At 34.8% G+C, this 144,179-nt stretch overlaps 1 protein-coding gene across 2 annotated transcripts; it reads left to right on the plus strand.

Moving 5' to 3' along the window:
- Window positions 1-15,679: 15,679 nt before the first annotated feature.
- On the plus strand, window positions 15,680-113,163 carry LOC149537255 (serine/threonine-protein kinase BSK1-like). Of its 2 annotated transcripts, none has more exons than XM_089807573.1 (4): window positions 15,680-16,969; window positions 36,307-36,465; window positions 81,679-81,792; window positions 112,502-113,163. In XM_089807573.1, the coding sequence occupies exons 1-4, from the start codon at window positions 16,832-16,834 to the stop codon at window positions 112,745-112,747; spliced, it is 657 nt and encodes a 218-aa protein (XP_089663699.1). In that variant the 5' UTR covers window positions 15,680-16,831; the 3' UTR covers window positions 112,748-113,163. The 2 variants fall into 2 exon arrangements, with proteins under 2 accessions (XP_089663699.1, XP_089663700.1); XM_089807574.1 differs by having other exon boundaries at window positions 15,682-16,561.
- The last annotated feature ends 31,016 nt before the right edge of the window (window positions 113,164-144,179 follow it).

A 144,179-nucleotide genomic window follows, 5' to 3' on the forward strand; every position in this document is an offset into this window, starting at 1 on the left:
AGAGAAAATGTATTTACAATATGCACAACAAGATATGTGATATGATATGAAAATACAAAGAAGGAGCTCGAATAAAAAGAGCTCCAAGAATCTTCTAGAACAAGCTAGGAGATAAGTGTGACAACTAAGCATACATCCACTTAAGGTGGAAAGTCCTCAAACAATGTGAGAGGATAAGTATGACTTAGGAGAGAACAAACTCCCGTATTGTCAACAACTTATAACTAACTCCTAGACTACAATTAATAAATAAATGCATTTACCTAAGTAAGCTTAAGTAAATAGAATAAATAATTAGTAAATTAATTATTTACTCTAACACCCCCCCTTAAGTGCAACTTAGAGAAATGCCTTAAGCTCACAAAACTAAGAAATGCAGGAATGGGTCCAAGCAACGAGGCCATGTTAGGTACCCATGAACAATGCAAAAGATGCAACCTCTATAAATGGGGAAAGAGAGAAAACCACATGGGAAAAACCCTCCCCCAAAAAGAGGTAAGAACCTAGTGAAGAGCAGAAGAAGCCTAAAACTAGGGAAATGTCTCCTAAAATAGGAACAAGGAGTGATCATGAAGAAGCATCACTGAAGCATGAAAAAGCCACAAATCTGTCAACAAAGCATGTTGGAGTTGATGAAAGCCAACTCCAAAGATGCCCAAGATCACCTACATATGAGAACCTGTCAAAGAGAAGCCAAGAAGAGGAAGAGCATGGAGCAAGGGAAAAACCCTAAATGAAGAGCAAATATGCAAACACAATGAAAATGTATTTACAATGAAATGTGATATGTGATGTTATGAAAATACAATGAGAGAGAGGTCGCTTATAAAGACCTCAAGGAAGCTTGTAGAACAAGCTAGAAGGTGGTAGAAGATAAGGTTGACAACCAAACACACATCTACAAAAGGTGGAACATGCTAGAAGGGAACAAACTCTCGTGTTGTCAACAACTAACCACTACATGCATTAAATACAAGATATTAAATAAATGCATTTACCTAAGTAAGCTTAAGTAATAGAATAAATAATTACTACATCAAATCGCCTTGTACATACGATCAACCACTGAATACATAGTTCACACTATCGAACCATCGAACCATGGATGCATTAGAACAATAGCATAACCCCCCTTAATGTAGATGGGGTGTGTTGATAGGAAACTGAGAAGGTGGGCCAAAGTCTCCTGCAAATGAACCAAGAACGACGAGAGAGGGAAGAGGTACAAACACCTATGAAAACACAATCAAACTGACTCTGCATGGGCTAATGTCATGAAAGGGACACTCACTTGACAAAGGGAGAATGCTTAAAATAGCAAACAATTATCCCTCCCATGGTGCTTTATAAAAATAGTGCACGTACAACTAAATCAAAACAACGTTCATGACCCCTGGAATGCAAGAGTGGCACTTTATATTAGTGCGATACATAAAATTGCTTCAAAATGATAGCTACAATGATCAAAATCGAAAACAAGTTGCAACAAAACATAGTACAGCCAAAAATAAGAGAATACATGCCAGAAAAATGATCCTAGGGCCTAAAACACTCAAGATATCCACCATATAGAAAAAAGCCAAAACTATGATAGAAAGAGCATAGGCCAAAAACTCAAAAAAATGACCACATTTCTAAAAAGTACATAGAACTAGCTTTCCAAAAATATAAAGTTTTCAAAAAATGGGCATGGGACGCAAAAGATATGCATGTTGGAGTCAAAAATAGGACTTCAGATTTCAACTAAAAAATAGGCCATAAAAATGCATCAAAACTTTAAAATATCTACACCAAAGTCTTTGTCTCAAAATTAGCTTTTCAACGCTTCTTTCAGAATGGAAAAATACCTATGTATGCTCAAGTTATGGCCCAAAAATTGAAGGTAGGTCCAAAATGACCCTGAAGGAGAGGTGCAAGCAAGGTCTGATGACATCATTCTGATGTCAGCAAACTGCTACATTAAAATTCACAGCCTATTAGCCATCATTGCAAAAAAGAATCCACGTGGCAGTCCATGTGGCAAGACAGATGATGTGGCAGGGGCCACGTGGCAAAGTGCCACGTGGTAGCCCTGCCACGTGTCACGTGTCATGTGCAAACTGGCTGTCAGGTGCTGACTGTGCATCCCTGCTGGCACTGAGTCTACACAGAGCAAGGCGGCGATAAACTGGCTGTTCTGCCTGGCAGAGGTGCAGGAGGCTAGGGGCGTCGCCCAGCCGCAGTGGCCTCTGCGACGGGGTGACCACTGTAGGCGGGGCCATTGTGGCACAGCAGCGACCTCTAGGTGACCACCCAACGGCACTATTTTTTATTTTTTTCGCTCATAAATCCATACGATCCGTACAGAAATGGACTGCAACAAATTTTTTTTTGCCTCCCGGAGCTTTGTCTCCAAAATTGACAAGCTTTATATGAATCATGACTGCAAATGGCCTTTCAGATCCAATGGCAATGTCCGTTTGGCCCCAATGTGCTCCAAAAATTCGTTGATCCTCAAATTTGAAGCAAAAATGCACAAACAAACTAGGGTTTGTTACTTCAAATCACGACTTCAAAATTCTTGAATGAAGCAGTAGCAAGAATGCTCTGATACCATGTTGGAGTTGATGAAAGCCAACTCCAAAGATTTTCAAGATCACTTGCATGCGAGAACTTGTCAAAGAGAAGCCAAGAACAAGAAGAGCATGGAGCAAGGGAAAAACCTTAAATGGACATGAGAGCAAATATGCAAACAAAAGAGAAAATGTATTTACGATATGCACAACAAGATATGTGATATGATATGGAAATACAAAGAGGGAGGCCGAATATAAAGAGCTCTAGAAAATTTTTAGAACAAGCTAGAAGATGCTAGGAGATAAGTGTGACAACTAAGCATACATCCACTTAAGGTGGAAAGTCTCGAACAATGTGAGAGGATAAGTATGATTTAGGAGAGAACAAACTCCCATATTGTCAACAACTTATAACTAACTCCTAGACTACAATTAATAAATAAATGCATTTACCTAAGTAAGCTTAAGTAAATAGAATAAATAATTAGTAAATTAATTATTAACTCTAACAATATCCTCCTATAGGGGAAAGGGTCCAATAGGACCCATACAGTGAGTCCTTAGCTTTACCATTCTTGTAGGCTTCCAAGAGTAAGCCTAAGTCTGGGGGGGTGGATGTAGTGCCTAATCTTAGTTCGCATTTTTATTATCATTGCCGAACTCTTTTAGGCCAGTTTTATGCTTGATGATTAGTAGCATTATTTTAGGATTATCATATATTATTTTAGATTCAGTGGATATATGATGAGATTACTTAGTACTCTATACTTCATGTATGCATGATGCTTATTACAGTGTTTTTTAGTTATTGATGGTGTTTAGTTAGATGGATTATCATATGTGTTTTCTTATGGATACTTACCCCATACTGCATGTGTATGGTGTGGGTGTTTGTTTTCTTTATGTATGCCATTTCTGATGTGGTTAAGGAAGGGAGTTATAGTCACCTGCTAGTCAGGATCTACACGATGTACCACTTCCTACCATTGCCTATTTAGCTTAGAATATTGTGTCTATACATGCATAGATTTTATGCAGGTTGCAGGTATCGGGTATTGACTTCCCTGAATTGCCAAGATGAGCGTACCCTATCACATTATCTTAATGGTAAGAGAGGGGAGATAAATTCTTAAGTCCAAATCCTAAACCTTTAAGCCATTTGTCCTAGATAATTAGGACAAGTATCTAAAGTGTCTACCCTCTAAATGCATCGAATGACATTAATTTGTGATTATAACCCTTTAGTTTGATTTTGTATGTGTTCTTCTATGATTGATTTTCATATTTTGTTTTATGAGTCTTTGGTGATTTTTCTATTAATTAAATCTAAGTAAATGATTTAATTTAATGAAAAATAATTTTGGTATTTTAATATTTAATTAATTAAAAAATTAATTAAATTAAAAAAATTAAATTTGAAGATAAAAGTTATAAGTATAAATTTAGAATGTGATAATATTTATTTAATTTAATAATAATATATTTAGAGTTCATTTTTAAATAAATGCTAAATAATATTATTATTCAAGTTAATAAATATTTTTTCAATTAAGTTTCAAAAATAAATTAAAAAGTGAAAAAGATATTAAAATATTAAAAGTCTTAAGTTCACATGATATGTGCATGAGATTAAAATATAAGAAATTAATTAAAAGATAAAACAAATGAATTTAATAAAGATATTTTTATTGCATAAAGTGCGCATGAGATTAAAATGTAATAAATCAATTAAAATAGAAGTCAAGTAAAAATTAAATAAAGTTATTTAATAATTCAATAAATATGCGTGGAAAACGTAAGGAAAAGATTAAGAAAAGTTATTACGAGTTAAAGTTTAGTGAGCACGGAGTCCTCTCGCGTGAATGCACAATTAGTGCCCCGATTTAAAGAGAGAACTCCTTATCACCAATTGGGGTTCATTTTTCAGGGATGAGAATTTTGGAAGCAAATTTAGGAAGGGAAATTTTGGAAAAAAATTTAGAGAAAAGTTCTTGGATAGAAGCGAATTCTCTCACAAATCTTCTGGGCATTGTGATTTTAGCATCAGAATCCAGGTATATTCTTATGTTTTGAATTGCATAGTTAATTACGTTATTTAAATAATTCTATCTTCTTCGTGACTGTGGATTGTAAATCCAAATTTCTCTATGATGAACTGTGAATATTTCAATGTTGTAAAAATATATTTGGAGAGGGGGGGTTTTACCCCACCCCACCCCCTTACCTTACTAGTCGATGATGGCCTTAGCCATTGCGGTAGTAGTCTGCTATGACAGAGCTGTCGTAGGCTTTAAAGGCCACAACCTTTCCTTTAAAAGGGCGATGTTTCAAATAAAACACGCCCACTTCCTTTTTTATTTTAATTATTTTTAATATGTATAAAATATTTCATAAACTTTGTTTATTAGAAATTTCGATTTTAAATAATAAATTTAATTAAAAGTTTCTAAATTAATTACTAATAATTTTAATCATTATTATTAATTAGTAAATTTATTAATGAGTTTATTATTTATTAATAATTATTAAGTTTAATAAATTATTAATGAATGATAGTATAATTAGTTTTATATATTTATTAATTAATTAAATTAAATTAAGTTTAATTAAGATTAGTTAATAATTGAAGTAATGTAATGAATTATTAATCAATTTAAATAAATGGAATTTAATTGAGATTGAATTAAAGGAGAGTATTTAATGGAAATGAATTCATTTTATAATGATAATGATTTTTAATAAAATCAGAATTATTTCATTGAAAGATTATTAGTTATAATCTTAATATTTTAAATAATCAAACATTTACCCATAAGGTATTTTAAGAAAATTGATTTCAAAAAATTATGGGGAAAATTTTTAATTTTTATTCCAAACAAATATATGGGTTAACTATAAGGTAATTGTACCATTATTTAAATTAAAGAACAAGATAATTTGTAAGGGTAGCTATGGATTTTATCTATTTAAAACATACGTTCAACAGGAAATGGAAACCTCACATTAACTCAACAATATATTATCAATCAAACTGAGCTGTGAGACTATTATGATTTTTATGTACTGTCTATGTTTTGGGTTCAAGGGTTTAACTTAGCTTGACCAGTCGTAGGTTGTTACTAGACGCTCAAGGGTTATGTGTTTGTGATGTCATGCTGATATTTTGTTCTTGATCTTTTTAAACTCAACCATAGTAATGTTTTTAGTATGCTCTATGATGGATTGTATTTATTATTGTTATTGTTTTTCGGTCTTCTTGTGTGAAGCTAAGGTTTATATATATGAGATACTTGACTTAACCATTTTTGAGTCCTCGATCAATTATACTTGGGTTACTTTTCAGTCGCCTTGATAGGACTCAAGTGTTTGCTTTGATCTTGATGATGTCATGTTGTGACATGTTTGACTTAACCATTTTGAGTCATTGATTAGTATTATTGGGATACTTTCTAATTGCTCATTGAGAACTGATGGGTATTGTGATTTATCTTGGGATGCTTTCCAATTGCTCACAGAGAACTGATGTGATTATTATGATTATCTTTATGATGCTTTCTAGTCACTTGTATAGGAATGAGGTGATTTTACTATGATTCTTTGATTTGTGATTTCATGAGCCTAGCATAGGTAATCTATATGTAGTGTCAGGAAGTGGCTTGCAATGGGGGTCAGGGCCCTAAGTGGTTCCCAGGGTAACTCATTGTAAGTTGTTTAATAAGTGAAAACATTACACTAAATGAGAGAAAAATGAACCTAATAAGAGTCTTTGTATGTTCTCGCCCATGCCTCAAGTGCTAGTACAAACTAGGATGGGAGTAGAGAGAACACTTGGTTGTGACCTTGTATTCCATAGTATGCCTTGTCAGTCTGAGAGGATACTAGTGGCCACATAGGGATCACTAGTAACCTTGGAGTCCTAAGAGACTGCCAACTCCAACAGAATTTGTGCGATGCACTTGCCTACTCATACAGTAGGTTTCCTACATGTCTTATGTGCCTCTGAGAATTAGATGTTGATCTGTCTGGAACCTTTGAGTTAGAATACTTTTAGGATTTCCTGGACTTAGAGAGTATTTTTGATATTTGGTTTGATATCTTGTTTGGGACTTGAGACTATCTCCTGAGCATGGTGGGAGTGGGTCATTTAGGTTTCACGTGGTTGGGTGGTAGTGCTTTTTACTGTTACCATCGAGATCCATCCGTAGTCACTGTGGTTGGAGCTTCCTTGTCTACATTTACTTTCATTCTTTTTATGTATCATTATGGTGAATGGTTTCATTTATTTTTATTGTACTTTGTATCATGGATTTGAGGAGGAGGATGTATTTTTGTTTCTACATATGATATTCTTTAGCCTTTCATACCATGTGACATGTACAATGGATGATTGAGCATTTCAAATTTCATTTGTCAAGAGGCATTATTAACAAATGTATATTATTATATAGACTTTCGACTTTCTCTTATTCTTTCATATGGATGTGGTAGTGGTTAGACTTAGTATTAATTAAATTTAAATGTAATTCAACATTTTGGGATCCTTAAGGAATGTAACCTATTATATTTGCTTATAGTTGATTGTATGTTATTGCTTTTGCTACTATGTGTTTGATGTGTATGTTTTACCTTTCTTGTTTTAAAAAAAAATGTTTGGCAAACTTAGTTAGAACTTTAGGTTAATTCTTTTGAATCCCTTGGTAGGGCATTACATGGTTTTTGAAAATATAGCCAAAAAAATGAGAAAACCACAGTTAGTGGAAAACCATGAGAAGCAAATGATATAGGATCAACAGTTGACTCAATGCACAGTTGACAAGTTGGTGCTAGAAAGTGGTTTGATAAAGGAGAAGAGTGAATTTCTAGAGAAAATTGCATTATTTGTAAAGTGGGGAGTTCTAAAGCCAAAAATAGCTAAGATTAAAACCTAGTGTGATGAGAAATGGGGTGCTATGAAAGACTTTAAAACATTATAAAATAGTTTTTTTATGGTTACAATGGATATAGCACAAGATAGGGATTGGATCTTGAATAGTGGCCCTTATTTTATGGACAGACATGGGTTTTATATGAAGAAATGGACCCCCAATTTTGACCCAACAAAAGAGATAATAAAGGAACTTTCTCTATGGGTAGGATTGAGAAATTTTCCCTAGGAATATTGGCAGGAACAATGTTATGAAGAGATTGGAAACAAGCTAGGAACATTCATTAAGGCGATGGAAATGGTGGACAGAGAAACTTTGAAAATGTTCCCGAGAATATGTATAATGTGGATGATTGTCATCCAATCCCTGAACTAATTGTCATCTATAAGGAAGGGGTAGTATGGAGACAACCAGTGTCTTTGGAGGAAGGGTTGAAGGTATGTGAGATTTGCCTTTGTGAGAAACATGACTTAGAAAGTTATAAACAAGAAGGATGTCATAAGAGCAAAGAAGGGGAAAGGCTACTCCAAAAGGTTATAGAGATGGCCAGGATAAAAGAAGTCAAGAAGGATTAGAATGAAATTTTAAGGAAAAGGGATAATGTAGAGGTGGAGAATGTTATGATGTTGAAAACAAGAGCAAAAAATTGTTAGGAAAAAGAGTTTGGGGTATGCAAGAATCTAGAAGTGGTTCAGAAAATAGTGGTAGATGATGAAAGTTGCGAAGGCCCAAAGGAAACACCACAAAGTGGAAAATATGCTGGTGAAGATCAGCAGAGGAGGTTGGTGAGTGAGAATGTCAATATAAGGATGGAATAGGGGCAAAGGCCAGTTAGTGAGGATGGGGTTGATTATAGAACTTTTGAAGGAAGTTAAAAAAAGGGTTGTAAGGCTGTAGAATGACCTCAAAAGTCTCAGGAGGCAAGGTGTTAGGTGGTACTATTATTAGAAAGGCTAGAAGAATCACCAAAGGAGTGTGAGGAAAACTAAGGGTATATGATAGGGTTGGAAGGAGAAATGGAGGGGGGATTAGAGAGTGTTTTAAGGATATTAAAATCTCTCCAATAAAAAATCTGAAAGGAAGATTAGGAGAGTCAATCTTGGAGGAAATTTTGAATGAGGATGATGAGGAAAGAGATGTTGATGGAGAAGAATATTTCTTTGGGATGGAGGAAAATATGATCCTTAAAGAAAATGAACTATAGAGAAAACATAAAGTAAAAAACATAAGGCATATATTGGGGATAGCCAAGAAAGGGGAAGAAGAATAATTAATGCATCAATCCAAATTATAGGAAGTGCAAGAGGTCAAAGTAAATTGAAAATGGGAAGGTGAAGGAACCCCTCCTAGAAGGGATGAAGATCCTCTCGTGGAATGTTAGGGTTTGTAATGCCCCTAACCAAACACACTTGATCAAGAGAGGCCTTGATCAAGCAAAACCAGATGTGATGTTAATGCAAGAAACAAAGATAAAGATGGATGATTTGGAGGGGATGAGAAGAAATTTTAATAGATGGAAAAGTGTGTGGGTGGCTATAGAGGAAGCCTTAGGGGGAATGTGTGTTTTATGGAATCAAGAGATAATGACTAGATTTGTAATGCAGATGGGCAAGAATTGGCAGTGGATCAAAGTTTCTTCAAAATAATTAGGGTATGAATTTAATGCTCTTAATGTTTATGGCCCATGTCAGAGCAAAGAGAAGAGAGAACTATGGAAGACACTAATAGATGTTCTCAAACTATTACAAGATGAAATCACTATTTTAGGGGGTAATTTCAATGATATCCTCTACCCATAAGGAAAAAAAGGAGGTAAAGGTTGGAGGTCAACTACATAGGAGGACTTCTTGACCTTTGTTATGAAAAACGGCCTAATGAATATTCCCTTTAAACAGGGGGATTTTACATGGAACAATAGGAGGCAAGGGTTTGTGAATATTACTAATAATTTGGATAGGTTCCTTTTAGGGGGGGATTGGACAAGAGTTGTTTCGTTTGTTGAAGCTGAAATTCTACCTATTCATGGTTTAGATCACTTCCTTATAAGTCTAAGAATTTAGGAAGAATATACTCCTAATTGATGCCCTTTCAAATTTAAAGTTGTGGATGAGGGTAGATGGATTTAAGGAGATGGTGTAAAAATGGTGGATGGAGGCACTTGAGTGGAAGGAAAGAAGGCTTTTAATTTTTTTTTAAAGCTTCAACATATAAGAGGAAAGCTAAAAGTGTGGAATAGAGAATCTTTCCAAAACATATTTAAGAGAAAAGGGGTACTAGAAGAAGCACTTAAAACTTTTAATGAAAAAATAATTTATGAGAGGATGAACGAGGAAGATTTCCTAGACGAAAAGAGGCTAAAAAAAGAGTATGATGAAATCCTATTAAGAGAAGAAGTACTCTGGAGACAAAAATCAAGAGAAGTGTGGTTGAAAGAAGGGGATAGAAACACAAAGTTCTTCCATAATTCAGTTAAAATAAGAAGAGCTCATAATAAAAAAATTTCTATTAAGAATGGGGAGGGTGAGGTGATAAGTGATCCAAAATTGATAAAGAAAGTGGCAGTAGATTTTTTCAAAGATAGAGGAAGATGGGAGGATGGGGTGTAGGCTTCAGATGAAGATGTTTTGGATCACATTTAGGGGTGTATTACAAACAAGCAAAATGCAATGTTAGATGCTGAAGTCTCAAAAGCAGAGGTGAAAATGCTTTATGGGATTTAGATAAAGATAAGAGCCTAGGGCCAGATGGCTTGACAAGTAGTTTTTTTAGACTCATTTGGGAGTGTGTAGAAGAGGAAATTTGGGGGATGGTGGAGGAATCCAGAAGAGGGGGTTTGTTCTAAAATATTTGAATAATACTTTGATTGTGTTAGTTCCAAAAAGGGATCAATGCAAATCTTTTGATGATTTTAGACCAATTTCTTTATGTAACATTGTGTATAAAATCATTTCAAAGGTAGTTACCAATAGGCTTAAAGTGGTGTTGAATGATGTAATATCTAAGGAATAAAGTGGAGTCACTCCAAGAAGATCCATGTTTGAAGGGGTGATTATTCCCAATGAAATGATCCACTCAATTAGAACAAAAAAGCTTAACAAAATGATTGTAAAATTGGGTATTAAATGATCTTATGATGAGGTAAATAGAGATTTTTTGTTCAAAGTTATAAAGAAATTTGGTTTTAATGATGATTGGATTAGCTAGGTAAAAGGTTGTTTAACCTTTGTAAGGTTCTCTGTGTTGGTTAATGGCAGTCCCCAAGGCTTTTTTGAATTAGAAAAAGGGATTAGGCAAGGGGACCCTTTATCTTCTTTCTTATTTATAATCTTGGTTGAAGTGTTAGGGAGGCTAATTAAAGAAAAAAAGGTTAGAGGTATACGAAAAGGGGTAAAGGTGGCAAGGGGAGTAGACCCAATTTCGCATCTGCAGTTTGTAGATCACACTTTTCTAATTGGTGAAGCTTCAGAGCAAGAATCTGATTGATGAAAAAGATTGGAAATCTATGGAAAAGTGCCAGGACAAAAGAGAAATTGAGAAAAGTCTAAAATTTTCTTTTTTAACACCCCTCTTTATAGGAGAAGAGCCATTGGGAGAATTCTAAATATAAAGTAGGAAAATCTTCCAAGTAGGTATATGTGAATTCCTTTATTCTGAGGGAAAAATAGAAGTGAAGTATGGAAAGGATTGGCAGAAAAATGTTTGAGGAAGATGGAAGGATGAAAAGGTGAGTGGTTGACTTCTGCAGGAAGGATTATGATGCCAAAAGTAGTGATCTTAGTGCTGCCTATTTTCTTAGTGATGTGGTTAAAAATCTTGAAGAAGGTGATTAACTTAGTGGAAAGGGAGATGAGAAAATTATTTTGGAGTGGGGTGGGGGAAGAGAAAAAATGGTCATTACTTAAAGGGGAAAATTTTTGTAGACCAAAGAAGTTTGGAGGTGTAAGAATTAGAGACTAGAACACAATGAACATTGCTTTAGGGGCAAAGTTGGTATGGCAGATGGAAAATGGTGAAGAGCAAATGTGGAATAGGATTCTCAAAGCTGAATATTTAGACTCTCATTAGAATATAAGGATTTTAACTATTCAAAATCCAATTAGAGGTTCAACAATATGGAATTTTATTCTTTCATGCAGGCATGTCATAACAAACCATATTTCATGGGTAATTGGTAATGGTAATAGGGAAAAGTTTTGGGAGGACTCATGGAATGGAAACAAATCTTTAGATGAGGAAATAGGAGATAGAGAAATGAAATAGATATTGTGTGACTTGTGGGGTAGGAATGTTAGAAACTATATGATGGAAGTTGAGGGAGTATTTGGGATAAAATGGATGTGGAAAGATTGGAGAGTGGAAGGTCTATCTAAAGGACAACAATAATCCCTAAGGGAGATCTTTCATAGAAGAAAGGTCTACATAATTAATAGAGATGATAGGATTAGTTGGTGTGCAATAGCTTCGGGTAAGTTTTTAGTCAAGTTTGGATATAAAATTTTAGACAATAAGGAGGAAGAATGTTTTGAAGTGGGGGATTTGTGTTAGAGTAAAGAAATACTTCCAAAGGTGGGAACTTTCTCATGGCTAGCAATACAAGGAAAAATCTTAACAAGGGATAGGAGAAGAAAATTTTGTTTCCAAGGCTCTACAAAATGTGTTATGTGTGGAAAGGAAGAGGAGAGTGCTAATCACTTGTTGTTAAATTGTGACACTATAGCACAATGATGGGGGTGTCTTGTCTTCAAGAGAAATTGGGTTGGTTTGGACCTTGGAGCCCCTATCTTAAGGCCTTCTCTATGGCCAAGAGTAGGAAGGAGAAACTTTTTTGAATGCATATGGAGAGTGAATCCCTCAATTGTTATATGGGAGATCTAGAAGGAAAGGAATAGAAGAATTTTTTAGGAATTATCAGAGATAATTGATCAACTTTTAGAAATGATTGATCAGTCTATTGAAGAAATGGTTAATGTTGCAATCTTTAGGAAAAATATGTCAAAATGTGTGTTAATGAATTATGATAGAGCTACTCAAAAAATGTGGCTAGAGCTCAAATTAGGAAAGGAATGGGCAAATGGAAAATCTAATTCTAAAACCAATAAAAGGGAAGATGCAAAATGGGAAGCTCCTGAAGAAGGTTGGTTAAAAAGTAAAATTTTGATGGGGCATCTAAAGGAAACCCTAGAAAATTAGGAGCAGGATGCATGATAAAGGATTATTCAGGCGAGACGTGGCCTTTGGAGCATTAAGGTTACAGGATGAAACAAATAATGAAGCAAAGTTCTAGGAAGCATTGCTAGCATTAAAATGTGCAAAAAAATATGGATGAAATAAAATTATTTTAGAAGGTGATTCGATGGTGGTTGTGCAAGTTGTTAGCAATAATTCAATCTCCACATGGCACTTAAAATTTTTGTTAGTATCTATTGTTGAAGAGTTAAATAATTTTGAGGAATTTCAAATTTACCATGTCTCTAGAGAAGCAAACAAAGATGCAAATGCTCTCTCAAAATGGGTAGTAGGCTTAAGGGAGGATGGATGGTTAGTTTTTGAAAATTGTAGCCATTGGGAAGGAATTGACGAAGAGGTTTCATGCATTTATTAGTTGGTGTTCTTTTTGAGATTAGTTGAGTGTTTTATAAAAAAGAGATGATGGAAAGATAATTGATGTCATAAAGGACTATCAAAAAAGTTGGATGGGCAGATTTGGAAAATTGGTAATAAATGGGTTAATCATGACAAGATGTGATAACAGGTAAGGCATGATCTTTGAGGAAGGTTGAAGTGATGTTTCCGTTAATGTGGAAACTATCTGAAGGCATTATATATAGTAAAGGTGGAAAGAATTTTCTAATAATTAAAACAATAAATTTATAGAAGTGATAGTGACTGAATTGAAAGGTAGAATGGAAGCAACATTTACCTTTAAAACAAGCAGACAATAGAAGGCATTTTTCAGACCAGTACAGGACAAGAGGTTGAAATTGCTGCTCAAATGCCCAATGCCAGCTGTGATAGAAGCTATTAAGGAGATGGTGGGTTAGCTATTTCAAAACTTTCATTTAACTTATTTCAATAAAGTTATCTTATGGTATCTATTAAAATTAAAAGTATTTCTTTTTACAATAATAGAACCCAAATGCATCAATATCTAAACATTTTATTGAAATTTTCTAATCACAATTTTCCAATTTCAATTTCATTAACTCAAGATCAATAAAGAAACTTTCTATTTAATTTCACGCTCAATGTTTCATTCAATCAAGATTTATTCCAAAAGATATGTTTTTAAAGGAAGTTTCCAAATAGTTGAAAATTGACTCAAGATTAATAAAGAAACTTTCTATTTAATTTGCCACCGAATGTTTTATCAAATTAAGATTTGATTTGAAGGTTATGTCTGTAAAAAAAGTTTCAAAATAGTTGAAGAAAAGAAGAAGAGATTCCTTAAATGAAAAAAAACACTTCTCATATATAAAGACTTGTATTATCATTTGTCAAAGCTTCATAACTTCATTAATGCTATAAAAAAGTTCATATGATGGCACAGATATGACTTCAAAGAGAAGAAAAGATACCACGAATCCGTATGACAATGTCGGTGTGGTGTTAACCAAGCAGTCTAGTCGTCGAAGGCACAACAATTAATGGAAGATTTGAAGGGGCGGCTAATGCCGTGGGATTCCATACTATCGTCCATTGACATAGACAGTTAAACTTTATTATACTAGCACTTGCACCAAAGAGGTGCAAGGGGTACGCCAATAGGTCTTTTTGTCTTAAAATCAAAATAAAAGAGATGTAATATTAAAAGAAGGATTTCTAGATTACAATTTAGTTGTTATATATAATTTAGTCATTTACACGCAAGTAACCTCTTTGGATGTTCAAAAATTGTACAACTTTAATGTTCTATTTAATGCACAACATCCTAATTCAAGAGTTGGTTTGAGTTGTACAATTGTCTAAATACATTCTTTTGTATGTAAATACAAACATAGTTTGAGTCAGATGCATGGCTAGTGTGAGTAAAAGGAAAATGATGCAAATTGATAAGAGGAAGTGCATATGATTAAATGGTGTAAAATTGAGAACTAATTTCAATTATAAAAGTGTTGAAAATGTTACTTGACATACTTGAAATTGCCTTGTTCTTTTTTGTTATTGTGTGTGAAAACCTTTTTAAATACAACAAATGTCAATCTATAGAATGAAACAAGAATAATATAATATTAGAATGTCAAATATTACCATTTTCTATAGATGTAGCAGCATAGATGTGGGTATAGCTTCACATAGCCTCAAATCAATTTGGATAGTAGTTTGGGACCTATAATTTGATGGTGAAAATTTCTATATTTAAAATCTTATATTTAATATTTTTTTTTGTACATTTCAATTCATTAAGTATTAAAATAAGCATATGTCCACTTCTATATCTATTTTCAATATTTATCATCTCCATTTTAATAGGAGGAAAAATAATAAACTTCCATCTCCATTTGTGAATTAGGGATAAGAAGCTTGAAAAATACATAGAAAATTTATTAATTTAAAGAACAATTAAATAAAAAAGCAAAAATAATTGTTTAATTTATCAATATTGAAATATTTAAATAATATGTACTTTAAAAGTAGTTGATATATTATACAAACAATATTTTTTATATTAATAAATATTGGAAAGTAAATATTATTACAGAAGTGGAGCAAAATATAGTTAAATTCTTTAATAAATTAAATTAAAATAAAATAAAATTATGCTTAATATAAAATAATATTATTTTTTTAAAACTAAATTTTAAATTTTTAGATGAAAATTTATAAGATCATCTTACAAAGTAAAAAATAAGATGGAACATTGAAAATTATTAGTCTAATTTAAATTATTATTATTATTATTAATTTAACCACAATTGAATTCAAAAAAATGAAGAATTAAAGAATAAATAAATATAAAAGAAACTAAATATGTTTAATCAATAAGAAAGGAAGAATGAATTTCTCGTAATAACTATTTTAGTTTTCCATACTTATTACTAACCATTTAATGTAGAAAACAAAAAGAAAACAAAAAGTATGTTTTTTAATTTAATTAATCAACAATAAAATTTAATGCTGAAACAGTCAAATAATCTAAATACATGGGCACAACGAATGCACCCGATAATGCATAGTTGAGAAGCGATTTGGTGTCGCATTTTCTGTAATTGGTGCAGCAAATAACATAAATAAAAATCAGAACTATATGTCAAGAACACCTGCAAAGTATTATATCTACACTCCTATTCTTTCCAACCGATTCTTGCATATCAGTGATACGTCTCATGCAAATAAATAGACACTTAAAAAACCATTCGAAATCAGATTTTAATTCAAAAGAATTAGTCATAAACAGACACTTAAAAAACCATTCCAATTCAGATTTTAATTCAAAAGAATTAGTAAATGTTTCGGGCAAAAATGGAAGTGAAGAGCACTCATTTTTATTTCCATCTCTCTCTGTTTTGACATATCTGTGTTGTCATTACTCATAACAAGTATCTTCACAAAATCATTCAAAAATACAACATAACTACACCTCAAACGCGTGCCACACCTCACCAGAAGATTCCATGCAATGGATTATAGCAAAGGAATCATCATTAAATTACATGATTATAGCAAAGATTCCGCCACTGTTCCTCAACCCAGTCGGCTAATTTGCCGCTAAAGAACCAATGAACGTTGATTTGCCTCAGAGAAAGGCTATTTTTTGATGTTTCTAATTGCGGACGAGGCTATTTTTTGATGTTTCTAATTGCGGACGAGGCGGGGTTTCGAGGGCTAAATTTAGCAGCGACTCCGCTATTTCGGCGACTTCCCGGAAAATAAACCTCGCCTGGAGCAGATTTCTGCAAGGGGAAAGGTTCTAGGGTTTAGCGGAGGGAAAAATTTTCGGTCGCGCGGAGGTCTCGGGATCGAGCCCCTGTTTAGCTGTTCGGTGACGATTAGTTTGGGAAGTATCAACATTGTGTGTGGAGCAGATTTCTGCATATTGCGACTGGACAGGGGCATGTGTAAGGATTTACCTACAGCAGAGAGGTAATTCTGACTTGTTTTTAGGAGCGGAGGCTAAATATAGCTTATGGCGTGAGAATTATTTAAGAAAAGAATTATTATCATATGAGCGAATTCTTCTTCGTAGCACAGGAGGAGGAGTTTTTCTAAGCATGTGAAATGTCATATTAGTGCTAATAGTATTCGCGTTACCTTCCGCCCTTGTGTGGATTTGGGTGACATCTTTGTGCTTCCATTTTCTTATTCTGGTTAAATGATGTAGCCCTTCTGATAGCGACATAGGATCTTTATCTTATGCAATATCAACAAGACTTAAGTAAGATAGTCAGGGGACTCAAAAAGATGATGACCTTCCGGCACGTCAATTGCATCATGGAAGCCGTCGTACATTTCTTCAGATGCACCATTGCTCGTGCAAGTCATAATGCCCAGGTGCTGTACACAATGCTGAGGGATTTGTTGTGAAATAATTTCAATTTTACTACTCCTATTTAGTTTTGTTCTCATAGAACACTTGATTTTTGTGAACTAATCAGTATATTTAAATAGATGATATGTGGATTTTTAAAAAATAGTCATCTTGTATTTGTATGCTCTGTACGAAAATCCATTCCTACTATATGCCAAAACATCCCCTCACCCCGTACAAACTTAGTCCATCGTACACTCTACATGGTTGTATTGTACGGGTCCCATCGTACGTCAACACTCCCCCACACAGTAAGGTCTTCCTTACTCTAACTCTGTACGCCCTCTTAGCAATCCCTTACATCGACTCTATTTCATAGTCATCGTTCTATATAGTTTTATAAATCAATTTTATGTGTTGATATTCTTTTCCTCAATGCAGAAAAAACATGTACGTAAATATACTGTTGTTTCAATTTTTTATATGGTGTTAGGTATATTTGAAACATGGGGTCACATTGCATGACGTTGCACATAAGGAGTGAATACAAAACAGTTATCTGTATACAAAGAGATGATCTTATTATATTTGTCCCCGATTCTTTATTTTTAGTAACATAAAGTGAAATTTAGTTCATAATATTAATACACTGAACAGTGAAACTCTAACCATACAATGTGGATGCAATTTGTTCCATCACGATTCAGGTTCAAGAGGAACCCTACCATTTACAGTTTGGAACTTGGTGACTATGTTAGAATTTTTTTGATACATTCTGGAGGCCAAGAAAATTTGGAAGTCCTGTAATTTTTTTTAGGATCTGAGAAGTCTGGACTGAATCAGACAAATCTAGCTTGTTCAAAATGTCTAAATTTGAGCTATATCTGTCAGGATGTGACAAAACTTCTTTGGACATACGTTCATCTTTAGTATGACTTAAAGTAAAGACATTTGAAACTTTCTATCAATTGCCATGTCATACATCCAATCAGAATTTCATGAAAAAAGGGAAGCTTGTGAAAAAAACTTGAATTGCATAATTTATCTGCATAACAAATCCCAATTTGTATTGAAAAGCAAACAGCATGTATATTTCAAATGGTACTAGTAGCAAAACACATACATAAATGGGCCTGAATTCAGAAAGATGTAGAGAGTTGTGAACATGGAGGTGGGATATAAGTAGGTGCTTTCCAACATATGCGGAATAATGGGCTTCAATTGGAGCCAATTATGACAGTCAACCTTGCATTTTTTATCAGTAAAATCAATCAGTTGATTTCTTTGGAGAAGTAAGAGCCATGAAGCAGTTCTTAGGCATCAAAAGTTGGAAAGCTGGAGAGAGATTGAATATTTGTGGCCTCTGTGAGTTGCCAGATATAGACATGCAAGAGTTTCATAAACACTAGGCTTGCTTTGTCTAAGAAGTAGCAATTTTATGAATATTGAAAGTAGGCGATTTTGAATAATTGGGTTAGTTTTGAAATATAGGTGTTAGTTTTGTCATGTGACAACAATGGCTGAAAAAGACCGAGAACTCTTCTACTTACTTTCCTAATTGGTTTCTAGAGACTTTGGGTATCCTAACTTATCACATGTAAATGTCCATTCAAGCAATTTAGAAGCGTTCAAGTTTAATTTTTTGAACCGTAGTATTTATAAGTTAGAAACCTACCATAGGCAAAAGAGCATAGTTGAGTGTATAAAAGAGCTGCTGTAGTGATCTAGAGATGGAAATAAGTTGTTTCAAATTTTCAAGCAATCTAAGATCATTATTTCCATTCAAGATAGTGGAAGGTGTGTTTTTAAATTTTACTCACTAATTGATTTAGTTTTCTCCTCGGAATTACATCAGATATATAAGCAAAATTGCATCAGAATTATGAGCAGAATTACAGTAGATTATGAGTAAATTTATAGGAGACCTTTCAAGTGATTTAAGGTATATATGTGGCAAACTTTTTAAAGAAGTTGAAGGCAGATTTCTAGCAGAACTTTCAAGGAGATTTGAGCAGATTTATAGCAGACCTTTCAAGGAGATAAAAGGTACATTTATAGCAGATCTTTCAAGTGATTTAATTCTGATTTTAAAGGTGATTTATAGGAGATTTGAGGTAGAGTTGAAGGAGATTTGTTTTCATGATGAGTATGATTCTCTTGTGTTACCAGTTGATGCCTCTCAATAGAAGAGATTGGCCTCTCTTGCTGGGTTGGTGCTCAATGGTGGGGATTGGTGTATCCAGTGAGTTAGTTTCTACAAAGTTTTGTATGGACTGCTGTCTTCAATAGGTTGGTGCCTACAATGTTTGTAAGAGGAGTCTTTATTAACAATATTTTGCCATGGTTTTCTCAGGAAAGCATTTCCACATAAATCTTGTGTTCTTAGTTGCTGATGTTGCATGATTGATGATTATTGTGATTATCAATTTGGAAGAGTAAAAGATTGCCTTATACTGATTTACCACACCTTTAGTATAAGCATGTGCTCATCACTTTGTATATAGACATTTTTAAATTCATTTCTTACGCAAACCTCATACAATCGTCAAGTTCTGAATATAGCTAACACCATACCAAAAATTGAAATAGGGGTATACTTATGTGTGAATATTTTTGCATTGTGAGAAATAATATCAATACATATTGATATAATTGATTAGCACACTATATGAAGCGATGTCTATAATGCTTGATTAGATGTTTACTCAATTATGAAGTGCAATTAAATATGATAGCTAATGTAAAGGCCTAAATTGAAACAATTTTATAAACTTTTTGTTTCATCAACATTGTTATCCTCATATTGAACTGCCACCATTATATTTGTGTGCTGTAGTGAGACGGATTCTCATGCAAGCCTCACACAGTAGATAAAGAGCAATTTGTTTAGTAGAATTTTCGTTTCCCCTTGAGAATAGTTCTGATGAACCTTTGGTAGTCTCTGCATCAAACACAATCTGTGACTATACAATTTGCATCCATGCAACATAATTGTTAACCATATATCACATATCTCCTATGCAATTAAAACTTGATCCAATATATGATCTCCTAACCAAAAACATAATTCCTTTCGGCTTCTAGAATGAAATGTGTAGAATCTTTGACCAAAACAATAAAGCGATGATAGCCAATCAAGAGTAAATAACTCTGATGTTGGCTCAACCAAAATATATCATTTATGGAAATTAATTCTCCAACCAATACATCATACTGGTAAATCATTGCCAACCGCCCTGTTCTTCACAGAACTGTCAGCCCAATACTCAGAAATGAATATCTCCATAATGCAACCACTTCAAACCTTGCGATGATCGTACTAGACGTAATCATGTGTACCACCATGCCCCACAATCTCATGCTGTAACTAAATCTGCTCATATTTAATTGGTCTTTCTGACTGCCTGAACACTGCTTCCAGTAGACTAATTTTTTTTGCAAGTGTAAAACTTCCAGTAAATCCTCTCAACTCCAAAATGACCATGAAAAAGAATATTAGTTGTTATCAATGACAACTTACCATGCTTTGCTAAACACTCTTGCCCACACAACATGGGTGGCCTATGTAGACAGAGAACTCGTCTTTGTCCTGCCAATCATGTCTCAGTTCTAAGCCATACACGATTGTTTCCAGTCTTTAGTTTTACTTCCAACAACCGACCATTCTGGGTTTGTAGAACATTTACTGTAGCTAAGCCCAAGGGCATTTTATAACACCCCTTGTTCCACAAGTGGCAGGAGTTCTTGTCCATCCAACATGGGGTGGCCTACTTAGATAGGGAATCCATCTTTGCCCACCCAACCGGGTCTCCTTACTAGCCCTTACATGATTGTTTTTATAGTTAATACTATAATATTGCATACCAATCACTTTCTTTAATATTTTAGATTGTTGTACTATTTTCTGAGTTCTATTCAAATTATACTTGGTCATTTGATTTATGCCGATTGGTTGATATTTGTATGAATGTTTGATTGATTGAGTGAATTCCTTTGATTGTATAATTTGAGGTATTGGTGAGTGATGATTAAGTGATTGCTGATAAGATGATTGACCAGTGATAATGTAAGGAGTGTTGTTTGATATATTGGCAAAGATGATTGAATGAACGCCAATTTGATAGAAAGATGCTTGATTTCTTGATTCCAAGTTGAAGGGATGATTGATGTGGATTTGATGATAGTTTGCTTGATTTCATGATGGATTAATGATTGATGGATAAATGAAGGATTTCTTTTGATAGATTTATTAGTGATCCTTGAACACTTGGAATAAATTCTCTTGTTTACTGTATTGGTGAAATGTCTCCACCTTTTATGAGGATTGAGACACCACAATTCATTGTTGCCTTTGGGAAAAAAAATTGTTATTCCCCAAATCATTTTCCCTTGGATTTCATCCTCAAATAAAACTTTATCTTCTTTATATCATCTAGTGCGAGGATGAGTCACATCTCTTCATCATGTCTTTCCTTTGCAATAGTTACACCCTTTCACAGTTAACACTTTCTGAAAGGGACACAATCCTTCATCATTTTCGCTCTTTGAGATAGACGACCTTTCATAATACAACCCTTTGCCCTTTGAAATAATTACTTATTTTCTTCCCGCTCCTACGCTCCCTTTAATCCCTCCATAATTCCTATGCTCCATTCTTGTTTCCTCCTCCCACATCTCCTTTCAAATGATTTTTTGCTATTCCTTTTGTATCTCATGTTTGAGGGACATTTATTCTCTTATAATTTAATTTTATTATTATTGCTTATCATTAATTCCAATTTCAAAAAGATGACATTTCAACGAGGATAGATTGAATTCCAAGCCCTTTTCGAGTTTGTCTTTATGAGAAACCACATAAAGTGATATAATTCAGTTTCATCTCCTTTATGAGCTCTAATAATCCACTTAGTACACAAATATCACACTTGCTGATGAGTTTCCATTAAATGCACGCTGGTAGGCTCACAAGGGAGACAACAAAAATCCTAGACATCTCTATGAAATTCCTTTTCATGTGTAGAAGCAGCCCAAATAAAGTCTTAAAGAACCCTTGGAACTGGCCCAACATAAAGAGTGATAAATATGCATGTTATAAATTTGTGAATAAGAATTTTTAAAATTTCTTGTTAATCATGAACAACGTGATAAGATTTGGAGATCTAAGAAGGGACCACAATCAAAAATTGCTGAAGGGTTTGTTCCTACTCAATAGATGGATCTTCAACTATAAAGATTTGTTAGTAATGGTTGAAAAAAACTTGATGTTACTAGAATCTATCAACCTTCAAGTTTGTTTTCACTTAGTTATAAAGTACTTGCTACCATCTTGGAGCACTAGCTTGCAAATTTCCTCGTTCTGACATCATAATACCATAAGGAATCAAAAGCAATATGCCCTTATTTAGTGGTGAAAGTTCAAGTGATAAAGTGCTATGAAGCCCAAGTGCTTTTTTGAGATAACGATCTAGAACACTATGTGAATTTTTTAGGCAACTCTAAAGATGAGGTTTTATCTTCTCAACAACACTGTCTACAGGGATTAGGCACAAGAAGACTGAATCGTCCACCTCAAAAATAAAATTAGCTTTGTGTTAATCCACAAAAAAACTTCTATTGATTCTGTGCACTTTGAAGATTATTCTTAAGTGACTTAAGGATATCCCGACTCTCCTTAATCCAATCCTTGGCCTTGGGAGTTATGTTGTCTCCAAATTCCAATTCTATGTAGATGTAGCATCATATCCATATAAGCTCAAAAATGAGTCATCCCAATCAACCAATGATAGGTGGTATTACAGCATTGCTCAATTGAATGCAACAACCTAATCTAGGCCTTCTACTACCCCACAACATAATTGGGTAAATACCCTTCCACCCATTTGTTAGCAATCTTCGTTTGACCAACTGTTTGTGTATGGTAATTACTGCTTAGGGTCAGCTCTATGCCAGCCATCCTAAATAGCTCTTGGTGGAAGACATTGAGAAACCTGTTATCTTGATAATTTACAATGTTATTTGGTAGCCCATGAAGTCAACACACCTCTATGAAGAACAACTTTGCAATGTGAGGTACCTTGTTCCTAGATGATATGGCAAAGAAATGTGCATGTTTGGTCAATTTGTCAATTACTACCTAGATGCCATCTCTACCATGCACTCTAGGAAGGCCAACAATGAAATCCATGGATATGCTTTCCGACTTCTACTCAGGGATGGATAATGACAACAATAAGCTTTCTTGGAAAGTATTCTTTGACTTGTCTTGTTGTCAAGTCATACATTCACAAAGGCTCCAAAAATATTTCTCTCGCCCCACTCCATCTTCCTTTATCCTTTCCAAAATATTCATTTCCTTAAAAGACATGCCTCTTCCAAGGGAAGCAATTATCTGAAGTGTCATCACTGTTCATGAACTTAACTCCAAATGAACAAATTGGACCCCTAGGCATGAATTGATGCTTTTCTTAATGTTTGTTTGTTAATAAACATGATGCAATAGAGTCGCAGCCCTTTCATGTAAGATGAAGTCACACCTATTGGGAAATCACTAATTTTCATTAATAAGCTTGTCTTCTTGTTAATTGCCACTGTTAACAAATTGCACCCTTTTACTGGACACTAACTATTTACCATTTTATTCCTTTAAAAAAAATCTAAAACAGATCGATGTATTATGGACATTCACTCTAATACTATTATTGCATATTGCTGCATTATTGAATACACAACACTGTATGTGTAATATTGCCAATTTTACAAATAAGAATGATTTTTGTCTTCATTTGGTTGCTGATCTTTGCTATTATTCTATGCTATTTCACTACGTTACACAGAGTGCTTCTCTCAATTGTGATTGCTGCCTATGATCACTATTTCCATTTTTAATATGGATCGTCGCATATTGCACTTTGCAGTAAGCTGTCATATGTATATATATGAAACATTGTTTTCTTGTTTGGATTGGATGGGAACATCACAGTCTCCCCTCCTTGAATCTGCTTACCCACAAGCAAGATCAGATGTTCATGATGATACTAGGGTCTCAATTACATTGGTAGGTCGCCTCTACACATACTCATGTCTTGAACTTACAAGGTTTGTTAAACTTAACCATATTATTAAAAAAACTATCCATCATATCAGTTCTAAGGTTCCAAGGGTGGCAGCACACTCTGCTCATAATGTAGCTAGGTTGAACAAGGGCAACAGCAGTCCTTTGATGTCCTTTAGTAAGATGAGTAATCCAATATTGTACAAACTCTTTAGAAGATGGTCATTTGAGAAACCCAAACCCCAGAATAATAGGCTTCTGAAAATCATTATAAGTTAAATTATTTCCATTGCTGTTGAATCTCAATTGATTGAGTTAAATTATTTCCATAGCTGTTGAATCTCAATTGATTCCAGGATTCCAAGTTTTCCAATCTATGGCAACCATCACGATGTTATAACGTGATTTCTGGAGGTGAAAATCTGAATGGCACTTGTAGAACCTGTTTTAATTAGCTTCCATAAAGTTGGCAATGGTTCAAGCCATTTGGCCTTGAATTGATTTTATCATTATGGGAAAACAATTGCAGTAATAACTATTTTATGTAGGACATAAACTGGAAGTGTTACTTCTCCTTTCCGTTGAACTCAAGTGTTCAACATATGGTCTTTGAGCTATGGAATGATTCTTCTTCATTAACCTGATCTGAATTGCAATCTTTTATAGTTTGATAAAAGAGTGATTGGTAATAGCATCTCTATGGTTTGTCTCACTACTCCAAGCTTGTATCCACAGTTCTTTGATAGGAAATGTGCTAAGGTCCCAAGTTTTATGTTCGTTTTGAACCTTATCATATGACTCCATAATAGCTTCTTTTTTTGATTTGAGAAACAGATTATCATAGGTCACATTAGCTTCAACCTCAAACAAGGGATTATTAACAAGCTGAAAGTTATCCTTTTTTCCAAACCTATCTTTTTTCCAAATTTTATTATCTGATTTCTGCAGACAATAGTTTGAGTCATGGTGCTTCGCTATGTTTTTGATCCCTTAATCTCATCATTTCCTTCTTTGACCTCTTCTTTTTTCGAAGTGTCCAGTTACTACACCTTGATTTTCTATCTGTAAGGTTTCATGAGCATATATCAACTTATCCATTTCTTGCTTATGTTGATCTGGCATCTCATGACATCTAGCTGTTGATCTATCTTTGCTTACTATGTTTGTTATCTCATCTTTCTGTGACATTTCATTATTTATCTTCCTCAAGGTGATCAAATTGGACACACAATGACTTCTTATTCACTATCATTAGAAATGATACTCTTCTCATCCACAGCCACCAACTTGTTAGTGGATGCCATGTACTTATGAGGATGAAAAGCGTAATTATGAATGCCATTTTGACTTAGAAAATCATTAGTTATCCTCAATACATGATCCTTAAGATGGAGTAGCAACAATCTGATAATCTTCATGAATGTATGTACTCAATTTATTTTGATAGAAGAAACATGTGAAGAATCAACTGCTTCTTGTAATGCTTGATGATTATCTATTGATTTATCTTTTTCCAAGGTTTCGTGACTTGCAACTGTCAAACTCTTTACGCTATCTCCCCTTGGTGCAACAACCTTCAAGGCCTTAAATGACTGATTATTGGTTAGATGAGTCTGTGCGTGTGTGAAACTCTTGATGCAATATTTGAATCATAATCTTTCCTCTCTTGTACATTCAAGCGTTCATGCTTTCCAATTTTATTCAATAGGTCAAAGTAATGATCTCTATGCTCTTTGGGCAAGTGCTTCATCCTTACAGGCATATCGTGTTGTAATCCTTATCTATCCAATCCTGTTGAAATTGATCTTGTAGATCTACCAATGTGGGTTCATTGCTTTCTTCATGTTCCACTCAGGTGGGAATGTTAGTATCATCAGTATCGAATTTGTTGAATGCATATGTCTAGTTGGAGTATGATTACTGTTGGATTGATCTCCATTTCCTTCATGGCCTCCTTTGTTGCCATTACAATTGTTATTGTTTTTGTTGCTTAACATGGATTTTGTTAGTAAGTCCAACAGTCGAGCCATTCTTTCTTGACTGATTCTTTGCTCTGCAACTGTTTGATTCACGCAGTTGGTAATTTTTCCATGTCCCCCCATACCAGTTTCTTCTTGTTTGCTCTTCTTTGAGGAGGACTTGAATGTTATCTTATCTTCTGTAGTTTGGTGGATTTCTTTCTGTAATAGCACTTAGTTTCTTTATGATTCATAACCTTCAGAAGTTGGCGATATAGCTTGCTCTAATAACATCGTAATGTCCCTTATATGATTTCCTAGGATCTGGACAAATTCTTATAATGCAAATTGCAACAGACTTCTTTCTATCTATAACATACACACAACTCTTTAATTTTCCGCAAATGAGTTTATGTAATGTGACTTGCTAATTTGTATAGTATCAAAATCGCTTTCTAATGAATTTGACAAGGAAAGATTGATCAATGCAATTGTCTGCTATCTTGATGTAAAAAATAATTCTGGTATAGTTCTCAAATCAATGATTGTATAATTGCTGTATTATAGAAATTGTCCTTGATCAACAAATATTGATTATATTATCCTTATATCCAAATGCTCTGTGCAAGATAACCACTTATATAGTAGATATTGATCTGAAAAATGGATTGAACAAACAACTGCAATATCTGATTTAACTTTGGTAGGAATGTTGTTTATGAAGATTGTTCTGAACAAACTAATGCAAGATAAATGTTGATATGACAAGGGTTGATCTGATTATATATAAATAGGTTTTAAATATTATACTGATCTGAATTTGACAAAGAGTTTTGTGGTTCTTTATAAGAATCGAATTGATTACAAACCTAATTGCTATTATAGTGATTGACAATGGATACTCTTACCACTGTTCTTGATCTTTATCAATCTTGCCACTGATCCTTGCTGCATATCATGGCTTGATATAACAGCCAATCCAAAATTCGCTATCACTGTCTCTGATATGATTCTTATAGCTTATGTGATGTTCTGATGACACTGTCTCTGCATAACAATATCTTTTAAAAACATCAATCCATAACATAACAATATCTCTAAAAACATTCATCCATAACTTTAAACTGTGGCTCGATCTGAGTGCCAAGTTTGATCTGAATATTATAATTAAATCTTCATATATATTCCTCTCACGCTCCATTTTCCTATATATCTTTCAAAATATGCTTTTCCTTAAAAGGTCTGCCTCTTCCAAGAGAAGCGATTACCTAGGGTCATTACTTTTCATAAACTTATCTCGAAGCAAACAAATCACACCTCTCCATATATTGCTGCTTTTTGAATGTTTGTTAATAAATACTGAGAAATAGAATTGTACCCCTTTCATGTAAGATGAAGTCACACCTATTGGGAAATCACAGGCTTTCATTAATAAGATTGTCCTGTTGCTAATCGCTGCTATTTGTTGTAGGTTCATTCTAAAGAAGCATACACATCTGGCAAATACCCTTAGCTGGATACTTTCAGCCTCCACTGCATCCGAATGGTCTCTCATAGTTGTGCCCGTACAAGCCTGCACTTCTCCCATCACCTATCTACCTGCCCGTACAATTTGACTCACACCTGTGTTGCATCCCTTGTATTGTATAACACCATATGACATTCTTGCTTAGAATCCACATACCTCTATACATAAGACCATATGACATTCTCCTTCCTGCCTCCCATGTACAAAGACACTATTGCGTACAACTTCCACAACCCAACAATGTATGACTTATTATGAAGTAATTGGTAAATATTTGCTTGATATTAACAAAGACCGAGAGGTCAATATATACAAAAGAATGAATGATGTTTCCTTAGGAAACAATCATAAAGAATAGAAACATTCTATTCTAGCGAATAGAAAACTAACAGTTAACTACATGCAAACTAAATATTAGAAATATTCTAATATTTACAATAGATTACAAATAGATAACCATTAGATAATAATAGATGCCATTTATTATTGTAATACCCTCCCTTAATGATTAATCTATTTACAACACCAAGCTGTCTTTTGAATTTGACAAACTTATCAAAACCAAGAGGCTTGGTGAGAATCTTTGTAGTCTAATCTGCTGTAGAAACATACAAGTCTATTGTCCCATCCTCAACCATCGTATGTAGTGACAGTGAACATCCACATGCTTGGTTCTTTCATGGTAGACTGGATTCCGTGCTAATTTGATAATGCCTTTGTTATCAACAAACAAAGTGGTTGGTCCTACTAGTGATATTTGCATATCCCCAAGCATCCGACAAAACCAAACAACTGCACATTCTGCCTTAACAGCCCCTTTGAAATTCAACCTCTGTGGAGGAGAGAGAAATTGCCTGCTGCTTCTTATTGGTCCATGGGATGACACTAGATCGCAAACCAAACACATCCAAAAGTTGAATTTTTATTGTTAACAGAGCCTGCCCAATCTGAATCTATGAACCCACTAAGTCTAGGATTAGAACTCTGAGAGTAAAGAAGTCCATAATCTGTAGCGCCCTTCACATAATGAAGCACATGTTTTGCTGTCATTGAATGATCAACCTTGGGAGATGTCATAAAGTGTGAGATGTAGTTGATTGCGAAGTTGATATTAGGCCTAGTAGTAGAGAGGTAGATGAGGTTGCTTACTAGTTGCCTATATGTAGTATCATTGATGGGAGGAGAATAAGACTTAGGTGATAACTTGAGATCTTTCTCCATGGGTGTAGATGTAGGCTTGTAATCTTGCATACGAAATTCGTCTAATAGAGCCCTAGGATATTTGGACTGAGAGATGAATATACTTGAAGACTATTGCCAAACCTCAACACCTAGGCAATAATGCATGAGCCCAAGGTTAGTCATATCAAAAGAATGGCATAAACTTTGTTTGATTCCTTGAATTAAAGATATTAAACTGTCAGTGATGATAAAATCATCCACATAAATAATCAGAAGGATGATGTCACAGTCAATAGTCTTGATGTACAAATTTGAGCTCTTCTAGAAGCCTTGATCATTGAGGTACTTAATAATTTTCATGTACCATGCCCTAGGGGCCTGCTTCAAGCCATAAAGAGCTTTCACTAATCTGAAAACCTCATGTTCTTTACTGACAACCTTGAAACCATGAGGTTGCATCATGTAGACTTCTTGTAGGTCACTATTTAGGAAAGCACTCTCGACATCCATCTGATGGATCTTCGAGCCAAATTGTGCCGCTATGTTTAGAACTAATTTGATTGTGCTTATCTTTGCAATAAGAGTAGAGGTCTTCTCATAATCTAATGCTAAGAAAAGCCCCTTGCAACTGAACGAGCTTCTTTCTTATCCAAAGTACTATCAGATTCTGTAAACCCATTTGCAGCCAATGGATTTCTTCCCTGGTGGAAGATTAGAAAGGACCCAGGTGTTATTCTTCAGCAGGCTCTGGTCTTCAGATTTCATGACTTGTTCCCATTTTGGAATTCTTTTAGCCTCGGAATATGTTTGAGGTGTTTGAGGTTCAAACCCACTACGAACATTGGCCATGAGAGAAAACTTAACTGACTCTCGGAGCAATTCTCCCATCAATGAGCCCATCATCTCAAAGATCAACAAGTGTCTTAGCCCACCACTTAGGCCAGAGAGGAGAGTGACCAACATTAGTATAAGGAGATGCTCTATGATCAAATTCCTCATTAGAAGAATCTGGATCAAACTCAGGTGAAACATCTACAAATCTGGGTGATCTTGTAGGAGAAGCTAGAGATGTTTGTACAAGGATCATTGGAGTTATAGGAGCTACTAGAGCCCTCCCATCAGGTGGACCTAATGGAAGCCTAACTCCCAAATCATGAGCCTTCATAGGATGATTTTCAAGATTAGGAACAGGAGAAACAGGCATGAATAGTCCTTGCTACTCATCAAAGACTACATCACGATTGTACAGAAGACGAGCTGTCTTAGTGTCGATCAAGTGATAGTCTTTGTGAAAACTACTGTATCCAAAAAAATGAGTTTTTGACTCTTGGCATCCAACTTGGTGCGTGACGCATCAAGGATCCAAACAAAAGCAAGAGAGCCAAAAATCGCTAGGTGGCTGATTCTAGGCTTGTGACCTGACCAGGCCTCTTCCAGAGTCTTACCTTTGACCGCCACTGTAGGTGACCGGTTCAAAAGATAAACTGTAGTGTTTGTCTGCTTTTGCCCAAAACTTCTTCAAAACATGTTTGTGTTCAAGCATGGATCGAGCCATCTCGGTGATTGTTTTGTTCCAACGTTGAACTGCACTATTTTGTTGTGGTGTGTGGTTAACTAGCATTTGATATCATCAGTATCTAAGAATCTAGAGAATCCATTAGAACAAAATTCCCCCCACTGTATGACCTAAGAGTAATAATAGATTTCCCAGGCTCTTTTTCAACTAAAGATTTAAACTTCTAAAATACAATAAATGCATCTGATTTCTTTTAAAGAAAATATACCCACATTTTTCTATTGAAATCATGAACAAACAAAAAATACGTGGACCCAAGAACATAAATAGTGGCCATAGGGCCGTAGATATCGACATGAACAAGCTGAAGTACTTGAGAAGCTCACCATGAATTGTCGTTGGTGAAAGGTGTGCAATGTTACTTCCCAGCCTGACATGCATCACAAACTCCAAACTATTCTAAATTTCTTGCGACCTGAGGACACACTATTCTTGAGAAAGATAAGAGAGATAATGCACTTTTAAGTGCCCATATCGCTGATGCCAAAGTGTGCTAATAAAAGACTGCCAAGTAGCCATAGATAGAAACCAAGAATTACCAGAATCGATAAGTTTGAAAAGACCATGATCCTTAAGACCTGCTACACCAATAGATTGTTGCCCTATCAGTGATGGTACACTGATGTGAACTGAAGGTAATATCCAACTGTAGGGAATGTCACAACAACTGACTGACTGAGAGTAGATTAAGTTCCATCCTTGGAATGTAGTACACCAAAGAAAATGAGATTCCCCTCAGTAGATTGAATTTGAATGTTGCCTTTGCCGACAACAGTGTACTCTTTTCCGCCACCAAAAATAATAGAATATGAATAAGGCTGGTAGTTAGAGAACCAGTCTTAGTGGTGAGTGAAATGACGAGAGGCACTTGAATCAATATACCAAGCAAACGACTTCACATGATCTGCAGGCCTTTTAGCCATGAAGGCATAAAAGGGAAATTCCGTTGGCTCAGTGTGCTTTGCACTGTTTTCTTTGGGCTACGAACTTGATTGCTTAGATTGTGCAACTAAGCATTTTTGACATTCAACCTTCATGTGACCATACTTGTGGCAATAGTTGCATTGAATGTTTTTTTTCTTGTAGCCTTCTGAAGATGAGGCAGAGAACTTTTGCTGAGAAGACTAGTGAGACTCGCCTTTATCCTTTTGAAAGGATTTAGCAGCAAAGGCTTTCTTTGTGGAGGTGGAGGTGGAACTGCTACTAGAGTGTTGTTTCTACCAATCTTGCTGAAACATAAGTGTGCAGAGATCTGTGAACTTCAAATCAACACCAGTAGAAGTGATGTTGAGAGTTTCAATAAAATGCTTGTAGGACTTGGACAAACTTTTGAGGGTTATGACCACAATGTCCTCTTCCTCCATCTTGTGTCCAATGGCAAGCAATTGATCATGGATATATTGAATCATATTCAGGTGTTCATGGAGCATTTTCTGCCCATCCATGATAATAGAAAACAGAGTGTTCTCGAGAAAGAAGGCTTTGCTTTTGTTTGATGTCTCATGAAGTTTCTTTAGATGCTCCCATATCTCGATAGTTGTTTTGTCGAATGAAATTTGAGGGAGTTGATCATCTGGTATGGATAATTTGAGAAGCATTACCACCTTCCAATTATTTAGGTCCCATATATTCTGATTAGTACCCCTTGCAATTGAACGCTTTGTAACACCCAGAACAATCTGATCACTATTTCGATAGTCAAAGATTGCTAGTATCCGTTGCTTCCATGTGCTATAATTCTAACCATTGAATTTTGAATTGGCTTCGAGCAGAATATTAGTTAGAGTTGCCATAGCTCAGTTTTTAGTGAAAAAGCATGAAGATTTGTGAAGGCACATACTTTGAGATAAAAAAATGGAAGACCCAAAAAATTGAAGAGTTACCCAAAAGAGCTCGAAAAACCATAAAATTATATCTTGTCAATTCTCGGATCCATTGGCTGAAAAATTGGGCCACTTGGAAAAATCTGATGACAACCTAGTTGAGCTCTCAAAAAAACCACCAAGAATCTGTAATTAGAAGAATATTTCGAGCCAAAAAATAGGGTTTTCAAGCAAAACCGTAGTTAGCGGCCATGGAAGGAAATAGTTGCAAAAAAAGTAGTTGTTGGGCGTGGATCTTATAGAATATCATAAGATAGAATTTTAATAATAATTAGATAATACAATATTATTAAATAAATAATGATAATAAAGTTATATTAAAACTAATACTAAAATATAAATGTAGGAAATAATGATTATTTAATCTATATTATCAATGAATAATTGCGATGATATTTTAAATTATTAAAAAATAATAAAATTTCAATGAGTAAATAAAGAAATAAAATTAAATACAAGAGACAATATTGTAGAAAGTATGTTAACTTTCTAAATAGAATTTAATAATAAATACAAACAAGTAAATAAATAATATAACATAGAATAATATAAATTAACTAAATTTAATGAAAAGTCAAGAGATGTTTAACAAATAGACCTGACTTCTTAAAATTAAGATATAAAAGGAAAGAGAGTTTATTTTAAAGAGAGGAAAAAAGAAGAGGAGAAGATAGGAGTTCAACAATGAAAAACGGATGAGGAAAGTAATATGAAGAAAATAAGGAAGTGACTTTCTGAAAACGTATCAATGATATTGAAAGGATGTAAACTTTCGAAAGGGTCATAATTATGAATAGTTGTGACCCTTAAAAAAAATTGTGATTGTAAAGTATTGAGATTTTTCCAAAGAATTTTAGTTATGAAGTGTTGTGACTTTTTAAAGGATTTGTATTATGAAAGGTTGTGACTCTTGAAAAAAAAGAAACAAAAAAAATATTTTATCCTTTCCTTTTAATTAGAAAAGGAAGAATTTTAGAAAGTAAATATAGAGTTGAGATAATCAAGAAGGAATAATTCATTGAAGGGCTGACTAAGGATAGAGCCACATGGACCAAGAAAAGAAGGTAAGAAAGGTATGTTTATGGATTATATTTGTTTAATTATGTTTATGATTTTATTTATATTAATGAATCATACTTGTGGATAATATTGTGTTAGCTCATGGGGTTAACAACATACAGAATAATGAGACTCAAAGCATGGAGCATGTGAGATATTAAGATCTTCATTGTCCGCCATGGCCGAGAGTCAATGTGCTAGAATATTCTGATTATGTCAACATATGCATATGTGATTGGCCTTGGATAGAGGATGTCTATCCAAGAAGAATCTTAAGGGGTGTGCTCCCAGGAAGACAGCGAGATAGCTATGAGCTAGGGAGCCCGATCTGGAGACCTTCTTAAGATTGGGATTAAATTAGAGGGTAGAATAATATAGTTAGTTTTGTTGTTGTGATTCTAACCATTATTTGCAGGAATTACTTGTCCCAAATCTACCCTAATAGTGGGGACATTACATTCTGCTCATCATTTTTGCAACCATATCTATTGTTATGAATTGAAGTTTGGCATTTAGAAAGAATGAGAATTTAGATCAGCAATATATTCCTTGCGTGCAAAGTGTTTGACAAAATTCTCAGGTCAAGTAGTCAGGAAGTTGAATTCAAAATTGCTAGGGATATTGCAGTTTGATCTCCCTTGGATAATCTACTCAACCTTCACCATCTTCTTGCTAACCTACTTGATCTCTCGATGGTGCCTATTAAAATTCAGACCTTACAAGTTTAGGGGTAGTTTTGTTGGCGATCTTGGAGTTATATACCAGTATGTTGTGTTATTCCACTCTCCATGGTTGCAATCATTCTCATTTTATTGCCATTGTTGTCATTGTTTCCATGGTTACCCTGACTTCTGTAACTCATCAGCTAAACCAACTGATGCTATCATCTAGCCAAACCATTTAAAATCTCCATGGTACTAAGCTTCTGCTCATCACGTCTATCACCTATACTTATTCAAAATTTGAAGTAAGAATCTCTCTCTTCTCCAATAAGTGATAAACTCTGTATTCTCTAGACTCGTGAAACAATTTCAGACATACTTTTCTCGCAACCCTCCAGGCTGGCAAGGTTGCCCTGATTTAATTGTAAATGCATGGACCCAAATTGCTATGCAATTTTTTTCACTTCCCTTAATAATTAATTAACTACCATTTGATCAACAGTTAACACGCTTGTTATTTGAAGAATTCTTGGTTGAGGCGTGCTATGCTTATTTTGGTAACATTTCCATTTATAACATTTGTAAAGTATTCATGGGACTCACTATTTGAAGTAAAAATTTATATGACAGTTTACATTGAGCAAGATACCAAGGTACAATGTAATTTGAATGGCGATTTTTCTTTACTAAAGAGTATATGTTCAGGGCAATGAAAATGAATTTTTGATCTTTGAAGCAGTAGGAAAATACTTTAGACATAGTATAAAATTCTCTAAGTTCTAATTTTCACTACTTGAAATGTCAATAAACCATAACAACATATTATCTCCTTTTTGATGTTAAATCACTATATTCTCCCTCATATTGGGCTGCAGGAGTTTACCAGCAAAGAAAATACCATTGCCCAACTGTATACTGATGAGGCATCTAGGGATGTGAGTTTAATTGCCCAATTAGGTTGTTAACCTCTCATGCCAACAACAATCACCCTTATTACCTAACAAAGTGATAGAATACCTTCAAAGCCAATTTCCAACTGCATATGATGTGTTAAACATCTTAGAAATATTGACTCCTTGACTAAGATTCTGTAGGTCAAATAACTTGACTTGCTTTTTGTTCTCTTTTGCTTAGTTTTGAACAAAAATGATGGGTAGTAAAAATACTTATATTGCCACAACATCATGCAATAACTCATTGCCCAATTTTCGGTAGATTAGCGGTTGGATTTGAAAGTCACACTCACAACCACCCCACAAGACTGAAATTACATACCAAACTGTTATTTTGTCTTTCTTGTAAATCTATGCAATCCTCTAATGATTTGTCTTGCCTGGAAGACTTAGCGAACTGCCCAATATTTTATTCCAAGCCTGAAACCTGTATGCTTTCACCTGTAACCAACTAGGAGGATAGTTTACCACCAAAACTGAGTTCCCTTAGGGTTTTGATCCAACGAAAAGCTCCAGATCCACAATAGAGGAAATAAACCAAGCATACCAAACGAACTCCCAATTATTCTTTTTATATTTACCTTCCAAAGGGCTTTTCAACTTCTTTCTTAAAATAATTTATTAAAGCACATTTATAGAGTGACTTTCTTAATTTCCCTTCTAATTTCACTCAAATGGCTATCTAATTTGTTAAATTTAAGCTATTAGTAAATATTATTTTATTGGGCAACTTTTAATTAATTAAACAAATTTATTCCTTGGTTCCCTAGAAGTTTCCTACTAGAATTAAATAGGCTAAATGGGTCATCTTTGACTTTACCTGAAAGGGGACACTATAAATTCCCAACATTTTAATTATAAATAGTGTATACTATATTTTAAGATGTACGCTTTCTATTATTTTTTACTTGAGGCTCATATATTGGGTGTAAAGATGATTGATATATTTCCGACTCTCTACAATGAATGCATACTAATGATACTCCTGGCAGCCTATAAAAATGGACAAGTATCTTTAATACTTTAAATGAGCTCTAACTTGGTTGTTTTGCCTTTTTTGGTTTTGATAGCTAGTATTCAATCAATGAGAATGAAGCAGAGTACTTTTTGTACATTTTAATGCCTTAAAACATCACCAAAGCAATTGTAAAACCAAATATAATGAAATATATCTACAAATATTTAAAGAACACAATAGAGAATTTGTGGCGTAAATGCTTCTGAGAATTTTTATCACAATTTGTTTGACCAACTATCATATAATTTGAACCTTGTTATCTATCCTTTTCTCCTTGGTTATTTGTCTATATGCTATTTCTAATTCAATATTGTGTGTCTCTCATGTACACTATTGACGTCAATGCTACACCTTAATCTAGGTTCAAAGAGGAGAATTTAGTTATGTTTTACATTTTTCTAACTTGATAGATGATTTCTATTAAGGGAGCTAGTTAATGCATTTTCCGCTTATATATTAAATTGAGTGTAAAACCAATGGGTGACTACAGGCCCCTTCTCATCTAAGGATGGTGACATCAAGGGGAAACAAAAGTTCTACTGAGGAAAATGCTCTTTCTTTGTTGGGCAATGCTTGTATGAGAATGGACCTCATCACAATACATGATATAATGATGGAAGCACAATATGAAGATGATAATGTTGGTGAGGTAATTGTTTTTCCTATTGCTCTAATTTAATTTTTCTTTACAATTTAGTAAATATCTAATATCAGTGTCAGATATGCCATTCTATGTAGTATTCTGAATCAGTTATCAATATTTTTTTTTCCATGATGCAAAAGTATATGCGTATACCTATTTCCCCTGTTTGAAGTTTTGGTATGTTGGCTATATTTGAAACTGGGGGTTGCACATAAGAAATGAAGAAAACAGTTTCCTCTACTGATAGATGATATTATCTTTTTCTTCCTTGTGTACTGTGTTTTGAAGTAACATAATTTGAAATGTAATTTTGCAATATTAATAAAATATGAATAATGAAAATGTGACAATACAATGTGGATGCATATTTGTTCCATCATGATTTGGGTTCATGAAATATTCTTTAATACTTTTGTAAGAAGCAAACAATTAGAGTTTGGACTGTGGTTACTATGTTTGAAAAAATTGATGCATTTGAGAGGCCAAAAAAGTTTGGAAATCATGTAAAATTCTATTTGAAAAATCTGAACTCAATCTGAGAATTTAGGTGGTTTAAAAAATGTAGAATTCAGCCATACTTGGATGGATGTGTCAAGTTGTCAATGATGTTTTGGACTTGCCTGCACCTTTAGTTTGATTTATAATAAAAATCCTTGAAAGAAAAATAATATCTCTCTCCATCTATTGCTTGTGTGATACGTTTGTCTATGTGAGTTTGTGACCATCCTAATGTGCAGGGAAGAACACTAGGTATCCAATCTGTTAAGTTTGTAGTTCAGTCAAATTGATATGATTGTAAGATTCATTATTGATGATAAATCATCTTTAGATAAATATTCTTATATATATTGTAGATATATAATATTCTAACTAATGATGATTAACTATAGAGACATGTCTCCTCTCATATTTATGAGTCATCAAATCTGCATTTGGAAAACATCAATTACAATGGCCATGTTATTACATTTGTAGAAATCGATCCACAAAACTCAACATGGTATCAAAGCAGATTCGAACCTCTGGAAATCTTAATACTTGTTTTCCCCTTTGAATGAATTCTTTATCTCATTAAGATCTATGGTATTAAAGAAAGATTAAAGTCCCCAACATTAGAAGGATGACACATAAATATGCACAGAAAATGGTGAAAATATCAGGTCGTCTGAGTCATAGATCTTGGCGTGAGACTCTTGCACAAATCTTCAGATGTATGTATTCAATGTTGTTTTTTGTAGGAATAAAAAATTGTCACTAATGTTTAAAGATAGTTCAGGCCAGGCAGTAGCTCTTGCCAGATTCTGATGAGTAAACTAGGTTGTCAAACCTCGATAAGAAGTTATCGGGGTTTGACATAGTTGTTGACATATCTAAAAATATCAATGTGGAAATAGAAACTTCAAACCTGATGCTAGAGCTCTTGGCAGGCTGCAGCTAATGAAAAAAGGTGGGGCTTCAGAGAAGTATCTCCCATTTTACCATATTGAGTAAATAAATAAATAAAACTGAATTCAATACCAAACATTCGCAATAAGTGATAGGCTTCATCAAAGACAATGAGCTTGGTTCTTATGATGACACTCACCGAATGAAAAAAAAAATTAACTATATGTGAAACTGGAATGAGCTGATGGTGCATGCATAAACAATTAGTTGATGTACATTTTTGCAAGAAACATTGCCACAAAGACCAACCGCAACTAGTAGAAACATTAATCTGTGGTCTCAAATGTGTTGCTGACCAACTATGGTAGTAAGAAGGGAGATTGGTGGAGTCAAACAAAATAATGTTGACACTAGACAAATCAGGGATAAGACTCAAAACAGAATACAAAGGCGACATCCACAAAGGTAGATCAAATAAGGTGATTGCGAAAAACGTTAAAGTGCAACAAACTTCAAAAATGGGGAGTCATCAGACCCCAAAGCATGTAGACATATGAGGAGGAAGTAATGACTTCCTAAGGCTTAGGCGGACATCGACAGTAATTTGGTCACACTATCATTTATAAATATATCTAGTTGTTCGTCATTATCTAATTGCATTACATTGACACCCGTAGACCGCTTTAGAGAGATATGAGAAGGGACATGAGTGCATAGTTATAAAGTGCTAGAGGCATCAAACTCTTAAATGGGTAATGAAGGTCCCACCATATAGGTTGAGCAGATTCATTCTAAAAGTGAATGTTCTATGAAACATAGGCCTCAAAAAGTAAATATTTAAATTGTATATATCCTAGGCAGGACCTTTTGGATTGATCACATTGTAACATTAATAATGTGCAGTAAAGGAGGGAAGAGTCATTTCCGCAACGATCACCTTCTAAGGGATTTGGTCTAAGCATAAAGACCATGTTGTATATGGGTTTCATACAAGGTAAAAAGAGGTATGCAAATTATTTCAAATTAGTTTCTATGAAAAGGATACACACACACACACACATATCTATATTTATATATATATATAATTTTATATATGTGGTAATATTATGTTGAAAAAATAGATTAAACATATATACATAGAAGACAGAATGTATATATGCATATATGTTCAATATATATATTTAAATTAGATATCTTGGAATAATGGGGATCATTCTCAAAGTAAGATTAGAGGGAATGGGGTTAGGTTATAATTATCTTTATTATATTGAAATGATCTTATTATGCAGAATTATTATCCTTGAGTATTATTGTAATGGCCCTTGCCAATAGGACACTAATAACTGCTAATACTGAACTGTGAAATTTTCTCAAGCACTTGACATGCAAACTAAATACATTGCTGAACGTAAAATGCTGAATAAAGGAAATTGTTGTGCAACAAATCTACTCAAATAATTGATGTAAAATAGTGCCAATATATTCATTCAATGATAACCAAATGCTTTTACATATGATATACGATTTTCAACTCAAAGCCTTAGTTACCAAATTCGTGAATTAGACCCTGGATTCGAATTTTGGTCCGATCCGGATTCGGATTCGCACGTGGATCCGTGAGGATCCGGGCAGGGTCTGTGATACTGCCTGTGGATCCGTTAGGATCCGTCGCCCAAGGATCCTGATGGATCCATAGGCAGAATCAAGGATCCTGCTCGTATCCTCAAGGATCCAAGCACGAATCCTGAGGATCCAACACGAATCCATGGCAATACAAGGTCGGAAACAAAACCCAAAGTAAACCAACCTGAGGGTTAAATGTGGAACAATGCTGATTATATCATTGTATTTCCCTCTATCTTTCTGCCGTGTAGTTCTGGTTACAAGATGGATCTCAGTAATCCTATTGTGAACCCAGTTGCAGTTAGCTGTTGGTGCAAAAATTGGGTTGAAAGTTGACACCCTATGTCTGAAAATTGAGAAAACTGTATGAGAAAACCTCCTCTATTAATTTTATATCTAAAAATTTCAAAAGATGAACACAAAATCTATGTTGCAGGATTTGGCAGGTTCCAAGGATGAACCTGCTTTTAAGAATTTCCGTATGGGTCATATCTCAGGTATGTCTGACTCAATCTCTTTTGCCTCCTGTGACTATGGATAGGATTTGGGAGAGGTCTCCTATCCACCCAAAGGCTGGTAGCCATAGGCCAATGAAGTTGTTTGATTACATACATAACATGAGATGAGCGTTGCAAACTGTTTAGAGTAAGGTGTACCACTAGATGGATGACACAGTTCCCCAGCTCTACCCTAATATTCTTAAGGTGTAGCCGTTATCTTAGGGTCTCACCCTAGATATTAGCAAGGAAAATAAAAATATATTCAAAATAAAAAATTTCAGCACCCAAAGAAAAATCTTCTGTGCTGAAAGTGATGTTAAGTTCCATAGATTTTCTATCCATAAATGTTTGCAATTTCACATTCTCATTACTGTTTCCTAGGACATAGGCAAAATGTAATTAGAAAAGAAAAAAATGTCATTTTTCAACTTCTTCAAATGTGTACCCATCACCTTTGCCTGTGTAAAATTGACAATAAATAAAAAGGATGATAATATTCGTAAAATAAAGCTTTGATCTTGATTTCTAAATACAAAGAATGAATGCATGTAATAATTATTGATAAGTTATGAAAACATAAAATCATGAATGTGAATGTTCTGATTTTTTTATAATCATGAAAATAGATCAATTATCAAGTATACTAGATTCATAGATGCATACTAGAATCATAGATTCATACTATGAAATAATTTCTCTTAGTTTTATATATATATATATATATACATGAATCCTCTATGAATCATTATTGGAAAAAAAAAAATCCCGAATCCACAGATACGATTCACGTGCCCGAATCGGATTCGTTTCACGAATCGGCAACTAAGCTCAAAGCATTACAACATAGCACATTACAAAAAAACCCTTATTAGCTGAATGCAACCGAGAATTTCTTGCAACTACAAACTGAAATGAAAGAACTTGGATTGAGCAGATGTTGGAGACTTAATGCTGAAGACGAAATGATGAAAATGAAACTCCAACCTGCCCTCAGATTTGCTGACCGTACGGCCTGTAGGTACAACCATACATGTACGAACTAGTACGGTACCTAGCAAAAATAAATACTAGGCTGAAAGGTGCCGAAAATGGTATAGAAATAATCGCCAAGCTCCAAGGAAAATTATCCCAGAAAATAAAAATCAAACTCCCAACCAACAATTAGATATGAGCAAAAAAGTATGTCCAGGTTGAAAATCAAACCTTGTTGGAAATGTCTAAATACCAAATAAGTCCAACTTGAAGTAGCTGAATACCACTTCCAAAGTGCAACCCTTCAAAGGATATTTCACCTCCTCAGTTATGCAAATCTTTAAGAGACTCCGTTCCAAATGATCAAATGACAGTTTGTAGACCAAGATGGCACCATAAATGCTCAAAGAGAAAAGTCGTGTAAACTCAAGTCTTGGGATGTCCAAATGAGAGGCCAAGCACTCTATTTATTCACTTTTCGAAGAAGCCACTAAGAACTTCTAGAAGTATCCATAAAATATTCTTATAAAATCCTTTTGTAATGCACTTCTATATAAAAAGTAACTTTATAAAATAAAAAGTGCAACTCAACTCAAAATTGTAATATTTTGGCCCCGCATAACATATAAAATAAAACTATGATAAACCCCATCTCTCCAAGAGCAAATAAGACCATCCAATCCCCAAATAATCATCAAAATGACTCACCAAAATCATCTGCCTACGAGAGTCCATGATAGAAAAATTCACTGAAAAATAACATGTCACTAAAAAGAGGACATGACAATTATAGTAGTCTCTTTCCTTTTATATTTCTATACGAGATATATACCTTGACCTCTTCCTCCAAGAATGTTCTTGTAGAAAATAAGAGGGAGATTGAGATTCAAAGGGAGTTTGTCATTTTAAGCAACCTTGAAAGAGAGGGAGTGGATAGAGGATATGATTTAGACAACTTTCTGTGATCTCGGTCATATTGTTTCAGAGGGAGTAAACCATGTTGAGATGGATTCTCTAGTGATTAATAAATTGTAGCAGTCAAGAGGACCATGATTCATGAATTTACCTTAGGTCTACATAATTTCAACATATGATATTCAACAAAGATATCAATTTGGAATACACAGATTGCAAGATGCACGCAATATAGGTTTAATCAAAAGATCAAACAAACACTTTTGCATGAACAAAAAATATTTGAGTTGTTGTGAGAAGTTAATGAAGATTTTAAGAATTCATTTGAACCATCTACAAGTCTCTCTTTGATGAATGAAACTTGGCGTATGAGTTGTAGATTCATTCATGTGGCACAATCATAATCAAGATATTGGCGTATCATGGATAAGTTTAAGAAAAGGGAAGGACATGTTTGCTTCTATTGTTAATTTTAATGAATGTTTGGACCTTCAATGGATGAAAAGAGCAAGTTGGAACTTAGAAAGAATTTGATGTGATGCAAAAGTGTTCAATGATATAAGACTGAGAATTTACATTGTGGGGGGAATAATAACCAATGTTTCATTCCCACTTGAACCATATTTAGAAAGGAGATGTTCCGTGACCCTCATGGGAAAATAAGTACTCGTATATTTTACATTTATCGTTTCATTTATTTATAATTCTATACATGCTATAAGAGTTATTTTCCATGATCTTTTCCTTTATGTCTAAGGATGTTCTTGCAGGAAAAGAAGGTTGGTACTTTACACATGCTACCAAATATTGTGCAAACTCAATCTTATGATAGTAGCTCCAAAGATGTTGATGATCAAGATGGATAAAGTGAGGCTCTTGAAGAAAATATCTTTGATGATTGAGATTATGAGATTCTTCTGCGTTAAGGGAGTATGACACTTCTTTTAAAGCAATGCGAGAGCTTAGAAGATTGATACTCAGTGGGAATCTAAAATACATGTATGTGACTGCATGATTTTAATGGGCCTACTCCTATATACATCATGAGTAAATAACAACTTATCATTAAAGGTTGAAAGATTAATATCAGATTTAGAGAGAGTCTGAGAGGCATCCTTGGGTAAAGAGAGTCTCAAAGGGAGTAACTACAGGACCTGACTTCCTAGGATCATTGTTCAGAGGGAGAAATCTTGAGATGCAATCCTTTTTGGATGATATCTTCTTTACAAGAAGTTCTATGTGAGATTCTTTGTAATATGCTCTCCTCTATGAGAGAGAAGTCTGAGGTGAAAAGCTTTGTTGCACCCTCTAGTAGCAGCTGTGGTGGGTCTACCCTTTGACTTGGTTCATGGTGGATATCGTGTGAGTTACTACATGATGTTGTTGTGATTATGTCATGAAAGGTGACAATCTTTCATTGATGTATATATTTAAGAGGGGAGCTATTGAAAGGTGATGATCTTATTAATAGTTGGACTTGTTATCATGAAAAACTTCATTAAATTGTTGTCCCAGAGTGCTAGAAGCCATGATAACAAACAAACAGAAGGTAACCATTGTAAGGTGACGATCTTATAAATGGTAGACCTGTTATCATGGTTCTTTGGGCCAGATTTTGTCGGACACCATGATAACCAACTTGTTATGGTTATTTGAGCCGGATCTTGTTGGACACCATGACATAGTTACTATTATAGAGCATACTTAAGGTGGTATTTAATCTTGTATTATATGCACTTCAATTCCCTCCTTGTTAAAGAGGGAGTATTGAGAAATTTAGTCTCATTGTGAGTAGAAGCAAATTCTATATGTAATATATGCTAATATATATATGTGCATGTTAATGGATTTATGTTGATATCCTTAAATATGTCATTCTAGGAATATCATACTGAGATGATATCTCTTCATATACTCAAGAGTATAATGTGTTCTATATCAATCCTCCCTAACTAAGAGGGTGTGTTAAGTTTGTAGTTCATTTAGATTGATATGATCATGAGATTCATTATTGATGATAAATCATTTTTAGATAAATATTCTTTTATATATATATATATGGTTATTTATATTATTAATATACTAACTAATAATGATTAACTATAGAGACATGTCTCCTCTCATATTTATGAGTCCTCAAATCTGCATTTGGAAAACATCAATTATAATGGCCATGTTATTACATCTGTAGATATCGATCCACAAAGCTCAACACAAACATCTTTTGACGAAGGAATCTTCAAGTGCTGAACAATGCAATGATATCGTGTGGTCAAGTGAAGTGACCCCAAGGTTTATAATTCATACTAGCATCTTTATGGTGGACACATCTCAATTTTATCATGTGATTTGTTGATAATCATTTGGGGACCAAGTTTTTTGTGGAGGATATATCAACTTTCTTAATGTGAATGATATGGCTATTTGACAACAATTAAAAATAAATTGTAAATGGGATGGCAGCTTATGAATCTAAGCTCTTTCTACTTCCAAATCTACTAGTGCAAGACACTATTGATGTTGTGGTGAAACAAAACCAATCCTTGCTTCACCCAATTAAATTATGCTAACGAGGGTGCCATCTTCTAAGGGTGTGCGTATGATTTTAAGATTACTTATTCTCATCAAAACCATAAACTATGCAAATCAACTAAGTTGCTAGTTTGGATGTGGGTTTGACAGTCGGGTTGGAAATTTGTCTATTTATTTTGGATTGAGGTTGGTTTCTTTTTGGGTTCGTCCGTACACACACATATGTTGCAGCAAATAAGTTCATACACTACTATGCTAATGTTAAAGAAAATTAGCAAAATACACCCCCACAAATATTAATGGTTTAGTTTGAATGACATAACAAAATCTCAAAATACCCAACCATATAATTGTTTCAGTTCAAAATACAATTATGTCAACCAGTGTTCCAGGAGTCTACGAGTCTGAGGTAGAGGCAGCCTTTCCGAGGCAAATGGCTTTTGGACTCTGACTCGGCCAAGTACTGGTAGAGTCCACATGGACTCACCGAGTCAAGGGACTCTGCCGAGTCTTGAGCCCAGGACTCTCCTGAATTTTTTTTATTAATTTTTAAATTTAAAAAAAATTAAAAAATTAAAAAGATAGAGATTTCTGGAAGGTGTTTTTTTTTTTTTCCAGTGTATAATAATTTTGAAAATGATGTTGTGGTGTGTTAGGAATTTATTAAGAATTGAATCTTAAATCTTCAACTTTATATTTTGTTATTCAGGTTTTTTGCTTCAAAAATTCGCTGTTATACTTATGTGATCTATGCAAAATTGTGTATGAGTGTTAAGTAGCTTCTATTTATCTCAATTATTGTGTATTTGATGTTAATTGACTAAATGATGCATGAAAAAATCATTAAATCCTTAAAAATCTTTGAATCTCATGGGTTTTTCAATTTTTCGAGTCCTTGCTAAGTCCTGGTTGAGTCCGAGTCCGAGTTGGATGTTGACTTTCCAAGTCGGAGGCGAGTCTGATTCCTGTAACTATGATGTCAACACAGCCTGTTAGTGTTAATTAAACTTATGATCAGACTGTAATGGCAATGGTTATTTGCAGATTTAGGGAATAGTAATCTATATTTATATTGCGGCTGATAATCAGAACATAATGGATATGAATCAAATCAATACTGAAATCTGCAAGTTAAGTCTGAATACAATTGGATCACTGGTCTTGATGTTCCGATCTGTAGAGATAGAATCATTTATTGATTTCAATGTCTTTCCTCTTACAATCGGTCAACATAATTATAGTACTCAAGGGGCTTAATCACGAACAGACATGATTGTTTGGTGAAGAGTCTTGTTGAAGATACATGATGTCTAAACTTAACTAATTCAAATGCCCTGATTATGATTGGGTGTGATCATAGATGAAGTGAACTAGTAAGCATTATCAGGCATGTTAATGTGCAATAAGATAATCATTTAGCCCCCTGTCGATTTGATGAGAAAACAGGATTATTTGCTCAATCCATATAAATGCATTCAAGATTGAAATATTCAGGAATCTGCAACCTGATTTTAAGAGAAAGATAATCAAATATTCATACTTGATTCGATCATATCGATTTCAAGGAAAAATCTCTAAGAGTTTTATGAAAGAGTAGATCATATCAATGTGTATGCGTGTTAATGTATATCAGTCCACATGCTGAATTGATATACATGCACACACATACACATATTTTTTGCTAATTTATATTTCTTTGAATTCTGACCGATGTTGCAGTTTCTCAACAGTCCCTCTTAGCTAGGGAAGATAACAAGGTATGAATAGGTTTAGATATCACCTAACATGTGATATCAAGGAGTATACAAAATATCAAGTCAGCATAATATTTGTATATCCCAGTTATGGTATATGCACTGACACCACGTCGCATGATGTTTACCATAACATGTCATGGCATGTCCATAGACATTATGTCACATAATGTCCACCATGATTATCACAATAAGACCATATTGATCTAGAACAAATATCAAGTCAGCATGATATCAATCAATTAGTCCAGGAGATATCAAGTTAACATGATATTCATCATGATAGTGAACTTTGTAAATTCGTCACCTTACAATGTTGAACACAAGTGTATGTTATTAGAAAGATCGTCACCTTTCATTAATGTACACATGGGGCTTTAAAGTCACGGAGTCACTCACATGAGATCAAAAGTTTGCATAAAGTCACCACGGATTTTCTCACGTGGTGTCGCTATGGCATTACACACATAACATCCACCATGAGCCATATCAGAGGGTGGATCTACCATAGCTACTCTCAGAGGGTGGAATAAGGATTTTCACCTCAAACTTCTCACATAGAAGAGAGTAATGCAGCTTCAACTTTTTCTTAAAGAAGAATGCATTAAGGTATATCTCAAGAAATCACTGATGTTGAGACTCCTCCTTAGTACGGACTTCATTTTACACAACTCCAAGCTTGTCTCAAAGAAATACACAAACTTCACTCTGGCTTGATGAGAATATTGGTCATTCATGCTTCAGTCTTAAGGAATAGTATTGTACCTGTTCATTTATGGTTTATGTTGTCGGTAAATTCTATATTGTAGTTGATGGGTAGAATTGTATCCGAACGGGTTCGTGACGGTTGAGTCACCCCTTTCGGAAGGTATATGTACACCGTCCGAAATGGACTTTGGATCAAATAAAAAAAAAAGAATTTGTATGTATGTAAGATAAGTAAATGTAATATAGAGTCGAACATAAATTCTAAGTATGGAAGTGGTAAAGAATAGTATTATTTAAAGAAATACGGCCTTTGAGATTCATCAATATTATAAAGAGGAAATAAAAAACATTGTATGACATTTTCTATGAGATTGTACGAACAAATAAGGAGGGAGAATTGTAGCCGTATGATTGATAAAAGAAATAGACAAGACAAAGTTTACACCGTATGGCAAGAGTCAAAGGTTGACACCGCACATCGTATGGTACTGTATGACAAGCAATCCCCGTATGGTAAGTAGACACTGTACGGCTGGGAGATTACCTAGTCAGCATTGATGACCGTACGGCCTATGGGTCCTAAGAACACCGCATGGCCAAAGAACAAACTAAAACTGACATTGTACGGCTTTGAGTATGGTCAAGTGAAGCATCGTACAACTTGATAGAATCACACATAGCAACACCGTACGCTGTATGGTTTGTACAGACATAGAAGGAGAAGACATTTCAGCATTGACGTACGGCTGTACGAATACACTCGGAGTCAATTAAGAAGGCCATACGGTTGTGAGTAAAGAACTGTACGACAGCAGGAAAAGAGCATAAAAGATACCTTGCCAAACATTATAAATCAGTATTCGCCAGGAAGGGATTAGGCCGTACAGACAATAGGACAACATATACACTAGAGAAGCACTATAGCAATACAGAAAGGAATCGGAGAAGCCGTAGCAAGAAAGTAACCCTCTAAAGGTTGTACCAAAGCATTAAGGCAACAGAAGCCGTACACTCTTTGGAAAAGTAGCCGCACATTGCAAGAGAGCAGCCCTACCAAGGAGGAGCCGCACTTTTCATAGCTATACAGTCAGAGGAGGCAAGAGCCGTACGGATTAGTATTGCAAGAGAGGGGTTTTGAAACAGGTTTATACAGAGGAGTACCTGACATAATGGTTTGTATCCTATTCCGCAAAATGACAAAGAAGTGCTAAGTATGCATTCAGTCGGAAATAGGGCTTGGAGAAAGAAACTGGACAAAGATTCAGCCATGAGTCAGAATATGTAGACATTGCCTTCAGGAGTGTAGGTATGCGGAAAAGACAAGGGGAAACAAAGGACCAAAGTACAAAACCAGCTAGATATACAACTAACACCGTAGAACATAGCATTTGAAGGGTTGAATGGCCTAGAGTGCAGAAAGTGGTGGAATGAAAGTCCCGATGACCACCTCGTCAAAGAAAGCATATGGAAGGCACACGTAGAGTGGGTAATCCGGATGCTAGTCTTTTATATTCATGATTTTGAAGGTGTTCTGCATATCATGATTGAGGCATATGACAGGCATTCCCACAGGAGTTCTTTTCCATACTTGGGACAGGACTTAGTGATTTGATTCTGGCCAACTGACTTCACTAGGGTATTCGACATACCAGGGGGCAACATAGAGAGGAAAGAAAATTGACAACAAGCCAGAAAAGATGGACAAAGAGAGAAAATTGTAGCTGGTGAAATTAGTGTGCAAGTAACAAGCATAGTAGAAGAAAGATGCCCTTACCGACACTTCGAGGGGAAGAGGGTTGTGAAAATCAGACATCAGGGAAGGCCACTGGAGGTGTCTCATGGACTTAATAAAGAGTCAACTTACAGGGTCAAGTAGGGCATCAAACATCTCTTTTCTGCAGGTTAGTATGACGAACAGACTCATGAACGGGAGGGTTTATGACTGGGCTTCTCTATTGGCTGCACGCATGGATGAGTTCATGACATTGGGGCACAAAACATTTTACATGCCACACTATCCCATCGGATTCTTTTTGGAGGCAACTGTGAAGATGATACCAAACGAAAGGCTTGAAATCCAATCGAGCCCAACAGTACCTAGCGAGCCTCCAATAATGCAATGGAGACATTTAGACACACCCGGAGGGCAAAAAGGTGTTGGTTAGAAGAGGATGCGGCAGGAGATAGATGAATTCGAAAACATGGATAATGGCCGGTAGGAAACGTCTTCTGAAGAGGACGAATAAGAGGAAATGGAGGTGGAGCAAGATGAGGAGGAAGACGACGAGGAAGTCAGGGTGATTACAGCAACTCCACTTCTCTTTTCGTGTCAGTTGACGGCTGCACCACTGACAACTACACCATCTCTTACAGCACTGCATGAACACACTATGGTGAATGTTCACATTCCAGGGTTCGGGCAATTCAAACAACCAGTGGTGATGACCCCAGTCAACCTAAATCCTAGACCACGGCCAATAGCAGGAACATCTTCATAGCTAGTGGCCGCCCAACCCTTAGGAAGTCGAGGGACAATATCACTGGTAGATACACACACGGAGACACAACCACAGCCAATGGTTTAGCTAGAGGAGGGGAGGGAAGAACTAACTCCCGTACCACAGGAGCATGGATTACCCCGGTCAGGTACATCAAGTAGTAGAGTTGATAGCTATAAAGGGAGGACATAGTCAAGGAAGGGCATAGGAGCAGGTCCGATTAGAGATGATTGGGATGAATGCAGTAGTCATGATAGCCGACACACTGTTGGATGATGTAGTAGATTAGGGTGCTGATTTGAACATGCTGGAAGTAGAGCACCAGGTGCCAACAGCCGTACAGATTAGCTCATTGAGTTGTGCTAGTATCTGGGATGACGACTACTTTCCCTTGTTGCCAGAGGCCCTTCCATCCAGTCTCCCATGAGAGAAAATCTACAGTTAGAGGCAATATGGTTGAACAATGAGGTTGTTGAGGTCTCTTCATTGCCAGAGGTAGGAGATTAGAGTACAACGGCATCAGAGAAAGCAGAAAGGAGGATATGGATGAAGGGTCCTATACCAGTAGCAGAGGAAAAGGAAAAGGATATTCTTTCATGCCTCACTGACATCACAGAGAAAAGCAAGCTCTTGGCAGAGTTGGTGCTCAGAGAGAGACGATGGGTAGAGGCTACGCAAGAAGCTCGAGATGTCCTGATCTGCAGGGGTAGAATCATTTATCAATTTTGATGTCTTTCCTCTTACAATTGGTCAACATAAATATATTACTCAATGGGTTAACCACGAACAAACATGACAGTTCGGTGAAGAGTCTCATTGAAGAGACACAATGTCTAAACTTAACTAATTTAAATGAACATCTTTGATCAGATGTGAGCATACATCAAGTAAACTAGTAAGCCCTATGATTATCAGGCATGTTAATGTGCAATAAGATAATCATTTAGCCCCCCCCACTCTCCCCCAATCTGATAAGAAAATAGGATCATTTTCTTGATCCATATAAATGCATTAAGGATCAAAATAATCAAGAATTTGCAACCTGATTTTAAGAGAAAGATAATCAAATATTCATACTTGATTCAATCAGATTAATTTCAAGGAAAAATCTCAAAGAGTTTTATAGCATAGTAGATCATGTCATTGTGTATGTGTGTGAATGTATATCACTTCACATGGTGAATTGATATACATGAACACACATACACATATTCTGTTAATTGATACTTCCTTGAACTTTGACCGACTATAGTTTCTCAGCAAAGTCAGTCACATATCATCGAATAAAGCATCATCATTCTGCTGTTGCAGATTAGAAGCACAAATAGTGCCACTAGCATTAGTACTAGCAGCCTTAAGCCCAATCTTAGGATTGGCCTCAACATTGTTAAGTATATCACGATTGCCATCATCAATTGCAAGTGCATGAAAGTGTGCTTCCAACTCCCCAAACTCTTCTTCAACATCCCAATGCTTTGCCTCCCCATTTTGGTAAGTGTCTTTTGTGTGTTGTGAGCCTCAAGTTTGAATGCACAAAGAACAAGTTATCTGCCTTCTTGGAGTTTGGTCGATTGTTTTTAATTGAGGGGATGGAGTATGTACTCGAGTTCCTCTTAGATGATGATGAACTGAGGGGATGGAGTATGTACTCGAGTTCCTCTTAGATGATGATGAACTATGAACCTATCAAGATTTACAATTTTGAAATTAAAAATATTAAAATAAATTTATATAATTGTTAATAAAAATTTAGAAATTAGAATCTTAAGAGTTAGCAACTTAATAAATTTTTCATGGCAATGGGTTGCATGTTCTGGTACATTTGTCCATGGAAGTACTAGCATTTATGAGCATTAACATTGTTTTTGTCTTCAATAGCTTCAAGACCTTGGACCACCATCGTGAGGGGCCGCGAAACTCATGAATTCAAACCTCACTGCAGCTCGTAGGTGCTTGGGAAAGAGTCTTCTAAGGGCTGCCTTGAACCCTTGAGTGACGTTAGGATCTCTATATGGGGCAACTCTAGTGGCACTCCCCCCCGAGGACTGAGTGGCTGTGATGTAGGAGCATCTTGGTTATAAACACAATCTTGCATCACCCAAAAATACTTCTATTTTTGTCTTTCTCAATAAGGGTTGTTTCGATGCGAAGTTGTTATTTGTGGAAACTTACTTTTTTTAGTAAGTTAGTTATACGAGCTTGGAATGTTCTGATTTCATAGGTAGAGGTTCTTTTTAGATATATCAACCTGTTAGTTGAGTTTCATTGTCATACCATCTATATGTGAAGTTATCGAGGGTTTTTGGTAGAAAATCTTTATGCTCAATTTTGAAAGCCTTAGAGGCTCTAAAATGCAGTTGAACGCTTGTTGACAATGCTTATGCAAGTAGGGCGTTGGAGCTCAAGAGCTACCGTTTCCAAAAAGTGGCTATAATAGCTGATCAAAGCTATAGTTAAAAAGTTATGGTCTTCGGAAGTTGGACTATAATTTTAAATTGTTTTGAGCTGACTCTGTTGTAATAAAATATTAAAACTAAAATAATTTAGGGTTGGTTGGCCTCAAGGGCTATGGTTAAATTTCTAGGACTTTCTTGGGCAGTGGAAAATTGCCTATATAAGGAAGGCCCAAAGGGTTGTCTAGGGAAGTTCTGGGTAGTTATTGGTGGCTCTATCTTATAGAATATAGTACGGAAAACACCATGTGGGTTCACGTGTTGTATTTCTGAAATTTGCAATTTCATACTTTTGGAGATAATAAGAAGCCCACTTTCTCTTCTTGCAAATTATTGTTGTTTCTCTAATTTTGTTATATGTTTGTGGTATTAAGGGTAGCAACCTTCATTAAGTCGTATCAAAGTAAAAGTTCTTGAGTGTAGACAAATCATTGACTATGCTGCAGTTTGCACCAAGACATGGTTTAAGGATTCAGTGACAAGTGCAAAAGTACCTCCACGAAGGGAACGTGATGGAAGAGTTTGAGGTGTGACACTTGAGGGTTTTAGAGCCCTTTAGAGACAAGTGCAAGCATTGCAAGAGGAGATTTGCAAAGGAATGAATATTGTGGTAAGAGATGAAAGTGAGGATGAAATTGAAGGAAATGTTGATCAGGAAGGAAAAGGCGAAGCTAAGAAACTTGAGGAGGAAAGGATTTTAAGATTATTTCTAGTATTTGGAAAGGACCCAAGATTGAAGTCTCCACATTTTTGAGAAATCTTAACCTAGAGGAATGCATCGAATGGATCAATGGATTAGAAGAATATTGACTATGAAGATATCAGAGATCCTAATAGGGTCAAGTTTGCGAAGGCCAGACTAAAGAGTCAGGCGAAAATTTGGTCGTAGGAGATTCAACTGGAGTGGAATAGAAGGGGAAAGGAAAAACCAGAAGATGGGATTGGATGATGGATAAATTAAAGTGCCAATTCTTTCACATGGATTATGAGCTTGATCTATTGAAGAAAAGGCAAGGGTTGAAGCAAGCGGGAATATATGTTCAAGAGTATAGAAAAGAGTTCTATCGAGTCCTCATTAGAACAGGCTAGGCGAAATTTGACAAGGAAAAAATTGCTTGTAACCTTAATGGGTTGAGGCCAAGTATTCAAGAGGAGTTGAGTCTGGTTAGAATGATGAGTATTGAAGAGGCATACTGGATTTTCCCTAAGAGTAGAGGAAAATTTTAACAAGAAGTTCAAGAGTAGACAAAGTGGAAGAGACAGCGGACGGTCTTATGGAGGTTGGAATGAAGATCATAAAAAGAAGGATGAGATCAACAGTAGTCAAAATCAGAGGGCAAACAATTCAATTGTTTCCATGATCAAAATAATAGGGATCAGAGAGGAAGAGGAAGAGGAAAAGTTCCAGGAAGAGGAAGCTTTCGTGGAACATGTTTTTAGTATGGAGAAGGTCACAGAGCATATGAATGTCCTCAACTCTAAGGAAGGACAAATAGGAGTGTTGAAGGCCAGGCAAGGGTTTTGCACGTGGATGGAGATGTCAAATCATTATCTTCTGAAGTTGGTGAAAGAGAAGTCCTAGTTAACAGAAGAGTCTTGCTAAGTGGTGAGAATGAACTTGAGCAAAGAAGGGGCTTGTTTTACACTAGGTGCAAGTGTGAGGATAAGTGTTTTGATGTGATTATCAATAGTGGAAGCATTGATAGTTTGGTGTCAGAAGAGATGGTCACAAAGATAAAACTCAAGACACCGAAACACCCCAATCCATAGCGGATTGCTTGGGTATAGGACGACCACAAGGTCATGGTCACTGAACACTTTCTGATAAAGTTCAAGATTAGGAGCTACCATGATGAGGTTCTATATGATATCATACCCATGGATGCGTGTCATATGTTGTTGAGTAGGCCATGATTGTTTGATAGCCATATTGTCCGTGATGGTTGTGCGAATACTTATTCCCTGATAAAGGATGGAGTGAGACATAAGCTAAAGCCATTGAAGGACATAGAAGAAAAGGTATGTAGTAATGCTAGAGTATGCTTTGTTGATGGAAGAAAGTTCATAGAAGGTATGAGACATGAACATATGTGTTTTGCTATAATTCCGAAAGTTAGTAAAGGAGAAGTAGAAGATGTACCTATAGAAGTTGCAGATTTGTGGGATGAGTTTCAGGATATTGTATCCAATAATGTGCCCGATGAAGTACCACTAGCATGGAAGATCAGTCATCAGATGGACTTGATTCCAGGAGCTAGTTTGCCAAATAAGGAAGCACACAGAATGACACTAGAAAAATGTGAAGAGTTGAATTTCAAGAGAGTTTGAGTCCCTTTGTACCAACGGTATTAGCACCAAAGAGGAATGAAGAATAGAGAATGTGTATAGATTCTAGGGTTATCAATAAGATCACAATCAAGTACAAAGTTTCTTTGCCAAGGATGGATAATGATAGAAATTGTTGAGGGGAGCTATGTATTCACAAAGATAGATCTTAAGAGTGGATATCACCAAATTCGAATCAGAGGAGATGAATGGAAGACGACCTTCAAGACAAAGGAAGGGTTGTATGTGTGGCTAGTCATGCCTTTTGGGCTAACCAATGCACCAAGCACTTCCATGAAGCTCATGAATGAAGCGCTGAAAGAATGTTTGGGTAAGTTTGTCATAGTATTGAGATGCTTTTTTGGATTTGATTGTTTACCAATTTTTAGATCAACATGTCAAATCACGCTTAGTGATCCATCACCAATATGAAAATAGTTGGAGGAGACAAATGTTTCAAATAACACTCATTCTTCTCCTCCAACTATTCTCATTCTGATGATGGATCAATAAGTATGATTTGAGATGTTGATACAAAAATTGGTGCACAATCAAATCTAGAAATACATCTCAATACTATGACGGATTGTGGATACCTCTTGACATTAAGTTTTTCATTGTTTACCTAGATGATATTTTGATCTTCAATAGGACATTGGAGGAGCATATAATGCATATTTGTAGGGTGTTTGAGAAGTTAAGGGAAGACAAATTGCTGATTAATTTGAGGAAGTGCAGCTTTGTGAAGGAGTTACTATATTGAGAATTTCTAGTCTCAACAAAAGGTCTAAAAGTGGACCCATAATTGGTGAAGGGTATTGGCTAATGGCCAACTCCAAGAAGTGTTATTGAGGTAAGCTCTTTTCATGGTTTGGCTAGCTTTTACAAAAACTTTATCAAAGGTTTTAGCTGTGTTTGTGAACCCTTGATTGAAACAATAAGAAGGGATAGAAATTGTTTAAGTAGACTACATGAGAATATAAGAGTTTTGAACTGTTAAAACATAAAATTACAAAACAACTTGTTTAGCACTTCCATATTTTAAGAAGGTGTTTAAAGTAGATTGTGATGATAGTGGTACTTCAATAGGAGCTGTTTTGAGCCAGGAAGGTAGACCTGTTGCTTACTTCAGTGAGAAGTTAAATGATGCCAAAAGAAAATATTTTGTTTATGATCAAGAATTTTATGCTATAGTTTAGGCATTGAAGAAGTGGAGACATAATCTTCTTCCTAAGGAGTTTGTCAAATATACTGATCATTAGCCTTTGCAATATTTGAACAGTCAAGGAAAGTTAAATTAGAGACATTTGAAATGGGTTTAGTTTTTGTAGAGTTATACATTTTTTTTGAAACACAGGAGTGAGAAGTCTAACCAGGTTACTAATGCTCTTCGCAGGAGTCAAATTTTGTTGACAAAGTTGCAGATCCCAATTTTGATGAAGCTGGGAAAGCTTATACAAAACTTGTTACTGTAAACAGAACCAAGTGGTATGATTTCATCATCTACGATGGTATGCTATTTAGAGGAAGTCAATTGTGCATTCCAAGGAGTTCTACGAGGGTGAATCTCGTCAAGGAGAAACATAGTGGAGGGTTCACTGGACATTTTGGTCGAGATAAAACAGTTTCTCTGGTTAGTGAGAATTATTACTAGCCACAATTGCAACAAGATGCCAAAAAATTTGTAGAGTTGCAGAATATGTTAGATGGCAAAAGGATCAAAGCAAAATACAGGGTTATATCAGCCGTTACTTGTACCAAAGAAGCTATGCGAGGATATCAACATGGATTTTTTTCTTGGTTTACCAAGGATTAGCAAGCACCCGATTCAATTTTTGTGGTCGTTGACATGATTTCAAAGATGACACATTTCATTCCCTACAAGAAGACTAATGATATTCATGTTGCAAAATTATTTTTCAAAGACGTGGTGAGACTACATGGTTTACCAAAGAGCATAGTTTTAGATTTAGACAAGTTTGTTGGGTATTTTTGGCACACATTGTGGAAGAAGTTAAAGACAGATTTGAAGATCAACTCATCACATCATCCATAGACTGATGGATAGACAGAGGAGGTGAACAAGAGTTTATGGAATTTGTTGAGATGTTTGGTTAGGGATAAGCCAACGAGATGGGATTTGATCTTACCACAAGTAGAATTTGCATATAATAATTTTGTCAAAAAGAGCACTAGTAAATCATTATTCCAGATAGTGTATAAAAGTAGGGTTATAAATCGTTCTGAATTAAGGAAGTTTGGTAAAGGAAAGATACGTAATGATGAAGTTGAGGATTTTGTAGAACACTTCAAGAACATTCATGAGGAGGTGAGGAAACACATTACCAAATTGAATACACAGTACTAGGCTAAAAAAGATGAGAAAAGGAGGCATAACAAATTTCAGGTTGGAGATGAAGTCATGGTTCATTTGAGAAAGCAACAATTTCTGGTAGGAACATATAATAAGTTGAACATGAAGAAGTTTGGACCATGTAAGATATTGAAGAAGCATGATTTAGGAAATGCCTATGAAGCAGAGTTGCCCATTGAATTGAATATTTCACTAGTATTTAACATTTTCGATCTGAGAAAGTATCATGGAGGTCTTGAACATGTGGTCATAAAAGCACAATATAGTATTCTACCATCTACTTCAGCCACAAAAGAGTTTAAAGATATATCAGATAGTTGTGTTGGCAGAAGCATAAGAAACATGACATATGAAGAATATCTGGTCAAATGGAAAGGAAGACCTATAGAAGATTTATCATGGTTGATAAGGGAGGAGGTTAATCATCTTAGTTTCCCTTTTGAACATTTGAAAAGTGATGGGGCCAATTTTCAAAATACCCTAGGTGTTTGATGTAGGAGTATCTTGGGTGTAAGGAAAATCTTGCATCGCTCAAAAATATTTTTGTTTCTACCTTTTTCAATAAGGGTTGTTTCAGTCCAGAGTTGCTATTAGTGGAAACTTACCAATTTTAATAAGTTGGTTGTACGAGCTTAGAATGTTTAGATTTCATAGGTGGAGATTCATCTTAGATATATCAGCCTGCCAATTTAGTTTCATTGCCATATCATCCGTATTGGTGAAGTTATTGAGGATTTTTGGTACAAAATCTTTGATCTCAATTTTGAAGGCCTCAGAGGCTCCAAAACAAGGCTGAACTCCAACTGATGACACCTACACGATCGAGGTGTTGTAGATCAGGAGCTACTGTGTTCAAAAATTGGTGATAATAGCCAATTAGAGCTACGGTTAAAAAGTTATGGTCTTTGGAAGTTGGACTACTTGAAAGTAAAATTTGAAATTGTTTTGAGCCGACTCTAATGTAATAAAATGTGAAAAATAAAATAATTTAGGGTTGGTCGGTCTCAAGAGTTAGGGGTAAATTTCTAGAACCTTCTTTGGCGGTGCAAAATTGTCTATATAAGGAAGGCTTGTAGGATTATCTAGAGCAGTTTTGGGTGGTTATTGGTGGCTTTTTTTACAAAACATGTAAGGAAAATGCCCATGTGGCTTCACATGTATTTCTGAAATCTGTAATTCCATACTTTTGGAGATAATAAGAAGTCCACTTTCTACTTTTGCAAATTTTTTTTGTTTCTTTATTTTTGTTATGTCTTTGTGGTATTAAGGGGAATGACCTTCATCAAGTTGGGGGAGATTAGTAGTGCTGAAGCTGAGGATTTTGTAGAACATTCGAAGAACATTCATGAGGAGGTGAGGAAACACATTACCAAAATGAATACAAAGTACAAGGCTAAGGCATATGAGAAATGGAGGCATAAGGAATTTTAGGTTGGAGATGGAGTCATTATTAATTTGAGAAATGAGCAATTTCTACTAGGAGCATATAGTAAGCAAAAATGAAGAAGTTTGGATCATGTAAGATACTGAAGAAGCATAATTCAAGAAATGCTAGAGCTGTCCCATGAATTGAATTTTTCACCAATATTTAACGTTTCAAATTTGACAAAGTATCATGATAGAGGTGTTCAAGATGAGGTCATAGAAGCACAATGGAGTATTCTGACAACTACTTCAGCCACAAACAAGATTGAAGATATACTGCACAGTCGTGTTGGTAGAAGCACAAGAAACATGACATGAAGAATATCTGGTCAAATTGAAAGGACAACTTGTAGAAGATTCATCATGACTGAGAAGGAAGGAAGTTAACCATCTTGGTTTCCCTATGAACATCTGAGATGTGACAGGGGCACTTCTCAAATTACCTTGGGTGTTTGATGCAAGACCATCTTGGGTGTAAGGGCAATCTTGCATCATTCAAAAGTATTTTTGTTTGTCTTTTTCAATAAGGGTTGTTTCAGTATAGAGTTGTTGTTTGTGGAAACTTACTATTTTTAGTAAGTTGGTCATACAAGCATAGAATATTCTAATTTCATCGGTGGACATTCATCTTAGATTGGGGAAACAACTCCGCCCACGCTAATTTCATGCAACTGCAGTTCCTAATTTTTATGTCAAAATTTGTTGATGTTTTTGGTGAACGTAGGTGAGTGAAGAGCTTAAAGCTAACCTTTTGGCTTTCCCGCATTTACGGAGCTGTTTGTAGAACTCAGAGAGTGCAAGGTGGTGTAAAAGTGCCTTTTTAAAACATTTGCTCGAAACTTGTCACTAAGACCCCTAATAACCGCTCACCCAAAAAATAGTACTTTTTGCACAAATGGACCAATCGGCAACCAAGAAAACTAAAAATTGACCAACAATTAGTACATGCATGATCAACTATTAGTACATGTGTGCTCATTTTTGGGGCTTTTTATGAGCGGTGATTGGGGGAAAAGGTAGCGATGGACATAGTTGGAAAACTCATGAAAGCTAAAAACTTGCCAAGGTCTAAAAAATAAATTCGGGGAAAACTCAGTCGGTTTTCAGCTTAAACTCGACAACTTAAAAAATTGCTTAAATTTAATTAGAAAATGAATTTTTGGAAAAATTCAATGAGAAGATACATCTAATGAGTCAATAGATGAGAACACAAAACAAACAAGCTTAGTCTAGAAATATTTAAACACAAACTGAGTACAAAATCACATTCTCCCAAGGAAGACTCATGGCTTGAAGCAAAATAGTAAATAATTTATGTAAAACTAAAAGAAAATACATCTTCCTCTTCTCGGTTCTAATAAAAACTAAGGGAGAGGTAGAGCTAGAGGGCCTAATCTTAGAAGTCAGCACTGGTCATGATTGCATTCTTGCTCGGTATGTCTAAGTTTGTGACTTGTCCTCAATCCTAGATATAGCTCTACCTGTAGCTTCTCCTAGCACTAGCAGTGACTACTCATTCAACTTAATGTCATCCAACGTGAAACCAAATCCTACCCTTCCTCTATATCTTGCCTCTTCAAATCATTGATGTTATCCTCTTCAAAAACCTTGCTCCAAACCCGCTGCAAATTTGCTTCAAATCCGCCTCAAGTCTGCTACATATCGATCAAAATCAATTTGCAAGTGTTTGGAAGAGTTTTTGCCTCTCAGCAAAATACAAGTGAAGAAATCACAAATGAAATTGATTTGGGCCAATTTTTGCCTTTAATTGCTGTTATAAAACTAAGACCGAGTTTATAACAAAAACTCAACAACTAAAAGACAAGTTCTTGCCAAAAATTTTGCAAGTTTATGGTGCTAGTAAAAGTCATAAAAACTTTCCAAGCCATAAAACTTGGCCAGTTTTTGTAACTTGGAGAGTACTTTGCCAGTAGTCCATCTATGGCGGTGGCGGTAATACAAAAATGGGTGGCAACTAGGTCATTTCCTCTATATTAGTTTACCAGGTGAGTTTCATTGCCATACCATTTGTGTTGGTGAAGGTATTGATTTTTGGAACAAAATCTTTGAGCTTAATTTTGAAGGCCTTAGAGGCTTCGAAATGGAGTAAAACTCCGATAGACGAGGCTTATGTAGTTAGGATGTTGAAGATTACCGTTTTCAAAATTAATAGCCAATCAAAGGTACGGTTGAAATGTTGTCTCCAGAAGTTGGGCTAACTTAAATTATAATTTGAAATTGTTTTGAGCTGACTAATGTAATAAAATGTGAAAAATAAAATAATTAAGGGTTGGTTGGCTTCAAGGGTTAGGGATAAATTTTTTGAACCTTCTTGAGCGATCAAAAATTGCCTATATAAGGAAGGCCTGCAGGGTTGTCTAGGGCAGTCCATAGTTCAACTTCTCGTCAATATATTGGTGATTGTAATGACCCCGTCCTCCTGATGTGGTGTTAGGAAATAATTCAAACAATATAATGGAGTGTAAAATGTGCCTGTCGCTGCAAAATTGTGGAAATTTTGACACTGCACGGTGAACCCAGGAAGAGATTGTTCAGTCCGTACGGTGATAGGGGCTGGAGTGGTCGTACGGCTACACAAGAATGCAGTACAAGATGCTAGGAAGATGACGGAATGGATGTATGGAAGAGTGCAATTTCGGGGCTCGTATGGTGATCACAAGGAAGCCGTACAGTGCAGCTAAGTTGTCCGTACGGTAACGGTAGGACAGAGATGTCGTATGGTGGAGGGGCATTGACAACCATATGGATGGATGCCGTACGGTAGGTGTGGAGACAAGAAAGCAAGTCGTACGGTTAGAAAACAAGTCATACTAAGCCAATTCAGGCCGTACGGATGGTGAGAGGCAAGTGGGTGACTGAACAAAATGTTCATACATAGGCATAGACTGTTGATGGTAGATTAGATGAATTGGGAAGCCGTACGGATATGAGAAGGGAGTGTGAAGGGTGTTTCTTGAGGTGGAAGCCATATAGTAAGGAAACACAGCAATGCACACAGAACGTTAATGGAAAACATTGAAGATCTCGAACACTAAAAATACCTGAACAAGTATGGAAGAACATTCACTAGATTGATAAGAATTGCAAATAATGAGAGCACTCCAATTTGCTAGAGACAGAATCAAACACCGACGGAATAGGGTGAGGGATGAATCCCACCGAAACTGTGCAAGCCAAATAGGGAAGGTCTTTCACTTCTGAAATGGCGAACAATGCCGAACTCCAACAGGAATCCGCAGTGCGGAAAGATGTAATCCAAAACATACCTACAGACTACCTATAGCCGTGCTTAAATACCCATCGGGAAACCATTCCGAGGGTGTACAAAGATAGCCAACTATGACACAGACTACGAAGACAAAATAAAATGGGTCTGAGATAAATTAAATCAATCAGCCCGTTACAAAGTTTAATTAAATACGTTTATTTTATGATGGGGACATTACAACGATAAATCAACTTCTCGCGAGAAGTTCCAGGTAGCGAGAAAAATTGAGATTTTATCGTCTATTTCAGGGCATTTTGCACTTCTCATGGTGAGAAGATGGCGATATATTGTTAATTTCTCTCAATAACTTGTAGTCTTATCACAGGCGACGTCCAGTAAATACCTGCGCACAAAAAATGTCATTTTATTGTTTTGTTTGCTGCGTTTAGCATCTTGGGTGGAGGAGAAGGGTTTTGGACAGTGATAGCGAGCACGATGATAGTGAGGATTAGGATGATGAGGAGTCATTGCCAGGGCCAACACCAACACCACCACAGACGACTACTACGGCTAGAGCTGCTAGACCCCCTCCCTCTCCCATAGTTTTTACTAGAACTACTGGGATGGGGAAGAGGAAGATGTAGACTAGTTTCATATTGAACTTGACATTTGTATTTGCTTATATTTTGATAGAGACAATTCAGTATTTACTATTTGTAGCTTGTTTCAGAGTTCAGAGTTTGTGACTACATCGACATTTTGCATGAGGATGCGATTTTGTTACTTATTGCATTTATATATATCTAGGTCAGCTTGATTGGTTTGTTTACTCATTTATTGACTCAATACATGCATCTACTTATTGAATTTTGTGAAAAAATGCATTTTTAATTAAATTAAAATCATTTAAATTTTTTTTTATATTTTCCCGAGAAGTTGCTGATTTCTCTTCGATATTTGCCGAGGATTTTTTTTTGGCCTCGCCGAGATGTGGCAGAGAACGAGAAGTTGAACTATGGTCCTACGTGGTTACTGGTGACTCTGTCTTAAAAAATATGGTAAGGAAAATGCCCATGTGGCTTCGCATGTTATATTTCTAAAATCTATAATTCCATACTTTTGGAGATAATAAGAAGCCCACTTTCTGTTCTTGCAAATTGTTGTTGTTTCTCTTTTTTTGTTATGTGTTTGTGGTATCAAGGGAAATGACCTTCATTAAGTTGTAGAATCTAGGGCTCAATGCAAAGGCAAGTAGATGCAAAGGGGCAGTCATTTTTTTACATCTCTGTACCATGATTACCTGTAGCTTCTTGAAGAACTTTTCATCAAGATATTCCTCTTTCCTATTTATTCATATACCTCACCCAAGCTTTCTCCAAAAGGGATAAAGCTATTTAACATTTTCTTTTAATTTGCCTTAAGTCACTTAATCAAATAAGTTAAAATAAAGCTATAGGTAAAAATTACTTTATTGGACAGCTTTAACTGATTAATTTAATTTACTCCCCAATATTGCACAATTAGCCAATGAGAATTAAATAGGTTAAATGTGTCACCTTCAACTGCTATTTGAAATGGTATATTTTACATAAGGCTAGTGTGGAAATGCCTACAATATTGACAAGCAACCCTTCATAATCCGACAATTGATTCTAAAAGCAATTTGTGGTTAATACCAGCCTATAAACATTTAGAAGTATTAATACCAACTAGATTGTGAGCATAAGTGGTATGTAGGTAGTTAGAGGGGCCTTCAACAATGTCCAAAATTTTTCCTACGTAGTTATAGGTGACTTCAAAACAAAAGTCAAACAAGAATTGGAATTGGAGATTGGGGAGTCTAACCTATACGTGCGCAATAGTGAATGATTCAAAGGTTAGTTTGAAAGTTGGATGCTATGACCCGAGTGTGATCATATGCTTGTTGTAACTCCAAAGGTAATCAGAGATAATAGTGCTGCTTACAAAATATTATAAAAAACTAGCACAACAAAAAGGAAACTATGTTGTAAGTAATCATAGAAAATAGTATTGTAGGTCATAGGGTTTACGAATTTGGTGATCAGCTTGGAAGGAGAGGAACAAGATATTTCTTAGGGGGTGACCATAGAAAATAGTATTGTAGGTCATAGGGTTTACGAATTTGGTGATCAGCTTGGAAGGAGAGGAACAAGATATCTCTTAGGGGGTGACCATCTTGTAGAGTCTTTTTACTCTAATTAGCTTTTTTTCCATAGAAGTTAGTTCTTATACTAGCTTCGTTCTATAATTGGGAAAAGGAACTCTCTACAAGGATTATGTCACAACTTGTTGGTATTTGTGTTAGAAATTAGCATTTATGTGGTATTTAAATTAGTATTATAATTAAGTATTGTAATATTAATTTGTTGAGGAACAACCTATTATTGGTCACTTGGTCTGTTGGAATAATATGTAGGTTAATAACTTGTTGGAACAACTTGTCTATGAAAAGAAAGTTGCTATGGGAGGTTTCCTAGAATATAGGAAATGAAAATTCTAGACATTTGAGGGTGCAGCCCAATATCTGGTTTCATTTTATTTTATTTTTGTTTAAAGGAAGTGTAGAAAAATAACTCGGTTTTAAAACTTGACCTTTTCTACACTTCATTTGTGACATAGAAAGGGGATTCTCATTGTATTTATTCCTTAGTCTAGAGTACCATTAGCAGGAGTGCATTGAAGAGTAGTCAGTCATGTTGAGAGGGCAGGGGTGCACTAGGGTGAATCAGCATAACATCAAAATTTTACTTTTCAAAACTTAATCCTTCAATACTTTATCATCCACACATACAATATCTGACAAGTAGGAACAAAAGAACACATGATTTATGTGGAAACCCTTGCTAGAGTAAACCGTTGTAAAATATTACTTTTGTATTAGAAACTTCTTGCAATCTTTGTAGCACCAATCTGTATGAGACACCAATCCCCTTTAGATGATTTGTAGGCATGACGACACTGGAGCCTCCAATCCCACAACTAAGCACCAATTGAACGAGAGACACCAATCTCTTTGAATACAAGGTACCAGTCTCCAGAAGGTTGATGTGATTAATACTTAATCTTCTTTTTTAGTAGTATCCAACTCTCCACAATTCCTGCTAAAAAATACCTCTTTGAAATATCGCCAATAGATATTTACCCAATTTTTACCTCAAGATAATTCATAGAACATAAACATATGATATTTCATTATACAATAGCAATACAATAACTTGCATTCAAAGGTCCAATCTTAAACACAATTTTACAGTCTGATTCGAATACTAGGAAAGAATCTGTAAGCACACGCGAGACACTTGATGTGACGTCTCCACGGACAATGGGTTTGCGTCCACTGTTTACCAGTACGAGGATTTACATCCTCATGCTGAATGAAAGCTAAAGCTTTCCAAATAACTCTTGCAAGAGAGGAATTGAAGTTTGAATCATAAATCAAGAACATATCTGAATGAATGAGTCTCTCTCCTTTTAATCCTCAAAGTTGTAACTCTATGACTCCCAACCTGTCCTTTTTTCTTATCCCTCCTTTGTTTTTAGTAAATTTTGTGTAGCTGACAGAATGTATGTTGTTGGTAAATATTAGGTAGCCGACGGGCCTCTTTGGGAAGATTCTTGTTATGTAGCCAACATGTTGTATGTAGCCAATGGACCCCTTCAGGAAAGTTCTTCGAAAAGTATTTATACACCCTTTGGGATCATTGTAATCATCATCATCCTTGTTACCTAGCCCACTTTATAATAACAAATTGACCTATTATAGTTTTAATTCACGCTCTCATAGCCAATTGTAATATTATATGAGTACGTCTTTAAATTTTCTGATGTCCCAAAAAGGGGACATTACAAATCTTCCCTCCTCAAGATTGCTTGTCCTCAAGCAATTAGTCCCAAAATCCCATATGAATTTGCAGGTAGCTGTGTAGCCCAATCTGAAAACAAATCCTGCCACACTGTAAAGCAAGGTGTCAAAATGCAACCTTTCCATCAACCAGATCCCTGGATCCCTTGTTAATCTATGAAGTACCGCAACATCTGTAGGCCATACAACTTTGATTATCATTGCATCTAGTCTCAAACTATGTAGAACTACAACAAAATCCTCAAAACGCCGTAGATACATGTGGTCAACACTTGGATCCCAAACCATCCCATGTGCATGTTCAATCAGAACAACCTGATATGTGCTACCATCATATACACGAAAATTCCCAATCCGGTTGAGAATCGTATTCTCATCGAGATCACAATCATCACTGTGGTAAAATAATCGATGGAACTTAGTTATGTGCCAACCAACTCCTCGAAACATTACAAACCATGGGAATGTTCCTCTGGGATCCCACAAACAAAAGAGCCATCCATCTTCCCAACTATTTGTACTATGTTGCTGCTTTGTGCCCGTAGTGGGTAGAGTACTCCAGCTGCTCAACTATCGCAACGCTGCCCCTCTCTCTATTTGTACTTTAGCTATACTGCTCTCTACATCTCTGTCCCAGGTTGATTTGTTATCAGCGTTATGTCCCTTTGTCAAGGCAGCAACCTCTTGGTTGCAACAATTGTTAATCGGGAACTCCTAACCAAAATTAATGAGTGTACCCTTGTTGGATTTGATTAGCGGGTTCTCCATTATCCAATCAGCATCTACTTCAAACAAAGGGTTGTCTACAAGCTGAATGTGATCTGAAGTTTTGGTACTTGGTCTTTTGGGACAACTATCTAGGTCATAAGTACTTGAGCTCCATAATTTCATTATTTCATCTATTCAACTGATCAACATATATTCCAGCAACCTTAAGAATATAATCTCTATCGGCAAGCAAACATAAATAATCCGATTTCATAGATTCAAGGGCTGTTTTGATTACTGGTGCAAGGCACTTCCCTTTTTTTGATGCTTTTAGGTGTTCTTGGGGGTTGGTTTAGATGTTTTTAGGTGTGTTTAGCTGTGCTGAATAAATCACAATGGGTTGAGATCTATGATGGATCAACCATATGTTGTAAGAGCCTATAGTGCTCACTTGGGAAAAAGTTGCTAAAAGTAGCCATTTTGGCTTAGAATAGAGGAATATTGTTATTTTTGGTTAGGATGAGTTTGAGGGATGATATAGGACTCTATGGATGTTTTCTAGAGTCAAGGTGCTCACACTCAACCATCGAGTTGTCAAATTGGGCGAAAATGTTCATTGTGCAAAAGTTGCTAAGCAATTTTGAAAAGTTGCTCAAGCAACTTTGAAAACTTTGCAAGTATAGAGCAACTTTTTGGTTAGAATGATTATAACCACCCATGCTTGAGATATAAGCATGGTTTTCATATTTGGAGAAGGTTAATGGAAGTTTTGATTGCATTTCATGTTTTATGCACTTCTGTACAAATTGTTGTGACTATATTCCCTAGAACAGTATTGTTTCTCTAAGGTTGTACGGACTGTACGGATAGGTGTGGTACATCAGGATTCATGGAAATGTAGAGGACTTTACTAAGTTTCGTTTAAGTTAAATAGTTTTCTTTCTAGTTGCAGGTGTATAGAGTTAGGAGTTTTGGTAGCTGCTTGTTTGTACAGAGCAATCATAGTGCTGTTTGTAAAGAAATGTCTCTAACCTAAGAACCCACTGGTGGAATTCACTGAAACCATGAGGGAAGTAGGGTTAGAGCTTGTAAATAATGTTTTTGTTTTTATTTCTATTTTTGCAAAGGTTTCCATGGCCACTGGAAACCCTATGGCTGACTGTTAAGAGCAGGTGAGCCAGGATAGGGACAACAGTGCTTTGGCACGTGCGCCCATAGCCTTGTGGAAAAGGTTGAAGGGTATTTGTGGAAGCCCTAGATGGTCCCCTGGAGGTGGAAGGAGTAGAACTTAAGGTTGAAGGGCATTTTTACAATTGTTTATGGTTACTGGGCTAGAGGCATAATTAATAGGCTTAAAATTAGGGCTTGGTTGAAATAGGGGTTATGGGTGCATTTAGAAGTCAAGCTTTTGGAATCTGATAGTCTTCACAAGTACCATAGATATTTTCAAGGTCTAGTGTGGGGTCATTTGAAGAAATTGGGATTTTTATCATCAAACAGTGAAGATAGGCCTAATAGACCTTGGAGCAATTAGGCCTCCTAGTGAATTTGAAACCCATTAGGTTGGTGAGGGGTCCAGAAGTGTGGTTGAAGGTTCAGAGCATAGTAACGAGACTTGCCGCAAGTCGGGCGAGTTGTCCGAGTTGGTGAGTCAAGTTACCTCAACTGGGTCAAAATGACCCATGACCCTGGCTCGGTGGGTCAATTGAGCTAACTTGCCTGACTCAGCAGACTCGGCAGGGTGACTTGGCTGACACGCCTAGGTGACTTGGTTGATTTTTTTTTGCCTTTGTAGTTACATAATTGATGTATGTGATTAAATTACCTTCTATTTCATGAAGTTATTGTGTCTTTAATCTTTATTCATTAATGGGTGCATGGAATTAATTTAAATCCAAAAAAATCTCTAAATTTCAAGGGTTTTATCACTTTGTCGAGTCACTGCTGTGTCATAGGCGAATCCGAACTGGGTCATGAGTCGAGTTACCCTTGCCGAGTCCGAGTCTCGTTACTTTGGTTTAGAGGGACTTTGAATGGTTGAGTAGACTAGTCTAAGGAAGTATGTGGAGAGATCCTAGGAAAATCATTGGGCTTTCTAGGAGGGAAGTCTAACAAAGAAGACTAGGTTTTTGATTACTAGTTGGATGAGTTCAACCTTGTAAGCTTGGAGTCTTACAAAGATCAGCTATACCTTGGAGGAGAAGTTGATCCCAAGGATCTTGAAGATCTTAATTAAGAAGAAAACCTAAAGCATTGGATGGTTAGAGCAATCAAAGGAGTATTTGGAGTGAAGAAAACCTAGGATACCTAAAGTCCTCTTCATCAAAGTGGTATCAGAGCCAACTTTAGTTGGTACATGTCTGACGAAGAAGGAAGTCAAGGGAGCCAAGAAACTGACAGTATGCCACCCAAAGAAATGAGCGAGGGTGCCATTGTAGACTTGGTCAAAGACCTATTGGCCAAGGCTAATCAGGTAGAGACAAAGAGCAAGAAAAAAATTACAAAATAGGGAGATGAAAGTGATGAGGAAGATGAAGAAGGCCTCACGGGGGAGACAATAGACAGTAAAGAGGAGGTGGACCAAGACAAGGTGTTCCTGGAAGCCTTTAGGTCTTTCAACAAGGACAGTATGTACCACATTCCTTATTACAATGGAAGCTTGAATGGAGATGAGTTGCTAGATTGGTTAGAAGCTATGGACAACCAATTTGACTATAAAGAGGTCGAAGAGGAGAAAAGAGTCAGCTATACTAAAGCTAGGTTCAAGGGATCAGCCCTAGTATGGTGGAACGTGATGCAAGATGATAGGCTAGCAGTAGGGAAGAAGAAAATTGTTTCATGGGAAAGAATGAAGATCAGAATTAAGGCTCAGTTCTTGCTTACTGATTATGAGATTCAGATGTATCAGAAGTTGCAGAATCTAAGGTAGAGGGACATGACAATAAATGCCTACACTAAGGAGTTCAATAGGTCGAGTCTCAGGGCTAGGAGAGAAGAAGAAGAAGTGGAGGAGGTAGCAAGGTACCTCAACGGTTTAAGACAAGGGATCAAAGATGAAATTACAATGTTGGCCCCTGATAGCATGCACAAGTGTTTCCAAATGGCACTAAGAGAAGAGAATAAAGCTAAGAGGAGGAATGAGTCTTATCAAACGGGAGAAGGCAATAACAATAGAGGATTTAGAGGAAGAGGCAATTTTGGAAGAGGGCAAGGTCCTAGTAAGCCTGATGAAGGACAATTAGCTGAAAGTAGTGGTGGTAACCAGTATAGGGGAATCTTCCAAAGGGGAGGATACAGAGGAAGAGGGCCTCCAAGAGGTAGATTTCAGTCCCAAGGAAGGTCTAACTCAGTCTTTACTGATAGGTGTTATAACTGCAACCAAGTAGGACATAGAATGGGTAGGTGTCCTAAAAAGGCTAGTTCTTCTTCAATGGGGAAAGGAGAAATCAATTGGTTCAAGAGGATTACACACAAAGTGTTACTTCTCCTATTTCCAAGGCAAGGCCAGTAGTGGATGGAGAGAACCTAATGCTAAGGAGAGTTTTGTTAAAGATGCCAAGTGTTGCAGAGCCTCCACAAAGGAAGAATTTATTCAAGACAACTTGTAGGTCCTATGGGAAAATTTGCAAAGTAATAGTGGACTCAAGATCCACTGAGAATATTGTGTCTACATAGATGGTGGATAAACTAAAGCTAAGGAGGATACCTCATGCCACTCCCTATAAGGTTTCATGGCTGAACAAAGGGCAGTAGATACTGGTGGAAACAAAGTGTGGTTGAATTTGAGATTGGTGAATATAAGGACAAGGTCTTATGTGACATCATGCCAATGGATGCATGCCACCTACTCCTAGGATGTCCATGGGAGTATGATGTTAAAGCTATCCATGATGGTGAGCACAATACCTATTTGATCACAAATCAGGGCAAGAAATTCCAAATGGATCCATTGCAAGAACCTAGTAGGGAGAAGCATGTCAGAAGCAATGTTGTTGAGTGGGAAAGAGTTTATCAAGGCTATGAAGAAGGAGAAAGGTGTTTGTTGTGCAATAGTAGTGAAGCCAAAGGAGGAGACCAAGAAGAAAGCTAATATGCCACTAGAGGTACAAGCATTGTTGGAAAGTTACTGTGACATGGTAGATAATGGGTTGCCAAGTGCATTGCCACCCATGAGGGATGTGAGCCATCAAATTGACCTTATACCTAGAGAAAATTTGCCAAACAAAGCAGCCTACAAGATGACACCAAGTCAAAATGCAGAGATAGCAAGGCAGATCCAAGATTTGTTGGATAAAGACTTGATAAGGAAAAGTTTAAACCCATGTGTTGTACCTACAGTACTTGCACCTAAAAAGGATGGGACATGGAGGATGTGTATGGACTCCAAGGCCATAAACACAATCACAATCAGATATAGGTTTCCAATGCCTCAAATAGAAGATCTAATGGGCAATTTAGGAGATTCTTGTTACTTTTCCAAGGTGGATTTGAAATCAGGATATCACCAAATAAGAGTAAGACCTGGTGATGAGTGGAAGACAACATTTAAAACAAATGAAGGGCTCTATGAATGGCTTGTTATGCCTTATGGCTTAAGAAATGCACCTAGCACATTCATGAGGCTCATGAATGAAGTACTAGCAGATTTCATTGGTAAGTTTGTAATTTTTTACCTTGATAACATTTTGTTATTTAGTAGGTCCAAGGAGGAGCACTTGAAGCATTTGGAGATGGTCTTGAGGAGGTTACATCAAGAGAAGCTGATGATCAATCAAGAAAAATGTGAGTTTATGAAGACTGAATTAGTTTACCTTGGCTTTGTGGTTGCTAATGGGTGTATAAAGATGGACCTTGATAAAGTTAAGTCAATCTTGGAATGGCCTACACCTAGGTCCATAGGAGATGTTAGGAGTTTCCATGGTTTGGCCTCCTATTATAGGAAATTTGCAAGTAACTTCAGTCATGTATGTGCCCCTATCCTCAACACCATTAAAGGTGGGATCAAATGTCATTTTAAATGGATAGTAGTAGCAGACCAAGGATTTGAGATGTTGAAAAAGAGAATTGTAGAGCTACCAACCCCTAGATTTCCTAACTTCAACATGTTGTTTGTGCTGGAGTGTGATGCTAGCAAATTGGCAATTGGAGTTGTACTAAGCCAAGGACAACCTGTGCCATTTTTGTCAGAAAAATTGAATGAGGCTAAACAAAAATATTCTACCTATGACTTGGGGTTATATGCTATGGTGCAAGCTCTTAAAAAATGGAGACACTATCTCTTACCTAGAGAATTTGTGGTCTACACTGATAATCATGCTCTGAGTTTCTTGAATGGGCAAGACAAACTGAATCAAAGGCACCTAAAGTGGGTAAAATCATTGCAAGCCTATACATTTGTTATCAAGCATAAGAAAGGGTTAGTAACAAGGTAGCTGATGCTCTGAGTAGAAGGGTCTTATCCATACAAGAAATCTAACTACAGAGCATAGGGATGGATGATTTGAAGGACCTATACAAAGGGGACAATGATTTCAGAGAAGCCTATGAGGCATGCATGTAATTCCGATAGGGATTCAAGGTACAGTTGAATGAATTTGTATACCTCAATGCTCAATGAGGGAGAGTATTGTGAAGGAGAAACACCATGGCAGTTTAGGAGGACACTCTGGAGTGGATAAAACTCTAGAACAAGTTAATAGGCATTACTACTAGCCTAAGATGTAGTCTGATATCAAAAAGTTTGTGGAACAGTGCCAAATCTGTCAAAGAACTAAGGGAGAGAGTAGCAACAATGGGTTGTATCAACCACTTACCATACCCCAAAGGCCTTAGGAGTGCCTTAGAATGGATTTTGTGTTGGGTTTTCCAAAGATAGCAAGGGGAAATGATAGCGTTTTTGTGGTAGTGGACTGTTTCAGCAAGATGGCACATTTTATTCCTTGTAAAAAAACCAATTATGTATCTCAAATTGCAGGCCTGTTCTTTAGGGACATTGTGAGAATTCATGGATTGCCTCTGAATATTGTAAGTGAAAGGGATAGTAAGTTTGTAGGTCACTTTTGGAGGACCTTGTGGAAGAAATTTGGTACAAATGTGTCCTTCTCTTCAGCCTACCATCCTGAGTCAGATGGTCAAATAGAGGTGGTGAATAGGTCACTGGGGAATTTGCTAAGATGTTTAACCAACCAGCATGGCTAGTCATGGGATTACATCATAGGGCAAACTGAATTTGCCTATAATGACTCTAATAGGAGTACTGGCAAAGCCCTTTTGAAATAGTGTATGGTGCTCATCCTAGAGGGATTCCAAAGCTCAGAGACCTCATCTTATCAAACAAAAGGAGTGCTCAAGGGGAGTCATTTGCAAAGTAGATGAAGGAACTTCGTGATCAAGTCTCCAAAACTTTGCAAAAGCTGGTAGAGAAATACAAGGCCAAAGCTGATCAAACAAGAAGAGATTTGCAGTTCAAGGTAGGGGATCTAGTCCATGCTTACCTCAGAAAAGAGAGGCTACCCAAGGGTCAGCCAACTAAGCTACTCATGAAGAAGATAGGCCCATTGAAGATTTTGCACAAATATGGCATGAATGCCTATGAGGTAGAGCTACCTCTTGATTTAGGAATCTCACCAATCTTCAATGTTTGTGATTTGTATCCTTACAAGGGGCCACCTTTAGAATTAGGTCAATTCACCCTTGGAGCTTTGGAGGATGCTGATTGGGTGAAACACTTACCTACTCCTACACCTATGAAGTTGGACAGTATTTTGGACTCTAAAGTCCTTAGGAAGACTAGAAAGGGTAACTACAAAGAGCACCTCATCAAGTGGCAGGGACTACCTAATTCTGAGGCTACTTGGATGATTGAGGTAGACATTCTGAAACATGGGGTCACCATTGCAGACCTCCTAACTCAAGGGACTTGAGTTTTTGTCCCAGGGGAGTATTGTGCAGGGAACCTCCCTTGTTGATGCTTTTAGATGTTATTGGGGGTTGGTTGAGATGTTTTTAGGTGTGTTGAATAAATCACAATTGGTTGAGATCTATGGTGGATCAACCATATGTTGTAAGAGCCTATAGTGCTAACTAGGGGAAAAGTTGCCATTTTGGCTTAGAATAGAGGAATGGTGTTAGTTTGGGGTAGGATGAGTTTGAGGGGTGATATGGGACTCTATGGATGTTTTCTAGAGTCAAGATGCTCACACTCAACCAGTGAGTTGTCAAATTGGGCTAAAATGCTCATTGTGCAAAAGTTGCTAAGCAATTTTGAAAAGTTACTCAAGAAACTTTGACAACTTTACAAGTATAGAGCAACTGTATTCCCTAGAACAATATTGTTTCTCTGAGGCTGTACGAACTGTACGGATTGGTGTGGTAGATCAGGATTCATGGAAATGTAGAGGACTTTACTAAGTTTCATTTAAGTTAAATAGTTTGCTTTGTAGTTGTAGGTGTGTATAGTTAGGAGTTTTGGTAGCTCACTATTTGTACAGAGCAATCACAGTGTTGTTTGTAAAGAAATGGCTCTAACCTAAGAACCCATTGGTGGAATTGATTGAAACCATGGGGGAAGTAGGGTTAGAGCTTGTAAATAATGTTTTTGCTTTCATTTCTATTTTTGCAAAGGTTTTCCATGGCCAAACTGGAAACCCTATGGCTGACTATTAAGAGTAGGTGAGCCAGGACAGGGACAATAGTGCTTTGGCATGTGTGCCCATAGCCTTGTGGAAAAGGTTGACAGGTATTTGTGGAAGCTCTAGATGGTCTCCTACCAGGATTTGGAGGTGGAAGGAGTAGAACTTAAAGTTGAAGGGCATTTTTACAATTGTTTATGCTCACTGGTCTAAAGACCTAATTAATAGGCTTAAAACTAGGGCTTGGTTGAAATAGGGGTTATGGGTGCATTCAGAATTCAAGCTTTTGGAATTTGATAGTGTTCACAAGTACCTTAGAGATTCTCAAGGTCTTGTGTGGGGTCATTTGAAGAAATTGGGATTTTTATCATCAAACAGTGAAGATAGGCCTAATAGGCCTTGGAGCAATTGGGCCTCCTAGTGAATTTGAAACCCATTAGGTTGGTGAGGGGTCTAGAAGTGTGGGTGAAGGTTCAGAGGGACTTTAAATGGTTGAGTAGATTAGTAAGAGTCCAAGGAAGTATGTGGAGAGATCCTAGGCAAAGGATTGGGCTTTCTAGGAGGGAAGTCTAATGAAGAAGGCTAGGTTTTTGAGGACTAGTTGGACCAGCTCAACCTTGTAAGCTTGGAGTCTTACCAAGATCAACTATATCTTGGAGGAGAAGTTGATCCCAAGGATCTTGGAGATGCTAATTAAGAAGGAAACCTAAACCATTGGATGGTTAAGGCAATCAAAGGAGTATTGGAGTGAAGAAAACCTAGGATACCTAAAGTCCTTTGCATCAACTACGCACAAATCAACAACAAGCCAATCTCCTTCTAGTCCCTTTTGAGCATTCCTATAGAGATCCTCAACCATTTGGTGAGTGCTATCATAACGTACCAAAGATGCCACAACCTTGTCTTCACTGACCTTCAACTGGGTCTTTAAGGCCTGCATTGTTTACCGTACAGGGTAAAAGGATACTTAATGCATGTAGTATAGTAAGATATAACGCAAAACATATACTTTATTCATATATGCAACATGCTTATACAATAACTCCAAATGATGTTTTATGATGCCTCCAAAGTCCATTCCGGACAGTGTACATTAAGCTTCCCGAATGGGTGACTCAACCATCACGCGCCCTTTCAGATACTATTCTACTCGTTGGCTACAATATAGAATTTACCGACAACGTGCATCTCATTATTGTCATGTTGAAGCGGCTCATCATCTTGCAGTGTCACCTTGGATTGTTCCTCTAAATTTATATCATGTGTATAAGAAAGATATGGTTCATCACACAAAGACTTAAGCATGCTATTACTTCGAGTATAATCGGCCTCATCAACATGTTTGTCAAAGTTAGCCTCCAAATCACCAACATAGAAACTTGTATGTTCCTTATCCACAGCTGAAATCATCTTATCTACATTTTTCCCTATGCTGGTTTGAATTTATTTTGCCTCTTCGTTATTACGATTCCCACAAATAGGATCGGGTGTACTAGTGTCCTCACATGCGGAGAAAATTTGTTCTTGCCTCATAGGGATTCCTTTAACTTGTAAATCCTTCAAGTTCTTTACTATCAACTGCAAAACTTTCTTCAACACCACATCATTGTAGGCTGTTGTAGGAGATGATATTCATATAATCTCATTGAGACAAGAAGCAACTACAAGGTTAACCCATTTATTTGGATGCTCCATAAACCTGGGTTGGACCAAAGTCACCATTGACGGTTGTAATGCCCAATTTAAAAGTCTACAATTTGCCTGCTCTACATTGGTCAAATAAGTTTCTAACTCTTCCAATTTGGAAAGAACATCATTTGAAGATTCCATTTGTTCTAATTGCAACTCAAGTACGTCTACCTGACCCAATTGTTTTTCTTTTTGCAAGTTTCTCAGTTGTTCACTATTAAAGGTGTCATTGAATACTTTTGAGAAAACCCTATGTTTCATATTTTCTATTTTCGAGAAGATTTTTTGGGAGCAGCTATGTAAGGCTGATATTTTGTATTTTTGACTTCTTAGATTGATCACTAAAGGAATTGCCCTTTTTTCCTCTAAAAATTTCCTTCCTTGTGAAGAAAATCAAACAGTTCTTGTTACCTCTAAGATTGTGAATGTTTATCTACTAACATAGTCTTGACTTTACTTTGCAACAATTTAGGAAATATTAACACCATGAATTGAAAGATTGTCACAGCTGCCAACAAATACCACAAGTTCTGCAATATAAGTTTCTCTGAGTTAAAATAATTGGATATTCCAATCATCTCCTGTTTGGAATAGCTTGCTAGCCGTTCCTAGTAAAGATAATCTTAAGTTAAAAGAGTTCAGATTTGGCATAGGAGATGGTCCTTGTTACTACCCAAATGGAAGCTGAAGATTTTGAAAGATCTACTGCCTATATTTCTCTGTACAAATTACTGTCTGTGTCCTTTGTGATGCTTGAAAGATACTCATCAAGGAAATCTTTCTGACTAAAATGCACACCTCTAAGGTTCCTCCTTGCACTCACAACTATCCGCCTAGTCCCAGAGACATATGATTATTGATTTGAATGAAAAATATCAAATTGGTGCAATTTGGAATCAACTTTCGATATAATTCTTCCTACTCAATAACTCTTGCCCAGATTCGTCTCCAACAACCGTTGACGGATTTTCAAACTGATGCCAACTGTTGTTAATCAACTCAGGAGTCACTACAATTTCTTTCCTCGATAGCAAATAAATTGTTTGAATATGTGTGCAGTTCTGAGGATGTCCTCCAAGACGATTTGGCTAGAATGCGAAAGAACTCCACCAGTCACAAGTTCTCACGATGAGGAGTATAACAGAGTTGCCACAGGCAATTCAAAATCATCCATTAATAAGGTTCAAGGCCCCCCCAAAATTTATTAACACAATGTAATTTCCTAACAGCAGGTTATATTTTCCTTTTTCCAGTTAAAAGGATGTTTTAACCAAAGAAATAACAACTAGAAACAGTGTCTTTGAGTGTTATTCAACCCAAACTTTATAATTTTCAAAGTGTTGGTTCCAACTTAGGAAAATATTCATAGCACTTTATTTTATTTTTCTCCCTCTGCCAGAATATTCCAAGACTATAGTTGGGTTTGGTTTAATACGACAAAATTTTAATACTACATTAAAATTATTGATTCCCCTAACACATCTTTATCCATCATTTGCGCTTCTTGCAATATGAGAACCCGATGCCATGTATACACACCTAGTGTTTGCCTTTTGCGAATTTGTAATGACAAAGCATATTCTTCCAGTGACGTTTCTTCTACATACAATACTAGTTACCAAACATCCTATTAGCAAATATTCTTACCATTAGAGATGTTACGTTTCCTTCTATAAATGTTTGTTCCCCAATTTGCATGGATTGCAAGATGTCATTACGACTAGAATGGTAGTATTCCTTTCACAACAGCCATGGTAACGGTTTCTCTATTTGACTTTGGTGTTACAATTAGTGTGCTTCTCGACTCGTGACTCTGATTATGGTAACCACAAGTATTCCTTCTATTTGCATTAGGGGAACTGAAATTCGTCCTCTGTTATACCTTGATCGGCAAAACTTCCTTGGCTACCGTTACTCCAAAACTTAGCAATTCATACAAATGCTTTCCTAGCATTGCCGCTTAATCTTGTTGATAAAGAACCAGAAATCTCTAATAATTATTTGTTTCTAGAATCACTCATCATACAGTTTAGACATGCATTAGTTCCAACTTCTTAGAATAAATAAGAGTAAGCAATATCCATACCTCTGAAACTATAGAGGTAGTGACACATAAAATCATTGGTAATAGCAGAGAGGGAGCTGCTACAAACATATGTAATTATCAGTGATACCAATAGTATATCAGCAAAGATCACTATGACATCTTACACCTCTATGATTTCATCTATAGCCGATAAGCATTGAGGATATAACAGCAGCAGAATCAACAGCAATGTTAGTGAAATATCCCCAATTATTTATTGTTAACTTTCCGAATTTTCTTGGTTGTAGCTTTCAACTGTGACATTGCAAATAGGCATCTCTAATTCCCTGCAACTGCACCTTTCAAGAACACCATTCCATCGATATTTTCTTTGCTTATGCACAAACAAATTCCTTCAACTGGTCAGATGAGAAGCTCCACAGACTGTACAGAGGGCATCAAAATTTGTCTTTCAATACAACGGTTTGCAGTGTTACTTTTACCCAATAATGTTTTCAAATTTTATTGAGTTCTGTCATTCCCAACCAATCATGAACAAACCACAGATTTGCCTTCCTAGGTCTAGATGTCTAGAAAATTAATATCCTATGAGACCAGATAAAATATTTCAGGACTGTAAACACTTCAATTTCTTGACTTCACAGGTTGGCAGGATAAATGGCTCTGATACCATTGAAATATCTCCAATAGATATTTACCCGATTTTTACCTCGATAATTCTTAGAACATAAACATATGTTATTGCATTATACAACAGCAATACAACAACTTGCATTCAAAGATCTAATCTTAAACACAGTTTTACAATCAAATTGGAATACTATGAAAGAACCTGTAAGCACACATGAGGCACCTAATGTGATGTTTCCACGGACAATGGGTTTGCGTCCACTGTCTACCAACACGAGGGTTTATGTCCTCATGCTGGATGAAACCTGAAGCTTTCCAAATAACTCGTGCAAGAGAGAAATTGAAGTCTGAATCATAAACCAAGCATATATCCGAATGAATGAGTCTCTCTCTTTTTAATCCTCAAAGCTGTGACTCTTCGACTCCCTTCTTGTCCTTTCGTCTTATCCCTCCGTGTCACCTTTAGCCCACTTTATAATATTAAATTGACCTATTATAGTTTTAATTCATGCTCTCATAGCCAATTTTAATATTATACGAGTATGTCTTTAAATTTCCTAATGTCCCAAAAAGGGGACATGACACTCTTAAAAGCTGTTTATATTCTTCAATATATTTGCTAATAGGTTTGCAATAAATCATCTTAAAATCTGCTCATGATCTTCAATATTTTATGCAATAATTCACCTTAAAGTCTACTCATATCTTCAATAATTTTTGATGATAAGGTCTACTCTAAATCTGTTCTAGATGAGAATAATATTCAATGAATGCTTGATCAAAGAAATCCCTAATGATTGTTTTTTCATACATGCAAATGTGCCCCTAGAGGGGATGCAATCCACAATGCTGGTCGGCCAAGTTCAGATTTAATTATTTTATTTCAATCTTATTTGCTTGCTTAAAGTGGATGCCTAAACCCAGTGGGGTTGGCCATAAGCAGAAGAATTTAATTTAATTTATTTGCAGCACCCAAACTCAGCAACTCTTCAGAGTTCTTCCCTCTTGAAATAATATTGAAATCTTAGTTACTGGGCATTGCCCTTAAGGTGTCCCAAAAGTTAAAACTGTGCCAGGTACACCCAGGTATGGGTTTGCTTGGGGTTATGCCTGGGTAGGTATCCAGGAGACTATAATGCCAAGCATACCCGAGAGTATGTGAAGCCAAAAAGTAACAATTTTTTATTTTTATTTTTGACTTTGTTTTACATAAAATGCCCCCTTATTTTGTTCTCTTCACTCTATTTTCTCATCCGGCTCTTGCGATACGGTTGTTTTAAACAATTGATACTTCTGTTATATCACTGTGTGTGAACAACTCTATTTTTCCTGTTATTGCAAATTGAAAGATATGGCATATGCACATTGTTTGGTTCATCTCTTTTAGTTCTTACATTACATATTCTATTCATCTGTGATTCTGCGATCTGTAATATCTGAGAATATATACCATTTGAATTATCCATTTTGTGGGATATTACTTGTAACATCTGAAAATTTATACCATTTGAATTATCCATTTTGTGGGAGATTATTTTTAACATCTGAAAATTTATACCATTTGAATTATCAGTTTTGTGAGACGTTCCTTTGAACATCTGAAGTATGTGCTGATGGGAATAAAATTAGCTTGAGCTAGTACACAATTTAGAGAAAGTACACAGACTTGCTTCTCCACATTTTCATCAAGAAATGAAGCACTAAAACCAGTGGAAGTCAACTTCTAATCATCGCTTTGTGCTTTCCAGTGACCACTAGAAGACAGCATAGGGAATTTGCCTTCTTCAACTATTTGGGTTAGCATTGATGCACATTCATATGTTTTTTGACTAACCTAAAATGTTGCCTCCAATTTACATCCATTCAACATAGCATTGATTTGATTTGAGGATCATAAGCCCCTAATTTTCATGCATATCATTGCTGCCCCGCAAGGCCACCTTCACTCCCAAATCCCCACTAGTTGGTGGAATCTCTTGTTATATAAGAAATTTGTTCACAATGAGGGGGTCTAGTAGTGGATGGGGTCTGGGAGTGGATACCAAAATCAAGAACTTAGACAACTAAAATTATCACTGTTAAATACCAATTGATAAAGATAAATATTAAATACTTAGCTATCAATTATCGGGTCCCATAAAATATTATCTTAATTTCTACCATTTTGGCATTTGGCAATGATCAATGATGAAGTATCATGCTATTCAATGTATTTAGTTCTACTATTCTGTACATTTGTTTAATATATATAATAAATAAAATTGCCTGTACCCATGTATCTGGTTCTCATTTCCGTCCGTGCTTGTACCCATACTGGTGACTTAGATTTCAATGCATTTTTACTTTCCATAATTGGTTTGGCTCCAAAAGAGGGGTTGGTCACAACAAGAAAAATAATATTTTGCAATATTGAACCCAAAACTAAATATGCAATTTATCTCCTTCATGCTTGATGGCATCTCAATGGTAGTGCTGTAAATTTAGCACAAGCTAAGCTCCTTCAAATATGCAATGAAATGCTCTTTGACATCAATGACAACAGTCCAACATGCATAAGGGACACCTTCATTCATTAAATCGTGGGCACATTGGGTGCAGTGAATGCTCATATGCAGGTCTGGATTCATTCCCAGTTGGTACGTTGGGATTAGCCTGTGATCTGAGCTTCAAAGGCAGCAATATTAACCAATCATTCTTGGTGGGGATGTTCAAAGTTGCCTGTGATCGGAGCTTCAATGGCAGCATTATGAACCATTCTTTTAGGTTGACTTTAGCATTTACATGGACGAATACACTAATAGCAGCATGCTGGAACCTGCAAATCATTGTTTGACTGGGTGCATGACTTAAATGCCACTATGTAAGGAAAAATAAGCAAGGAAGCTAGGACTTTGCTCTACCTTGCTATTGCATGGATAGACTGCACCATTTCATAGCTCAGAAAAATAAAATGTAAATATCTTTGGACTGATCTTTATCTCAGAACTATAGCATTCACTATTGCATCTCAGATATTAAATATTCAAGGGTTTATATCTGCATATTGTTTCTTTACATCAGTGGTTTATCATATTGTACAGTTAATGAATGTATACGATTTCCCTGCAATAATTTCAGTTTGAAAGTTGGAAAGTACATTACTGTTAAGAGCATATTTTATTTAAAATGCAATAACAAAAACTAAAAATTGCAAACAAAAAATACAGTGAAAGGAAACCATTGAACAAATTAGAAAATTATATAAACAAGATTTTACGGTCAATGGACACGGGAAGAGCAATTTTTGGAAAAAGTGGAAAAAAATTGGGCTTGTGATTTTACGTTATTGTTTTAAAACACTCTTGAACTGTGATTTTATCTTGAATTCTATCTTCTTCAAAGTTTTCTTAATACATGATCATTCCATTTTGGGGTCATGAGGTGACTTGATGACCTTAACAAGATATCCTTCTTTAATATCACTTTGTAAGTTATTGGTGGAGAGATCTTCTGATGTCAAATTCTACTACTTTTGGATGATAATGCCATTAACATCATTGTAATAAGCATTTTGTGATTTGCATACTTACTATATTTATTATCTCTAGTGTCTATATGTCTAGCAACATTGTGTGTGATATTACATGCCTTATGGTAGTATGAATGGTGGTATTGATATCTGACTGGCATGTGTTGCTTGGTCTGTAGTTTGACTGAAATTTATTGTTTTACTAAACTGCATGTGTATTTGCCTAGAAATATGTAATTTTAAGGCATTAGTCAATTTTATGATGCAAGTTTCTTCTCTTTGTTTTCAAGATTGCAATTGTAAACTTTGGTGGTTTTATAAATATATTTTTATTTATTTTTTAAGCTTAGCAAGTCCTACAAACTTCTCCAATGTGGATGATTTTCTTTATTACATCCTTCTGAAGTGTTTCCAGTCTTCTGTGGACAGCTGTCTTTCAGGGGATGGACAGTTGATATGCAGAACATACTAAATACAAGAAAGCATGGTGATCTGGCTTTCCAAGATAAAGATTTTGGAGTTGCTATACTGTGGTATAATCGAGTATGTATATCCTCATTTGTTTAAAGTGATAGAGTAACAGAAAAAAGCAGCTGCATTAATATATCGAGCAATGTGCTTTCATTTTAATAACATCTTAAGCTTTATTGAACTAAAATGTCTAACAATTAGGATTCTGTAACTGAGTTCATAAACCAGAGGTTATAGAATTTATATTTAAATGCTAATAAGTAAATGGAGCCAGTATGTATCTTCTGTAAAATGAAAATCTGAACATATTGAAGCATGCAAAGAAAACTACAATTGTGCACCTCATTGATGCTTATATAGTTGTCCTCATAGTAGCAAAAATCTTTCTCAGGAGTAACTCGGAAAACGAAGACATTAATTTTTTCTTTTAAACCAGCATTTAATCTGATAATGATTTGAGTTGGGGAAATTGAAATTTGATTTGTTTTGGCAAAATAACTTGTGGAAAATTTAAAAACACTGCAAAAGTGAGCAATATGACTGAAATGCATGTTTCATGGACAAAAATTGCAATCCCTTAATAAATTTATGGTTGTACAGGTACCAATGGTTTTTGATTTCATCACTGTGAAAAATGCATCCACAAATCAGGAAACGTGGCTATCAAAAATTCAGATTACTGCTTTGGATGAACCTGAATTAATTTTGATTATTTTATGATTTCTCCACCACAGTACTTGTCACCATAGATATTCCCCCATTGTTGGCAGCTTTTTTGTAAGATTTCCTTAGTGCTGCACATTTTCTATTTCCTTCTCTTTTCAGACACCATTTTCAGGATACCTCGTCTAAGTTATCCCTCTTGGACTCTCTTGTTTGGCCAACTGTTCTTTATGGCTCAGTGGTTTGGGGGCCTTCTCTCTTTGGATCTAACTGGGCCTCGATCAGGTGGGTTCAGACATTGTTGTTACGCAGCATCAGTAGATGTCACAAGTTCACTCCTCATAGTATCATATTTGCTGAGTTTGGTGCTCATCGCTTCAGTCTTGCAACCATATTCGATTTGATCTGGTTTCTTCATCACCTACATGGTTTTGCGGACTTGGCTGATGATCGTGATAGATACTCCTACCTAGCATATTGTTCTTCTATTGCTACTGCGAGTTCAGATACTAGCTCTCATGCTCATTGCTGGTATGCTTAGGCATCTTCTCTACTGAGCTCAATAGAGATTGATATTGATTGTCTCCCTTCTTATCAGTTCTCATTGAATGCCCCTGCTCATCTCCTCCCCTCTCGACAGGAGTTAAATGAGCATGTCAGACTTGATATCTACAGATAGTATATTACCACCACATGGACTAATCCTCAGGGTTGCTTATGGCCGAGGATGGCTTTCTATGCGGAGCAACTTTCGGAGATCAGTAATGGGATTATTGTTCGTCCTAGTTACTTATCTCGTCAGTGGTGTCTAGCGCTTTATCTTCAGGAGGCTACTTTGCTTCGTGACAATACTTTATAGTCACTACTTCCTCACCGGTATACCTTTGCTCATCTTTTTACTGCCTTTTTCACACCTTTATCTCCTTTGCTCGGTATGAAAAGATTATCTAGTTCTACCAATTCTACTGACCATTCAAGATCTATCAGACCCTGCAATGGTTTCTTGCTCGGCAACACCCTTCCACGAGTACACAGAGACAGTACAGGGCTCCTCCTTGCTCACAGTCTTATCCTTCTTTACCAAGAAAAGACTCCTAGTCTTTCCTTGGCCTCTCTTCTTGGTTCTTGTTATTTGCTTTTCTCAGACACCGTTTGGTACTCTTGTTGTTGTCAGCTATCTAGTTGTAAACTCTCAGTCCCATAGACCTTTTGTTTTTGTTGGACATTAATAATTTTATCTTATCTCATCTTATCTTTGGTATAATGGGAGATACATGTTGATCTTGTTCCTACATTTCTTTTGGGTTGTTTATGCATCTTTTTTTACTCACTTTAGAGATAACTATTTTCTTTTTGTGTTCCCATTATGATTAGGAATATTTCTCATTGAGCATGCCCAAGCTCTCTAGGCCATGCAGGTAGTAAAGGATGTGGTATGTAGGTAATAAAGACTTTGGCAAGTAAAAATCGTGGTTCTTCAAATTATTGATCTGTTGAAGGGCTTGCAAGAGATTCATCTTTGTCACAATAAATATGGATCATTATTATTGTATTGGACCTTTGAAGCTTTTATAGACCAGACTTGGAGATGTTGACTTTCCCTGCTTGTTTACCACGGGCAATGATTTGTGCTCCCAATTATAGACGATCCGATTGTCACCCCCGACCACTGCATCTGCTTAATAAGGCAGATTGTATTTTTCATTCCCTCTATAATCAAGACAGGAATATTAATCTTCTTTTGAACAAATCAAATGGGATTCACAAAGGGACACCAGCCTTCCAAAGTTTGGTCCCCCAATTAATTAAATATTATAATAAAGTTTCCCCGCCCGCCACAATATAATATGATAATTATTTTATTATTATTATATAATAATATGATAATCAAGGTTGCATGGGTACTAGGTTACTTGGGTACTTTGGATATGAGTATGAGTGTGGGTATAACTGTTTTTCAAAATAAGGAATGGGGGCACGTGGGTATGTCTAGTTTTTTTTAATATAATTTTGATATTTTATAGAATATCTAAAAATATGAGTCATGAGTCATCATGCCGAGCTTTCAAAACAACAATTTTGAAAATATGAGTCATGAGTCATAATATATATGCTGAATATTTAAACTTTAGATGCATAGCAAAATATGGACAAGAAAATCATAAATCATATAATGACATGCTTTTTAATGATAAACTTCTAGTTCTAACTTGAACAATGAAAATCAGAAAAGTTTAGTATTTTGCTATTAATCAATATTATATTGAAGTTTCAAACAGATTACATATTGAATTAAGCTAGATAAACAGCAAGCTGATATGCAAATGAAAAATTGAAACAAAAATCAGACATCTTAATCTACGTGGTAGTTGTTTAACATTTTGCAAAGGGACAAATTTGTGAGCTGACATGGCATTTCTGGCTGCAATGTATGTACCCAGCCAAGTACCCGGTACATGTACCATGCGTCTAGGTGTGTGTACTTGTGCCACCTTGATAATAATTGTATAATATAATATAATTATAATATATCATATAATACAATAATCTAATAATTAAATATTGTTATAATTATTGTATTATTAATTACAATAATCAATATAATTATTGTATCATAATAAATATTTTTATTACAACCTTTATGTTAACTATGTCGGTTTGAAGGAATCCAACCATAACTACAATAACATTAATACTCCCTCTTAGTTGTTGAGTAACATGGATCATTTTCTGCAAATGTACTAACATTGCCATTGTAATTGATATATTCCAAATGCAGATTTGAAGACTCATAAATATGAGAGAAGACATGTCTCATGAAGAGACATGTCTCTATGGTTAATCATAATTAGTTAATATATTAATAATATAAATAACCATATGTATGATATATATAAGAATAGTTATTTAATGATGATTTTCCATCAAGTATATATCGCATGATCGAATCAATCCAACTGCAACTACAAAATTAACATAACTAGGAGGAATCCTTCTCGATAACTTTAGATTTACAATGTCTAACTTGGCTAGTCTCAGAGGGTGGCTCCATGATGTCTGTTCCCATGAATTCAAAATCAAATGACCACAAGTGCTCATAATGGAATTACTCAATGTAATGTCGTCATGATGTGCATCATGGCTACTCTTAGAGGGTAAACATGCACAAACATGAAATTTCTTCCATGACATCCACCATACCTACTCGCAATGGGTGGATTTATCATGCCTACTCGTAGAGGATGGAAAAGGTCTTAGACCTCAAACTTCTCCTAGAGAAGAGTGCATTACCACCTTGCCTACTCGCAGAGGGTGGCTTCACCTACTTGTAGAGCTTGGACAATGAGGTCTTGCACCTCAAACTTCTCAGAGAATAATGGATCACCACCATGCCTACTCGTAGAGGGTGATTCCACCATACCTACTTGCAGAGGGTGGACAATAAGGGCTTGTACCTCATACTTCTCCCAGAGAAGAATGTATTACCACCATGCCTACTTGCAGAGGGTGGAAGATATACCTCAGTGTAGCACTGATGTTGAGACTCCCTCTCAACCAGAGCTTCATTCTCCACAATTCCAAGTTTCTCTTGGAAGTATTGGAACTTCATTTGAGCAAGAGGGTTGGTGAGAACATTTTCTGTCTGAACATCAGTGCTAATGTATCTCAATTGAATACCTTTCCTATGCACCATATCTTCAATATGATCTTCACATGCTTTGACGTGTCATGAAATACCAAGTATCCATCTATTCAAGAATATCTCTGTGTCCGCATAAAGGCTTTTTGACTTACACACCTAGGACCATCCAATGAATCATAGTCCTCTACCACAATTTCCTGATCACTAAAGAAGCCATCACAACATGGCCTATTCCCTTTGGTTCAATATGACCAAGATCTTCAGAAAAAATGAAGCAGATCCTCTAGCTGCTCCTTGTGAAGCTCAAGTTTTGACCTCTTGACACTTCATCCAAGGATGCCTCTAATGGATTGTCAGACTCCCATTGAATGTTAATTCTTCCTCTATGAAGAAACTGATCACAATCTGTATAGATTCCTCCCCCTTGAGAGATGTCTCAAGGATAACATGGGCAGGTCCCTCTCCTATTTGAAGACAATCATCCTACTATCATGTCCAGCAACATTTAGGTTCTTCTCAGGATGTACCGCAAAGATCTAGAGTCTATCATTCACCTTACAAAATGTTTGAAAACTTGTATGCTTTGCATATCTAGACTTATAATGCATTTACCACAATGTCTTCTGGATTGAGACATAATGTTTGCACATGGAATATTATGTGCATTGTTAATTTTTGACCTACAAGAAGATATAGAAATATAAATGCAAGACAAGTGGACAACACAATCAAAATATCCTGGGAAAAACAAACAACCCAGCCCACCGAAAATGTTCCTTTTATTGAAGTTTGCAATAGAATCAAATACAATGCCTTAGTTTCTTAAAATTCAAAGATAGAATATATGACTTCACTGAAATAAAACCGATATGAAGATCACTGCAAAGCTTATGCAGAATACCTAATCAAATTTTCATTAAGAAACAGAGCTGTAAATGTATAAATTACTGATGATCATGAATACTTCAGACATGAAGCCACCACACACAGAAGAACTCAAACAGGAAGAGACCACATAAGCAAAATAACCCTTTTAATCAAATATGTTGGAGAGAAAGGAAAGCGATGGAACCAATTCATAACTCCTACAAGATAAAATCTTTAGAGTCCATGCACTATCGTGATCTCTTAATAATATGAAGTATGCCATCCATGGTAGCATAAGTAAATAAATCTGACTTGGCAAATACATATGATGAGAGAGAGTCGATACTGAATAAAGCAACATGAGCTGGCTGCCACGACATCACCCATGGGCAAGTCGGATATGCAAGTGACGTGCTATTTAAATATGTTGAAAACCATGGAAGATAACAGGAGATATAAGGAACAGACTACCTTGAAGCAAGATAACAAAAATTATAAAATCGGCTACCACGGGAAGGAATACTAACAACCCTAGTGACAATGAAAAGAGGACCATTGGGTGCTTTGATTGTTTCAACAAAATTAAATGTAATGGAAGGTTGAAGTTGAGGTTTAGGTTGAACATGTTTAACTTGATTAAAAGTATGATTGACTTCAACTTTCCCATCATAAGCAATGTTTTTAGGAGAAGGAGGTTCCTTAGTAGTGTTGGTTGAATGAGATGGCAAAGGATTAGTGTAGATTTGCAAAGTCTGATTAGGAGGTGCAACTGAATTATTTCCATGATTAATATCAACATCAACAAATATAGGATTAGAATCAATAAGCTCTTGCACCACATTCTTCAAAGAAAGATATCTTTTAGTATCATGACTGGTTTGGTGATGGAATTGATAGAAAGATTTGGGATCAAAGAATCATGAAGGTGGTTTAGATGGGTCAATTGGTTTGATAAGAGGAAGTTCCATCATGTTTGCTTTCATTAACTTCAAAATCACATTATGCAAAGATTCAGAAAGTGGAGTAAAAGTACGAGAAGGCTTGAAAACAAAGAACAAAGGATCCACACCTTTGGATACTACTGCCACTTGTTTATCTATAGTGCTGGATGATTAGTTGATTTTGATAGACTTGTTAGGTTTATGAGATGTTGGAATTGCATGCAGCACAACTCTTATGTATGGAAACATGAACCATTTGAGTGTTTCTCTCAAATTGACTCACTTGAAGTTGATAACAATGAAACACTACAAACAATTGTGAGAAGGAAGAGAACTTAGTAAGCAGTAACGAGAACCTTATCCCTAATGTCTTTTTGTAAGTTAGAAACAAAATATGCCATATATCAATATTAGGAATAGGATAAAAAATCTAAGCATGCAAATTCTTAAATCTACCAAGGAAGTCACTAACTTTTTCTTTTACACCTTGTTTACAATGCACCAAATCTAGTAACATGGATCTTTTCTGCAAATGTACTAATATGGCCATTGTAATTGATATATTTCAAATGCACACTTAGATCTCATATAAATATGAGAGGAGACATGTCTCATGAAGAGACATGTCTTTAAGGTTTTAATCATCATTTAATTTATATATTTAATAATAATAATTTGTATAATATATATGTATTAATATATAATATAATATATATTATATACTATAATATATATAATAATATATATTATATACTATAATATATATTATTATTACATGAATATGTATATATAGAAAGTGATGATTTACCAATAACAACAATGTATCTTAGATCAAATTAATTCGACAAAGACACAACTTTAACACTCTATCTTAGCTAGGGAGGATTTATATAACATGTTATGCTCTCAAGAATATGAAGAGATATTATTTCAATATGATATTCAATTCACTATGAGGCTAAATATCTCAACACTCCCTCTTTAGCAAAGAGAGAATTAAAATAATTATAATACAAGATTTGAACACCACCTTAAGTGTGGTCTATGATAGATTCAAGTTATGGTATCTAGCAGGATCCAGCCTGAGGAATCATAACAAATTGATTTTCATGGTGTCCGGCAAAATCCGGCCCGAAGAACCATGATAGCACTTGCTCCAACACATACTGGTCTTAGGAGATAGACCAACTATTGATAAGGTTGTCACCTTACAATAGTTACCTTCTAGTTGATATGTTTGTTATCATGACTTCAACTCTCTGAGACAACAACTTAATGAAGTCTATCATGATAATAGGTCTACCGTTTATAAGATCGTCACCTTACAATGGTTACCTTCTGTTTATATATGTCAATGAAAGATCACCACCTTTCATTACATATCATATGTGAAATAGTAATCACCATGAACCTATTCAAAGGGTGGTACAAAGGCTTTTACCTTAATTTTCTCTCATAGAGAAGAATGCATTACAAGGAGTTTCACTTAGAACTTCTTATAGAGAAGATATTATTTTCAAAAGATTGCACCTCAAAAATTCTCCCTCTGAACAATGATTTTGGGAAGTTAGGTCCAATAGTTACTTCTTTAGAGGGTCTCTTCCCCCAAGGATTCTTGTCAGACTCACTTTGAATCTCTTGTCTTCTCAAATCCTCTTCATCAATCAAATCTGAAATCTTCTGGAACACTCCTCTATTCTTCTTCTTTAAGATCAACAATAGTTGTTCATAGTATGAGTCTTCTGATTTTCTAGTGATAAGTAAATACTTCCTCATGATGCACTCAAGAGTAAGCCCATTAAATGCATGTAGTCACACACATGCATTTCTAGACTCCCTCTGAGTATCAATCGTCTAAGCTCCTGCATTTCCTTAGAAGAAGTGTCATACTTCCTCTTAATGTAGAAGGATCTCAATAATAAAAAATATTTGCTTCAAGAGCCTCACTTTATCCATCTTGATCATCAGTATCTTTGGAGCTACTATCATAAGATTGAGTTTGTACAATATTTGGTAGCACGTGTAGAGTACCAACCTTCTTTTCCTGCAAGAACATCCTTAGACATAAAGGAAAAGATCAAGGCAAATAACTCTTATAGTATGTATAGGATTACAATAAATTAATATATAAATGTAAAAGATACAAGTACCTATCTACCCATGAGGGTCATGGAAACATCTCTTTTTTAAAGATGGTTCAAGTGGGTATGAAACATTGGTTATTATTCCCCCCACAATGTAAAATTCCCACTCTTATATCGTTTTAACACTTTTGCATCACATCAAATTCTTTCTAAGTTCCAACTTGCTTTTTTCATCCATTGAAGGTCCAAACATTCATTAAACTTAATAGTAGAAGCAAACATGTCCTTCCATTTTCTTAAACTTTTCCAAGATATGCCAATATCTTGATTGAGTATGATTGTGCCACATGAATGAATCTACAACTCATATGTCAAGCTTCATTCATCAAAGAGAGACTCATAGATGGTTCAAATGCTTTGGCAACCATAACCATACGATTTGGATAGTTTTCCCATGTTGTCCATCATATAACACATTCATGATACTGGAGCTTTGTTAGACATTGACATAGGCTTCTTGTCCTCGATCCTTACATCGTTGATAACAATCACAAACTCTTTTTTAGTTGTCCAAAAACGAACAATACAATGAAATAAGGAAAGTGATTCTTTCATGCCTCGATATTCATAACACTTTAGATCATCTTTTAAGAATCTTCTTTAGAGTTTGTAAAGCATGTTCAAAAATTTAATTGTGTGTATATCCTTCAATAGATGCCTTCAATAGAATCATTCTACGGTAAAGCTTCAAAGTGTGAATTTGGTTTAGAAGTAGTTCTCTATCTTGGTCATAAGATCTATGTGTAGAGAGTATGTGTGGATGAGGAGAAAATCAAGGCCATCAAAGAATGGCCAAAACCAAAGACTAACTCATTTAAGGGGATTTGTGGGCTTATGTAGCTATTGCACAAGACTTGTAAAAGGATTCTCAAAAATTGTTCCCCACTTACCGATCTAATGAATAAGAGAGTGTTCGCTTGGAATGAAGTAGCCCAACAAGCCTTCGAGAATCTAAAAGAATTATTGAGTTCTTGTCTCGTTCTCGCATTCTCTATTCTATGCTGCTATTTGAATTGGAATGTGATGCATCTAGAGAGGGCATTGAAACAATTCTCATGCAAAATAAACTTCCGTTTGAGAGTCACAATCTCACTACAATTGAAAGACTTTGTTTAGTACTCATGATAAATAAGTGTTGCCTATTATGCACACATTGGCCAAATTTAGGCAATGTTTGGTTTGCAGAAATCTGTGGTTAAAACAGGCCATAATAGTTTGCAACTTTTCCTAAGGCAAAACTATTGTAATAGATGCATTGTTTCGCAAGCCTTACTTATGTACCATAGTGGGTATTGCAAAAGATTTCAAGAACACCATTATTGCTGAATATGCGAATGATCCACATGCAAATGATATCTTTGAGAGAAACCTACAAAATGAAAAATATAAAATAGTAGACAAATTCATTCTCTATAAAGGTAGGATATATCTTTCATAGAGGTAAAAAATGAAAGCACAAATGACCAAAGATGTTACATCCCAAATTTTGACCTAATTTAAAATATAGCCATTGAGGTTCACATGAAGTCAGTTGACAGTGAAATTTGTTATAATCCTGGGAAATGGTAAGATGGTTAGTCGTTATAATTTCATGTGAAGATAACATGCTAGTTGATTATTTATCACAGATTCATGGAATTGAGAAGGCAGCTAGCCGTTATGATTATTTATAACTTGTTATGATAATATGATTTAATTGCGGAGAATTTCCTTGCAGGAAATACGTTGAAGGGGTGGAAGCATTGTTAGAAAAGAATTAGGCACAGGAGCATCGCCATCACTAGGAAAATGGGTTTGAGGGCCTAGCGACCTGAACATTAGGATACAATCGATGAAACTGCATGAGCTATTTAAATAAATAATTTGAGAAACATAAAATAATTAAGTTAAAATATAAAAACATACTTTAAGGGATTTTAATTGATCTTTCATCATATTATTATAATAAATATTTATATACGTGCATATAAATATAAAAATGAAATGGCACCATTATATTATAATAACTTAATATAATGATGTCACCCCATTGATATACTTACATGAATGTATGCAAGTATATATTATAATAATAATATTCGAATTATAACTTTCCAACTCTTCATCCATCCTTTTTATTCTTTTCTTTTTGAAACCAATTGAGCACTTGGCATTTTTAAGTGTCAAGATATTCTTTATGTTTCAGAAGCCAAAGAGTCTCCTTAGACCTTTTGATATCTTGAGACAGGTGGAGACAAGGAGGCAAGAACTTTCATACCCAATTTATATTTTCATGGCACCCGATTGGCTTCTTCTCAATTCGGACTCTCTCTCTCTCTTATTTCTAACTTTCTTGCTTAAGTCAATAACCTGCAACTTCAATTGGAAAATTATTGCTGTCATAGCAATCAAGTTTTATTTTTTATCTCAATTTCAGATTATGTGATTCATATATACTTGGGATATTGGTGCATGAAGAACGTTTATGGGAGGCTGAATCATAGCAGCCAGCTAGGCACATACTACCTTATTCATGCTATGATTTTTCTATGATCACTTCCGCTTTCTACCACAACACTCGAATTCCTTCTTCTTAATATCGATAACCTTGCCAATACCAGTCTATACCTTTCAATAAATTCTTCCCACGATTTCATGCCCGTTCTGATATACTGTCAAAAATCGTGAAGTACTTTTATGTTGGAGCTGTGTTATTTACTTTGAAAGTATACGTGTGACAAGTAGCTCAGCATTCAACAAGACATCATCTACAAATTATCTAGGTTATGTCAGTGAAACAAAACATAGAAAACATATCCAGTTGGCCTCCTTCAACCTCTTTCTATATTGAATGAATAGTGGGGTAGTATCTCTATGGATTTCACAATAGGGATTCCTAAAGTTCAACGAAAAAATTGTATATATGTAGCTATGGATTCTCTAACCAAGCTCATTCATTTCATGGCCATATCCATAGAATACAAGGCACCTCAAGTAGCTGAAGTCTTCTTTAATCAAGTGTTTAGATTACATGGCCAAGAAAGATCATTAGCAGTAGAGGAGACTGATTGATTAGCCAAATTTGGCAAGAGCTCCTCTTTGATAGGAATTGGATTGACACCCAACACAAGTTATCACCCCCAAACTAATGGTCAAACTTAAATTTTTTGTTGATGAAATAGCATCAGTCAGATTATATATGATTTGATGAATATATGTTGATATCTTAAATATGTCATTCCAAGAATATCATATTGAGATGATATCTCTCTATAATCCTCCCTAGCTAAGAGGGAGTGTTAATGTTGTAGCTTCAGTCGAGTTGAATTGATCTAGAGTTAATTCCCAATGGTTATTGTTTTTTGATTATTCATCAATTAGACAAATATCTATCTATCTATCTATCTATCTATATATATTTAAAATTGTTAATAATGTCTAATGAAATTTACTTACCATAACCAATATTGATTAACATAGAGACATGTCTCTTCTACTCCTATTCATATTCATTTAGATCTACACTTGGAAAACACATAACATATAGATAGTGCCATTATATTTGCAGTGATCCTAAAAATCAACATGCTATCAGAGCAAGGCTACAAATGCAAAAAGGACCTAGAAACCAACCAGACATAGGACAAAGAGAAATGTAATGGAGAAGGAAATGTATTATTTTTATTGATTGTAGAAGACACATCAAAGTAAGAATGTTCTTAATGTTCTTTATATTGTATCGGGTTAAATAATTGTAGAGCCCTATTTGAGTGGTATTGAAGTAACAGTTCCTACCGAGGAATGTCGAGACCTCCCAAAACATGGTGTCTTTCATATCAAATAAGCTGATTAAATTAATTGAGGCATGATAGAGTCTGTGTAATGAAGTGAATTTATGCTTCCTACATTTGAAATATGTTTAGTAAATCATTATGTTTCTTGGTAATCGATGTATGAGTAGTTGAAGATAATACAATTAAAAGTCCTTCCTATTATCATGGAATACCCTGAAGAACCATAATGATATTTTGAAGTCCATTGTAGCTAATTTTTCTCATATTGGTTTGATGGAATGGTTATATGGTTGATTTTGATGATAATGTAATGGAGGAGAATCCGGTATGAAGGGGGAATGTAGACATGTAAGCTATATGCTTATGCTAACATAATGATAATACATTTGTATGAAATTTGATGCAAATGGTAATACTTTTGTCTATGTCTCAATGGTAGATATTCGGATGCTCACATTTCAATCTCATGATTATGTTGTTCTTTGCAATCATCAAGGTTGGATATCACTACCATATATGTTTTAAGGAGGAGATGCAATGTGAAGGAGGTCACATCATAGTGTCTTAACTCCACTAGCACTAAATAAATAATATAGAGGGAGTAAGAATCTAAAGGATTTAATCCATATGAAGGTTGAAGACGTTGAGCAAACAAAGCATGGAAGGCACAGCTACGAACATAGGTAGACAAAGCCTACACACACATGCAGATGTAGACAATGAAGTATAGAAGGAGCGATTATTATCTAGGCGAAGGAGGATGGATCAACGGGAAATTATATAACACTTCATCAGATAATTAAGTTCCTTATCTCCAAGAATTTTCTGTTATCGAGCATTATGGTTATGGGCCCACTACACTTTTGCTCCGCATTATGGTTATCTCTAAGATGCTCTAAGAGTGAGAGGATGACATCAATCCAGTGACAAGTACACATAAGTAGAAGATATAGAGACTGGGAGTTAGTCAGATCTTTAAAGGCAAGAAATCATCTAAGAAGTCTGAAATGCGGAGAAATTTTAGAGAATCTCTTAATATCTTCTCTAATACATTGTGTGCATCTTCATTTCTTACGGAAAATTATAACCTACAGATCTACAGAACATTTTACATTAACCAGTAATCATGCCTTTAACTACAAAAAAGAAGAAGATAAAGAAATATGCTTATAGGAATTGATGCAGTCAAAGTCATTGGAATTGATACAAGTCAGAATTGATACAAGCTGAATAGGGGTATCGTTTTATCATGCCATTTCCACAGCCTATAAAGGTTACTTTGTGGCATGATAAATTCTAAATATAATCATCCACTATCACTCATCTGGTTTGCTGGAATATATCTTCAGATAATTTTTTTTGTTGCCGCACCTGTTAGTAATCCTAAAAGACAAATTCCAGGTTGACATCGGGTCTTAAATATATGGCACAACATGACAAAGATGCTTTAAGAAAATGAATATGATCAGGTTGAATACTCATCACGAAGATTTGTTTTATTTGGAGCTCACAAGATTAAAGCATATTGTCGAGGCTTGAATTAGTTAATGGATTTTGTTAATAGAATGTAATTATGCATGAGGAAGTTAAAGGTGGTTTGGAATTGCAGGAAAGAACTACATATTCCAGGTATAACAAATGCTATAAAATTGATGTCTTCATAAGATATCTCACAACTAATATTCTACATCTATAGAAATCATCATATATATAGAAATGGCGCTTGAAATTGATAGGAGTAGGGTTGGGTGTGAGAATACATAGGGACACATCAGTGAACTTGGAATCAGTGGTGTTTGTTTCAGTTATCCAATCACCTTTCTATATAGTAATGCCTCATTAGCTCTAGAAATATAATAGAACACATATGCCAACAAAGGAGCACATTATTCGAATAGAAGATCACATCAAATGGAGTGGGTGGATCATCTAGTGAAAGAGGACTCCAAGAAACTATCGAGACCTTATTAAGGGCAAATAAGGAACTGACAAGGAGTTAAGACAAATTGATAGAAGCTACATAGAATAGTTTGGGAATTATATGTGTTTGTTGCTCGAGTTAACATTAAAAAATGCAATTTGATTCGGAGCCATTATTAGCGGACCCTAATCATCTATAATGATAATAATGAAATCTCAAACAACAACTAATATGTTATAGTATTTTGAGATGATTTAATTGTGCTTTGAAAAAGTAACTATGATATGTGAAGAAAGCATAAACTGTTCACTGAGTACATGAAACTACTTAAATACAAATTCATAATGAGGAGATATAATGAAGTTATAAACAAATGGTGCTAATAGTGCAAGAAGGGGACATCAGAGTCATACCTAACCAATCTTGGAATTCAGTGTCGTGCCTTTGGTGATTTTTGCTTCTTTGTTCCATATCATTTATTAAACTATTGACTTTGAGAGCACACCCATCTATAAAAACAACATGGTGTCCGCGACATGGACAAAGATTTCTCTATTTTGTAGAATTGGACAATGAAAAGAATTAGAACTGATAAGAGGTTGGTGCAAGAACTTAAGCTTCAAAGAGAGAAACTCAAGGATTTACCTCAATTGAGTGTCAAATAGACTAAGGTTTTGAGACGTATTAAACAAAAACAAGTCTGTCATATTTGATGTGATGCAAAATTGTTCAACAAGATAAGAATGAAAATTTTACATTATGGGGGAAATAATAATGTTACATTCTCATTGTTTGACAAATGCTTATATAGAGGCATTTTCAAACTTGATGCATTAGGAATGTTGTTGAGTGATAACATATGGGAGTATGAAATAAAGAGAAGACAAGGGTCTCTTTCATCGAGAGGGAGCAAACTACGATGGAATTTTGTTCTAAGATCAAGATTTCTCATTCAAATGATCTTATGGCAGTAGTTGAAGGGTGAGTAACTAAAGGATTTACTTCAGTTGACATCGAAGGATCTTGGACATTTTCATCACAGAGAGAATTTCCAGGTGCAATTCCTTGTTAATGAGTTCTTTATGAAAGAAAAGTTCGAAGCGAAATTCCTTGTAATACATTCTTCTTTGTGAGAGAGAAGTTGAGGTGAAAGCCCTTGTTCCACCCTCTGACTTGGTTCATGGTGGTTACTATTTTGCACATGTGGATTATGTCATTAAAGGTGACGATCTTTCATTGTTGTATTTGTGAGGTGGTTATTGTAAGGTGATGATCTTAACAATAGCTTGATCTATTATCATGATTGACTACATTAAGTTGTTGTCTTGGAGTGTCAGATATCATGATAGACTATATTAAGTTGTCCCAAAATGTCTCGAACATCATGATACTACATTTGTTGTTCTTGAGTTCTTGATCTATTAGTATGATAGACTTCATTAACTTGTACTCTTGGAATGTGCCGAAGATCATGATAACTAACAGATTACAATAGACTATATTAAGTTGATGTTCTGGAGGGTGCTAGAGGTTGTAATACTTGTTATAATGGAGACTAGTTTGTTGTCCCTGATGGAGCCCAAATTTGTATATCCATGTGTGAAATTATGTTGGAAAGTTTTTTTTTTTGTGAAGAAGAAATGATAATTAGGAAATTATAAGATCCGATCATGGAATGAAGGATACTGGACTAAATGCATCCAAGTGTGCAAATACTTTTGAAGAACTCATTGCAAACTTACAGCAGACATTATGCTGGATGCATAGCAGATTGGAGTCAGAATTTGGAACAATCATAAAAGGCATTCATCTCATCAATTTGGTTGCAGACTTTGATAAGACTCATATGGAAAATTTGAGCATTCTAACATAGCAGATATGAGCCAAAAAATGAGGTACTGATTACTAGATTTATCAGAGCTTTCAAGGCAAAATTCTGAAGAGTGTTTGAGTAGATAAGTGGTCTTTTGATCAGAGTTGAGGAAGCTTCACCCACCGTGTAAAATCTAGAAATAATTAGAATATTTTTTAACATATTTGTGAGAAAATATGCAGGCTATTTGACAAAAGATATGTTATTGTATTTGCAAAAGAAGATGGGTAAATCTCTAATTATACTAGAACCAGTGTTCTTGAGGCCAAGCCACAATACTACAACAAAGCAGATGAAAAGAAGGCAAAAGCCACATTTCAGAATAATATACTCACGTATAAGTGCTATAGAGAATGTTTAACCATGTAGAACACGAACAAGTATGTCTTGTTGAACTCAACGATTTTGTTGCACATAAAATGGAAGAAACATCAGACTTTGAAGACGGGAAGGATTTTCATCATTCAATATGACAAGATGTTTTCTTTGCAAAGGCCTAGATAATGGTTGCATGGTTATAAGATTTCAGCAATATCCTCCATGCACTCACAATGTATTTCAAGTATGAAAAAGTATCACATCATCTTGAATATTGCTTTGAAAAAAATGAGAGCATCAAAATAATAGTTTTTACACAGTTGCAGCAGCTTTGTACAATCATGATGAAGTTAATTGTTTGGTGGTGCTACCAAATGTTTGGTATAGAATATATATTCTTGAAGTCTATTCTTCATCCGGAAGAGGCTACAAGAGTTTCTGCGTTATCTACTTCCAATTGTTAATCCAAGTCTTGCTTAGAAAAATCTGAGTCTAATGATGTTGTGTGTTTGTTGCAGGTATGCAATGAAGAGGAAGAGCACAAAAGTGTTATCTATGGAATTCTTTCAAATCAGATTTCACATCTAATCCTTATGAAGGAATTATCCTATGCGGAGAAGACCACTCTAGAACCAAGCAGAGAACATCCTACTTGAAGATTATATGAGAACTCGAGAATTGCCAAGGTCTTTGTATGAAAATAGGAACATGATGATTTAGTGACAGGAATCTATGCATAGAAGAAAGAATGGAAGGCCACACGCGAAAGATGAAGACAAATTTTTGGATGTCATTACACAGAGAATCATAAAGCCAAAGCATGATTAAATTTCCTACAGTACCCAATGACACTTCTAGTCATTGAAAATTTTGATTGCAGAAAGATTGCCATGAAATGATGCAGCTTATTTATTGGTTTACTTCTAAAAAATATACATACTTATAGTAAACCCTCATTATTAACAGGGATCGGTTATTCGTGATGAAGGGGTGTGATGCTTTGTAAGGCACCCGATCCCCCTCCAAAATCTATATATTTAAGATGTAAAATCTTACAATTCATATTCATATTAAAAAATTTACGTACCCAAGTTCTCTATATATATATATATATGCACTTTGATATATTTTATTCTTTCATTGTAAAGAAATTATTTTTTGAACTAAGCCCATGGATTGTGGAATTGAATGAGTTTATATGCGATTCTAGAGTCAAACTATATTGGATGAATCATTCGTAAGGAGTGTCTCCAGTGCAATTTTATTTCCGGCATGATCAGTAAGAAATATTTATTTTACTTTATTTGCATGAAGCTTTAGAGTTAAAATATTATATAGTTTTGTCCTTAACAATTATTATTTTAATTTTATAAATAATTTATATGATAGATAAGTGGACAGGATCAATTATAGCATTTTAAAATCGAACATCATAGATATTGTGAAATATTTACTTGTTTCCGAATCTATGTCTGGTTTGTCTTCGAACCACAGGAGTTAAAATACATTCTAAACTATTTTGAAATTGCGTCCATATATTTGATTTGTTGCATCTTGATTACTAAATTTTTTATAATTAATGTGCATAGAATTTTATTAAGTTGTATGTTTTAAACTTATAATATTGACTCTATCATCCTTCAACACTGGTGTTTATATTTTTCATAATTTGTAATCCATATGTTGGCAATTATCTCATATCTTTTCTTTGAAGAATTAATATATTCATTTGTTGCATTAATCTATAATTATTCTTTATTTAAAACATTATCACAGTCATATATTCATTTATTATTCTTAATTTATAAATTGCAAGTTTGAAGTTTTCTATAATTCTTTCCATTTGAAAAACTTTTGTTCGTATTCTAACCAATCTGCTATAAGCATCCTGGGCTTAAGTGTTTTATTCAGGAGTAGGTAACACCCGCTTTGCTTTTGCAGAGCTAGAAGTGCAAGGGATTTGGATCGCATCGATCAATTCCATCAAGTTGGCCATAATCGGTTTTGATATAATGAACACTCAAGGACAATCTTCACCATGCCCAATGTAGATCGAAATTGCATTGAAAGAACATTTGATGCTGGAGATTTTATTTTTTTAAGGCCACAATTGTATAAGCATACTTGAATCAAGGCCAATGAAGTAGAAAAGTTAAAGTCCCAAGTTTATAGACCATACAAGATCCTAAGAAAAATAGGCGAGGTAGCCTATGAGTTAGAATTGCCTGAGAACAATAGAATTTCCAATGTTTTCCATTCATCTCAACTTAAGAAAGTCCTTGGACAATAAATTTCTCCGTCTATAGAGTTATGTCCACTTGATGACAAGGGTAAGCTGATTTGGGAACTAGAAAAGTTCTTACTACTTAGTATGAGGGGAAAGAGATTGAGGAATAATACCATTCTCAAATTCCTATTTAAATAGAAGGGCTTACCTAAGGAAGACACTACACGGGAAGGAGAAGAAATCTTCAGTCATCCAAACTTGAAATTGCTTGTGGAGAAGAAAATTTGGGAAGGGCAAATTGTTATGACCCTTGATTTAACCTAGTGCAGCAACAATCATCATATATGGGCCCAATCACTATCATTCAACAATTAAAAGAGGGAATTATATAAACCTTACACCAATGACAACTAGTTATCAGCAGATGATGACGTGAAACATCTGACTCTCGCAAGTAGCATTACCAAAGATTGTTGAAATGACTATTATAACCTTCTATTATAGCAGCACGGTACAAAGAAATTATTGATAGTTGATTAAGATAATCAACAATTGGTTAAGCCATTGATGCAGTCAGTGATGGAGTGTGCATTAGCAATGGAAGGAAGGAAGTTAAGGTAGAGAGAGTTAACAATGATGGAAAATAAATGTGTTGAGGAGTTATGAAATTACCAACAACAGTGCTTATAAAGTGGTTAATCAAGATTACTATTAAAATGATTTTCCATGCAAAGGTAGGATCTTTAGGAATACTATCTAATCATTGGCAACAGATATAACTCTTCCCATAAGTTGTAAGCATCCAAGTAGATTTAATGGGCATTTAAGTCATTCCATTGGGCATCAAGGAGAACAGAAAACCAAATACGTATCAGCTGTAATCAGAAATCAAATTGAATTATGTCTGATTGCTATCAAGTATTGAGTAATAGCAAGGGGTATGCTGTAACCTATGCATCACTAATGATTTGTGGAATATTATGTCAGGATTTTATTACTGTATCATTAATATTGGTTTTAAAATGTATATGTATAAATATGTGTGTGTGTGTGTGTGCATATATATATATATATATATATATATATATATATATATATATATATATATATATATATATATATATATATATATATATATATATATATATATATGTATATATATGTATGTATGTATGTACGTATGTGTATGCATGCATGCATGCCACATTTTATTTTATTTGTACATAATACACAATATATTAATAACTATTCATAATCTATTTGAAGTTAATGCACTCCTAGCCTATTCCATAATCGCTTGCTATTGCTCCTTAAGAGGATAGGTTAGTGTTGTTTAGGGAAAGGTGGATTAAATCCTTACAAGGTAGGTGAATCCCAAGGTAGGATGCAGACAAAGTCAAGGAGCCTTGGGGAGCCTGCCTGTAGATTGGTGTCAGTCACACTATGACAAGTAAATCCCATTCTCTTTAGGGTTGATGATTAGGAGAGAAGTAAGGAATTGGGGCCTAAGTTTGTTAACTAGCGAATGTATAAGGAATCCTTAGTTGTTTCTATCTATTTATCTATAATATAGCATTATACCTTTAGGTTTTTTTTGTTTTATATATATTATAACTTGTTTATTTCATATATTAGTTTTCTACTCATTTTTGTTTATTTTAAATATTATTTGTGGTCTTAATTTTGTTTTTATTTTATACAATTTATAATTTGTTTTCTTTCTTTTATGTTTCTAGTTGACCTGGAAATTCTCTTTTGCTTTTGTCCTAGTTACTGATTCACAGCATCATTCCTGGATTCATAAGCGGATTCGTTTTGATGCAGACACTGCTGCCCTATAGATGTGTGCAAGATGTGCATCCTAGGCACTTGGATGCTTTGATGCATGCAAGAAGTGCATCCTGGGCACCCAGATGCTCTGTATGGATCCAGAGAGCTCCAGGTATCCAGGCTGTGCTTCTGGCATGCAGTAGAGGGCAGCCATGAGCTTCCACAAGCATCCGCGGACCCAACATCCAAATTGATGTTTTTTAATTAGGAAAAACAACTTAATAGCAATATGCAGTGTAATTTTTTTTGCAATGTAGAGTTTGATAACCTAAGATGTTGAAACTTGTCAACTTTGATTACTGTTTATGTTCAATCTAGCAGCTGCTTATATTCAAACTAGCCTGATGTAAACCGGTTGCTTACTTTTTGGAGCTTGTCAATTTTATCGCTCAACTTGGAAAGTGTTTATATGTAGACAAGGCTGATGTAAACAACTACTGGAATGAGTACAATGTCTTCAATTTAAGCTGTTCTAGATAATTTCTACCATTTAGACCTATAATGAAGAGTGGGAGATCGGGATGGGTATTTTGTATAATTCAGAATCGTATATCAACCTGATTGGATTACTTCCCTTGTGCCATTTATTGCCTTTTCATGTGATTCAGTTGTGCTAGATCTATTACTTGGCTAAAAAAGCATATTTGAATCTTTGACTTCTTTTTAGCGTCTAAATCTAGAGATATTGTGCTTTATTGGAAGTTGATTCATAATCTATAGTTCAAGGTTTAATGCCCATTTAGCCAATATAAACCTTCGATAAAAGGTGAACCTTATAATTCTTTATTAATGATAATTTATGATGTTGAGCAATTTCGTAACCATTGTAAAGGCCTATTCTTGTTTCAAATCTAAGTTGCTAGTGTGGTTATGGTATTAGAACCTAGTATCTATGTATGGGCAGTTTTCTTGTGTTTGGGTTTGCATGTGTGTATGTGTCTCTGACTCCATATACAAACACACAAAATTTAAATAAATCTTTCGAATTGTAGAACTAAATCATTTGATTGTTTGGTACTTCATCATTGATCTTTGCCAAATGCCAATGATAAATATTAAATGCCAATCGATAGTTCATGTTGAAAATTGATGATCAGATTTATTTTAATTTAAAATTAAATCCTTAAGTCCTTGTATTAGATTTATATGTTAATATATATAAATGGTCTCAAAATATGTTTTCAATCAATATGTAATATGTTTTCAGTCAATATTTATATTGAATATGATTAATATTCAACACTTGTGTAATTGCACCTTACAACTTTTGATGTTTATTATATAATAATGGTAATAGGTATTTTTGACTTGTAAGCTACCAATAATAATCTGCAAATCGACCTACAACACAATTGTTGTTGAGAAAATCTATATTGTAGCCGATGGGTAGAATTGTATCCGAACAGGTGCATGACAGTTGAGTCACCCCTTCGGGAAGGTATATGTACACCGTTCGAAATGGACTTTGGATTAGAAGGAGAATCGTAATCATCAATGTAATCAATCATATCGAATATTGTAGTATCTTCTGTATACATGCGAATAATAAAAGGAATATTTTTGTGTTACATGTTCTTGTCTATTGTCTGAATGCATTAATAAACTGTTTACCCTATACGGTAAACAACAATGATACTTTTAAGCCATCGATGTCGCTGTCTATTGTTTCACCAATAACAATAGAAACCCTTTTTTTGTTGATCTGCTTTGTATATATATCCTTGAAGTAACCGGCATGTATATTGAATATGATTAATCTTCAACACTTGTGTAATTGCACCTTACACCTTTTGATGTTTATTATATAATAACGATAATAGGTATCTTTGATTTGTAAGCCACCAATAATAATCTGCAAATCGACCTACAACACAATGATACTTTTAAGCTATGGATGTCGCTGTCTACTATTTCACCGATAACAATCGAAACCTTTTTTATTGATCTGCTTTGTATATATATCCTTGAAGTAACCGGCATGAACTCTATTATGTAATAAGTGTGTGAGAGGAGTGGGGAGGCAAGTACTATGGGGACGTGACCTCTACGTGCATCCCTACATTCAATCGACACACCAATTACTAACAAGGTTGGGTGGATACAATCACGATGCTTTAATATCAACCATGCTCAATCAACGTGGGTTCAACGCACATCCCTTTGCCACCTAAGGTCCACATGGCATGACATTTGTACATTGAATATTTGATCACAAGCAGAACAAAGAAAACATCCGGTCGACTTAGCTGTCCAACGAGGAGATGATCGGGTGAGCATTTAATCAATTAACATCTCACACATAGGCAAGCCCCTTATAATGTACCCAAGCCTATGTCTTATGTCATAGAGAATAGTGCTGGAGACTATGTATAGTTTAATTTTTATAGGTATAATGTATATATCATTTATTCAATATTATAAATATAAATAAAAATATAAATAAATATATATATATATATATACATATATACACACACAACATAATAAACTATATATTCATCTAATTAAATCAATCATATTGAATCATCATCTGATGAAAGCTATATCATTAACACTCCCTCTTAGCTAGGGAGGATGATACTGAGATGATTCAAACACAAAAGAATGTCATAAATTACCTCAATTGAGAGGATATCTCTAATCAGAAGTTTTCTACCATTTGATATCAAGAGCATTGGCCTCCTAGGATATCAAAATTCGATATTCACCAATTACTCAAAAGTTTTGATATCACATCTGATATCACAAATTACTCAAATTTTTTTATATCACATCTGATATCATGAGCATTAGTCTCCCAGAGTATCAATGATATTAACCAAATACTCTTTGAGTAATGGCCTTCCAAAATGTTGAGATGAAAGATATTCACCAAGTACTGTGAGTAATGGCTTTCTAGAACATCAAGTCGCATGATATTCACCAAGTGCTCTGTGTAATGGTCTTCTAGAACATCAATTTGCATAACATTCATGATGTAGTCAAAAAATGTTTACAAGGTATGGGCATACCCATTCTCGTAATGCTTATTATAAACATCCACCATGCAAAGTATAATCTATCATGATCTTTATAGACATCGTAAGATTAAGTTATTGTAATATCGTCACCTTTCATTAACTTCTGCCAATACAAGTAATGATCATTTGGAAGTCGTCACTTCCCCATGATGTACATAGGGGTAGGCCCATTAAAATCACATGGTCACGGGGTATATTCATGAATCACACTCCTCTTGACTACTACAATATATTTATCATTGAAGAATCCATCTCAACATGGTTTACTCCCTCTAAATCAATATGACGGAGATCATTGACAGTTGACTGAATCATATCCTCTATCTGCACCCTCTCTTTCAAGGCCGCCTCTAATGAAATGTCAGGTTCCTTCTGAATTTTTCTACCTTTTCCTACAATAACATTCTTTGAGGAAAAGATCAAGGCACATAGCTCTTATAGTACGTATAGAAATATACACAAATAAATGTGATTTTAAATTTTGATTTATATGAAAATATATTACAATAATTTGGTATTTTGAGACTCCATCTTAGAAATTGTTACAAAGGCAAATTTACTTTAAAAACATTTCACATTTATTTTGCAATTTTGATGACGATGGTAAGCAAATAGAGAACTCCCTCTCAATCCAATATTTCACGTGTGATGAAAATTGAAGTTTCTCTAGAATGGACATCTTTTTGAATCTATATTCGAATTGGTGATTGGCAAAGGATGCTTGATGTTTCAGTCTATCAAGACATTAAAATGCCGAGTGACCATAGTTGTCACATCTAAAACACTATATTTTAGAGTAATCTGTCTGTTTCCTTTTCCCTTTTATTTTAGGTTTCTTCCTTTTATCAACTTGGTTTGTGAGAATTTGAATATCACCTTCAGTAGAAGCATCATCTTGAGATATTAGCATGCATTCCTCTTGTAGGCAGTCAGCCTTTTTGGTTGAGCAAGTTTAGGAAGCTTGGATCGAGCTTATATTCCCTATCTAAAAAATTTCCATGATGGTGGTAGTCCTTTCAGTGCTATCATGGTTAATTCTGTCATCATATATGTGACCAATTTGTAGAGAGTTGGTTCCTTAGTTTTGTTATCCTTGAGAAATATGAAGCAATGGGTTCTCCTTTATTCATTTTAATGTTGGAGAGTTTGTCTTTCAATGTGAGAATATTGGTAGTATTGTTTATCTCAAACATTTCTCTAAGTGTTTTGAACATTTCATGTGCTGTGTCTAGTTCTGTAATAACGGGAAGTAGATGATCCTTCATCTTGTCCACTAGTAATTTCATAGCTCTAGTGTTGTTTTTTCCCATTTATTCAATTCGCCACTCCCTTTGGTTGGTGGGACTGATTTTTCCATAAACTATTTTAAATCATGCTTCTTCAAGATCAACATTATGCGCAATTTCCAAGCTGCAAAACTTGAGTAACCTTGAGTTTGTCTTTTAGTCTCATACCATTCACCATTTTGATAGATAAGGAATTTTGAGTGCACTGGATAAATAAATCTGATCAGGATCGTCTCTTAGACCCGCTTTGATACCATGTTGAAAATGAATGATCAAATTTATTTTAATTTAAAACTAAATTCTCAAGTTGTCGTATTAGATTTATATGTCAATATATATATATATATATATATATATATATAAATCGTCACAAAATATGTTTTCAATCAATATGTATATTGAATATGATTAATATTTAACACAAATAACACATGTTTTGATGTTTATTATATAATAATGGTAATAGGTATCTTTGAATTGTAAGCCACTGATAATAATCTGCAAATCAATCTACTACACAATGATACTTGTAAGCCACCAACGTCACAGTTTACTGTTTCACCAATAACAATAGAAACCCTTTTTGTTGTCTATTATATAACTAGCTTATATATACTTCTATATATATTACGCCGAGAGTAATCGTTCTCGAGGCGCCTATTTTTATTTAATCCCAAAGTTATTTTAATCGAAGTTGGGATTAATGAAAATAAAAATAGGCAGAAAAATATTCAACAAGACACCTATGCAGAAACCAACTAGTTCTAGGTGCAATTGTTTCTAGGAATTATTTGTGCCTTAAAAGGATTGTCATACCATATTTACTTGGTTTGGAATCCATTAGTGGGGTGTTGATTCATTCGCATGTCTAATGCTTGCCTAGCACAACTAGCAGTTATTCTGTATGCTTCTGTTTTCCCTCAGTTGTCATTGAAGCCATTGGAATTTACAAAAAGCTTTCCTCCATTTGAGTTTTAGTTTCTTAAGAACATATCTCATTCTGAAAATCCGAGTGATTTTAATATGAATGCTCATGATTTTTTAGTCAATTTTCCTTGCCTTGACCTATTTGAACCATCTGACTGTTAGTGTGATAAGGTTATATTAATGTTCATCTACTTCAATGGTCAAGGGATCATACTAGAATTTCTATTTTTAAATCTATTTCCTTTGAATGCCTTTTGTTTGTGATGTTTTTTTTAATTTCTGCAATGTTAGTACTTGCCTGACATTGTTATTAACTTTGCATTGAGTTAACATTGCATTGTGTTTTTTCATATTTTGTTTTTTCAATTGATTTTGCATTGTTATTTCCACGGCATTAGGTTTGTTCTAAGGTCAATGTTTAATTGTTTGCACTTTTATTATTTTTTAATATTTTTATAATTATAATTATTATATTGTAATTATGTTATAGTAGTTCTATATCTTTATTAATATATTTTTAAAAAAATTATTACTTATCAGTAGTTATATTATAATATTTTATTAATTATGTTTTAGAGAGAGTTTTCATAGAATGTTGTTTGATGGTTAACACATAGTAATGAGGCTTTGGGATATTAATAGAGTGGATTTTTTATGTTTTGAGACTACTATTATAATGTTTTATTGAAACTTATAATGTTGTTCTACTACCGCTCTCTTATAAAAATAACCTAGAAAATGTTTCGAACCATGTCCCCTGCCATCTCCCCTCCCTATCTCGAAACACCATGGAACATAGTGTATGTTACATGTTGTAAAGGTGAAAAGTGAAGCAACGGAAAGGCTCTCAATTACTTCACATTTTGTCAAGGGAGTTGTGACCTTATAACTCAAAGGGGAACTAAGGGGATAGATTCTTTCAAGTCCAACTTTGAGGTTATTAGATTCATGTAGATTAATGCAATCCAAATGATGAAGGAGCACTAATGCAAACAAAGATCTAATGGTTATAGAATTAGAGAAAGAATGCAAGATCTTTAAAACCCTAATTGTAGAAATTGCAAGTGATTTGCAATTAAAGAAAATAGATTTTAGAAGGTAAATTTACTGAAATGAATGAAACAAATAAAAGACTAACCTTAAAAGGTGAATGGAAAATTGGACTTTGAGTTTTTGGCTTCCGTATTGTTTTTGATAGCAAACAAACCATCTTTTGGACAAGAAACTTTCAGATATGCAAAATGTAGAAATTGTTCAGCTCCAAATAAAGATGACTTTTAGGGACGGGGAAGAAATGCGTCCCTTTCGAGGACAAAGATTATTTTTTGGGACAAGGAATAAATGCCTCCCACCCCTTCTGTGTCCAATCATGAAATTGGTTTCAAATCTCTAGTATTTGACGAAATGGGTATCCAAATCTATACTTTGTTCTGCTTTCCAAAACTTGTAACTTGCAAGAAAAATGTTTTTGTTTTGTTGATAGGGGGTTTGCCTTGGTCAAACCCCAGTTTAGGAATTAACCTTGAAATTGAATTCGAAATAGTAATTGCAAAGCTAGAAATGTATAGCAAATGAACAAATTAACCTTACAAGAGTAGGATTTCTCAATCAAATGCAATGAACTCACTTTACCAAGTTGATTAGGTTAAGAGGATGTGAATGTGCTCTTGAATCAAATCAGATGTAGAAGAATGGTGAATGTTGAAACCCTCTCTTGATGACAAACTCCACTATTACCATTGGAGGAAGCTAGATCTTGAAAGGTTGTGGTATGAGCATGGAAGATTGATGATGAAACCCCCAAATGAACTGCTTTGAAGCTCCTTGAAAACATCTTGAATGCAAGAAATCTCCTTTCCAATGGGTTGCAAAAAGATCTCCTTGAATGCTCTTGAAGATGGTTTGAACCCTTGATTGCTTGAAGGCTTGAATGCTTGAGCACAAGTATGCTATCAATCATGGATTATGGATTTTCGAAATAAAGAGGGAGCCTCCTTTTATACCAAATCTTGAGTGTACACTTGAGAGAGCTGATCCAGAAAAGTATTTTTGATTCCTTTCCACCACGGATCCAGTCACATTAATAGAAATATTTACTATGGATTGACTCAGAGAAGACTTGAATCTCAACATGTATTGGAGAACCTATGGATTAGTTCTGGAGGCACCCAACCTACTGTGTAAAGGGCCCCTACTCTCTATGGGCTGTTGAGACCAAAGTGGCAAACAAGTGCGTAACACATGGGAATCTGCTGAATAGTTGAGCCCATTCTTGAGTTCCATTAACCTTTCACATCCTCGCACCACAGAAGTAATAGCAGCAATCATTCCTAAATTCATACAAGAAGATAGAAACTTTTCTAAAAACTTATTAAAATATTTAAAACAAATATATCCCATCTTTTTAAAATAAGTCTAAATCATTTTGTATTTTTATAAAAAATATTATAAACTAGAATACTACATTTACACATAATAAATTTTTGTGCTTATTAATATTTTAGAATTTTATATATACAAATTTTTAAAGATAATAGTATTTTTGTAGCCTTTTTGTTGGAAACAATTCTTCAAATTGTATATTGCCATTGATGTTACACAATGTCAATATTAACCGAGCAGTCGGGCAACAAAGAACTTGCAGTATGAACCAAGCATATTCAGTATCAACCAAGTAGTCAGGCAATGAAGAATATTCAGTGTTAACCAAGCAGTCAGGCAATGGCAGATATCTAGCTTCAGTATTAACCAAGTGGTCGGGCATCAGAGGACTTCCAGTATTAACCGAGTGGTCGGGCATCAAAGGACTTCCAGTATTGATCAAGTGACAACAAATTACACTTGTTAATTATTTAACTAATTGAGGTCAACTTGTTAGATGTTTAATCATTATTTGAAAAGGTATTCAAGCCGACTTGACAAAGCTTATGATATATAAGAGAGATCAAGAAGTCTAATGTAAAATGTGAGATATGTATGATGTGGAATAAGATGGATATGTGATTGAAGAAAAAGGAAGAGCAGGCAAGTGTGGAAGATAAGCTGCAAAGGATATTCTAATCAGTATGGATCTAGAGGTCAAGCCAAAATAGAGATCTGAATTTGCAAAAGAAGTTGCTTCATAAATCAGGTCAAATTAGTGTTACCTTCTAACCATTGTAGCAGTGAAGAAATCTCTTAACATAATTCACTTAATAGTCAGATTGTAAATCCTTTAACAAGGTGACATTCAAGATTGAAGTGTTTGAAGACCTCTAACTAGGCCACTCCTAATAGGGTGATCTAAATCCTCTAACAAGGTCATACTTAATAGTATGTATTGTAACCTTTAACAGGGTTGGTGCAATATCCTCTCTAAATAAAGATTTAAGATTAAATCATAAATTATATCCATATTTATTTACTAAGTAAATGGTCAATAAAAGATATATATAAACTATTACTCAATATATAAGATTGTCCAAGTCGCTAAATAAAAACATTTATAATAAAAATTTCCTTGCCACTTTAAATAAAAGGAAACATAATAAGTACAAATCATTCTAAACCATTTTTCAGCCCACTTTATAACTAAACACCATATTAAAAGATGGGCTTCCAAACAAGTCGAATGATGATAGGGCACGACCTATCTTGGTGTGTTGGTAACTTGGTACTATAATGCCAATCAAGGATATAAGTAGCAGATCAAAAAGTAGAGAGGAGATATCACCATCGAATAGAAAATACGGAAAATAAATGCATAATAAAAGGAGGGCAAGCAAGATATAACCCCACCAATGGGCAAAAGGGAAATAATTACCCAATGAAGAAGAAACTATTTAAAGGGAAAACTATATGGAAGGATTTCCATTCAATTGGTAATATCCATGGCTATTAGAATTGTGCCCCAATTTTAAAGAATCTAACATACAAGGTTATCCTACGTGGATTTAGAAGGAATTATACAAATAATATAAGGAGTAAAGTATTAATGCTAAAAAAATCGAAATTCTTGGGGGGGGCTTAATTTGACCATAGAGGAGTAAAAGGGGTGTTAAGGAGTACATAATTAAAGCCAAAAATCAAGCTATATATTGATTTTCATATTGTATATTGATGGTAATATTAATAATATTATATATTTAGATAAATAATACTAATATTGAGTATTTATATGAATAAAGTTGAATCTTTATGTTATTTTTTAAAAATGGGATTACTATTATTAATTACAATATTATTATTAGCATTAGGGATGATTTTTTTTTTGTAATATTATTATCTTGTATTTGAGAGGAGAATCAAGGATGTAATTAAGGAGAGGCTGGAGTAAATTCCAACCAATTGGATGTATCCCAATAGAAGGTGGGGGTCAATGTTCTATAAATCTTTGTGAAACGGACTTGGATTTGTAAACATTAAGGGAACACCTATTGAGGATTGGTGTCTAAGCAACTTGATTACAGCTGAAGTCTCCTCCTTAAATATAAAAATAATTTCTAACAATAGCATTATCTGACTTTTTGACTAAATAATTATCAATTATGACTATCCCAAAAAGTGGACATTACAGTTGGCTCCTAACAAGGCTCACTTCAGAAGAGTGAAAATATTGTAACTAGTTGCATGGTGGTTTTCCCAAATTAGGTTTCCATGTTAAATCGTGGTGTTATCTATGTTAATGTTACTTGCTTTATGCTTTATATTTCTTCAAGTAAGTTACTAAAGTTAAAACAGATTAATTTTCATAAGACTGCTTTGTTAACCAAGTTACAGCAAGTTCTTAGTTTTAACCGAGCTGGATAAAGAATTGCATTATCAATGAAAAGTTTGATTTGACATTTGGGGACAAGGAATTGTTTTGTGGTAATTGATTTACCCCTCCCCTCTAGTTACTCTCTTCATTTCCAACACTTTTCACTTGTATTGTATTGGAATTTGACTTAATGTTTGTGTACTTCAATGCTCAAAACATCACAATGCAATTCTGTTTTAAGCTTATTTTTGTGATATTTCCTTGTTTTAGCCTTTTGACTTGTATTTGCTCCCAAGAAGAAAGCTCTACGAATGTCACCTCAATCCTTGTGCAAAGGTTACAAGTAGCTGCTGGGTTTTAGAAAGAAAAATTCCATAACTAACTGTTGAAATAAATGAATTGTAATAACAACCATTTGACGCTAGGTGTATGTAGTAGAACACAGACATGAATATCAATATTCTAAAGATAAAGACATTTTGGCAACTTTTACTCATATGAACAAGTTTTGATGAGCATTTCTTGAATAGATAGCTCGTAAACTTTAATTGAAGGGATGGTTCTGCATCTACAATTTATGAATATATTTGACATTTTGTTTTGGATACAGGTCATAGATTCTCACCTTTTGGAGTCACCGACAGTTCATGCAAGACGAAGTCTAGCGTATCTTTACTGTGGTCTGCCAGAGCCAGCTCTTCTAGATGCAATGAAAGCACATTGGTTAAAACATGATTGGCCCACTGCATTTTACTTGCAAGCTGCTGCCCTCATCAAACTTGGAATGCAGGACGATGCAGCTGATATGTTGGAGGAGGGTGTTGCTTTAGAGAAGAGAAGAAGGAATCTTAAATAAGTTGGCTCTTGACATGAAATGATGACAATATACTTATTTTGTGGGATGCTTATCTGTAAACAAGAGATCAGAAATGATGTATGTTTCATTTCTCGATGTAACAACACTAGCCCCAATTTATAGCTTAGTCATCCATACAAAATTATTGTAAATAACTATCCAATTCTCAGAAGTCAAAAAACTGTCTCTAGAAAGTAAAAGAAAAAGTCATTATATGGTCTATCAAATATGTTGTTTTTCTATGTAACTATGCTATGCCAATGTGTCACAGCTTTGAGGGATGTACTACATCAGAAGTAGACATTGCACACTTACTATAGCAGGAAAAACCAAGCTACATGTTTGCTATATTATCGACTGCCTTCTACTGCTTCAGAAAAGATTTCTGTCGTTTATAAAAATCTCTGTTTTATGAATTCCAGCTATATAGTTATTTTGCTACATAAATACTTTCATTATGATGTCCCACTCATATTCTTTTGTGCAAGTAAGTAATTACGTTCTTGCATAGTTAGCATTTTTGTATAACTTATTGTCTGCAGTGTTCTGACGTAAATTTCTCTCAAAGAACCAAAATAATGTAATCGTTTTCTTCTCTTGTTGAAACCATGGAATAACGTGCTGGCTGTATTTTGAGTGACTTTTAATTTTTTTGATCAGAACAATACCAAGTGAACTGTGATTCAAATCTAGTTACCTCTTCTCTATTGTTCTCTATTCAAATATAAAATAAAAGTGCGAACCTACTAAAATCCTACACGTAAAAGCAGCTAAATAAAGAAAACAAAATCCCCCAAAAAATATTTGCTTCATTGAAACTGTAAGATACTAGCCTCCATGTTCTTTGAAGTTTATATACTACGTTAAAGAAGTATTTCCTCAAAAAGGACTGAACTACTATATCTGACCCAAACCAATCTTATCAAATCCATGGAAACAAGGATAATTTAAGTGGAAAGCTATTGCATTTAGCCTAGTAAATTATAGACGGTTCTAAGACTAATGCGAGATTTCTGAGCTATCTCAGTATTAGAAATAATGAATATCGGATTATTAATCGCCTTATCATTGCCATTGTGCAAAGATGAGTCGAATTGATCAAGGTTGAATTTATGGCTGCAAATTTGTCTCAAAGCTACAAACATGTCCTATATGATCTACATATAAGTTTTCATTCGTGCCTTACCATAATATCTTGTCTCCATGCTCTGCTTAAGTTAATTCAATTTTTTGTTTAATTATGGAAAAATGAAAATTTAGAATCTTTTTCTATTTTTGTGTGTAGAAAATTTAGAATCTTTTTCTGTTTTTGTGTGTAGCTATTTTTGAACAAATAAAAATAAGCTGTGGAAAAAGAGGGGGCTAGAAATAATCATTATCTGCTTATTGAAAAAAGCGACCCATGTCATCACCATTGTTTTCTCCTTCCTTTTATTTTTTCTCCTTTTTATTTGGCTACAATTTAGTTCTCAAAATTATTTGCAATAGAACTAATTAAAAATTTGTTGTAAAGTAATATTTGAAATGCTACTAAAAATCAAGTAGCAAACATTCTGATCCATAGGGCTACCAACGCCACAAAAAAATGAGCAATCGCTTCTTGCAAAATTAAGCTAATCAGCAGCATGGGGGCCTGCTCTAATGGGACAATTTGCTTTGCTCTTCTTGGATATCAAGGGACATTTTGATAATTAATAATGAACATAAGTAGTCAACTTCTTCAAAGTCAACTTCTCTAAAGTGAACAATGGTAACAATAACATTAATCTACAATTACGAAAGCATTTTGAGAATGATGATAAAGGGTTGATCTTCCAGGTGTGATTGATCTTCAATTACAAAAGTGCTTGAATGTTACCAGGGTGTAAGCATGTGAATGTGAGGGGCTCATGCATAGAAATGTGTTCAAGGTTGGTGGATAATGCATGCAAGGGGCTTTGCTCAAAACTATACTATTTCTAATATTCTTATGTATTCAAATATTTAAAATAAACACAATAAATTGAAACCAATACATTTATACACTTCAATATTATATGTTGCTTGCACTTTAAAATACATGTGAATCATAGAATGATCGTGCATTTAGAGATATGTAGTGATAATAAACACGCCTCCAAAGTTATCACAATGAATTCCTTATGAAGCAATAGAATCGGATGTGTTTTCCCTTTAGGCATGTATTCTCCATGGGAGGAGTCTCTATTTGTACAGGTAACCATTTACATATATAAACATAAGAATATTAGTGATAAGACATGTCTCCATCTAAGCAAATATTCACGCAATTATACACAGATCTAATCATATAAGCATTTTAAATAAAATAGTAAATTGGTACATGGTGTAATGAAAATATTAACACAATTTTTATTTGATAGAAGATATGAATAAGATAATAAACTATGAAGTGGGAAAGAAAATATTACAAATGCAAATGATAACACCAAATTTATCTAGAGGAATTCTTGAAGAAAAAGGTTGTCAGTAAAGAGATCTAAGTTAATATTAATCTCAAAGTAACATATACAAACACAATCACATATTGAAGAATATCATTAAAGTATCTTATAATTCCAAACATATATGGGTAGATAAGTAATATATAAATAAAATTCCTATTCACACATAGGTATCTCATTTTGTCCACTCTATATGTTTGGAGATCATACATTGTCAGTGTTCTCTTTAGTGGCAAATATTTGTTAATTGGCTAATTTTGCTCATTGACCAACATTAGTTTAGCAATTTTTTCACATATGTGGTACTATGCATCGCCCCAAGTTTACCAAAAATGGATCACACCCTTAGGACCATTGTCGTAGGATTTATGCCATCAACTCTCCTTTTGACACAAAATAGCTAGTTAAAAATATATTTTGCATGTGGCAAATTAAACACATTCGCCTATGATTTCCGAAGTGAAACTTTTTGGACGACCTCAATTCACCAATGGTTTTACAAAATGTTTTAGGAGAGGGACGACATTTGCCCCACAAATATACGAACGTATGTCACACACTAATTCAATTTCGCCAACTATATTATGCATGACCATATAATGGACGAACCATATTCACCTTGGAAACTCCATAACACATGTTTTTATTATGCGAGCTTCACCAAATAGTTTGTATACACTATATTATTCCTGCTAAATTTGCAAAAAATGAGTGGTTAAATACATTCATAGATCAATAGGTTGTCTAAATCCCAATCAATAGAAAAATCTCAATTTCACAAACTGTTGAGATCATTGCCGAGCAAGTCTTGAGTGCGACGACTGCAATTTAGGCAAAGGTGAGTAAATTGGACCCCTATATGTTTGTTCTCCATAATTTGAGTTCATTCTTATTTAGTAGATACAAGTTAGACTGTTAGTGGTCAGTTATCACTTGGACCAGTACCACTAAGTCATGTAGTAACTAGGGAGACCTAAGACATCTATATTATATAGTGTAGGTTGTACAACCAATAAATACGATTTAGATAAATATATGTAATAAACTATAGTTGACTGTCACATTTTGAACTTGAATTTTTTGGCAGCCTATATTTCTTGGGAGATGCCAAACATGAACAAGGGTAAGAGTCCTACATGTGGTGCAAGCCAAGAAAAGTTAGGCAAATGCACTCACAGAACCTTGTGATCATATTTTAGTGGCAAATATCAAGAAGCTACAACATCACAAGTACATCTAGAAGATTCCTAACCACTGCCAGTGCCATTGACACATATTGAAAAAGTTGGCAAACCTGATATCTCTGATTACGATAAACTTGAAGAAGATGTTAAAGTAAATACCCAGAGTAGCCAGAATAATATAATGAACTTGGATGAGAATTCCAAAGATGGTGATGGTGCATGACTAGGAAAGGGAAAAAGGAAATACAAATGCAAAAATTGATGCAAACTTTAAAAAAAGATCAGAATTGAGATTTATCGATTAGGAGTTTTCAAGTAGAATGGGTCTCAAAGTATTCATTCATTGAACCTAAGCGTAATCTAAAAGAAGGTGAGCCTCTGGTAGAATGCAGATGTACAATATGTACAAGGATAAGTAAAAAGGAAAAGAGGCTATAGATAAAAATTGACACCATAGAAAAACAAATAGGTAAAATTTATGTAAAGAAAATCATAGATGGAGTGGAAAAATTAGTGACAAGATGAGAAATCAAGAAGGAATGTCAACATGCTAAGAATGCAAAAATCTTAGAATTTCAGGGGAAAATACAGATGAAAAAGCAAAAAACTCAATTGAACCTCTTCTTGGAAAAGCAATGGAAGTTGAAGAAATGGGTAAAGTTCTTTAGTGAAGTGTTGTCTTCTTTATTTTGAGAAAAGGGTGTGCCATAACAGATTACCCATCGTTGAGTGATTTATTACACTTTCTCAAACTTTGTTATTATCTGAGGAGTTACTAGTCAGTAAACAATGGATGGGAATGAGCAAGTTGTCTAGCTAAGGTTGAAAAGGAAAATATCAAAGAAAAAATTATAGAGTCAATTTTCATTGCATTATCTTTAGATGAAGTGAGAACAATAAACAATACTTCTTGGGTATGTATGCATGCATTTCTATGCTATATACAATTTTGTCCACCAACCCAATCTACTAATTGTTGTTAAAATGAAGGATAATTCAACAATGGAAAATATATTTGAACTAGTAAAGAGTTATCTAATTGAATATGGAGGTATAGTTGAAATGATGATTGCCCAAAAGTTGGTGTGTGTTGGAGCATTTGGAGCTTCAGTAACGCAAGGCCACAAGAATGGTCTTGTCACAGTGTTAAAGGATTTTCTTGCACCAAGCTACACTGTTGGAATTCATTGCATGACCCAAACAATGAATCTAGCTTTTGGAATTGTCAGCAACTCTTCAAAAACATACAAAGTTGAAGTTATATATATGTATATGTATATGTATATGCACACACACACACACACACACACACACATATGTGTACATTTATCAAAGTCCTAAATGATTCACGAAATTTCATCAGTTTGTCAAGAGACTAACTAATGGGAGAAAGCTTCTTAAGGATAATGATACCAGGTGGATCTCTTTGGATGGACCAACTCATCGATTTTTTTTTGAATATCCATCATTGCTTGGTACAATGGAGTCAACTCACGACGATCAAGGTTGTCAATGGAAATATGGTTAGCTACTTTAAAGGTTAAGTAATGTAGAGACTTAACATTAACAACCATTCTCCCCATGCTAGAGGAAATGAGAAATATAATGAATAAGATCCAACAAAGATTTCTTTATATTGCAAAATATAATACGTTGCATAAAATGACATGCACGACCCTTGATAATCTCTATAGAAACCTAGATTCATTTTCTATGGATGAAAAACTTTAAGGGTGGATAGGAATCACAGATTTGGATAATCCTAATAACTTTGTAAAGATTGAGCAAAGGGGGACTTATGTGCCAATATATGGGGTGTTGAGATACCAATGCATTGTTAGAGTAATAAGATATTGCCTTATTAATTAAATCATTTTGATTTAATTATTAAGTCACTTATTATATTTAGTTTACTTAAGCTAAACTTTGGGCATATAATAAGTAATTCTTTTATTAATTATTATCATGCAACTTAGGTTTTACCTATTAGGGTTTTGATATCCTTTTATAAGGATTGATCTCTTTGTAATTAATTCAATTCACTTTTGATAAGACCAATCTCTCTTTTTTCTCATCAAGAATGTCTCATCTATGGATCTGGGAATTCCAGCCTCCATAGATTTTCCTTCTCTCTTTTTGTGACAGATGTTTGCATGCAGGTGATTTGCAAGAGCTATTGAAGTTGATTTTTCATCAACTTCAACATAGTATCAGAGCTCCAAATTTTCATACCCCTATTCTATTTATGAGAGGTTTGGCTTGGCTTTCAGATCTATGCATTCTCTTTCAGATGGTTTCATTTTGCAGAGTTTTTTTGTATTGGATCTACGGGGTTCACTTTTCTTAGTGCACTTTGAGCCCAAACGGACCTCGTTGTTGAGCTTAGAGCACGCCAAAACTCCTATTTTCATATAGAATTTGTCCAATTTGGACATAGTTGGAATTTGAGGCAAAAAAAATATTGCTCCCAGATTGGGCATGTTTTCAAAGGCAACAATTTTGTGATTTTTGACACAAAAATTGAGTTTTTTTTCAAAAGTCAAATTTTTGGTACAGAACTTATACACTTCCCAAGATAGTTTCTTGTAAGACCTTACATGCTTCTCGAGATAATTTAACTAGTGGGCATGTTTCTTGAGGCAATGATTTTTTTATTTTTCCATTCTAGGTCTTTTTTCACCTGCCTATGGTTTTTTGGCTGTAATTTTCTCGTCTGGACTCTACTTTTCGCAAATGTGATATTGTTGGAAAGCTGATTTCGAGCTCGTTGTGACGTTGCAGTTTATTTGGAATTTTGATTATGCCTAGTTTCCAGTTTATGTAGTTAAAGTCATAGGTTCTATTTTGCACTCTTGGAGACATTGAAAATGTCTATTTTCTAGATTTAGCTTCAAGCACATCTCATTTAGTTTTTTACTTTCTTACATTGTAGTGGATATCTTGGGTGTTTCAAGTCAGGAGATTGATTGTTTACTTCAAATGATTTTGCATGTGTTTTACTATCTCTTGTATCAACCTTATGTCTCTTTTGATCTTTGTTAACATCCGTTTATAGTATTTTTGCAAACACATTGAGATAAAGTGCCACTCTATTGCATTTTGGGATCTTGCACATCTTTTTGTTTTATTGTACTCAATCACACTATATTATAAAGTACCTTGGGGGGTTTCATGTTGGCCATGTTCACCATCTTCCTTTGTCAAGTGAGTGTTCATTCCACGACATTAGCCTCATGATGTGTCAATGACATGTGACATTGTAAGTGTTTGTACTTCTTTTCCACTCTCAATGTTCCTGGTTCTTTTTTCTATAGGAATTATTGTATTCAGTTTCAGTGTTTATGTCTTACGTCTCAACATTATAGGGGGGTTATGTTAGTTCTATTGCTTTCTTGGTTTGACAAAGTGAGCTATGTATTCAATATTTGATGCTATGTACTAGGCGATTGTGGTGGCTAGATACTTATGTATTTCAGTGAGATGGATCATTTACGATATACACATACTTTCATTCCTTATTTTGGAGACCATGAAGATACTTTCCATTTTCGATTGATCATCTCTTCGAACTTATCCTCTCTACCTAGTCATGTTCTATACTACAGAGGTTCTTCATATCATCAATTTGGCAATGTGTGTAGCTTCATGTTTTAGTGGTGTTCTTTATGATCATCTTTTGTTCCTATCTTATGGGACATTCCCTATTTTGAAGGCTTCTTCAGTCCTTCACTAGTTCTTTTAGCATTCTTTCCATCTCTTTTTGGAGTAGGGTTTTTCCCATTTGGTTTTCTCTATTTCTCCTCTTTTCAGAGATTTGGTTGTGCTTGGGTATCTCATCAGGCTTTGTTTGTTGGGACCCAGATTTACTTTCAGCAATAGTTTCTAGGTCTTTAGCTACTCTTATGTTTACCTTAAAGGCCGGGGGGTGGGGGCATGTTAGAGTAATATGCTATTGTCTTATTAATTAAATCATTTTGATTTAATTATTAAGTTGATTATTGTCTCTAGTTTACTTAAGCTAAAATTTTGGCATATAAAAATTTATTCTTTTATTAATTGTTATCATGCATCCTAGATTTTGCCTATTAGGATTTTGATCTCCTTTTATAAGGATTGATCTTTTTGTAATAAATTCAATTCACTTTTAATAATAGAAATCTCTTTTTTTGTATTCAAGAATGCCTCATCTATGGATCTAGGAGTTCCAACCTCTGTAGCTTTTCCTTCTCTCTTTTTGTGATAGGTGTTTGTATGCAGGTGATTCTTGGGAGTTGTGGGGTTGATCTTTCATCAACTTTAACATGCACTAGTATGGAAGGCTCGTGTTCATGAGAAAAGGGAAGGAACCCACGTATCCAAAATTAACAATTACAAAGGAAGTGTTTGAACAAATTATTGAGCTTGTAATAGTTTTTGTGAATGAAATTATTTATAATCTTTCCTCATAAATTGGAGTTTACGAAATCCTAAAGATTTTAGAGATAAGTTATTGATTTTGATAGATCAATTTTGTAAAACCAAAGAAATCAATGGGGTAATTTTAAATGGAGTTTTAGATGAATCTCATTTCAGAAAGAAGTCACATTGTTTTTCTATTACAAAGGAACAATATGATCTTATGTGGAACCCTAGAGAAGAAGGATCAATAACCAAAGTTTAGATAAATCTAGTACAGAGCGAAGTGTTGTGGGATTCAAAAATAGAAATTTTCAAGCTTACTGAGTTATGTTTGACCATGATATTGGGGTCTATGGAGGATGAGAGAGTTTTTAGTGCTTTGGGGTTCCTAAAGTCAAAGGTAAGAAATAAACTAGACAAGAATTGAAAAATTGTCTGAGGTTGTATACATCCAGATATGAAGTCAATAATTTCATTACAAAAGGGCATTAGAACTATTGAGGGAAAAATGTCAAATAAGAGGTTTGAGAAACATTTCAAACAATGAGATCACTAACTCAAGTAGTGGGAGTGGTATTGGTAGCATTGATGTTGAAGCTAAGGATCAGACAAGTGAAGGTATGCAGACTAGAGATAACATGGAGCATAATGAAGGATTGTTTGAACTTGAGGGTGAGGAATATGAAGATTTGTATGATGAGATGTTGTGGCAAGTCTAACAATTAAGGTATGATGTGTCTTTATACACCCTAAAATTGGAAAAGACATAAAACAACATAAATTTCAATCAAACAACAAAAATTAAAGACAAAATAAAATAAATGAGGAAAATAATAGACTTTTAAATCAATTGCAACATCAAATCATTTGAGTTGTTAATTAATTAATCACCTATCAAATTCAAAAAGGAAAAAAGTCACTTTTAAAGAGGAAAGTCAATTCATAAAATCAAATAAAATGAAATAAAAAAGGAAAAGCGTAAAGACAAAATTTGAAAATAAATGCAACATTTAATAAATCAACAAAAAGACATTTATCCTCTCAAAAGAAAAATTCACCTTTTTGGACTAAAGAATTGAAAATCCCTATTTATCCTCACATTCCAAGTCTATTGGATTGTTCTTTTTGGGGTCTTATGAGATATTTTTATTTTCACCATTACCCCTAGTAAAAGGTAAAATCTAGATCCTTACCCTAACCCCCTTCTAAAATCCTATAGATAGAAGGGAAAATCAAGAGGGAAAGGACCCAAGTTTTATGCATCCATACTATAGGCATATTAGAGCTATCAATTTGATCATCCATTTAGCATCATTGTTGTAGAGATTTAATGGCATTTTGGTGCCATTATAGCATCATTCTATACTCATTGGCATTACTTAACATTGTTTAGTCTCATGCATGCACTTATTTTAGCATTTTACATTCTTATCTTAGTATTTCCATACAGATCTCATATAGACATTCATAGATTTGCATCAATAACATACTCCCATTCTAGAATCGTCATTAAAATGCTAGTTTGAGAGAAATTTTAGCAGTTGTAGTTAGGGAAACATGAGATGTTTTTAGAGGCATTATTTGACATTTTTTTCTTAGGTATAGATTAGTTCATTGTTATTCTGATTGCGCTCTTCACCAAGGTCTCATGAATACACGATTCCACTGTGTACAAATTGGCACCCTCCATGGGTTTGAGTTCTAAAGCCTCATTGATCTTTAATCTTTCATTCTAATCTTTGAATCTCATTGTAGATATGTGTGTTGCTCTTACTTCTTCTACAAATCTAATTGATTGTGGGATTAACAATGTTTGGGAAGAATCATAACTAGAGCAGAAACCTTTCAAAGACAATTTCGAATGCACAAATATCAGGTCTGAGATTTATCTAACATCCTAGTACTTCTAGATACTGTTTTAATGCTTTTACATTGTCTTATTACACATTTGAAGTATTTTGTAACATATTTGAAAGATTAAATAACACATATACAATATTTTCTAGTGCATTTAGAAGTTTTCTAATGCATACACATCATCCTCTAGCACATTTATAAGATTATATAATGCATTTGAGTAATTTTATAGTGCATATGTTCATTTCTTTAGTGCATTTGATCAAACTCAAAATTTATCATATCTAACTTGCAGATCTAGTTTCTAGGTGTTTATAGGCCTCTTCTGAATTGGACAGGAGCTCCCAAGTCACTAAACTACATGTTTACTTGGCGAGGATGTATTTTTTTTAACTTTGGATAATTACATGATAATATCTCTTTTTTAAACTTAAAAATTAATCCTTAAAAATACCACTTTAAACTAATTTATTTAATAATATATTGATATTTTTACTTAAATTTTTTACAATATAAAATTATTACTACATAGTAAAAAGATTTTTTTTATTAAATTCAATCATATATAAAATTTTATTAGACAATATATAAATATATAAAAAATAACTATTAATTTATAAATAAATTTACATTTAAAATTATAATATAATTTTTCTCAAACGGAATTATAATGCTTCTTAGTATTTTTTTTTTGGGGTCAGTAATAAGAATTTATTGAAATAAACTGAGTTAACCTTGGCCTGAACTAGTAACAACAATAGAGATACCAGTAACAACAATAGAGATATAGTCAATCTAAAAACATCAATATCTAGAAAGAAACAACAATAAAACCATAGGATAGAAACCTCTACCCTAAGACTGAGATCGGAGGATCATCTCAAAAGGCTCTTTTGCCCCCTGCTTCTCCTTTTTTCCCTTCACCATCTACCATCCATCCTCCACCCTTGCAGCTTGCATCTGCCATGCCACCTCTTTTTGGGAATGAGAAACCCCTTCATTACCCATTTTTTGCAATGCCATTTGTGTTGCATCCCTTTCAAAGTGTTTACACTTCTCCTGTCCTTCTGGAGTATCCATGCCTACCTCAGCTTGTTGCTTGCCCTTTCCTTCCTCAAATGGTAAATTTCTCTTCAGCTTTGGAGGCACATTTGAGGCTGCTGGAGATATCCTTTGTGGCAAGTCCATAACAATTTGGGAGACGCAGTCTTCACTACCGTGTAGTGTCATTCCTCACTATCTTTCCACCAAGATGCTTCTCGCCGGACTCTCACTTTTGAGCAATTTGCAGCCAAATGTCCCACTTGGTGACATCACTTGCATCTAAATGGGATGCCTTCATAATCCAAGGGTTGAATCTAGCAACCCTTTGAAGTTTTGATCTCAATTTTTGCCGGTAGCCCAAGTGAAATATTCATTTCAACTAAAACTCGAGCATAGGTGGAATGTAAAAGGTTTGAGGATCCTTTATCTACCATTAAAAAGTCTCCTAACGAATTCCCAATAGCTTCCAAACAGGAATGAAACCATAAGTGCAAAGGAAAATAAGAAAGCCTTACCCATATTGGGATCGTATCAAACCCTTCTGAATCCGGATGGAAATTTGGAGGCCATGGTTTCAGCATTGGGACATTTTGGTCCTCCCAGCACCAAAAATGATCACATAAGACCATCTTTTTTATCTTGGATGTTTTCAAACACTATGATAAAAAACCCTTTTGTTATAGGGTAAATCTGGATTGTTCCTGTTAATGGGGCCCCCCAGTTTTCTGAGATCCATTTATGTAGCTCGCTCAAGCTTGGCCACAAACCATAGAACCTTCCTATTAATTCAAATTCAAAGAAGATTGAAACATTATGTAACACTTCCTCCTCTGCCACTGTATCTAAAACTATAGACAAACTCCCTTCTTTTTGTTACATAGGGGGTCTTGAAACTAAACCTAGTTTCCTGCCTCTACTTTGGCAACATTCATCTCCATCAAACCAATCCCCCTCAGTGCCTTCACCCTCACCATTGAAACTCTTGTCAATTAGATTGTGACATTTCAAAGTTCACAACCTAACATAAGTAAGAAGTTTGATTTCCTTGATCTACTTGGGAATATGCCTATGCTCTTAACTCTGAGTTGATTAGAATGCCAGACCTTTAAAAAGTGTCAAAAGGAATCAATTTGAGAATGAACAAATGCATAGACTAAATAAGAGCCTCTTTTTTTCCTAATTAAAGTCTTGTAACTGAACATCCTACTTGTTGTGTTTGAGAAGTTGGAATAGTAGGGATATGCTCTCACCCTTTTAGGGTGATCAAACTCCCAAACCTTCTTTCAATTTTTATTTGTCATGCTAGAAAGTTGGTTCCAAGACGGAGACATTGGTGCAAGTATTTTTAGGTTTTGATGCATTTTTGTTACCCACTTTTTCAGTTGAAGTCCGAAGTTGTGTTTTTTACTCCGGCAAGCATATCTTTTGTGTCCCATGTCAGTTTTTTGAAAACTTTATATTTTTGGAAAGCTAGTTTTGTCATCTTTTCAAAAATGTGGTCATTTTTTTGAGTTTTTGGCCCATGCTCTTTCTATCATATTTTTAGCATTTTTTTTATATGGTGGATATCTTGAGTGTTTTAGGCCCGAGGATCATTTTCTTTGCATGGTTTCCTTTGTCTTGGGTTGTACTTTGTTTTTTATCAACTTGATTTTAGTTTTGATCATTGTAGCTATCATTTTGAAGCACTTTTATGTATCACACTGAGATAAAGTGCCACTTTTGCATTTCGGAGAGCATGAACATTGTTTTTGAGTCAGTTGTACATGCACTATTTTCATAAAGCACCATGTGGGGGTAGTTATTTGTTGTTTTAGGCATTCTCCCTTTGTCAAGTGAGTGTCCCTTCCATGACATTAGCCCCATGGAGCATCATTGTTACCGTGTCTTTATGAGTGTTTGTACCTCTTTCCCTCTCTCGTCATTCTTAGTTCATTTGCAAGAGACTTTGGCCCACCTTTTCAGTTGCCTATCGTCTCACCCCGCTTGCATTAAGGGGAGGTTATTCTATTGTTCTAATGCATCCGTAGTTTGATGGTTTGATAGTGTGAGCTATGTATTCAGTGGTTGATCCTATATACAAGGCGATTTCAGTGGTTGGCTACCTATGCATCTTGATGAGATGGATCATCTACCATATAGACATGCTCAGTTCGTACCTTCTTCTTCCATGGAGGTTCTTCATATCAGTAGTTCTCTTTCAGATGGTAGATTTTGCGACTTCTTCAAGCTTTAGTGATGCTCTTCATGATCACTCCTTGTTCTTATTTTTAGGGGACATTCCCTAGTTGGAGGCTTCTTCAATTCTTCACTAGGTTCTTACCTCTTTTTGGGGGAGGGTTGTTCCCATGTAGTTTTCTCTCTTTCCCCATTTTTAGAGGTTGCATTTTTCTTTGCATTAGACATGGGTACCTAACATGGCCTTGTTGCTGAGACCCATTCTGCATTTCTTAGTTTTGTGAGCTTAAGGCATTTCCCTAAGTTGCACTTAAGGGAGGTTGTTAGAGTAAATAATTAATTTATTAATTATTTTATTCTATTTACTTAAGCTTACTTAGGTAAATGCATTTATTAATTTATTGTAATCTAGGAGTTTTTTATAAGTTGTTGAAAATACGAGAGTTTGTTCTCTCTTAAGTCATACTTATCCTCTCACATTGTTCGAGGACTTTCCACCTAATGTGGATGTATGCTTAGTTGTCACACTTATCTCCTAGCATCTTCTAGCTTGTTCTAGAATATTCCTCGAGGCCTTTATAAGCGGTCTCTCCCTCTTTTTATTTTCATCATCAAGGCATAATGTAAATACATATTTTCTTGTGTTTGTATATCTGGTTGTCTCTCATGTTTGTTTAGGATTTTTTTCCTTGCTCCATGCTCTTCCTCTCCTTGGCTTCTCTTTGATAGGTTTCCACATGTAGGTGATCTTGGGCATCTTCGGAGTTGAATTTCATCAGCTCCAACAAAATAAACCATAGAACTTCCTAGTCACTAGCCTTAGCAAAACCATTAATAGGAAACCATTTTCTTTACATTCTAGAGTTGTGCATGGAATTTTTCATTTTCATTTTCAATTGTTGTGCTTGAAAGTGCCTATTTAATGCATGTTAAAGAACTTCAAATCATAACAACATCAAGGAAACTTAGACACAACTACAAACTGACCCTGAATCATATACAAAAGTTGCAATATTGTTAAAAATAGATAATACTAAGAGGGAGAGGGGGGTGAATCAATATTATACAAACTTTTTCCCATAACTAAATATTGTTAATTACTTTATAACTTGCATATGAAAGTAAACCAACAATGTTGAATAATAAATATAACCATGCACAAAGAGAACTCATAACACCATTATTTGTTAACTAGGAAAAATTGACCAAGAGAAAACACCGATGGGGATGATACCCACTAGATGATTCACTAAACAAAAAAATCATGTTAAGGATATTGACCTTGTTAGGATTCTATGAAGTACATATAGTGTCATGAGTCCTTATTAGAGAAATAGGCCCTGTTAAGAGCCTCAAACCTATTAGGAGTTGCTTCAACTTTGTTAGGAGTTAGTAGATCAAATATAATGTATGCAAGAAGATCCCTCTGCTCCAACATGCAATAAGCAATAAAGTTCTTCACAAGTATAGGTATACATACAATACTTTCTCTCTGCTAAAACTTGTACTTGATCTGATCATATGTTAGATTTTGTATCACATAAGGCTCACATATCTTTCAAGCTATCTTCATAATAGTTTGCATGTCACACATCCTACACATTATTTGCACAAGATAAGATCTTTACTTATATCTAAGAAGTTAACAAATCTCTTCTTTGTCGACCTTTATGCTTCACACACTTGACTTGGTATAAGATCACTTATGGATTAATGTGTATAATGTTAGCCCATTATGACTTAGTAACTATTTTGTCACCAAAATAATTCCTTAAGTCGTACAACTCATATTTTTGATATGCTCTATTCTATTCTATTAAATACCTAAACTAGTAAATCAACTATAACTTGCATCATATTGTATGTACACATATGTGCAGTGACTTACATCATCATGACATTGTAATATATCTATCCTCAACTGCACATGTGCTAACTCAAATTTTGTTATTTTTACACATCACATTTGTCTCTATATTGCTATAAACTATCTAACACTTAAACAATTTTCTAATTCTAAATACATAAATGAAATACTAAATGTATGTTGCCATAAATAACAACACTCTAGACACCCAGCTGACCATATTTCCAACAATCTCCCCCTTTGGCATTGATGGCAACATTTAGAAAAAATGGCTAAGTTCTAAAATGATGTCATACAAAACATAAGTAAATTTTAAAAAGTAGCTACAAAAATTGCCTTCAAAACAAAAAATATTTTATTCATGTTTTGATGGATCATTACATTCTTGATCACTCCTTACAATGGTATATAGGTATACTCCCCTTACATATACAATTTCCTTACATATACTTCTCCCTTAAACATCATAAACATATACAATTTTCCTTACATACTTCTCCCCCTCTGACATCAATGGCAAAGGTGTCAAAGCTATATAAAAAACTATGTAGCCTTTTACTAATCAACTTGTTATTTTGGAAAAGTAGTTTGCATAAACAAGTTTCAATCCCTCAACTTCTTTCTTCCAATTCTCCTTAACTATGTTAGAGATACTAATGAGTGTGCAAGGTGCATAGGATGCCACTTCTATAGCGGTCAAGTCACTATTAGAAATTTTTTCAAAGGAGGCCTTGGCTGCAAGACACTCCTCTAATTGCCTCTACAAAATGTTAATCTTAGGTGAAAATTTCTCTACGGGTAGAGAACCTTTTGATTACATTTTCCTTATTAGTCTCTATGATTCTAATTGCATTGTGAATCTTCTCTACTTCAGTTCCAAGATCTTCAATGTTGGCCTCTGGTAACTGCAACCTGGTGGTGAGTATATGAAGCTCTCTTATTTCACCCTTGATTTGATTCTCAAATTCTGATGGATAATTGTATGATAGTGCACACTTTCCATACAACTTATTTCCTTCATCAATGTTCTTTCTAAAATCATTGATGCATACATCTAATGACTTATGTCATTTCTCAGATTTATGCCTACTATATCAAACAATGATGTGTCATGCTTGACCTGTGCTTGTGCTAAAGCAATTTTAGACAAGGTTGTGAATTCTTCATCAAAAGACTTCACTAATTAATTATCCTTAGTCTACAAGTCTAGATCTGTGGCAGTTGTATGAGCTATCTTTTGTACTCTCTCCAAGACTTCTAATAACATCTTCTTTTGGAGCAATTTGCTTAAAGAACTCATCAATCCTTTTTGGTCATCATCATCATCAAATAATATTGCTACTATTGTTGCTACTAGAGTTGTTGTGGGAATGAGTGTAACTACTTTTAGTTTTGTACTCTTCTTCTCTTCCTCAACCTTCTTCCTCTCTTCTTCTAGTCTTTCTTTCTCAGCTTTTTTTGTTTCTCCTCTTCTTCTTTCTTTGATTCTTGTTCTTCTTCTTTCTTTTTCTTTTCTTCTTCTTTCTTCTCTTCTTCTTCTTCCTCTTCTTCTTCTTCTTGTTTCTTCTTTTCCTCTTCTTTCCTCTTCTCTTCTCCTCTTCTTTCCTCTTCTCTTCTTCAAGTTTTTTCTTCCTTTCTTTTTCTTCCAATCTTTTCTTCTTTGCAATTTTATTTCTTCCTTGTTCTTCTAGTTTCTTGCTCTCTGTATTCCTCTTCCATTCTTCTTCTTCGTCTTCTTTATTAGAGCTAGTATTTGCCAACAATTGATGTTCGATAACCTACAAAGGGATTTTCTTTTGCATCAATTGTTATGTGTGTACTATCCACTTGCATGGATTCAATACTCATAACTATGTGGGATGTTGCTTGTTGTGTCTCTTCAGCTTCTTCTCCATAAGTGGGAGTGTTGGATTCCAAATAGATTGGACTATTTGGTTGTGGCTACATGCTCTCCTTCATGATTGGAGGTACTGAAGTCATGTGTTTCACAATGTCTTCCTCCATTTCTTTCCTTACTTCCTCATAGTTTCTTCCTAGAAGAATAATATCTCTTCTTTTTATTCCTTAGTAGAGGTTCAAAGCCTTTCAAACTTGTAATGAATATAACTCTGAACATCTTCTATATGAACCACCTTCAACGAGATTTGTGAAAATGCTCCTAATAGATCATCTACTAAAGAAATGAATGGGTGTTTCTTGGACTTATACCTCAACCTATCACTTACATCATATATTGTCGAACTTGCCATATTCTTAATTGTATATATTAGAATTTTAATCCAAGCTTCATAAAATACCTTGAAATATTATGTTTAGGGCTTCTGCAACTTTGCACTTCAAACACTTTTATTCACACTTGAAATCATTGTCAAATCACTCTTAAATCACTTTAAACTCTTTGCATGACCAAATGGTACTCAAAATCTTGTTCACAATCTTTAAATCACTTCAAATTGGACTCCGCATTAAATGTGCATCTACCACAAATTCAAAAACTATCATTGATCACTAGTAAGCTTATTTTATATCTTACATCTTCCTACAATCATATTTAAGCTTGCACACTCGACCATAGCTTCCTCTCTATGTCTTCTACCTTCTATAAACTGTACAACTTCTAACTCACTCTTTAACATTAGTTCTGATTAACTGATGCTCTACCTTTACTACAAATGCTTAATTCAAATAGGATGAGTCATAAAAAATTTATAACTTCAATCTCTCATCAGGTACATCAAAATATTTTTCCTCCAAAACTATATAAGAACTTTTTGGATCCTTAGCTTTCACAAATGCTTCATTGAATTCATCAACATGTTCCTTGATTTATTACTTCTGATTGTTATCATTCCTTCTATCATTCCTATTATGTTTCCTTCTATAATTGCAATTCACATTAAAGTTCCTTTTGTCAATTCTACATAATCTTGTTTTGTATCCAAAGTTATTACATAACTAACATACATGTACATTCCTCCTTTGATTGGTTCCATTCTAACTATTATGTGCTCTACAATTCCTTGCAATATGTCCAGGATTCTTACACTTGTAACATTCAAATTGTTTCCTTTCTCCATTGGGTTTTTCTACATCATTAGATCTGCTTATTGATCTTCCTCTTTCATTACCTACAGGGTTAGGGTTCCTAAAAATTCTACAATTTTCATTATTACCATCAAACTTAGGTTTTTTAGAATCTATTGCTTTATATCCATAACCATGACAATTATAACAATAGAAATTAGTAATAGGTTTGAAAAACTTACCTATGTAATCTCTTTTCATATGACCAACTTCATTTCATATGAAACATCTACCTCTAAATTCATGTTTGACTTCCTTGGGTGGTTCATCTTGCTTAGGTTTATCAACTTGCTCTATTTTCTTAGGCTTATCATGTTTCCCAAGCAAATCAACTAGTTCAATCTCTTTAGATACTTTAGTAGTAATGCTTGATTCAATCTTAGATTAGATTCTTTAGGGGATTCAACAACAGGATTTTTTGGCAGATTTCTCTCCAATAAGGTAACCAAAGCTAGTCTTATCATAAGAAGGTCTTTGGTGAAATATTTGTTCATCAATTTTCTCACTACTAGAATAAAATTTCTCTAGCTGTTGCTTAGCTTGCATCAATTTTCCTTTCATAACGGTATTGTATTTTTCTAATTATGAATGCTCAATCTTAATAGAATCTAATTTAGATGTTACTTGACTTAACTGGGATCTAAGGTTTGTATTCTCAGATTTCATATCAGACTCATTATTATTGTCACTTTTCTTAAGGCTCAACTTAAGTTCCACAATTTTCAACTCATGCTTCAAGATCTCATTTTATTTCTCTAGATTTCCTACTTCATCAGTGTTACTAGTTTGCATATTTGATTCCTTAACAAATTTTAGATAATCTATCTTACCTTTCAATTTACCAATGTAGACTTTTGCATCTTCATATCTATCTTTGAAGTTGTCTCTTTCTTTTGTAAGAAGATCAATTTGTTCAATATCTTCTTCAAGATTTCTCTTCAAGTGTTCCATATCTATAGGGATCTTACTCAAGTTGTTAAGCCTCTTTAGAGTAACTATGCTCTGATACCAATTGTTAGAAATAGATAATACTAAGAGGGTGGGGGGGGGGTGGTGAATCAATATTCTACAAACTTTTTTCCACAACTAAAAATTGTTAATTAATTTATAACTTCTATATGAAAGTAAACCAAAAGTGTTGAATATTAAATATAACCATGCACAATGAGAAATCATAACACCATTATTTGTTAACTAGGGAAACCTTGGCCAAGGGAAAACCCCTGGTGAGGATGATACCCACTAGATGATTCACTAAACAAAAGAATCATGTTAAGGATATTGAACCTGTTAGGAGTCTATGAAGTACATATAGTGTCTCAAGTCATTGTTAGAGGACTAGGCCATTTTAAAAGCCTCAAACCTATTAAGAGTTGGTAGATCAAATACAATGTATGCAAGAAGAGACCATTGCCCTAACATAGAATAAGCAATAAAGTTCTTCACAAGTATAGGTATACATACAATACTTTCTCACTGTTGAAACTCACATTTGATTTGATCATACATCAGATTTCGTATCACATAAAGCTCGTATATCTTTCAAACTATCTTCACAATAGTTCATATGTCAACCATCTTATGCATTATTTGTACAAGATAAGATCTTTACTTATATCTTGCAAATTAGCAATTATCTTCTCAGTCAGCCTTCATGTCTTCACACGCTTGACTTGATATAAAATCACTTATGGATTAATGTCTATAACGTGAGCCCATCATGAAATATTAATTATTTTTCACCAAAATTATTCCTTAAGTCATACAATTGATATTGTTGATATGCTCTGTTCTATTATGTTAAATACCTAAATTGGTAAATCAATTGTGTAAGGAAACTTCTTGGTAATAAAAAAATATAACCGTTTCCACATAACCCATAATAGATCTTAAATAAATATAGAATTAAAATCCACATGCAAGAGAATAGAAAACATACCCATAAAATGTGACACAAGATATACCTTGAGAAACCCTCATTAAGGGAAAAAACCCAACCTCCAAAAGCATCCATCACCATGTATTATTCAACAAAAAATACCATTGCAATACAACTATGGAAGCCTTCATGGCCATAGCCACAATCGAGCAAACTATGTGAACAAGCATGAATCCACACATCCCATGCCATGCTTCTAACCTTCACAAATGCTCCCTTGGCTAACCTGTCAAGCCTTTTCTTGCTCGACTCTTGCCTTTTGTCTTCTCCTTGTCACACCAACAACTACCCTTGTTGTTGCTTATATAGTAGCAAGACCCACAAAACCACTAAGTGGTATTACATAAAACATGTGCTAAAACCATGTGCTACCTAACCCAATGACCCCACATTTAATATTGGGCATTTAATTCTTTTCCCCAATATTAAATAATTACATGAAATATTTTCACAATGTTACAATACAACTCATCAAGAATATTCCATAAGAATCTTTACATGTTGCACATCCATCTAGGCACAACATTACATAATAAAATATAACAATATTATGCAATGTGTGCAACACCCATTATCTCAACAAATTGTACCTTCCATTGTACTATTTGTACACATATGTGCACTGACTTACATCATCATGACATTGTAATATAGCTATCCTCAATTGTGCATGAGCTAACCAAAAAAACCATAAAAATCATTAAAAATGATCACAAATGCATCAAAACTATCACAAACAAATCAAACAAATCAAATAAGAGATATAAAACATGACACAAATATTATCTTTAATTTGACATGAATTATTTTTGTATTTTTTCAATCCAATGATCCATTGATTTCATGTCAAGCTGGTGTATGTCTATAATTTTGCTCCTTTGAGATAGGTTTATATACCTCAACTAATTTTATATGAAATCAATGGTGAGCCCCCCTACATTGATAAATATTTAAATATTTTATGACATTATCCTTGCCCTATTACTTCAAACAAAGGCAACAAACAAGTGCATAAATTAATTAAGAAGTAGTGTTGTTATGTCTTGACACATATATGGGGGGTTGGAAAAATTTGGCACAACATGGATAGCTGAAGACATTTGCCTTGGTTCCCTCATAATAATATCAAAAGAAGTTTTTCAAACTTATTTATGTTACAAAGACCACAATTGATCTAGCACCATTCAACAAATATATCAATGCTATCCTGAAACATCCTTGTGATCTCATTTCTTATCTCTATGATTTAGGGACATGTTGGTAGTCATGGCATCACTTAGATTGCCACAGATATCTATTGCACTCATTCATCACCATCTAGTTAAGCCACCATTCTGATCTGCACCAGCAATGCTGCTAGCACTCTATCAATCTGGCCTACTTCACAATCATAAGAAATAATCCATGAGATGGAATGCCACACCACTTGAACCCTTAACCCTTGGAACCAAAGGTGGCACAAAATAAGTAAGCATTTGCAAGACCACAACAACCTCCCCCACCTTATAGAGGCCCAAACATCCTTTTCAGGTCCCCTTTCACCTTTTTCAAGCCTCAAATGCCTTTTTCTAGGTCTGCTTAGTGAGACCTTTTTCAAGGCCTCGTAGTGCCTTTTCAGGCCTTCTGACACCTTTTTTGGGCCCTAAAGTACCTCTTTAGGCCCACACACCTTTTTAATGGCCCCATAAATATCTATCTCGATGCACATCTAGAGAAAATCCTGACATTGGCTCTAACTTGTTTATAAAGGTTATCAATATACATAGAATTTTACACTCCAAGTTCTAACTACAATTCGTGGTTTAGCACTTCCTGCTTTTTCCACCTTGTACACTTTAGTTAAATTTTTACACAAGTCTATATTCATCTTTCATTTAGAGCCCACCTTAGCATTCAGTTATCACACATAAGTAAAGGTTAATCCTCCTCTAAATATCCCATTGCTCACTCTTTTTGTGGAGTTCAATAAGCTTCCACAATTTCAAAAATACCAAAAAATCCATAATAGTTTCAAAAATACCAAAAGCATCCAAAAAGACTAAAAAATACTAAAAACATCCAATCCATTTCAATGCAAAAACATCAAACAAAAATGACAATAATAATCAGAAACTTTCAATGAATAAGACATAGCATGAGTGCTAGTCACCCTTTTTTGCCATAAACAACACACTTTTTATTCTATTGCGACAGCAAAGGCACAATTACATCTAAAGCAACATCTATTAGATCACTTATTCTAGGCTCCCTTAAGGAGGTGACATGTTAGGATTTCCTATTGGGGGCATTTCCCTCAGTATAGTCCTAAAAGATAAAGCTCCTAGCGTGGATCCCACTTGCACCCAAACAACATCCTTTGGTATTAGGAACCTCCCACTGCATAGTTGAGCACTGAACAATTGTATAAATTGTATATCCATGAACTGGGTCTCCCATCAATGCTCTAATGGGATTGACTGATAATATAGCCCCATATAATAGGTGGCTTCCTACTATAATTTTGTAGTCCTTTGCATATCCATGAACACATTGTCTACCAACTTGTTAATACCCAATATAGTGATCTCTCATTGAGCCACACCCTACTCCTATTGCATCTGATCAATGTCCATTCTCTCACACTACACATCTACTTTTGTCTCACTCAACCACTACTACAACTACCTCACCTTTACCTCACTAGCCACCAAGCACTCTTGTAGCTACAATGACATGGTGTTTATTTTTGACACTACATCCTTAAAAGATTCTGATTGCGCCTACAATAACACTAGTTCATTCTACATAGTTTCCAAACCCACTTGTGCCATCCTCAGAGAATCCTGTAACCTTTGTGTCCATGCTCACTCAACTTAGATACCCACATCATTTCCCTTTGCCAATGATTGTTCCACCTACAACTTAGCTTCCAACAATCACACTCGTGCCCATTTAGTATTCACCACCACTTGGAGCCATCTGGCTTTTGATTATGCTCCATCCTCACGAGCTTTATTCATCAAACCCAAAAAATATAACTTCTTGTTCTATATTTTCTACTTGAACTCTCTCTATGACCAACATTTTTTGCAATTCATCCACTTCACTTGTTGCTTGTGCCCCACCCTCTACCTCTAGTTGTGGCTCCACCACACCCAATACGCCCATCTCTCTTACTTGTTTATCTTTGAATCAAGATTCTAAGGCTAATCAATTGACTCATTGCACTTGTCACATTACCCACAATGACATCCTTCATTTCTCTCTACACTTTTCCTATAGTCTTCTTAGGAGAGTCTATCTCTTGCACATTTGTTGATGCTTTTGGCATGCTTTTTGTCGTCCCAGGAGGACTACTTTTCACTTGCATCATAGGATTGCCACCCAATTCCTTCTACAACACCTATTGTGCTACATGCCCTAACAAAAAAATAATGCTGACAAAGGATATTTTTCCATACTGACTCTCGAACCCCTAGGATGTGCTTGCAGTAACCCTACTTGAATTAACTCACCCTCACAAACCAACATTTGGAGCTTAGGCTGATACACTAATTCACTTGACATATGACAAACACTCTTTGTGTTTCATCCTTGCCTCCCCCAACCTCCCTAACTAAAATCCCCCATCTCCACCTCCTACTATGAATACTTTGGAGAACCCACCATGCTTTCAAACTCAAACTTCCTTGATCCCTCATTATTAACATCCATGGAGAAAGGTTATTGTTGATAAAAAAAATAGGCCATACCAAGTAAACAAATCTCATCTCTCCAAATGGATTAACATCATCAGTTGTTAGAGAAAGCTTGAGCTTTTGAGATTCTTCTTTACAGTGCAACCACTTTTCTTCTATTTCCATAAATGATGAACAATCTGTAGGCATTCAAATAATGTCATCTTGACTTATATTGTGTACATAGTAATCCATAAATTGTCTCAAGCTACTGCACCTAAATAATTGTTTAAGATGTGGAATAATGGGGATGTAACAAGGAACCTTGTAAGATACCTTTTCTATCACTCGATCATCTTGATATCTACTCATATGGCATTCGGGGAATTATGTTGCATTTTTGTATTCTTTATTTTAAATAACATGATCTCTGGGACAAGCATCTATTGCTTGATACTCCATTCAATTTTGTTTCATAGTGTCACAAGATTCTCAGTATGAGCAAAGGAGAACATTTGATGGTGGTAACAAATAGTCACCTATCAATCTACACCAAAAAATACAAGTCATTAGTATGAATGATTTTAAGGGTAAATAATTCACCTTTTAATGGAAAATCTTAGCATATGTGACATTGCTATGCTAGATAAATCATTCATAACCTTTAAATTCACTAACAACAATACAATAGAGAGAAGAGTTGATTGAGATCCTTTGTAAAGGGTCATGTTTTCCTTCTCAAGTAGAGGTATATCATGGTCAACCTCAATGTCATCCTTATCGTAATCATCATCATTAGCATTAGCACCAACACTAGTACCAAATGTGTCATGGATCAATGTATTTGTACCATCATCTTCAAATGTGGTTTCTGGCACATGATCGCCATTTTCCATGGGATCATGATCTTCTTCTTCAATACTCACACCTCTGTTTCCTCCATATTCACACTTCCATGTTCCTCCATATTCACACCTCCATGTTCCTCCGAGATGTGGTGGTCCATATCACATACTACCCTAGGAAGATCAACCTATGTAAAAATAATGATAATCAAACCCCCATTTCACAATTCATGTGTATATTAATTATGAAAATAATATAACAAACAACTTACCAATGGATGATAATCAAACCCCCCTTTAGTGTGACCATTCTCCCTATAATGTCTCTTCCTTGTTTTGAATTTTATTCTTCTTGTCTTCAAGTCATTACAACTCTTGCAAGGACAATAACATTTTTCATCACCTTATATTTGAAAGTTAGACAACATTCAAGAGATTGTCTCCTTATTTTGATCAAAATTCATTGTATTATCTCACATGATCCTTCTTCACATGAATAATTTATTCTTGTATCCTTATTGAGTTGGTTGTACTTAATGTTTATAACTACGCATATGGTTTTAAAAGAAAATTTGGTGTAATTAATGTGTATATCTTCAAAAATATTGGACATATTGTACTTAATGTTTATATTTGCACATATGGTTTTGAAAGAAAAATTTGGTGTAACTAATGTGTATGTCTACAAAAATATTGGACATGTTGTACTTAATGTTCATGTCTACACATATGGTTTTGAAAGGAACATTTTGGTGTAATTAATGTGTATATCTACAAAAATATTGGACATATTGTACTTAATGTTTATATCTACACATATGGTTTTGAAAGGAACATTTTGGTGTAATTAATGTGTATATCTACAAAAATATTGGACATGTTGTACTTAATGTTCATAGCTGCACATATGGTTTTGAAAGAAAAAAATTGTTGTAATTAATGTGTATATCTACAAAAATATTGGATATGTTGTACTTAATGTTTATATCTACACATATGGTTTTGAAGATGGTAGAATTATTTAACAAGGTATTTCTTCACTGAAGTGCATTAAAATCACCATGTATTTTTTTAGTGAACTGCATTAAAATGTGCCTATGGGCTGTAGGGCACCTAACATATAAATGCAATTTGACCATATGGTATCATTTGAGTACTTTTTATTGTAACTATAAGTTGTTTTTTAATTCACAATAAGTAAGTTGGAAAACTTGATATAAATATAAAATATATTTTGTCTATTTTATCACTCTTTCTTCTTCACATTTCTCACCCAATGATCCCATCTCACCCCTATAAATATGCTCCATTTATATCTCCATCTACTGTATCGACACAATTCCCATTTCATATTGATTACTTATTTGGACTATATTTCTCCCATTCATATCCCCTTACACATTTGATCATTTGAGAAAATTAACTATTTGATTCCTTCTTGTATTCCTAAAGAAGGTCTTATTCGATTTTATTGTTGTATGAACTGTGTGTGGAGATTTTTAATGTGCAGGTCATTCATAGAATCATCATGGATTTTTGTGTTGGAAGTTCTTTGTGTGAGTGTTTTAGTGTGCTTGTGTTTCTCAATTTTACTTTGCTAAATGTATTTATCTGCCATGATTGATACGAGGCATAAGCTATGCAAAGCTTGAAAATTTGTCTCCCTTGATGGGACTATGTGAGTACTGTTATATTCAATTCTTTTTCTCTATAATTTAATCACTAACCCCACATTAATTTCCACATTCCCTTCTCACAAAATAAAGTTATGCAAGTATGTCTACTCTTGTCTAACTTTGGATCTTTGCAAACTCCATTGAAATCTTCCAAAATAGTAGCTGCTACAAGATATTTTAGAGCTTATACTTGACTTTTAAACTCCATTTCCCCTTGAAAGAGTCTTTCATGACATTTTTAATGTTTTTTTTTTTTTTTTTAAATCTTTCAATTAAATGATACATGCCAACTCTTAATTGAATGTGGATTATTAGACTAGTAAACTTTATGGTTGACATCTAATGAATAAGAATGATATGTAGGTTTAAATCATTTAGATGGATTTCCAAGGTTCTCAATAACATGCCTTTGTGGCTATCTTTGATTACAAATCATAGAATGATTAATAGATTGTGGCCAATAAGTAAATGAAGATAAGAAATGTCCATGCACAGTCATATATACATATTAAAATGTGCTCACAAATATAATATGAATTTATTATTATTATAAAATAATAGATTATTTATATTTATATTTATATGAAATCAATTATTAATTTTCCTACCCATTACATGAGGAATTTAATCTATCAAAAGCATACTAAAATAGATATGCAAAGATTTTCCATTACTATTTCTATTAATAAAGTTATTTATCATTAAAAATAATTATTAATTTTCCTTTCCATTAACCAATTATTCTTTTCTATTAAAATCAATACTAAAGTCAAAGTAACATATCTCAAAACAAACCCAAATGACCCAAATGATCATAAGCCATACACATTCTCTTCCCTATTTACTTAAATTGTGAAAATAGAAGTGAAAGCTATCGACAATCAAACACCTATGCCAAAGTTACAAAATGATGTGAAGTTGATTTTAGATATGGTAGAGGCAGATATTCATAAGTTTCATCAAAATTTAAAGCATGAGAGAGAGTCTATGGAAATATACCAAAAGGAGAAGGATTGGCTTTAGAAAGAGACTAGACGACTACAACAATAGATAGACAACATAGAGGATATTATGGGAGCACTGGATAGAATTCAAGAAAGTGGTGTCATAGGTACTATGACATTGGAATCACTTACAAGTGTCTTTTAGAATTTACAATCCAAATATTAGGAGAAATACAAGTTGTGCAATTTTTCATGTATTGCATCTACATTTTCTTTGCCATTGCTTATAAGAGTGTTTCAAGCTTGAGAACCACTTCAAAATCCTTTGGATGCTTTAGAGCTAATGTCATTGTGGCAAAGAGTTCTACAAGGGAATGAGTCTTATAAATTTGGGAATGTGCTTCATGCCTAGCATGCAAGTAATGCACCTGCATATGCAATTTTTGCACCTTGGAAAACTATATTTGGTCCTGCTAGTTGGGAAGAGCTAATTATTTGTTTTATTGTACCTAATGTGATAACTATTCTACATGAATTTTGAATCAACCTAGCTAATCAACAAGTAGACCAATTTAACTATGCTATGGCTTGTTTCTTTCTAAAAATATCTTATATGATATGTTTTTGTAATGTTTCTTGTGAACTCTGCCCATTTTTCTTGGTCTGCATTATTTCTATGTAGGATCTTGAGGTAAGCCACTTAGTACAGGTTAATTGAGTTTTATTGTTTTATTAGTTAGATTCTAGAATATGTATGTAGCAAGGACAGGGTAAGGGCAAGGGCACAATGATCACAAGCACGTGGCATGGCAACAAAATTGCAAAGCTAAGGCACGATCATAGATTGACTAGAGATTATTACAATATAGTCAAGCTCATTTGATGCCATGGACAACAAAAAAACATTTTATTAAGTTTAAGATCTTATATAGGGAGGAAGATAGAGGAGAATGCATTATAAGAAAAATACCATGGCAAAAAAATGTAGAGAAAGGACAACAAAATGTAGAGAAAGGGCAGGGCTAGGAAATTTAGATCTCCACACTCCACACTCTATCACAACTTCTCTATACCCTCATTTGGAGCTCTCCACAATCTTTCACGTGCAACTCTCCATAGTTGATAAAATGGGAATGATTAATGTCATGTTTCTTTTTTTATATTTATAGTTATGTTGATGTCGTAATTATGACACCAACATCAATACTACGATGACAAGGGGACAATTTCAAAAAAAACATAAAAATCACCACAAATTACACCTCTATCGCAAATTGCCATCACAATTTGACCCCAAATGTTGTAGTGGGAGTACAAATTGAATTGGAAACATTGTTGTTCAAGAAAAAAATAGAAGTTTTTTTCAATATTCCTCCACCATATCCTATTAAAAAATGAATCACAATTATGGGGAGTAGTTTTCTTTCCTTCTCATGTGAATGACTACATGGGGCATTTCAAATTGACAATCAATTACAAAGGAAATTGGCATTCTTTAAAGAGAGCATTGTAGGTAGAGAAGAAGTATAGAAAAGTCTCACTATATACACTATGGACTCAGTAGGCACAACACTAGAAATCCCATTCAAAATCTTTGTATAGAGGACCAATGTCACCAATACCAACAAGCTTCATTGAATGAGAGCCAAGAGTGAAAGATTACAATCACAATTGATATCCTATGTATCGATAGAAGATGTGGATGGAGTTATTTTTTGTGAATCTTTGCTATGATCAGTAGTGTGGGACAATAATGTGCAACTTTCCAAGTTTGCAATGACCTATTATAAGGTGCTAAATTAAGGTAGAGTAGTGAGGATGAGTTTTTTTATGAAGAAAGGACATTTGGGTAAGGTGTTGCAAGAGTATCGAGACTATTGGCAATGCATGGAGCTCTCTTTTAAGAGATGTAATGAAAATATTAGTACCATGTTGAATAGTAGACTAAAATTTTATTGGTTTTTATAACCAAAGCATATTGTAATAGTGTCTAATTCATGCAATTTTTTGGCAAGGAGATAATTTTTGTGTGAGGCCCACACATAAACTTGATGTGCAAGAATAAAATTTTCAATGGGTGGAATGAATCAAGAGATGACTTAGTCAAACTTAGGTGGACCAATGAGGAGGCACACTTGGCATGGATTTCAAGGTAGATGACTAAGGAGGTAGAAAGGTTTTAGATCAGTGCTTCATTGTAATAGTAGGGTGTTAGTGTAGCAATGAAGTGTGACACTGCCACATGGTAGTGAGACCCAGTGGTGTGATAGAGATAGAGGTTCCACAAGGTGTAATCTCACTTCATCGTGAGATTAGTGTTAAACTATAGCAATGGATCAAGAGAATACCACATGTCTTGCCACATCCAAGGTTCCAACATAGCAGGTAGTTGACATGGCGTTGAGGTGGTGATGACTTGGCAATGTTGGCAAATCACAAGATTATGTGTGCCACGCAAGGTTGAAGATGGTAATATTAGAAGAGGAAATGTTTTGAAATTGCATGATTCAGAGAGGTGATGATGACATCAACATGATGAAGCAAGATCATGACACATGGCAGGGATTCTAATGTGGACTGAGCTAAGGTGGTGAGCTGATAGGGATCCGAGAGTAAATCAAAAGATACCACGTGGCAATGACATGGCAAGCCACTCAAACATGATAACTGGGTAGTGATGAGGCACTAACAAAGACCAAGTGGATCAATTGGTGTTTCCATATGGCAGTCAACTAGGTTTGACCAAGTGCCAAGTTTGGAAAGAAATGCTTGATAAGGTTTCATTTTTTATTTTTTGAAGTGATATCCCTTCAATGAGTTGAATGCACAATTTGAGGAATTAAAAGGAATTTATTAAAATTTAGACTGGGCTCTACATATTTTAAATTGAAATTATCTTTAATTATAAAGTCTTGACTTTATAGTAAACCATCTTTTTGAAGAAAAATAGTCTGCACATTCAGATTAATGGCTTGCCTTATCTTTAGCTAGGGGTTTCTAATCCAAATCTTCACCAAAACTATTAGTATTATATATCATTGGGAAGATCTCAGAGCGTAGATTCTAGATTTGTAGTCCAAATACATGCAATTTTTCATTGTAAAATGTTATTCAGGGATTTTTCCAAGTAGATTTTCTCCAACTAATTTTTCCTTCTAGTTGTTTATTACTCAATGATGGTGGTTAGAGAACCTTTTTTTCCAAGTCTACCATTTGGGTAGGAGCCAAACTTGGTGTTGTTTTTTCCAAAAAATTTATTTTATTTCTCCATACATTTGGTGGGACTTTTAGTAGTGGTTTTGGTACAAGATCTAATCTTTTCTCCAAGAGGGGTTTCCATAATTTTGATGAGGTGTTTTCTAGTTTGTTGCAACAATAATGAATATCATATTTGGGTTTTAGTTGAAGAGAGAGGAGAGAGGTTTTCCTCCTATGGAAGATGAAGAATGAAGATGACAAGTAGCATGATCAAATCAAATGTGACCCAGCTTCATTCTTCTACATATTCTCTTATTTTGTCGTACTTTAAGGTTGGTTCTAGTCTATTGAGAAAGGCTCTAGCTATGATTCCACCTATTCTTCAACATTTTATTTCTATTTAAACAAAAATATGAAGTTTTAGTAATAGTTTTGATCTATTTTTTGTGTTTCATAATTAATATCATGCATCTTGAATGTGTTTGTCTCAACGAAATCAATGAAACATAGAAAAAGGAAATAATTTTATTCTAATTCTTGTCTCCTATCTCTAATCTTTTCAATCTTTTTTAATTTGTGGGAAAAGAGCATAGATCCTCATTGTAGCTTTTTTATAACTGTATGTCTTGATATGTTTTTCCATTGATTGAAAGGATCAAGTAAATTCTTGATCTATTTTGATAGGGTTGTGAATTCCATAGAAGGATTCTAATAAGCATGTGATTCATTGTGAAGAGTGATGTCTAATTCACAAAGTGAATAGATAGATCAAAAATATCTAGATGTATGTTGTAATTTTTGGAATACTCAAATGGATTAGGCATTGATCTCAGTAAAGAGAATGCATACTTTATTGTTTCATATCTAGGTTATACGAAAATCATTCAAATATCAAAATCTTTTTCCCTTTTATGTTGAAGAGAAAAAAGGGGAACCCCACTTATCTTGTGAATACATAGGTCATGTTATTAGCTGTTTCATACCTTTTTTATTGAATGAGTGAAGAATATTCAAGGGTTAATCTTACTTGTTTAGATTCAAATCTGTATTTTTGCATTGGTGATATGGATGAATCTAAGGTCTACCCACCTACATTTAGC

The sequence above is a fragment of the Cupressus sempervirens genome, chromosome 10 (genome assembly GCF_028749045.1).
Source record: "Cupressus sempervirens isolate cs-2001-9-10 chromosome 10, ASM2874904v1, whole genome shotgun sequence".
Lineage (NCBI taxonomy): Eukaryota > Viridiplantae > Streptophyta > Pinopsida > Cupressales > Cupressaceae > Cupressus > Cupressus sempervirens.

Excerpts from the sequence above, each read along its gene's own strand:
- LOC149537255 (XM_089807573.1), top strand. The coding sequence starts at position 16,832 with ATGCAATATCAACAAGACTTAAGTAAGATAGTCAGGGGACTCAAAAAG. Across the intron at positions 36,466-81,678 it reads AAGATGATAATGTTGGTGAG|CTGTCTTTCAGGGGATGGAC; the intron begins GTAATTGTTTTT and ends TTCTGTGGACAG. Across the intron at positions 81,793-112,501 it reads CTATACTGTGGTATAATCGA|GTCATAGATTCTCACCTTTT; the intron begins GTATGTATATCC and ends TTTTGGATACAG.